Source organism: Fundulus heteroclitus, chromosome 21 (genome assembly GCF_011125445.2).
Source record: "Fundulus heteroclitus isolate FHET01 chromosome 21, MU-UCD_Fhet_4.1, whole genome shotgun sequence".
NCBI lineage: Eukaryota > Metazoa > Chordata > Actinopteri > Cyprinodontiformes > Fundulidae > Fundulus > Fundulus heteroclitus.
The window spans coordinates 41,724,365-41,844,364 of NC_046381.1; the positions used below are offsets into that span (position 1 = coordinate 41,724,365).

General features: G+C 39.1%; 1 protein-coding gene and 1 long non-coding RNA gene across 3 annotated transcripts; one reads left to right on the plus strand and one right to left on the minus strand.

The window, feature by feature from the left end:
• The first annotated feature begins 68,230 nt into the window (after positions 1-68,230).
• On the plus strand, positions 68,231-87,575 carry LOC118556205 (neoverrucotoxin subunit beta-like). The gene is made up of 4 exons (XM_036125142.1): positions 68,231-68,303; positions 77,648-77,743; positions 85,784-87,033; positions 87,561-87,575. The coding sequence occupies exons 2-4, from the start codon at positions 77,653-77,655 to the stop codon at positions 87,573-87,575; spliced, it is 1,356 nt and encodes a 451-aa protein (XP_035981035.1). The 5' UTR covers positions 68,231-68,303; positions 77,648-77,652.
• Positions 87,576-92,737: 5,162 nt separating this feature from the next.
• Positions 92,738-95,719, minus strand: LOC118556764. 2 transcript variants are annotated; one of them, XR_004927343.1, is made up of 4 exons: positions 95,463-95,719; positions 95,065-95,322; positions 93,827-94,873; positions 92,738-93,555 (listed from the first exon to the last, which is right to left on the minus strand). It is a non-coding gene; the product is annotated as an uncharacterized LOC118556764 (long non-coding RNA). The 2 variants fall into 2 exon arrangements; XR_004927342.1 differs by having other exon boundaries at positions 93,827-95,322.
• Between the last annotated feature and the right edge of the window lie 24,281 nt (positions 95,720-120,000).

The window sequence follows — 120,000 nt, forward strand, 5'->3', positions numbered from 1 at the left end:
TTAGGTTTGTTGCAGAAAGAATATTCTGAACATACTTTAAGATTTTTAATTTTGCTTTATGCTTTAAATAATGTTTACTTTTGCAATCTCAGAGCTGCCATCCTGCGCATATGACATACGGGCCATACGTCATCAGAACCGCCAACTTGTGCACGGCACGTGAGGGCTGGAGGTTCATATGTCGTTGGAGCAGCCATCTTTTGCGGGGCACCGAGTAGCCCCAAGGCCCTTAGCTGCAGGCTGTTGTGAAGTCACTCGTTGCTAACTGACTAGCTATCGTTAGCCAATCACTACCTTGAAGTCCGAATTAGCAAGGGTTAGAAGCTAACTGTTGCATCACTACTAGCTGCTAGTTCTGGCAGAAGCGTTCGTCATCGCAGCTTCAGGCCTATTGGGTATACAGCCTTTTCTACCTCAGAGCTATTTTAGCTAGAATTCCTTCAACGCTGGTACGTTAAAGTGCTGGCATGTTGACTGTGATAGTCAGCGTTGGACCCAATAAAATTCCTAATCCACTGTGAATTGATTTACAAACTTCTACACTCCCAATTAATCAATTTTTGAGTAACTTTTATTTTCATTTTTCTTTTTCATGTTTTATTTAGTAACAAGTAATATTTTTAGAAGTGTCATTAAGCGGAATAATTACTGTAACAGAGAAGTATCCAGTTTAATAAATAACTAGCTAAATCCAGTTATTTGAATCAGTAATTGGACAGTTTCTAAGAGTTACCGAAATACCTCCTTTTGAGTTAATAACTGAATATATTGAGAAATTTCCATTGGCTTGCGTTGCATGACTAATGGTTAAACTCCAATTGCAACTATAATTAAAGTCGTTAATTTTTGCTTGACAACCAAATCAACAACTGGTTAGACACTCCTTTTCCAGGCTAAATAAGTTAATAATTGCTAATTAAGAAGCCCAATTGTTATTGCTAATCATTACTGGCTTATAGCCCTCGATCACAACCATTTAAAACAAATTTTGTTATAGCTATCCTTTGATTTTGAATTATATATTATAAATTATAATAACCAATATAATCAATATAATTTTCATAATCAAACAGGTAAAGTTGCATAACAAATTTGATCACTTTGTTTTTTTCTCTTTGAATTACAGTGTACATTTTAAACTGTACAACAGTGTAGTTTTAATTATGTTTTATGTGTTCTACTAAATCCCTCATAGAGGTTAGGTCAGGATTGGCAGGTATTCAAACCCCTTACAACCAAAAAAATCTGTTTATTAGCAATGTTGTTTTCTGCATAATTATTCTAATTTTCTAACAAGAAAACTAATAGTACTGCAGTCCACAAATTTGGCTTTCATGAAAGAACAACAAAATGAAAGACATTGTTTCAAAACTCCATAAGAAGTCCTGTTTGCAGCAATCAATGTACAGAGCACAGCAAATATGTAAAACAAGGTCAATTAAATAGACCAAACCAAATTTTCTCATGAAAATTTAATCAGTTGTCCTGTCTACTGAATGGTAAAGAAATTATGTTTATTTAGTTGACCCTATCACTGCTTTAGTATGTTTTTTCAGGTGAAAAAAAGAACAGAAAGACAGGGCCAAGTGTTTCATCTCTCAGAAAGGAATATGACAATATTGACAGCAAAGTGTCAGCTGAAGGCCCCCCTCCAGTAAAGTGTCACAAATAAATACATAAATACCAGGCTGGGTGTTTGTTTGGATGAAGAAACAACAACGACAACATTGAGGTAATAGTAGGAAAAATATTTGGTGAAGTGTTCTGGGCACGTCCCACCAGGAGGAGACCCAGAGGGAGAACCAGGACACGCTGGAGGGACTATGTCTCTCTGCTGGGAACGCCTTGGGATTCCCCCGGGAGAAGCTGGCCCAAGTGGCCGGGGAGAGGGACGTCTGGGCCTCCCTACTGAAGCTGCTACCCCCGCGAACCCGACCCCGGATAAGAGGAAGATGATGGATGGATGGATGAATGGATGGATGGATGGACTGATTGGAATATTTGCAGATAATGTATACATTTTGAGTAGAAGGAGAAAGTTGCGGAGATGAAAACTGGTCCATACGTTTTTGCAGTTCTCTAAGCCTATCTTACATTATTGTTTTAAATAAGCTTCCTTCAGGCATCAGACAGTGTCACGAACCAGAGACAGAGGGACCCAGTATTCAGGCCGGACAAGTAGATGAATGAAAAAACAGGTTTAATTAAGGCGATCTAGACAATACAGGGGCAGGCAGAACTCAGTGGTCGGAATGACAGTCCAAAAACGGTACACAAAATGGCAGTCCAGAACAGGCAGGAATACAAACAGGGATAAGGCAAGCTCTGATAATCCAAGGGCAGAATCAGGTCAGCAAAACGAGTGAGCAGTCAGACAGGGCAGGGAAAAAACAGGTTCAGGATGGCTCAGACGTCAAAAAGGCAATTGGGTAATATCAACAGACATTATGGATGCTGGACAAAACTCACCAAAGGCTTGTAAAGACAATGATCTGGCAGAGTGCAGGAGACAGAGGCAGATATAAGTAGAGGAGTGAGCAGGTGAACGGAGTGAAACTAATTACTAGAATGGGTGGAGCTGATCAGGGGGGACAAAATGGCTGCAACTAAACTGAAGCTGATTGGAGCGGTAATGCACATCATTAAGTTGCTTGCCAACCGCCATAAAACAACAAGAAGAAGAAGAAGCTGATTGGATGGTGACTGGTGAAGGGGAGTGAGAGGAAGACAAAAGAATGCTGGCAGGTGAACTGAATTAGGGCTGGTGACAGAAGTGAACGGAGCAGGCCAGAAGAAACTGATAACAGGAAACAAAGTACAAAATCAAACCACATTAAAACCCAAACTATTCCATTAACCAAAAACTAGTACAGAACCTAAACCTAAGACAGAATCGATTACATAAAAGAATCACTAAACCAAAATAGAACTTAAACTAATCCAGAACCAAAATCACCATAAAGACCAAACGGAACATAAGCAAATAATAAAAACCCAAATCATGACAGACAGACTCTTTCAGCTTAAGAACTATTAAATAAATGATGTAACTAAATTATTAGTTGTGGATTTCGAACAGAGTTTAAAACCATCATTAACATTTAGGAAGTTAATTTATATTTTTTCCTGAAAGGACCAAAATACAATGTTAAGTCCTTGTGAAGCTGTTACTTTTGCTCACAAACATCTAGGAGCAATTTGAACAGATGCTGATCCTCAGACAAAAACCTTTAAAAAATAATAATAATAATAATAATAATAAACCAAGGAACTGGCACCCTAACCAGGATGTCTATCGGTCGTAATGTAGGGTACATTACGACGATAGACCACCCTTCCCCTCAAACAAGGAGGCAGGGTCACCATATAAGGTAGAAAAGTTAGGACAATTGTAAGGACCCCTTACTAATGAATTTGATTTTCTTGTGCCTGAAATTCCTGGCGGAACCCCTGCAAAGAGGACTGTGTGCAACTGTTTTAAGACCTTCAGCAGCCACCTGATAGTTTAGGGATTTACTTCAACTAACAGTGTGCTCACTAGAGCGCCTTACAGGAAAAGTAACCCTCCAGGTTCAGGAAAGTAAGTTGTTCTGTGACATTCTGTACATACCTTTGATATTTTTTTCACTGTGACACTCCCTAACACATTTGCAAGTCATTTCTGATCTACAGAACAGCCGATCATAAAAGGCAGAAGGCACAGGATGAATTTCTTTAAAGGTTTGCTGTTTATGATTTTCTTCTGTCTGTTTCTGAAGCAGGTGAGTTAAACATTTACTGAACATTCTTACTCTGATGTGAACATGTAGACATTTGTGGTTTTCTTCTGCTCTTTAATCTGCTGACTGAACAAACTCCAGGAAACATAATCTCTGAGGACCTTACTGAGAAGATAAAATTAAATTATGTTATCATGAAAGAATGATTTATCTTTCAGTGCCTTACCATCAGCGTTTACATTCAAGCTGCAGATTTTTAAATCAGAAAGGGTTTTTTAGACAAATTTGATCAAAAATAAAAATCGTTTGAGTCAAACATAAAAAGTAGAAGGTAAAACAATTACCCATCACCAAACTGTTCTAATATGAATGGGAAACAAAATAGAAAACCAAAATCAACGTTTGATTTTATGTTAAAAACTAAATATGAGCCTAAATCAATAAGGCTCATGGCTGTTTAGAATATATTTAAACTGTCAACTAAAATATCATTAGTTTGTGGTCCAACTTTTCTTCACCTGCTTTAAACTGCAATGTACTCTTCTTTGTTTTCTTTTGTTATGTTCTGTTCATGTACAGAGCTTTGAATCATCTTGTTACCGAAATGAGCTCTAAAAATAAACTTGTCTTGCCTGTGTGACATTATGATAGAAGAGCAGCAGAACCGGTTTCCCAGGGTCACAACCAGTTCTGCATGTAACTTCACAGTCCTGAAAACACCTTGTTTTGCTTAAAGAAAACAAAATTTAATAACTTAATCTGTTGAAAAAGTCTAAAATTAAATCAAAATAAAAAACAAGAACAGTTAGTACTTAAAAATCAAAGCTGTTATAAACAGTGGTTGTTGCTCAACTTTTATAAGGAATCATCTATAACACTCCTACAGAGGGACCTCGGGGTGTCAGAATCGAAAAGCCAGAACAAAAGTCTGGTACTGAATTTTATTATACTGTGATGTGATACTATTCTCCTGCAAGCAGTCAAACTTTCTTCAAAATTTGTAAGACATTTTGATAAAAAATTCCTAAAGTTGCAAAGACTTAAGTTGCTTTTTCTCTTAGTTTCAGCCAATACCTGAACTAGTATTAGATTAATTGCTTTTTGCTTTCTGAGAGTGTGAGTGTGAGTGTGAATGTCTTTACCTTTTATTTCTTTGTCTTAGTCCTTCTGTAATGTGAGCTTGTTCACATAAACAGTCTTTTTATCCTAACATTATACCTAAGAAGTGTGTTACTAAGCAGGCAATTAGAGTCTTAATTAAATAATTTCAGGGTCACTTTAGGAAGTTTCAGCATCAACAAGCCTTGTTTCCTTCTTATTTTAGTCTATTACCATGGTAACTGATGCCTGAGATTAATCGATAATTTGGAATTAAAATCAGATCCTGTGAAAGGCAAGGCAAGGCAAATTTATTTGTCTAGCACAATTCAGTACAGAGACAATGCAAAGTGCTTTACATGATTAAAATATAGGAATAAAAGCAAGTAGGAATAAAGTGTAGAAACAAAAATAGAACATTAAAAACAATTGGACTACAAAGTTGAACTAATGATGTTTCAGTAAAACAGTTTAATTAGAACAGTCGAAGGCAATCCTAAACAAATGTGTTTTTAATCTTGATTTAAAGGAACTCAGGCTTTCAGCACTCTTCCAGTTTTCTGGGAGTTTGTTCCAGATCAGTGGAGCATAGGAACTAAATGCTGCTTCTCCATGTCTGGTTCTGGTTCTGGTTCTGCAGAGCAGGCTGGAGCCAGAAGACCTGAGTGGTCTGGAGGGTTGATGCCCTGATAACAAGTCTGTGATGGATTTAGGTGCTAATTCAGGGATTTATAGACTAACAGAAGGATTTTAAAGTCTATTCTCTGAGATCCAGGGAGCCATGGAAGGACTTCAGAACCGGGTCCATGTTCTCTACGTTCTTAGTCTTAGTGAGGACTTCAGAACCGAGTCCATGTTCTCTACGTTCTTAGTCTTAGTGAGGACTTCAGAACCGGGTCCATGTTCTCTACGTTCTTAGTCTTAGTGAGGACTTCAGAACCGGGTCCATGTTCTCTACGTTCTTAGTCTTAGTGAGGACTTCAGGACCAGGTCCATGTTCTCTACGTTCTTAGTCTTAGTGGAAGGACTTCAGAACCGGGTCCATGTTCTCTACGTTCTTAGTCTCAGTGAGGACTTCAGAACCGGGTCCATGTTCTCTACGTTCTTAGTCTTAGTGGAAGGACTTCAGAACCGGGTCCATGTTCTCTACGTTTTTAGTCTTAGTGAGGACTTCAGAACCGGGTCCATGTTCTCTACGTTCTTAGTCTTAGTGGAAGGATTTCAGAACCGGGTCCATGTTCTCTACGTTCTTAGTCTTAGTGGAAGGACTTCAGAACCGGGTCCATGTTCTCTACGTTTTTAGTCTTAGTGAGGACTTCAGAACCGGGTCCATGTTCTCTATGTTCTTAGTCTTAGTGAGGACTTCAGAACCGGGTCCATGTTCTCTACGTTATTAGTCTTAGTGAGGACTTCAGAACCGGGTCCATGTTCTCTACGTTCTTAGTCTTAGTGAGGACTTCAGAACCGGGTCCATGTTCTCTACGTTCTTAGTCTTAGTGGAAGGACTTCAGAACCGGGTCCATGTTCTCTATGTTCTTAGTCTTAGTGAGGACTTCAGAACCGGGTCCATGTTCTCTACGTTCTTAGTCTTAGTGAGGACTTCAGAACCGGGTCCATGTTCTCTACGTTCTTAGTCTTAGTGAGGACTTCAGAACCGGGTCCATGTTCTCTACGTTCTTAGTCTTAGTGGAAGGACTTCAGAACCGGGTCCATGTTCTCTACGTTTTTAGTCTTAGTGAGGACTTCAGAACCGGGTCCATGTTCTCTATGTTCTTAGTCTTAGTGAGGACTTCAGAACCGGGTCCATGTTCTCTACGTTCTTAGTTTTAGTGAGGACTTCAGAACCGGGTCCATGTTCTCTACGTTCTTAGTCTTAGTGGAAGGACTTCAGAACCGGGTCCATGTTCTCTACGTACTTAGTCTTAGTGGAAGGACTTCAGTACCGGGTCCATGTTCTCTACATTCTTAGTCTTAGTGAGGACTTCAGAACCGGGTCCATGTTCTCTACGTTCTTAGTCTTAGTGGAAGGACTTCAGAACCGGGTTCATGTTCTCTACGTTCTTAGTCTTAGTGAGGACTTCAGAACCGGGTCCATGTGCTCTACTTTCTTAGTCTTAGTGAGGACTTCAGAACCGGGTCCATGTTCTCTACATTCTTAGTCTTAGTGAGGACTTCAGAACCGGGTCCATGTTCTCCACGTTCTTAGTCTTAGTGGAAGGACTTCAGAACCGGGTCCATGTTCTCCACGTTCTTAGTCTTAGTGGAAGGACTTCAGAACCGGGTCCATGTTCTCCACGTTCTTAGTCTTAGTGAGGACGCGGGCAGCAGGTTCTGGATCAGCTGCAGCTGTCTGATCCACTTTTTAGGCAGACCTGTGAAAACACCGTTGCAGTGATCAGTTCTACTAAAGATAAACATGGATTAGTTTATCCAGATCCTGCTGAGACATTAGTCCTTTAATCCTAGAAATGTTCTTCAGGTGATAGAAAGCCGACTTTGTAATTGTCTTTAGATGCTTTTGGAGGTTCAGGTCTGAGTCCATCACTACTCCCAGATTTCGGGTGTAGTGATGGACGGGTGAAAATGTCTCAATCAATCACAAATCTTACAACTGAAAAAGACAGAACGTTTTGCTCTGGTTCTCAGGATTGAATACATCTATTTGAACATTACAGCCTTTTATGACAAGTGCTCTAAAGGTTACTGCTGGAAACTTTTAGAGATAGGAGACTCTGTTTTCATTATTTCAGTTTAATAAATCACAATTCGGAAAGTTCTAGTGAATTAACTCTGTTCCATGAATGTGATTGGTGATGTAAAGGCAATTCAAATCTTCAGATTGGAAATCTGGGATGATTTAAAGGAGCATTAAGTAAGAAATTTACTGTAAAATGAACCTAAATCATTCTCATTTGTCACCTGGGATTGCAGTAACATTCACTATAAATAATCGGTCCATTCCATCGACAATGTATTGGTTACGTTTTTTCTCCTTTTAAACCTTGATGTCTGGTCCAGAACTACCTCTGTTCAGAGTGTAGCCCGTGTTTACTTCCTGGTTCCTGAGCCAATCAAATGAGAGTTCCCAAAGTTTCCTAAACAGAGCGCAGCATTTTGGTGTTTTATGTTGGCAAAGAGCAGCAGCCTGCAAAAATGGAAGCCAGTGAGAAATGTGGACCAGAAATGTAACAGAATACAATATCAATATCATATACATATCCTGTGAATGTATATTCAGTGTGGTTTTAAAGCAGCTACAAACCGTTGAGAAAATGGCATAGGCTGTTGTCAGGGCAAAACTGTTGTGTGTGTGTGTGTGTGTAGTTCAGATTTGCAACACAAAGGCTACGTTAACATTGCAGGTCTGGATGCTCAATTCTGTTTTTTGCTGAAATTGGATTATTTTTTGAGCTGACGGTTCACACTAAATGCAGCCTCCATGAGACTTCTGTCGGAACGGTTCAAGACCGCAGATACAAAACAACCCACATCTGCATATAACAGAAGGAGACGTAACAGAGCAGCGCACCTATTGCGGAAGTAGAGGTGAATTAATTCTAGAAGTTTTCAATAAAATTTGGTAAAAAAACAAACAAACAAAAAAAATGCACATACCGGCCGGCATCTCTCTTTGTTAGAAAGCTGTTGAGCATTGGCGTTGACAATATTGACACATCACACCAAGACAAAATTAGTTCAGAAGAAAGCAGCACAGCTATTAACAGTCTTTTATGGAGCCCAAACTACCTCTACTGAGTGTGGATGCATAGTTGGAGCAACAAGAGTGACGTCAGAGATAGATAAAATACAATATAACCGTTCAGACTGTGGGTGCTTTGAAAAATATCTGATATGAATTAGTTCCGCATATTGAAGTGGCACAAATCAGATTTTCTGGGATGAAAATGTTGGACTTGAGCGTTTACACTGACATAAAAAAGAAAAATATGGGTCGAATAAGGGCAAAAAGGTCGGATTTGGGTCGCATTTCCCTGCAGTGTAAACAAAGTGTCATTATTACTTATTGCTCCTTTAAGGACTTCAAAGCTCCACAGTGTTATTAAGCATCATTGCTATTTGATCATTGTGAAAGTGATTTGGGGCTTAGTTTTTGAACACAAATGATCATAAAAATGATTTCCTATTGGTTTTCCAAATCTTACATTTGATTCATGTTTTCCCTGTAGCAGAGACTGAGGTGAGCTGTGTTCTCAGTGAGAGCTGCACGTTACCCTGTCAGTTCCCATTTGGTTCTGAACCTCTCATCCACTGGTTCTACGTGTCAGACGGAGAATCTGTGGTTCACTCCTACTATAAGGACCAAGACCAGCTGGGATACCAGGTTCAGAACTTTAAGGGCCGGACATCCCTGTTTCAGGATCAGATCTCCAGAGGAAACGCCTCCCTGCTGCTGAGAAGAGTGAAGTTTCAGGATGAAGGAGAATACAAATGTTACATCAGCACCATGAGAGGATTTGAAGAATCATTTATTAACATAAAAATAGAAGGTAGGGCTGCCTTTTTGGATGCATTTAACTTTTTACTTGTCTTTGATGCTGCAGTTTTTAAATGGTCTTGTTTGTTTGCAGCTCCGGTCTCTAAAGTCAGAATCAATCAGGAAAAAAACAGGATCATCTGCAGCTCAGAGGGGATCTACCCTAAACCTGAACTCACCTGGTCCACCGAGCCTCCATCCAACACCGCTCTACAGATAACAACTACTGTCCAGCAGACTGAAGAGAAGCTTTACAGCATCAGCAGCTCTCTGGTGGTCTCAGACGATGATCCTTATCTGACCTACAGCTGCACCGTCAGCACTCAGAGGAGCAGGAAGACAGTCGCTATTAGTAAAGAAGGTGAGACAGGTGGAGAACTACTACTTTACCAAAAACCACTTTAGAGTGAACTATATTAAATGTATGAATTGAATGTATTTCTCCACTGAGAATTAGGTTTAAAAATCTAGAGCTAATTTCTCTATTGATTAAATATGTTTAGAATCACAGTACTATATCCGTTGGTTGTGCTGTTTTCCATCTCTCTTTGCAGTTGATGATGCAGACTGAAGAAGTTTTATTATTCTCTCCCTTTTATCTCCTTTTTCTCTCATTTTCATTTTATTTCTATAACATGAAATACTTCCTGCACGAATTATAATAAACTATTTACATTTATAAAGCAAGCGGAGCAATATGACAGTACAGTACTGCTCCACTTGTAAAAGTAAAATCTGTTGGGCTCCTTTTGGCATTAAGAAACCAATTCTTATTGCCACATTGCCATTGTGTTAATATATTTAATATTTTTCTGACTTTTACCAAACACCACAATGGAGTGAAGTATATTAAATTTATTTATGACTTTAATATATCTTTCCACTAAAAACTAGGTTTAAAAATAATTAATTTCTCTTCCAATTAAAACTGCTTTAGAACCACAGCTGCAGAAAGTTGTGTGGAGGGACGAGCTGTATCTCCTAAAACTGCAGAACAAAAACAACCGAAATCAGAACATAGTTGCTGTTAATTTGCTCCTGTAGGACTGCTGTCGAGTTAAAAAAGTTGGAAGCTGCTGTTATTTATGTATGAAATGGAGTTATAAATCATACATAGATGCTAATTTTCCACTCCTTCCTACGCAGAACCTTTATATCATGGTGCAGATTCTTCTTGGAAAGTGATTCTTGGTCTGATTTCAACTATAGCGGCAGCAGGACTCATCGGAGGAGTAGTAACCTGTGTTTTGTGTAAAAATGAAAAATACAAAGGTAAAAATAAAAATATAATTCTGTTTCCTTTGAATTTTGCTGCATAAATGTTTTTCTTCTGAGTTGTGTTCTCTTAATAAAAATGTTTATCTGATCCCAAAATAACAAACCCATAAACTCTCTTTCCTAGAGTATGTGTTAACAGTGGAGGAAATGAGGACATAATCTTTTATAACAATCCAACAATTATGAATATGTAGATAAGATAAACTTTATTATTTTCAATGGGAGGATGGGTTAAAGGCAAAGCTTTAGTACTGTAACTTTAGTCAGGATAGATAAAAAAAAGGGTAAAATGTTAGATAATCATGAATAAAAAGTGGATAAAATGTATAAACAACATGGTGCAAAGGGATTTTTATATAGTTAAATGCTCTCAATGATAAAGATTCAGAAACAATGAGAAAAAGTTGCAGAGTAATTACACACAACATATTGTACAAAATATACACTCATGTATGACTATATAGAGGGAAGATGAAATGGAGGCGAAAAAATAATTTTTTGTATTGCATGATAATGTCAGCAGCCTGTTTACTTTTCAGGCTGGTGCATAAAAGCACCAAGAAAAGGCTGCATTGATACACAACAATATGCTTCAAAAAACGCCTATTGGCACCTTGATCCAGGGATCAACTACCTTTAAACACTCCTCAGTTCTCCTCCCAGTGCTGTGCAGACAGATGCTCTGCTCCTATTGTTTTTTCCCACCTTTTTTCTCTGTTTCAGTCCTTTTGCCAAATACACCAATTTATACAACCAGGCAATCCCAGTAAAAAGCAGACAAGTGAGCATGCATTAATAATAAATGCATAAAGTAGTAAAATGACCAGTATGGTGGGTATCATCAAAATGATGATGAGGATGTAAATTAGGTAAATGTAAACATTTTGATGCAGGGCGACAAATGTTTAATATTGCTAAGTTTTATCATCATGTGACACATTTCTTAAACCGATCTAATTGGTTAATTTCCATCTATTGATTACTATTGACTTTGTTTGTTTCTTGTACCATCAACCAATCACAGCTCTTAAAAGACAGCGTCACACGTGGCAACAGGGGCAACCACACCTCCTCGCTGTGGTAAGAATTTCTGTTGTTTTCTTACTCAGAGACTCTCAGGAGCTTCTGCATCATTCTGAAGCTAAATTTAGAGATAGGAGCTCTGAGAGAACTCTGAGAATCTTTGTGAACACGAGCACTGGTCTAGATCACTTTGTGTTGGATAATTATAGACGTATTTCTACGCTGCCAATCCTTTTAACATTTTTGGAGAAGATAGTTTACAGTCAACTGCAATCTTTTTTTACTGACATTCTGGAAACGTCTTAATCTAGTTTAAATCTTTGCTCTCTCATCTATAGTTGATTCAAAAAGCTGCTGCATGTTTTTTAACTGGTACTCTAAAAACAGATCGCATCACCTGTTAGAATGCCCAGACTTTATGTATAGATACATTATTGAGCTAAGGTCTATTCAGTTTTTTTTTTTTTTCTTTGTGAGTTTAACATTTCCCACGCTCTTGAATGCTGTTCCTGTTCTGGGTTCACTCATCTGGCTGTCTGCATTTTAGAGTTAATTTTAAGTGTTTGAATGACCTTTCCCCTCTTTGCCTCTCTGAGCTTCTTCTACCTACCTTCGGCTGAACAGCAGCTCCTACAGGTACCTAGGTCTCAGAGGACGCTCAGACGGGACAGGAATTTCTCTACTTTTACTCCAAATGTGGTATAATCTCCCCCTGACATCAGAGAGGCTCCTTCACAGCTTACTTGTAAAACTCATCTTAAAACCTATTTTATATCTTTGGCTTTCAGCATTAGCAGAAGTTAGTCTGATCTTGTTTAATTTAATTGGTTTTATCGTCTTTCATATTGATTTGTTTCTATGACATATTTATATATTCTTGTTGTTTTGATGAGTTTTATAGTTTGCAGGTATGTTCATTACTTTGTTTCATTCATGGTTGTTTTAAAGCACTTTATAATGTTGGTATGATATGTTATAACCGTCATGTATTCATTTTACTTGTTTTATCCTTACAGTGTTTACAGGGGCTTAAAGGATCAGACTTGGAACCAAAAGAGAAACTTTAAATGACAGTAAGTGCATCATGGAAAACTGTCATTGCTGTGGACAACATAACTTCTTATAGATGGTTAAAGTAAAAGATTGTCACTGAATGAACTAAGGAATGAGGATTTTTTTTAAAAAAAGATTTTGCATCGTGCCATGGGACAAAAAACAGATTTTTATCAATCTTAATTGATCTAAATATTTTCTAAAAGAACTTTTAAAACTTTTTCTGCGTTATCAAAGAACAGCTCACTTTCTAATGGAGCACTGGGACTGCCACAAGAGAAACAGAAACACAATTCATCCTCCTTCAAATTCACAACCATATTCCTGAAATTTCAATTTGCTTAGATTACGTTGGACTGAGACGAGGTCTTTGGAAATACGAGTTTCTTTCTGCATAATTAAATAATTTACTTAAGGCTGAACTGTCTCTGAAGATGGATTAGGTTGCTGAAAACCAAAATGGATGCATTTACATGACCACAGACAGAAGAAGAGCAAAAAGAAAGACTGGCATGACAGGGAGCCCAAGGAGAACTTGTCAAGAAACACACTATCGTATCTCATTGCAAGACGTCCTGCAGAACGTAAACCCGGAATAATTCACTAGTAAATATCTGCCAACTTGTTCTTGTGTTATTGTTCTTTGCTATTTTCTATTTTCTTGTACAAATTGCCTTTGTTTTGTTTATTCTGTAGTATTTATTTTTATGTTTAGTTATGTCAGCTGGACATAACTAAACTAGCTGGACTTTGTCTATGTGTAGCACATGATCAAGCAAATTCCTTGTATGTGTAAAATACTGCTTCACAATAAAGCTTATTTTAATTCTGACTATTACTGAGCATTAAATAAAACTGCTTCCAAAGGTTGTTTTTTTTCTGGTGTAAAATAAAGCCACCTTTCCACCGATGTTTAACCATCTCTTTAGTTTTTTTATTTGCCACACAGCACACCTTATTTTGCCGGTAAACAAAAGTTTAAAAGGTATGTTGAACAAACTATAGAGACAAAAGTGTGAGCTAAATTAGATTTACATCCAAAATAGAACATACCTTCTGATCAAACATTTAGGAGATGTAATTTGATGTTATTAATATTTAATGTTCAATCCCAGTAGTACCAGCGTGCGCACAGAATACTAATTTGTTACCAAAAAATATTAATTTGTGGCATATATAGTGAAGTATTGTGATGTTTTTTCTCCTTTGCATATAACAATGTAATAAAAGTACAAGAGCATTCCATTCCTAGAATCCAAACGTTAAAACGTTTTTGTATGACAGAGTCATTCTCCTAGAGCTGCAATCCACCGTAATGCATATCCCATAGGGTTTCACAGTCTATGTGCCACAGAAAGTTAGGTCCCTGAGCAAAATATTGCCTCCTTCTGAGACGTCTGGCCAGGTGAGCTTGAGAACCAATAGGATCCAGCAGAGAGAGGACATCCTCTTTTCTGACACGAATACCATGTTGTAGGCACTTAGCATACATCCACCGATAACTGTGGTCCTTTCCAGAGCCTTGCAGTTGGTCAACAATAAAGTCTATCCCAGCAAGTTGTACTTCTGCCTCTCACTAATGATAATTCCTTGAAACATCAAACTTCTCAAGATGTCTTTGTAGCTCATCCCCAGCCTAAAATAAAACTTGATCAGGCTATCTCTGTCCATCACGTTTTGTTCCTCTGAGAAAGTGTGCTGTGCAGGAAGATTGTCTTTAGTGTTTTTTATGCACACATGGTATATGTTTTGTGGCCATGAATTAATATTTCTTGGGAATTAATTAGTATTTTGTGGGAACAAATTAGTATTTCGTGCGCACGCTGTATCTCCTCTTTCCATGTCAGTTCTGGGACTCTGTACAGTTTACCTCGTCTTCTGACAGATTTCGGACGCCTCCTGCAGCATTTATATACTGACCAAGTGTTCAGTGCAGTTCTAGGTGGATTACTCAATTCTACCAAAAGATATCACTGACATAACACAGAACATACGTTACATTTTCAGTTTTGACATTAAATATGAACAAATAAACACCCTTTTTATGTGAAAATTGCAAATAACATAACATGTTTTGTTGTGCTGATCTTAACACTTTATTGAGCAATGTAATTTCTTGTCCTATAAGAAAAGTAAAATTTGCCTTTGAAAACATTTAAAAATATTCATCCTCAAAAAAATCTGAACTTTGCTAAAAGAAACAAAACCCTGGCATTTGCCATTCTATATGCTACTTTTCCAATACAAATAGATGAAAAAGTCATTTAAACATTTCTGACTTACAGGTAAAAACCCTGAATTATGGCATGATTCAACAACAGTATCACAAAATCTGGGCAAATTGTAAGATCTGTTCCTTAAACTGAAATTCTTTGCAACATATAAATAAATAAATAAATAATATTCTAAATGCAGAAAAGTAGCACATTTTACACCTTTTTGTCCTATACACAATAACTTTAAAGTATTTACAAACATTTCACAAAATAGCCCAAATGTGTATTTAAGAAAATACATGCCCAGGTGATGAATGAGGAAATATGGGGCTCAAGCAATAGCAGTGTTTTTTTTTTTATCCAGGGAAAGAGGGCAAGTGCTTGATCTCCACTAGGAGTCTGTCTTTACACTTTGCTGACTTATATGCAGTGCTTAACTAATTTGGCTTTGAATGAATGAAGAATGAAAGCGTTCTCATACCTTAGAATTAGTAGTTTATAAATACATAGGTGGCGGTGCACTCACTGAAAGGCATCATGTTGCGTCACTATTTCTGATTTCAGCACCCGAAACGGAACAAACTGTCCGCCATACGCGTTTTCCCCTATCTGAAGGACTATATAACAAAGATGACTGTAGATCATTCTATTTGCCGTTTCCTGTTGAAATAGAGGACTATCCATAATCTTTACCAAGTGAGAGGGAAGAGAATGTAACCAAGAAAAAAAAAAAATATTAATAACCGGGAAAAAACGTTATATCAGCGTACCTATTATTACCAAGTGGAGTAAAGACAAGGATTTCTGCTGGACAGCAGGTAAGTCAGTTCAATATAACAGTGAAGTTTATTTCTCCCTCTCCTTGTAGTATCTGTGTATGCGGAGGTGCAGAGATGTATCAGCTGCGCTTTCACTATCTGCAGTCCAACGGCGAGACTGGGTCTCTTCACTTGTGTTTATAGTCCCTTTTTTTAGAGACCAAATCAGTGACTTCACATTCAGAAACAAGCCAAAAAATAAAAAATATATTTTTTTTTACAACAGACATTAGAAAAAAATCTATCAGACTCAACAACAGTGCCAATAAACTGCTATAACTACTCAAAGTAGATCACATGTTACAGATCAACATTTTGGGCTGAGATTGGCTCTGAAGATGAGGTTATATTTGGTGAGAAAATTAGATATACCAACAGAATTTTATATTTATTATTTTTATCGCTATATTTCACAAATTAAGGCTGAATCACATCGTCAAAACCAATACCCTGGCGTTACAGTGCATAAATACATGAAAGAAGCCATGAAAAACTTTTGCAAGCACGGCAGTGTAAGACACTGGAATGACCTGGAAATTTTAAAGAATACTTTTCCAGGGTTTAAAAAAAACTGCATCCACATCACATAAAACATATTAAGAAAGTTTTGTTGGTGCGTAGTGATCGCTCAGGACTGTACCTGTGCAATAAACAAATACATTTAAATGAACAATCCAACTTAATTCTTTATTAAAAGATTGTATATATTATATTACACATTTAACCATTTTTAATACCACATGTCTCTTAGTTTAAGAGCATGAAACAAAGTATTTCAGTGAAAGCATTCATCAATACATATTTAATAATATGCTACACCACATTTCTGTCTGTAAAATAACATAAAACTAAGCATTTCAGTATGAAACTATATGTATATTTAAATGTTAATATGCCATATTTAAGTCTGTTAAAAACCATACATTTATTTATTAAGTTGTTAAAACAATGTAATTCAGCTTCAAAATATTTTTTTATGTGCAACAGCGTCTTGTATCGTAACCAGATCTCTGCTATTTGCAACAAACCTAACTGAGTGAAAATGAGGTTAAAAATGTTTTTGAGTCATCATTTATTTTAGTTGAGCGAAAAGCTTCCTCAGTACAAATAAATGCACTGGGGTTGCATGAGACACCCAACCAAGATGGCGGCCGCACTGAAATATCAGCAGCGCCAGTCCATGGGGCGTCTACTTATATATACCACGAGGTCGTTTGCAATTTATTTAGTGGACCACTAGATGGAGCACCAGTACTTCTAAGCATAGACATAATATAAGAGTAGACGCGTCATTGGGCGGGTTCTGCCTATGCTGCGATGCGTCAGAGCGTCCGCCATCTTAAATGTGGCAAATCTGCAGTTTCTCAGTCACTTAAACAGTATCAGAGGGACTTTAATCTCTGAATATACTTTGTATTTGTAATATTTTTTTGTAATATTACAAGTTTATTTTCGTATCCCTTTAGCTTCATTCTCCTGAATTTATTCTCCTAAAGAATAAAAATATTTAAAATAATCATGGCCCTATTACTCTAGGAGTGAAATAATTCTGCAAACTGTGATTATTCTGGAAATGTTCCCCCTTAATTCTCATAATATGATGTTTTTATCATAATATTATCACTTTTGTGTTTGTTTGTTTATTTTTACTTTACTGACCTAGGACTTTTTTTTTCTCGTATTATTAATTTTACCTCTTTAATACTCACCCAAAAAGTCTGTTCCTAAAGGTTCACATTGGACACGGTTTTATGAAATAATGAAGACCACAATGTTTAGATTTAACAAATTGATCCTTATATTCATAACACATACACACACACACACACATATAATGATATAAAACAGTAGCCAGCGCGCGGGTATATATATATATATATATATATATATATATATATATATATATATATATATATATATATATATATATATATGCGTGTGTGTGTGTATTTATTGCAGCACAGGAATGAGGCATCTTTTCTGATTCACGTTCACAATAACAGAACTCAACTTTTTTCTGCAACATACAATATGGCGGTGACATTGACGTGCGAACCTGCGCCCTATGACGCGTCTACGTATATATGTCTGTGCTTCTAAGCCCCAATTCTTACACATTGAGGCTTTAAAGACACAAAAACAGGGCCAAGTGTTTCATCTGTATGACAATAGTAGCAGAAATGAGTCAATTTAAGTTCCCTCTCCTGTAAAGTGTTACAAACACTATGCAGGGTCTAGTCTCTATGGAGAAAAAGGGACAATATTCAGATAATAGCAGTAGTAATTGCAGATAACACAGATAATGGAAGGAAATATGGCCCATTCATTATTCAAAACATGTTTAGTTTAGGCGTCAGATAGATTCCTCTCAGCTCCACAAATATATCAATGATATAATTAAATTACAAGATTACTAGATTTTGAAACAGTCATTTACATTTTCAGTTACCAAAATAAGATTTTTAGTCTTTGTCATCTAGGAGCAGCAGATGCTGATCAAACAAAACTTTTTGATCAGGAAGGTGAACAAGAAGGGTTGTTAGCTGTTAGACCTCCAGCAGTCACCTACTGTAATTCTGTAGCAATTTAATTTGACTAACCGGATGTCTAAATAAGGCATTTGAAGCTACAAGGTTAAGCACTCCTTACAGCAAACTGGTCTGGTCAGGTCATGGAATGTGATCCTGTAACATTTTGTGCATATTTATGACGTTAGTATTTTGTTACTACTACACTCCCATCAGTCACTTCTAGGTATTTGCTGATCAGACAAACAGCTGATCAGAGACAACAACATGGCTGGGATCAAGTACTTTAAAAGTTTGCTGTTTGTGACTTTTCTTCTGTCTGTTTCTGAAGCAGGTGAGTTAAACATTTACTAAACCTTCTTAGTTGGATGTGAAAAAATAGACTGTTGTGTTTTTCTTCTTGTTTTTAATCTGACAACTGACCAAATGCCAGGAAACATGATCACTGAGGATGTTTCACAACATTGAGAAATAACATAAAATCATGTTATATCAGATGAAGGGTTTAACTCATTGTCATCCTTTTTTTCAAGCTGTAGATATTTAAATCAGAAAAGCTTTGCTTTATTTTAAAAATCTTATGACTAGAAACTATTTACTCCTGTCAAAGTAAGAGAATTCGGCAGCAGAACCAGTTTCACCAGGTTCACATTCAGCTGTTTGTAACTTAGCATTCATAAAAGTTGTTGTTGCTTGTTGAAAACAAAGTAATATAAATTTTAGGTTTTAATAGAATCTGAAATGGAACACACAAAAAAAAGTTTGTTCTTTAAAATCCAGCCTCTTAGAAACCATGAATAGGGTTGTTGCTTTACTTTCATAAAGAATAATCTATAATACTTGTCCAGACGCAAGTCCAGAGCATTATCAAGAGGATGGTCAGATAAGGTGGTGGTGGGTCACTGATCATCTTAAGGTTTCAGAATCCAAAAGCCAGAACAAAATCATGGGTCTGAGTTTTATCCTTCAGTTATCATGTATTAGGTTTGGCATGAATAATAATAATAATAATATTTTTAGAGTCCTTCTTGGTGATACCAATCTGTTTGTGTCATTAATCACTTCTTCCTATTCTTCTGCAAGCAGTCAAAAACCAAAGCTAACGCTATCAGGCTACCAAGCTTTCTGCTAGCAGTATTTTTAGCCATAGTCTAAGGAGAGAGGTAGGAAAAGGAGCCTGTATGCTTCCTCTCACAGCTAAATTAGCATAGAAACATCATCGTCATCATCGTGAGGTCCCTTACCAGTGCACAGGAGCTATAAGGAATCCCACAATCCTTTGTGTGACCTGATGTATAAGCATAGCCCACCTCACAGAAATGAACAAAAATGGCCAAAGAGAAGAGAGAGCAAACTTTGTAGTTCAATTTCAAAAGGCTGCAGGGTCTGAATTTGACTTGCGTCATCCATGAGCGTTTCCATCACATAATGACGTTTGAGTTAAAGGCCGTCCAAAATCAGCACAGCAGTCCGAAGCTCCTTTTCTCCCAATGATAGAGTTCTTACTGTTGACCCCATACGAGGTCAAGGAGCTGAAGCTAGGAAGAGGTGCTAAGACCATTTTTAAACCAAAGCCTTTAAAATTGAAGCCTCCGGTGCAAATTACGATACTTATAAGTGTGCCCCTGTGACTGTTAAGAGGTTAAGCTTCACTAGTCTAGTTAAAGAGTTGTTAATTGGAATATGTCTAACTTTAAATTAAATTATTTCTGTTTCTAAGGGAAGTTGCTACTAATTTATTACATATATGTTCAAAGTTCTGCGATAGACTGGTGACCTGTCCATGGTGAACCCCGCCTCTCGCCTATTGACAGCTGGAGATAGGAACCAGCACCTCTCACGACCCCACAAGGGATAGATGTGTTAGAAAATAGATGGATGGATGTTCAGAGTTTGCTGTTTGAGAATGCCAGAGCTGGAATCCCTCTTTCATCATTATCCTTACATCATTGGCAAATTAGGCAGGTGTCCATATGGGCAATACGTGACACACTGAGAGGTATTTCATTAAATAAAAAATAACTTGGATGCATTTAATTGCTCAACAGTTACATCTAACTTAACATCTCAGCCCCTTCATGACAAGTACTCTAAAGACTAAGGCTGGGCACTTTTAGAGGTAGAAGACATTTTTCTCTTTCAGTTTTGTATCTAATGACACAATGCCTGTGGCTCTACGCTCTTTCAGGAGGAGTGAAAGCAGCTAGTTAATGACAACCTGCTGGGTTTCCTTAGGTTTAAAACTTTTTTATTCAATCTGTATGGATAATTTAATTGGATTGATTTTGCAAAGTGCTTTGAGATGACATGCGTTGTGAACTGGTGCTACAAAAATAAAATTGAAACTGAATTGAAATTAATGAAATCTAAATGAAATCGGGAAAATAAAGTTTTTTTTCTGCTCATGAAAGCTCTAATGCAGGGGTGTCAAACTCAGTTCTATATCGAGCCACTTTGGCATCATGAAGTCATTAATAGGGCTGGTTGGACCTTGATAGATGCGATTTTTGATTTCATAATTTATTTTCAGTTCACGTAAAAATGTAAAACTTTCACAGAAACATAACAGTAGTACCGTAGGCCCAGTTTATACAATTTATATGCAAAAAAGTTGATATTAGGGTGAGTTACACTTTAAACTCTAATTTTTCCTCTTCTTTGACATTTCTGGGTTGTTTTAATGTCTTGTGAAAAAAAGACTAACATCTAGTGGCAGGGTGCTGTTATTGCACAGGTAAAAAAATCTATATTCACTACAAAAGGCACAGTTTTAGCTACTTTATACACTTTAAAAGAATATATGCCTCTACTTTAGGATGTGATATGCGTTTTTTGGCTCCTAAGGGCCAGATAAATTGCCTTGACGGTCCGCTGGCCTTGAGTTTGACACACGTGCTCTAGTGAATGAATAATGTTCCCTCTTAATTGCATGGTGACTGAGCAAAATATTCATATAAACGTACTGACGTTCTCTACTTTGTTGATGTGATTGGTCTTCTAAAGGCATCTCTATTCCTCAGCCTGGAAATATGGGCTCCGCAAGGTTGTTGTGATTTGATGATTATGAAAGTGATTTGGAGCTCAGTTCCTGGTCTGACAGAAGAACCTAAACATAATATCTGAACTGAAGTCAAAAGGATTTCTTTATAATTTTCCAAATCTTATATTTAATGCATCTTCTTCTTGTTGCAGATACTGAAGTGATCTGTGTTTTCAGTGAGAGCTGCATGTTACCCTGTCAGTTCCAGTCTGGTTCTGATCCTCTCATCCACTGGTACCACATGTCAGATGGAGAATCTGTGGTTCACTCCTACTATAAGGACCAAGACCAGCTGGGATTCCAGGTGGAGAACTTTAAGAACCGGACATCCCTGTTTCAGGATCAGATCTCCAGAGGAAACGCCTCCCTGCTGCTGAGAGGAGTGAAGGTTCAGGATGAGGGAAAATACAAATGTTACACCAGCACCACAAGAGGATTTCAACAATCATTTGTTAACGTAAAAGCAGAAGGTAGGATCACCTTATTGGATAGGTTTTACTTTTTATTGGTGTTGCAGTTTTTTGAATACATTTATTTGTTTGCAGCTACGATCTCTAATGTCAGCGTCTATCAGGAAAAAAACAGGATCACCTGCAGATCAGAGGGGATCTACCCTAAACCTGAACTCACCTGGTCCACCGAGCCTCCATCCAACACCACCGCTCTGAATATAACAACCAGCATCCAGCAGACTGAAGAGAAGCTTTACAGCATCAGCAGCTCTCTGATGGTCTCAGACGATGATCCTTATCTGACCTACAGCTGCACCGTCAGCACTCAGAGGAGCAAGAAGACAGCCGCTATTAGTAAACCAGGTGACCTAGGTGGAGAACAACTACTTGTGTTTTATTTATTTACAATTACTCTAATATTTTCTAACTTCTACCAAACACCACCTCGGAGTGAAATAGATTTAATCCAAACTTTACAAAATTTACCCACTTTAAACCAGGTTTAAAAACTACTAATTAAAACTGCTTCAGCATCAGAGCTGCAGAAAATGAAGTGGAGGGATAAATCGTATCTCTCAACACTGTAGATTGAGAAACAACCAACACCAGAACATAGTTGCTTTCACTTTGTTGCTGTTGGATGGTTGTCGAGTTAAAATGGTTGGAAGCTCTTGTTATTTCTGAATGATAGAGAATTATAAATCATGTGAAGAGAGAAAAGTTTCCACCTCTTCCTGTGCAGAAACTTCTCATGATGGTGGACCTGTTGCTGGGAAGGTGATCGGTGGTCTGATTGGAGCGGCTGTGACAACAGGAATTTTCGCATTGGTTCGCCGTGTAATGAGATGTAAGAGATAACAAAGGTAAAACCTCATTCTCGGTTACCTTTTGAATGTACTACAATTTTTTGTTCCTGTTGATGTTTTTTGTCTCAATGCCAATATTTATCTTGCCCCAAAGAAAACAATCCATGCATTAATTTTCTTCACTTCCTTTATTCTTACAGCACATCATCAAAAATAACTGATTTCTTTAAAGAACCAAGAAGACAGAATTATCATCAAGATTTAACATTTTCACATAAACTCAAAACCAGATTTTAAATAATCTTAATTGATCTTCTAAATATATTTGCAATAATGCAGAAAACCTTTTTCTGTGTTAACAAAAAACAACTCAGATTTAATGGAGTACTGGGACTGCTACAAGGAAACAGAAACACAAGTCACCCTCCTTCAAATTCCCAGCCACATTCGCATACACAGTTTAAACCTCCTTAGATTAGGATGTAAAGAGAAAATGAGATGAGGTCTTTAGAAATAACCTTTGTTTTCAACATATTTTAAACTGAACCGTATCTGATAATGGATTTTTGCAGGGACAACTACAGACAACTAAAGGACTACAGAGCAAAGAACAGCAAGAAAAAGAACAAGAGCTAATACCTTTAACAGCTTTATCGAAAGCACCTAGTGAAAGATCTCATCAAGAAGAACATTAAGAAGAAAGACCAAAGGTATAACAGGGAGCACAAGGAGGAACTGTGAAAAAAGCAGGAAGAAGAACCTGAAAATGACTGAAGCAACCAGAGAGCAGATGAAGAGAGAGACTCCTGGAAAACACATGAGACATACCAAGTGCTTCAGTTCTTCATAAACATCCAACCTGGGCAAATCTTCAGAAATGGGAATGATAACAAAAACCCACTAATAAAGAGAAAGGACTGATAATATTGAATAAAAAAATAGAGATCCTAAAATAGAGGGATTTTAGATTAAAAATGAATAATGAAGGAAATAATGCTAAATGTTGAAATGTTTTTCTGTATAGTGTTTGAATTTCACATAGAAACTCTTCTTGCTCTAAATGGTTCTTTTAACTTATTTCCTGGACATTTGTTGCAGCTAAACATAAAAGCAGTGATTATTTTTACTGTCACTTCAATTTGGTTTTCATTTTATAAAGGTTTTTCTTGACTTTTATTGTGGATAGAGCTAGTTACAATAATAAAGTATTGTATAGAGTTAATATAGTTAATATAGTATTTAATTGGTAAACAAAAAATATCAGAAATGTTTTTTACTTATATTCTGTATTTTGTTTTATTAAGACAGAATTTATACTTTTTATTTTATTTCCACCATTACTTCTGAGTAACAACCATTTTCTGGATGAAGGAGTAAAGTAGACGTGTAAAAGTGCAATAACCCTTTTAAGTACAGAAACTGTCATGGTTTCACCAATTGATCTGACCCACATGCTGAACACACTCGGGATACCAAACAGTTTTAAAGGTTTATTGGAAAAGGGATGCCAGTTGTCAGGAATCAGGGAATGGGGGCTTAAGCCGGGGCAGCAGAGACTTGGAGTGGAGTGTGAGCAGGGCACAATCGCAGGAGGACTGAGAAACCTGGAGGCTGCCAGCTGGCACTGAAGAACCAGCGAGTCCTCTGAAAGGCTTGCAGGTGGGTTCGGGGGCTGGGAAACTGAGCCAGGACTGGATCAGGAGTGAGCAGCCGAGGATCTGGAGAGCAGTGCACAAGGATGTCAGAGTCCGAGCTTAAGTACACCCAACAGGAGTTTCGGGGGCTTGAGTGAGGCAACACTCTGGCGAAGAAGTGCTGGCACCCGGCTCCTCTTATCCTGCTGATGAGGTCTGATGTAGCACTCTAGTTCTTCACCCACCCTCCGTGCTCACAGGATGCCATCTAATGAGGAAGAAGAAGACTACACACAGAGGGGAAAATCTCCCAGGCCCCGACAGAAACGAGTGAATATTTAAGTCAAACACAAGTTTTAGTTTGATTAAAAAATCCCTGTTGCGGTGAAAACTGAGTTCACCTTATGAACTTATTCAAACAAAATAGTTTGAAAAAACATTAACCTGACAATAAGATCTTGAATCAAACATGTTAAGATGTTCATTTTTGTTTTATTATGCATATTTTGGAATCATGTTTATGTGATTATATAGATTTTTTTGTTGATTCTTAAGTTGCTGTTATATGATGACTTATAATGTGTTTATTATTTTCTTTGTTTGTCATTGGTTGATCTGAAAATGGCCTGCAGGTGGTGCTGATTTGATTTTCTTACCTGCAAAATATGATCTTATAAAACCAGCAGAATCTAGTTTTTTTAGATTTTGCTCATCTCTGATCATCAGAGAAACAGACCATAAGACTGCAAATCTGTTGAAAAAGCAGCAGGTCACTGTTTGGAGTCAAAGAAAGACTGTAGAGGACAGAAGGGATAAAGAGGACCAGCTGGATGATTGAACACATTTCCATTGTTCTCCTGTAGATTTCTGCTTTGTCATTTAAAATGTTAAAATAAATTTTCACATGCAGGTAGGGGGTACCTGAGGACCAGGGTTGGGAACCACTGCTGTAGAGGATAGAAGGTAGAAAGAAAACTTTATTTGTCATTGCAATTGTACATTCCAACATAATGTGTTTTTGCCTTTAACCCGTCCCTTAGGGAGCAGTGTGCAGCTATTAAAGTGTCTGGGGAGCAATCTGGGGCTACGCGTCTTCATCACTGACTAAATCTGTGCCCGTATTCACAAAGATTCCTCAGACTAAAAGTAGCTCTTAGTGATGTCATTTTAGGGAAAATCGTGGAGTTTCCCGAATTCTATGATTTTTCTTAGAATTTTACCTCAGTAAGACAAAAGTTATTCACAAAGCCTCTTAGGCCTTCAGAGAGCTCCTAAAGTGACAAAATGTTAGAAGTAGTGAGGAGGACTTTTAGCAAGCCTAGGAGTGTCTGAAGCAGGAAAGGTGGTGGAAACATAGAGAGCTGATTGGCTGAACCAGCACCTGAACAGTGGAGGAAATTAGCACATTAACTTGTTTAACAATCCCACACTCACAATATAAGATATAAGATAAACTTTATCACCCTAGTAGAGGGAAATTAATTAGATTCAGCGGCCTGAATCTAATTAATGTAATTTTATTGAGGATATATAATACAAATGTTGGATAATCATGAATTACAAACAGAAAAAAATTGCAAAATATATAAAAGAGGTGTAAAAGTATTTTTGGTGTTGCATGGTGCTTCTGAAGAACTTCTTCAGAAGCACCATGATTACCTCATCCTCAGTAAGTGAGGCAGCATTGGAGGAATCCTTAGAACCTGCGCAGTGTCTGAACTGTTTAGAAGCAGTAGAGCTTTCTGAGCTATCTAAAATTTTAGCTTCATCTAAACCTTCTACCTGTATGTTAGACCCAATCCCAACCAAGTTGTTTAAGGAGGTATTCCCTCTGATCAGTGGTCCTATTTTAGACATGATTAATGTATCCTTGGTAAATGGATATGTACCACAGGCTTTTAAAGTAGCTGTTATTAAACCTTTACTTAAGAAACCATCTCTTGATCAAGATGAGTTAGTAAATTACAGACCTATATCTAATCTTCTTTTCTTATCTAAAATTCTTGAGAAAGTAGTTGCTAATCAACTATGTGAACATTTACAAAGTAATGACCTACTTGAGGAGTTTCAGTCAGGCTTCAGAGCTCATCATAGCACTGAAACAGCTCTGGTGAAGGTCACTAATGATATTCTCATGGCCTCAGATAATGGACTTGTGTCTATACTTGTCCTGTTAGATCTCAGTGCTGCATTTGATACAGTTGATCACAATATTCTCCTACAAAGACTTGAGCATACTGTAGGGATTAAGGGAAAAGCATTAGGCTGGTTTAAATCTTATCTGTCGGACAGATTCCAGTTTGTTCATGTTAATAATAAATCTTCCTCAAACTCTAGGGTCACTTGTGGAGTACCACAGGGTTCAGTCCTTGGACCAATTCTATTTACTATATATATGCTTCCGATTGGCAAAATTATCAGACAGCATGGGATTAATTTCCACTGTTATGCTGATGACACTCAGCTATATTTATCCATAAATCCTGATGAATCCAATCAGTTACTTCGACTGCAGTCATGTCTTGATGACATCAAAAGCTGGATGACTTTAAATTTCCTGCATTTAAATTCTGACAAGACAGAAGTTGTAATCTTTGGGCCAGAGTCTTCAAAAAATAAAGTTCTTAATCAATCCCTTAATCTGGATGGCATTAACTTGGCCTCTGGTAATAAAGTTAAAAATCTTGGTGTTGTTTTCGACCAAGACATGTCATTTAAATCCCATATTAAACAGGTTTCCAGAGTTTCCTTTTTTCACCTCCGGAATATCGCCAAAATTAGAAACATTCTGTCCAGGAGTGATGCTGAAAAACTAGTCCATGCATTTGTTACTTCAAGGCTGGACTATTGTAATTCTTTACTATCAGGAAGTCCACAAAATGCAGTTCGAAGTCTTCAGCTGATTCAAAATGCTGCGGCAAGAGTTCTGATGAAAATCAACAAGAGGGATCATATTTCTCCAATTTTAGCTTCCCTTCATTGGCTTCCTGTTAAATCAAGAATAGAATTTAAAATTCTCCTTCTAACGTATAAAGCCCTTAATAATCAAGCTCCACCATATATCAGAGCTCTGATTACCCCGTATGTTCCTAACAGAGCACTTCGCTCTCAGACTGCAGGTCTGCTGCTGGTTCCTAGAGTCTCTAAAAGTAGAATGGGAGGCAGATCCTTTAGCTATCAGGCTCCTCTCCTGTGGAACCAACTCCCAGTTTTGGTCCGTGAGGCAGACACCCTATCTATTTTTAAGACTAATGTTAAAACTTTCCTTTTTCACAAAGCTTATAGTTAGAGTGGCTCATACCCTGAGCTATCTCTATAGTTGTGCTGTGATAGGCCTAGGCTGCTGGAGGACATCAGGGTCTAATTTTCTCACTCTACTGATTTCTACTGTTCTTCAGTCTACTGTTCTCCAGTTTTGCATTGTATTACATTGAAATGACTGTCGTCATTTCAGCTTTTAACTTTTTGCTCTCTCTCTTTTTCTTCATAGTAGGTACACCTGGTCTGGCGTTCTGTTAACTGTGACATCATCCAGAGAAGACGGCTCACCCGCTACTACCATCTAATGTAGAACAGATTACTAGATCAATGTGAGCTTCTGTGCTTTTTTGTCTCTCTTGTTGTGTCTCTGCTCTGTCTTCTGTAACCCCAGTCGGTCGAGGCAGATGACCGTTCATACTGAGCCCGGTTCTGCCGGAGGTTTTTCCTTCCCGTTAATGGGTGGTTTTTCTTCCCACTGTCGCTTCATGCTTGCTCAGTATGAGGGATTGCAGCAAAGCCATGTACAATGCAGACGACTCTCCCTGTGGCTCTACGGTTCCCCAGGAGTGACTGCTGCTTGTCGGGACTTTGATGCAATCAACTGGTTTCCTTATATAGGACATTTTTGACCAATCTGTATAATCTGACCCAATCTGTATAATATGATTGAACTTGACTTTGTAAAGTGCCTTGAGATGACATGTTTCATGATTTGGCGCTATATAAATAAAATTGAATTGAATTGAATTGAACTTTAACTCTGTGGTGGCATCATCCATCTTCTATGATCTGTTGGAGCAGCAGCTTGTCTGTAGCTGAGAAGAAGTGGCTGGATAAACTCATCAGGAGAGCCAGCTCTGTCCTGAAACGCCTCCCGGACAATGGATGGACAATGTCTCCCTCTCCACACGTGGAGCAGTAGCAGAGCTCCTTTAGTGACAGACTGCCGCTCTAAGGAGCGTTTCCACAGGTCTTTCTTCCCAGCTACTACATTATAATCTCTGCTGCTCCCAGCAAACATAATAATGTCTGTTTAAATCATACAAATTGCTGCACAGGTACTGATCCTACCAAATAACTGCTGACAGTGTTCTCAGATGCTAAAATAAGTGTCTACATCATGCAGATTGTTGCACAGGCTCTGACTCAGCCATTAATTGTTTACATTGTACCAGATGCTAAGTTAATTAGCACACTCATTAGCTGGGATGCTGCTAGAGAATGATACATGGTGCATTTTGTATTAAGCTTTGTACGTTATGGAAATTGTACATATGGAAATACTGTATAACCAATTATTGTGTGTTAGGTCTGTAGGCTACAGTTATTTTTCCATAATCAAATAACTGTTTTTCCTTTGGTCAATTTATTTTTTACCCTGATATACTACTCTTGGTGTTTTCTTTAGAGCTATCCTTAGACATTCTACATTTCTTTCCTTGTATTCTTTTTTTTTCGTTTCTCATCACTAATAATTGTGTGTTTGCCACAGTCACACCCGAATTTCCCCATTGAGGGACATTAAAGGTCCTATCCTAATGCCAGCAGCCTAAATAGTGATCGAGAAGTTTGCTTGTGTGATGCCTTTTACTGCCTTTTCCACTTCCCAGACTGGTGCGTCAAAGCACCAAGACGTGCAGAGAAAAAGGCGTAATGATCTGCAGCGATACGATTTAAAGTCTGCCTGTTTGTGCTGCGATCCAGGGATCAATTTAACTTTAACACTCCTTCTCCTCCCAGAGATGATCGAACAGAACCACAGCTGGTAATTCTTTATGTATCTTCTCCATTTCATGTCGGTCATTTTGCCAAATAAGACCGCTTTATAAAGGCAGGTAATCCTAGCAAAATTCTGACAAGTGAGTGGACATTAATATTAAATAGATAAAGGTGATAAATTGACTTGCAAGTAAAAATAACAATAAGCAAAGAAACCGAGGATCTCATTAAGGTGATTAAAAACAATTTGATGTGTCACAGTCAATAGATTGTGCTAGTTTTTATCATGAGACACTAATTTCTCTCCTTTAATCACTACGAGTGCATTTGTGTGTTTTCTGTTCTTTTACTGTCATCTACACAACTCATAGAAGACACCGTCACACCAAGCAAAAGGGTCAACCACACCTCCTCACTAAGATAAAACATTTCCTTCCTCAGAGTTGTTCTCAGCAGCATCTGAATCACTCTGAAGCTAAGACTACTAGGTAGGAATCTTTGGGCTAAGAAAGGAGCTCTGAGAGACTAAGAATCTTTGTGAATACAGAAGCTGGCAGATATTAATATAGAATATCTCTAAACACACACACCCTCTTAACCAATTTTCATTGTTCTCTTCTTAATTTATTCTGTGTCTATATAACATTGATGAACATCTCACAGATTCAGGCAAATGTAGCTTTAAAAACCTTTAAACCTGTGTCACATTTTTGTAGACACATTGATGCATTGCTCATCAACCCTCTGAAGCAATAATGGTAGAGGAAATTCCTCAGCCATTCAGGCAGAGCTGGGACTTAGTTTTGATGAGCTCCATGCAGCTATTCACATACAAACATAGACTAGGATGTTTCCTTGCTGGTAAAAAAAGAAAGCGGAACAGAAGCCCTGAAGAAATTAATTAAATTAAATCAAGGCACATTTTTAAGATCTGCTCCCTGAACTGAAAACGTGTGCAAGAATAAATACAATTATTTTCTAAATGCATAAAAGTTGTACGTTTTATACTTTTGTTCTATCTTGAATAACTTTAAAACATTTCACAAATTAGCACAAAAGGTGTGAAAACACATGTTCTGTACATGTCCAGGCGCCCCTAAAGTATGAGCTTCGGTTAGTTGTCAAGCTTTAGGCTCCATCCGAAAACCTAATAACCAGCTCCTAGCTCCTGTTCCCTGACCTTTCATGGGACCAACAGTCAGAACTCTATCGTGGAGAGGAAAGGAGCTTTGGACTGCTGTGCCGAATTCAGACAGCGTTTAAATCTGACGCCATTACTTGATGGAAACACTCATGGATGATGCGAGTCAGCCTGAATACCTTTGGAAGATGAACTACAAAGTGTGCCAATGGAATGTGGTCCTGCAACATTCTGCACACACCTTTTTGATGAGGTTAGTTTTTTGTCACAGCTACACGCCTAGTCATCACTTCTAAGTTTTTTCTGATCAGCTGGTCATTGACAACAGAATGACCGGAAAGATAAACTTTAAAAATGTCCTGTTTATGACTTTTCTTCTGTCTGTTTCTAAAGCAGGTGAGTTACACATTTACTAAACATTAGTCTGATGTAACCATGAAGACTGTTGTGGTTTTATTCTGCTTTTATTCCAAAGACTGAACAAACACCAGCAAATATAATCATTCAGGATGTTTTGCAACATTTACAGAGAAAATACTAGAGTAAAATGATGTTATAATTGCAGAATGATTTATTTTTCAGCTATTTATTCGAGCTGTGGATATTTGAAACAGAAAAGCTTTGTTTTATATTTAAAATCTTAAACAGGACAAGAAACCATCTTCGTCCGTACCAAAGTCAGCGATTACAGCAGCAGACCCAGTTTCCAAGGTTCACACTCAGCTGGAAATTAGCAGTTCTGAACAAACTTGTTGTTTGTTTAAGACAAAGTAACACAGTTTTCAGGTCTTAATAGAATTTGAAATGAAACAAAAATAAAAACATTTTTGTTTTTTAGGTTCCACCTAAAAAAAATGTTCTTTAATGCCTTTGTGTTACACAACTACTAACATTTACACTTTATAAGTTTGGAGCTGTACTTGATTTATATCCAATATATATTTTCAGGCAAAAAATGCTCCTAAAACCCTCTGGGCTTAAGGGGCTAATTGTATGGCAGCAAACTATATTCATATAAACCCACCGACTGACTGATGTTCTCTGCACCATGAATGCGATTGATTATCTAAAGGCAGCTCTAATCCTCAGCCTGGAAATCTGGGCTGATTTAGGGACTCCAAAGCTCCACAGTGTTGTTCAGCATCATTACTATTTACTGTCTGTAAAAATGCTCTGGAGCTCAATTCCTGGTCTGACAGAATAACCTAAAATATAATATCTAAACAGGGCTTGAAAGAAATTCTTGTTAATTTTCCAAATCTTACATTTGATGCATTTTTTTCCTGTTGCAGAGACTGAAGTGAGCTGTGTTCTCAGTGAGAACTCCTTCCTGCTGCTGGGAAGAGTGAAGGTCACAGTCATTTGTTAACCTAAACGCAGAAGGTAGGAAGCATTTGTCATTAAAATGTCATAAATAATAATAACAGAATACATTTTCCAACTCCTCATATGCAGAAGTTTTAATTGATGAAAAACCTTCATCCCAGAGGGTAAATGGTCTGATTGCTGTTTCTGTCTTAGTGTCACCAGGACTCATAGGATTGGTTGTCTACAAAAAGATGAAATGAAAAAGGTAAAACCCCATTCTGTCTGTCCATTTGAATTTACTGTAACCTTTTCTGTTGATGCTTTTCTCTGACTGTAAATATATATCTGGTCCCAAATGAAACAGTCCATGAATTAATTTTCTTCAAGTAAATTCTGTTCAATTAAATTTGGTTATATAGCGCCAAGTCACAACACATCATCTCAAGGCACTTTACAAAGTCAAATTCAAATCATATTACAATCAAATTTCTTGCTCTGTCCTTACAGGGACATCGCAGGCAGAGTAAGTACAACACATCATCAAAAATAACTTGTCTCTGTACAGAAACAAGGAGACAGAATTATCATCAAGGTTTTTCATTTTGCCATGAAGTAAAAACCAGATTTTAAATAATCTCAGGTGATCTTCTAAAGATTTTCTGCAATAATGCAGAAAACTTTTTCTGTGTTAACAAAAAACAACTCTGTTTAAATGGAGTAGTGGGACAATTCAATTAAATTTTAAATTCAATTGTATTTATATAGCGCCAATTTATGAAACATGTCATCTCAAGGCACTTTCCAGAGTAAAATTCAATCAGATTATACAGATTGGGTCAGATTATACAAGGAAACAGAAACACAATTCACCCTCCTTTAATTTACCAAATACATTAATATAATCAATTTAAGCCTCCTTAGATTAGGATGGAAAGAGAAAATGAGATGAAGTCTTTAGAAGTAAGATTGTTTTCTACATATTTTAACTGATCAATGTCGATAATGGATTTTTGCTGGGAATGTTAACCTGTATCAATAAGCCTGGAAACATCATATGAAGGACTTCATCAGGAAGAGGAGTTAAAAGAAAGACATGAAGTATAACAGGGAACACAAGGAGGAACTGTGAAAAAAACAGGAAGAAGAACTTGACAATGACTGAGGCAACCAGAGAAGAGATGAACAGACTCCTGGAAAACACAAGAGACATACAGAGTGCTTGAGCTCTTCATAAACATCCAACCTGGGTAACTCTGCAGAAATGGGAATAATAACAAAAAACAACTAATAATAAAGAGAAAGGACCGGTAAAAATAAAAAAAATAGAGGTCCTAAAATAGAGGAGTTTTAGATAAAAAATGTAAAATGAAGGAAATAATGCCTGTTAAAACCTGTTTTTCTGTATAGAGTTTGAATTTTGTGTGGAAACTCTTCTTGCTTTCAACGTTTCTTTTAACTTATTTACTTGAAATTTGCTGCAGCTAAACCTAAAAGCAGGAATTTTATTTACTGTCTTTTCAGCTTGGTTTTTATTTTATACAGATTTTTCTTGATAAACGTACTTTTATTGTTCGGTTTTTCTGGTTAGAGCTATTTACAATAAAAAAAGTATTGTATAGTCTTAATATAGTTTTTACTTGGTAAACAAAAAATGTCAGAAACTTCTTTACTTATATTTTTTTGTTTTTATTTAGATATAATTATATTTTTATATTTTATTTCTAGTTTTACTTCTGAGTACCAACCATTTTCTAGATGGAGTGAAGAAGACATGTAACAGGTGCAATAACCCTTTTAAGAAGTACCAAAAAAAACAAGTCAAGATTCAAGTCAAACACAAGTTATAATTTGATTTTAAAAAAAAACAATATTCTGCTAAAAACTGAGTTCATCAAATTAACTTACTTAAATAAAACAGTTTTTTAAATATTAACCCAAAACCTGACATTAAGATCTTGAATCATACACGTTAAAAGGAACTTTTTGTTTTATTTTGCAGGTTTTTGAGTCACGTTTATGTGATTTTATTGATTTATTGTTGAGTCTTGTTATGCCATTATGACGTGACAAACTGCTACTCCCAGCATGCAACACAGTTGGGACAACTTCTTGGGACATCTACAGCTCCAGTTACCACGGAGCAGGTGAATGTCCACAAGTCAAATAAAACACCAGCACTTCCTTCTTCTGTGCAGCGCCGCTGTGTTCAGAAGAGATTTCATCTGAAATTATGAACCAGCCCTCTCAATCGGAATACAATGTCAATCTGATGGTAATCTGTTGATTAAGCTTTAACTTTTAATTTGCTGACAAAGTCTAAGTGAAGGTGCTGTATGGGAGAGGGGAGCAGCGCTTTAAACTAACTTCGAGAATCAAGAGTCTTTACTGTTGTCATGTAACCATAATGAAAATTTGGTGAGACACTCAAAATGATAAGAGGCAGACCCAAATTAAAAACACTAACAGAAAGACGGGACTTAAACATCCCTAAAGGACACTCCCAAAAAGTTTAAAATTCTCCGAAAAAATAAACAGTATTAAATATCTAACACCCTTTTTGACTCTTCAAAGAAATTTTTGAAAACCTTATAGAATAAACATTCTTGGAAGTAAAATATGTAGAAGGACAAATGTAGCATGTAGTGTTTACATAAAATGCAGTTTGTGCTGAAACAGCCTGAAATGGGCTGGTGGTTTATTTGATTGTCAGAAGTGGTGGTTTTACTCTGGTTTCATTGTTATGATAGAACACCTAGGGAAAATAACTGGGCATGAGGGTGAGGTTTAAATCAAACTGCATTTGACACCAGTTCTACAGCTTCACTATTGTTGTGAAGTCGCTGTTCATGTAGGTAACATTGACTATTAAATAATTGACTTACAATGTAGTCAACATAAACTACTATGTTTGAAGAAAAACATTTATTAACTAATATTATTGTGACAGAACACCTAAGTAGTATAGTGACTTCTGCTGCTACCACACCTGAATATATGTCAATACACACGCGTATAAGCCACAGTGAATGTACAGAAGACATCCTCTGCCTTATTTCTTTTGTATTTTTTTCTTTCTTTTTGCTTTTTCTTACCTACTCCTTTTAATCCATGGTATAATGAGGACATACTGTGTATATATTTGATGCACCTCGTCCTACTTGACTCCTCTTTCCTATGATTACTGATTACTGAGCCGATGTGACATGTGAATTTCTCCAATGTGAGATCAATAAAGCTTATCTTATCTTATCTTAGATAGTAATACCGGCCTGCTCCTGCTTATCTCTGAAGGCCCATCTTACCCTGGTTTAAGATTTGCCAGTAAAGGAAAAACATTTGATCAGAGGCAAACATTAAAATATGCATAATTAATTCATTGGAATTCCAAAGGAGACAAAAATTACATTACCATTGTTACCTACGTGCTTCTCCCAGGCATTGGAGTTTTTGTCTAATCAAAGGTTCGCAAAGACATCCTTTTAATAGGCTGACTGCCCCTCCTGCTTAGGTCGGGAGGGGGTGGTCTCAGATTTGGGGGCTGTTCTCTGTTCTCAAACAAAGAGATGGGCGAGAAACCAATTTATGGATTATTAAAATAATCATTAGTTACAGCCATACTGGTGGCAAAAGCTGAATGCTATGGTCCGTGGAGAGTCCGCACGACTCACACAGCACATCCAGGTATGTGGGAGCTGTAATACTGTGTATTTATAAGTAAAGCACACTGAGAGACAACTTTAGCTTTACACCTAGTCTATTAGTTCTCCTCCTGGCCTGAGACCTCAGCAGGGCAAAAACAAAACAAAGCGCCACACTCCACCTAGTGGTCGGGGGCGTGGATGCAGCATACATTAAAGGAGCCTTCACACTCCAGTCCGGGAGGGAATTTAAAATGTCATATTTTTAATAATGCGCCAGGTTAGTGTATAAAATTCTTTTCATTTTTGGTTTAATAAAGTGTTATTGAACTGAATAGAAATAGCATCTCTGGTGTCTCTGTTTTCTACTTTTGATCTGCTCAGGTTTTCTGTCCCCCAGCATGTTTATGAAAGCAATTGTTTTAACATTCAGGGAGAGGCTTTGGTCCTTACAGCCGCCATTACCTCCTATTACTTTATCAATTTGCAGTTAAATGTTAATATGATGATACTAGTATGAATCAGTGGTGGAGAAAGTACTCATACAATGTACTTAAGTAAAAGTACAAATACACAGACAAAAATTTACTCAAGTAAAAGTCAAAGTACCACATTATTATTTTACTTAAGTAAAAGTAAGAAAGTACAAGCTTTTAAAACTACTTAAGTATTAAAAGTAAAAGTACTTGCCAACCATAATACCTAACGGCTTATATAATGTCATTAAGTGTACCTATCGTATTTAGTTTTAGTAAATCAGTAATGTACCATTTTAATGAGCAATGCTGCAGATAAAGCATGTTTTTATTGTGTTTACCCCCTGTGACAGTTTAGATTTAGATATTTTATTCTATGCATCAGAATTCCAGGGATCGATATCGATAGCGTTTAGCAACTTAACTTACCTCAATATGTTTTTTCAAATTTGATGATGAATTTTTGAAAGATAGAATTTCATGCTTTCGGGGAAGGCAAAGGCGGCATTGGAATCTCCAGAAAGCATTTTTTTGACCCAGTTATTTCAAAGAAGTCTTTTAAATAAGGCCATGGGTGGGGCAGGTCTTCTGGAGGATGACTATCCTTGGACTCCATTCTGGGAGTTAATGATTCTGCAGGTCCTGCGTACTGTGCTGCTCTTCTTGAGGGAGGGCCTAATGGTTATTTCCCGCTTTGGATTGGTTCAGCGGACTGATTCTGCTCTCGCCATTGGATACTTTCAAACTAACGAACAAATCAAAAAACCGAAATGCGTCTTGGATGTAACGAGTAACGAAACGCTGTATAGAAATGTAGTGAAGTAGAAAGTACAGATACTTACTGTTAAATGTAGTGGAGTAAAAGTAGAAAGTATCCATTATTAAATCTACTTAAGTAAAGTACAGATACACGGAAATTGTACTTAAGTACAGTAACGAAGTACTTGTACTTTGTTACTTCCCACCACTGGTATGAATATGTTGCATAACTACACAGTCATGAAAATGAGTTAACAGCCAAAAATATTTTTAATACCAGCAATTTAATTTGAGATCAATTTGAAAATAATTTATTCTAAATCCTGAGAATTGGAATATATTCATTCTTGAAATTTGAATCGTCCTGGATGACTGAGGCTGGAGTCGGTGCATCAGGAGCCGCCACACACAGACGGATCCTCCACCTGAGGATGTTTTATCACCTTGACCTCTGTCGGTAGGTCCCTTTACTGTAGAGAGTTAGGATCAATGATCATCTCCTCTGTTTTCCTGGCATTGATACCAAGGTGGTTCACACCATTGAACAAAGGACTGCACCTCCTTAAAATATGATGAGGGGTCTATATTTTCATGCAGCAAGCCGAGAATAGCGGTATCGTCAGATAACTTAAAAACATAATTTTCGGGGCAGCAGCTGATGCAGTCATTTGTGTAAATAGTAAAAAGCACCGCATAGGTAACACAACTCTGAGGAACCTCAGTACTGATGGACCTTTGCTCTGACAGGATGCTGTTAACTCTTACAAGCTAAATGGTAAATGGACTGAACTTATGTAGCGCTTTTCCAGTCTGACTGACCTCTCAAAGCGCTGTACTCTACAGCCACATTCACCCAGTCACACTCACTAACGCGCACACATTTATACACCAATACGCAGCTCGGTAGGCAGCTTGGGGTTAGGTGCCTTGCCCAGGGGCACATCGACATGTGACAAGGGGAAGCTGGAATCAAACTCAGACCCAGCATTTATCGCTGATTTTAAGAGGGACACAATATATTTCTCTAGGCACTTTATTACTACTGATGTTAGAGCCACTGGCCTAAAGTCATTATTATCAGATGGGCTTGATTTCTTTAGAACCGGGGTGATAATTGACCTTTTCCAAGGAGAAGGAGCAGTGTGTTGATTCAGTCATTGCTGGAAAATAGGGCACCAGACTGGAGTGAGCTCTTCAGCACAGGTTTTTAAAAGAAAAGGAGAAATACCAACTAGGCCATTTATTTTGATTAACCTCATATAAAAGTGACTGGAATTTGAAAGGATTAACTTTCAGCCTGGGATAGGAATCAGCAGAATCAATGGACTGTAGGAATTTGTCACACTCTCAAGAGAGATCCTGTGTTTCAAAGTTCATAAAAGTTATTGAGCTCATTAGTTTTTTTAAGATCATTTTTGTGTGGTTATTCCTGGCCTCCATCATCCTTTATCTGAGTCATTTTTGCACTATTTTCAAATCTTTACCATCCTTGTTTTTAAAAGCTATTTTTTTACAGTTAATAAAATTCTTAATTTCTTTACTGATATACAGTTTGTCGTTTGGATCTACTTTAACCACTTTTTGGGGAACCACACAATCAACACAGAACTTTAGATGGTCTGTTATTGTTTCCACAGCAAGATTAATTTCCAACTTATGAAAAATGTCCCAGTTTGTGCATAAAATGAGTCCTTCAGAGTCTCAATAGTTTCCTTAGATCACGCAGATAGTGTGGTTTGCTCCTTTTAAGCATAGCTCTGTGTATGAGGATTAAATGCATGGTGCTGTAGTCAGAATTAGGGAGAGGAGGTTTGGCTTTAGCATTTTTTATGTGTCTGTAGCATTTGTCCAGAACCATGCTGTCACGATGGCACAGCTGACACATTGTTCATAGCCAGGGAGGAAAGCTCCAGTTGAAATCCCCCATTATGAAAATTGTGGCTCCAAGTGAGCGAGTTAGCGTCACATGATGCTGGACACAGTCAGTAATTTGAGCTGCTGTACTGCAGCGTTGCTGCTTGGAGGGACGTAAACAGGACAAATTAGAAAACTGTTGAACTGCCTCAGAAGATAACGTGGTGCCAAGGAGAGACACAGCAGCTCCACATCGGAGCTGGATACGGTTTCCCTCACTGAGTAATTCCTACACCAGGATTCACTGATCCGTCCGTCCGTCCGTCCGTCTTCTTCCGCTTATCCGGGGTCGGGTCGCGGGGGTAGCAGCTTCAGTAGGGAGGCCCAGACGTCCCTCTCCTCAGCCACTTGGGCCAGCTCCTCAGGAGGAATCCCAAGGCGTTCCCAGCAGAGAGACATAGTCCCTCCAGCGTATCCTGGGTCTCCCTCTGGGCCTCCTCCCGGTGGGACGGGCCCGGAACACCTCACCAGGGAGGCGTCCAGGAGGCATCCTGACCAGATGCCCGAGCCACCTCAACTGGCTCCTCTGGACGTGGAGGAGCAGCGGCTCTAATCTGAGTCCTCCCCGGATGACTGAGCTCCTCACCCTATCTCTAAGGGAGAGCCCAGACACACTACGGAGAAAACTTATTTCAGCCGCTTGGATCCGGGATCTCCTTCTTTCGGTCACGACCCAAAGCTCGTGACCATAGATGGATTCACTGATGTACACACAAATGCCCGAGTTCATATTAGGCCTGAACAGCAGAGAAGCCATACAGCTCCATAACAGAGTGAGGTACGTCAGAGTTGAGCCAGGTCTCTCTGATCACCAGCATGCTGCACCCCCGGTACTCAAAGCATACCTTGGCGTTGATACAGAGCTTCTCCACTTTCCACTTCAGAGACCATGCTTTGCAGAGCAAGATGCTGCGCAAAGGTGGACGGTTTCCTCATCGGTGGATCCGCTGCCGTACTCCTCCCCTTCTACCTGTCCTTGGTCCAAGCCGTCCTGATGATTGTCCTTTCACCAGTTCAGGCAGGTTTGCAGGCGCTATAGTTGAAGCAGGGCCAAGGGAAAGAAGTGATCTCTGGAATAAGAGAGTAGAAACTCACCTTCTGCATGTGGAAAAGTTTGACGCGTATGCAGAAATTTTAAGATGATGAGCGCCAGAATCAGTCTTTATACAAATCACGCCATAGTGGACCAAAAATACACAAACACAATCACTCCAGAATACTGTCAGGGTTAAGTTTATTCCTGCCTCACCCTGGACAGTTTTCTGGCACCTTCTTCCTCCCATACAGCCCCAGTCTCACTCCACCACTGATTCCTGCCACCTGACGCTGCTCATTAGTTGGACTCAATCCACCTGTCAACACACCAATACAGACTCACCTCAGTCTGCTCTTCCCTGCTGGTTCATCATCATCCTTCACACGTCTGCTCACGCCTCTTACCTCCCAGCGCCCTTCGTCCCTCATCGTCTTCCTCACCGCCTTCCTCCGCCTCAAGCCAGCTGCTCTTCCCTTCCTCTGTGTCTGCCTACCTGCCTGTGTTTCCTCACATCCGCCAGCTCCAGCCATCACCTCACATCTGCTCCCACTTGGTACAGTTTACGGCTCTCATCCTCCACAATCCATCACCTTCAATAAAACTCTTGAAACAAAGCTCTGTGTGTGGCTGAATTTGGGCTCAAAAACCAACTCCTGACAAAGACAAGCTGCAAAAACGGCAAAAATAAAATAAAAACAATTAAAAGAGCAGCAGCAGTAGAACAGGAGTCCGGGTCGCCAGCAGAGCAGCGCCATAATTTTGCATCTTAACCGCATGAACTTTTAAACACAAATATCATCTTTTGCTTTGAACGGATCCAGATCCAATCAGAACAAAAGCAGATTCAGAACCAGGAGCTCAGCTTTTAGCTACTTTTTAGACATGATTCTGGGAGGAAAATTTTTTAATAAAGTTCAGTTTTTTCCAGTGTTGCTGCTCATGTGCATTTAAGAAGCTAAATGAGAGACGAGGGGAACCGGTTCTGCTGCTCAGACGGACTCTGGACTCCCCAGCAGAAGAGAAAACAGAGCAATAGTTAGAAAAGCAGTTCTCACTAACTTTCCAGCTGCAGACCTTGCAGAGGGAAAAAGTCCAAATGGTGGAGTGATGAAAAAAGAGGCAAAGCAGCGACTTGTTCCATCCTCTGATGATTAGAAATGAAAGCAGGAAAATCTGCAAAGTGCTTCTTTAGGATCCTGTTCTACGGCTGCAGCTTCTATCTGCTAAATATCTGACAGTTTGGCTTCTAAAGCTTTTGTAGACGAGGTCTAAAGGAAACTTTCTCACTTCTGTGGCTTTATTTCCTGGTTGAACTTTGCTGGTTTTAGGCCGGTTTCTTTCCTCCAACACTTGATGCTCAGACCAGAAGGTTAGCTCTGGTTGCTCAGAGCTCGCTGAGGATCAAGGACGTTTGAAGATGAAGACGTGACTTTATTGACATGTTGATGGAAATAAATGACTATTCTGAATTAACAAGGAGGAGATGGGTGGTCTTCATTAATCAGCATTTATTGGATCCTTGCAGGGAGAACAGAACCAGTCTGTGGAAGATGTTCAATCTGCTCTAACTAGACAGAGAAATGTTCTTTTCTAGATCTGGCTCACTAGAGGCAGCCTTCAAGAGCGACTCCCCGACGCCTGCAGCTTTCCTTTCTGCCTACCGCTATCTGTGCTCCTCAACCTTGGCTCTCTCTCTGAGACTAAACACAATCAGGCCTTCAACCGCGCAACATAGATTGAATCCTTTTGTCAGGCTGTTGGCATTTAGAAAGCAAGGATAGGAGAGAAACTTTACTCAACATAACAGTTTGAACTTTTCTATCTGAGCAACAGATGATTGATTTGCTCGTTTAAATAGTGACAGTGATGGTGGAGAAGATCCTCCAGGCTGGGCTCTGTGAGGTCAAAGGTCAGGTAGGTTACAGCAGGAAAATCATGATCCCCAAGTTGCTGAATATTTGCAGCTTTTCCATCTTTTTCTGACTGCGTTCAGTTCAGATGATCTTTTAGTTCCTTCCTGCAGAGATCTGAACTTTCCACCATGATTCCTGTCTGATTCCAGCAGAGCAGCAACACAGATGATGGTTTAAAGACAAACTGAAGCAGATGCAGACAGGAAGGATTGATGGCTGCAGTTAGTTGGTGTGGACAGCAGGTGGCGCTGCTGCATGGCACACAGAGGGAGAGCAGCAGCTTCCTGCAGGGACACATGAAGAGCAGCATGAAGCTGAGCTGGGAGACATGAAGCTTTAACATCTGCTGAACTCTTCAGCTCCTCTTTCCCTCAGATCTGCCCTGAAGCAGCTTTAAGGTGGAAAACTGCTGCAGCTGGAGGAGATTCAGCAAAACCAACATGTTGCTTTGCTTTCTGTCCCAGAAGCTCCAGAGGAGGCTTGGCAGCATGAAGGTGGATGGAAGAAGAAGTGACAGCAGTCACCTCCACACAGGCTCTGCTTCCTTCCTGAACATCTCCAAGCAACACGTTTCCTCAGCTGTGCTGTTAGGATGCTGCTCTGAAACATCTCAGGAGGACAGGACACTTGGAGACACTTTGGAGAGGAGATCTCCTGGAATCAGACTCACCTAAAGCTGCTGAGAGCCTCAACATCTCCAGATCCTCAGCAGACTGATCTGAGCTGCTTCTCAGTCTGCTGACCAGAACTTTACTGGACCTGGAGCTCTGACTGGGATCTTCTTCCAGTTTGGGTTTCAATAAAAACATCATGAGAAGATTCCCAGTCAGAGATGAAATCAATCTTTTCTTTGACTCCAAGCTGGGAGAAAGTGAAGCTGACTGTGTGAACATTTGCTGAACAGTTCCAGATGATTTCAGGGAGAAAATGATCCACGTAGAAACAGGACTGAATGTTTTACAGAGTAGAAATAAAGAAAGATTAGAGTCCAGCTAAAACTGTCAGATCTCCTCCCAGAGTTTCTGCTGATCTCTTCCTGGTTTACAGAGAACAAAACTACTGAATGCAATAAAATGTTGACTGGAAATTAGCTGAAAACTGAGAAGAAACCTGAATCTCATGACTCACCTGAGGCGGAGCAAGTTTCATCACACAAGTTTCATCATGACCTCAGAGTTTTACAGTTCAGGTTACTGCTGATGCAAAGAGAAGAAGAACTGAAAGGAAATGTGTTTAAACTCAGGCAAGCACACCTTGACAGAGGGTGGAGCCTCAGGTGAGTCAGTTATGTATCAGATCAGGAGAAACAGGTTTTGACTCCATTTAGCAGCAGAACAGAACAGAGAGAAGACTCTGGATCAGGGTGAGTGTTAACTTGTTTTGGTTTTTCCCTCAGTGGGTTTTCTCTCTGTGGACTGTGAACAGAACCAGCAGCAGAACTCAGTCTGGTTCTCCTTCAGAACCAAGCTGCTGCTTCATGGAACCGTGGTGCTGGTCAGGCTCTGATTTCCTGGTTATCAGCACCAACAAATGCTCAGTTTCCTTCGTTTGTTTCTTTTCTTCAGACAAAAACTGAATTTAAAAAAATGGGAGAAAATAATTCTAAAAACTATTTTAAAGCTGCTTGTGTTCTAGTTGAATAGTCACTGGTTCTGTTACTGCTCTGCTGTTTTATACTCTAATAATAATAAAAATAATAATAATAATAATAAAAATAAAAAAACAATATTGCATTTTATTTAGAAGCGCCTTTCAAAACACTCAAGGTCACTTTACAAATGAAGATAGAACAACAACAATAAAGCAAATAAAATATCATCAATAAAAGTTAAAATCACAGAGAATAACAATAAAGCCACTGGGTTGGATGGAGTCTCAGCAGAGCATTTAAAGTATGCAAGTGCAAGGCTAGCTCCTCTACTTTCTATTTGTTTCACAGCCTTTCTTATACATGGTATTTTACCTGAATCTATTTTAAGTGTCCTGTTAGTACCCGTGTTCAAACATAAAACTGGGAAGATTGGCAGTTCTGATAATTACCGTCCGATAGCACTGGCCAGTACAGTTTCAAAAATTATTGAGTCAATCCTGCTGGACAGGATTTTAGAGGTTGTCAAATCTACAAATAACCAGTTTGGTTTTAAGGCTAGGTTAGGGCACAGATATGTGTATATATGCTCTAAAAGATATTATTTATAAATATAATAAGCAGAACTCTTCAGTTTTTATGTGTTTCCTGGATGCGTCAAAAGCATTTGATGGAGTAAATCACAGAAAACTATTCATGAAACTGACACAAAAAGGTGTACCAGAGTATATTGTTCGTATTTTGAATTATTGGTATGCTCAGCAAACACTGCAGATTTAATGGGGGGACTGTATCTCAGCTCCATTCAAAGTTAGTAATGGGGTGAGGCAGGGCGGGATTTTATCCCCAGTTCTCTTTAATTTGTATCTGGACGAACTGTCAACCAAGTTGAGAGCTTGTAACACTGGTTGTGTGGCTGGTAACTCTGTACGTAATCACCGGATGTATGCAGATGATTTAGTAATATTTAGTCCAAGTACCACTGGGTTACAGCCACTACTTAACATCTGTTCTGAGTATGGTCTGGAACACGACATTAAGTACAATCCATCTAAAAGTGTGGTCATAATCTGTAGGAGTAAAGAAGATAAATCTATTCAGTTTCCAGATTTTCAGCTGTCAAATACTGTGCTGGGTGTTACAAACAAAACCAAGAATCTTAGGCACATCATCACAGAAAATCTGTCAGACGATGATGATATCTGTAGACAATGTAGAATGTTGAATGCTCAAGCTGATACCCTTCCTCGTAAATTTGGTGCATGTACTGAAAAAGTCAAAGTGGAACTGTTTAATGCATATTGTACCTCTCTGTACATTGCTGACCTGTGGTCTACTTATACAAAAAACAACCTGCAAAGGCTGCAGGTGGCCTATAATGATGCTTTGTGGGTACTTTTGAAACGGCCAAGATGGACTAATGCGAGTGAGATGTTTGTCACAGCAAGAGTCAATACCCTACAAGCTGTTTTAAGAAAGTTAATGTATATGTTTATCTGTAGGTTAAATGCATCTGTCAATGATATTAATTGTCACTTATTGACACCACGCATAGTGCAATCCGATACCAGTCTAAGCTGTGGAGACACTGGTACTCCTGTCTTCTTAAAGCGCCTATTTACTGGATAATGGTACTTGTATTGTGTTTTTATTCTTATCTATTTATTTATTTATCTTATGTATGTATGTATGTATGTATGTATGTATGTATGTATGTATGTATGTATGTATCTATCTATCTCTCTCTCTATCCATTTCCGTTTCCGGTGTGTGATCGTAGGTAGTAGACGTGGACGTGAGAGTGGCGCTAGTTACAAATGGTGATTCTTTCCCTTGTGTATTTCGGTTTCAAACAACTTTCCAACTGTTCTGAATGCACTAAAGCAGGTAAATCAGGTAAGAGTAATTTGTTTTTTTCATGTGAGTGTTAGGTAAGTAAGTGTTTGGTTAGACAGGTGGGTGTGAGGAGGCATGGCGCCCTCCGAGACGCCTGCTCCGTTCATCAGGCAGGGGGTCCGGATTGTCCCTCCGGAAGCCTCTGTGGAGGAGGTGTTGTTGGCTGTAGGAGAGCAGGTAGGTTACAGTAAATTGTCTCATGCTTCGCGCATGAATAAGGCGGTTGTTGTTTTTTTAAAGGATGAGTCCACCGTTCACCAGCTGATTGAGTCCGGAGTAATTATCCGGGACTCTTTGGTGCAGGTTAGCCCGCTGGCTGTGCCGTCTACGCGGATCACTGTATCCGGTGTTCCGCCGTTCATCCCGAACGCCCTTCTGGAGAACGAGCTCCGTAGGTTCGGCAAAATGGCGAGCGGGTTCCGGACCGTTAGTTTGGGCTGCAAAGACCAGAAACTAAAGCATGTGCAGTCTCTGAGACGGCAGGTGTTTATGTTTCTGGAGTCCCCCACGCAGACACTGGAGGTGTCCTTCCGCGTGAAGCACGGTGAAGGGCTTTACATGGTGTACGCCAGCTCGGGACACATGAAATGCTTCGAGTGTGGAGATGTCGGACATAAAAGATCAGCGTGTCCACACAAACAGCAGGAGAATGGGCAAATGTTGGCTAAAGATGGTAGCTCTACTGCTCCCGGGTCCGCGCGCGGCGCTGCGCCCGCGGGGCTCGCGGCGGTCCCCGCGGGGCTCGCGGCGGTCCCCGCGGGGCTCGCGGAGGTCCCCGCGGGGCTCGCGGAGGTCCCCGCGGCGATCCCCGCGGCGGAGCCCGCGGCGGGTCCGGAGGCGGCGAACCAGATGCCCGTAGCCGGGGACCCGGTGGTCACAAGCCCCGTGGTCTTGAGTCCCGTTTCTGTAGCTGGGAACTCTGTGGCCGTTGTGGAGGCTAAGGTGGCGGAATGTAATGTTGAAACGGAGATAACTGAACCGATTGAGGTGGAGAAGCAGCAGGAGGCTGCAGAAAGTGTAACTGAGATACAGGTAGAGAGCACTGAGGACAGAGCTAGCACCAGTGGGACAGGACAGGGGGAAGTCTGTAGTCAGACTTCATGTGGAGACGACATGGAATATGAAACTGAGTCAGACACAGCATCCATCAGTGAAGTGGTGGGCAGAAGGATTGACCTCTATTCTTTAGAGGAAATTAATGAGTTTCTGGATGAAACATTTAACAAATCAGTGAAAGTCAGTGACTACTTTGAGGACACAGATAAATTTATTAAATCAGTAAGTATATTAAAGAGGCTGGTTAGCAATGACCTCCTAGATGAAAAGAGGCGCTACCGTCTAAATAAACATCTGGCAATCCTTAGGAAGGCTCAGAGAGGAAAAACTGGTAAAAAGTCCAAGAGAAAGATCCAATATGAATAGTCACATGGTGAATTTTTCTTCCTACTGTTTAATGCTGGGTTCAATCTTTACCCTTTTTCTTCTCTGCAATATCTCTATGGAGAGTCTAAAAATAGGATCTTTAAACATCAATGGAGGGAGGGACAAACATAAGAGGGCTTTAATATCTGAGCTAGCTACTCGAAAAAAGATTGATGTGTTATTCCTACAGGAAACACATTCCACTCCAGCAGACAACACAGATTGGGCCTTAGGTTGGGGGGGGTCGTGGTTCCCGAGCCACGGCTCTAATCTGAGTGCAGGTGTAGCCATTCTGTTTGCAAAACACATTGTTCTGTCACAGGTAACAGTATCTGAGATAGAACCTGGGCGTATACAGGTGGTGCAGGCTACAGTAAGAGAAACACCTTTTGTGTTTGTCAATGTGTATGCTTACACCTCTGCTGGTAGCCGGATCAGCCTCTTACAAAAACTTAATGAAACTTTAAAACAGTTCAGTAGCAGCTCAGTTGTAGTGGTGGGAGGAGACTGGAACTGCACTACTAATCATTCAGTGGACAGGAATGGGAGAGAGCCCAACTCATTATCAGCCTCTTTTTTAACAAAAATAATTAAAGAGAACAGTCTGGTAGATGTTTGGAGGACACTCCATCCAAATACCAGACAGTATACCTGGGTGAAAGTCACAGAGGGCCGGGTTAGTGCAGCCAGATTAGACAGGATGTATGTCAGTAACACATGCAGCAATAGGCTAACTGCAGCCATGATATCACCAGTTGGTTTTTCAGACCATCACTTAATAACTTTTGATTTTTCTTTAATGGTGCCTCCTCGAAGATCTCCTTATTGGCACTTTAATATAAGACTAATCCATGATAAGAATTTCTGTCAGTCTTTCACTGATTTCTGGGGTCAGTGGAAAAGCAGAAAGTCAGAATTTAAAAGCATAGGTCAATGGTGGGAGGTGGGGAAGACACAGATTAAAATTTTTTGTCAGCAATACACATCACACACAGAGGCAATAGAAAGGGATCAGGTTGAGTTATTGGAAAGGGAACTTCATGTATTGGAAGAGGGTATAACTAATGGGGTGGACAGAAATAATGATAATAATAAGACTTGGGAGAAGAAGAGGGAATCATTAAGTAGGTTTTTACATGAAAAAGCTAAAGGAGCTTTAATAAAATCTAGAATCCTATCTATTAAAGACATAGATTCACCTACTAGATTCTTTTTTAAGCTGGAAAGAAAGGTCCGGCAACATAACCAGATTATGCACCTTAAGAGGTCCAATGGGTCGGTGACCAGTGACCCGTCTGAGATGAGGAGGCTGGCCATAGACTTTTACAGCAGCTTGTTTAGAGCGGATGAGTGTGACCCAGGTCGTGTGGAGGAGATACTGGAGGGACTTCCTCGTTTAGGGGAGGCGTCGGCAGCCTTCCTGGAGTCCAGGGTGCAGTTTCAGGAGCTGTCTACAGCGGTGAGCCAGCTCAGCTGTGGTCGGGCGCCTGGTGTCGATGGACTTCCAGCAGAATTTTATAAGACATTTTGGAAAGCTATTGGAAAGGACCTGATGGACGTTTTCGAAGGATGTTTGGACTCTGGGACGTTACCGACGAGCTGTAGGAGGGCAGTACTGACTTTACTGCCAAAGAAAGGAGACTTGGGACTTCTACAGAACTGGCGGCCAGTCTCACTACTTTGCACCGACTATAAAATTCTGGCCAAAGTACTGGCGAATAGACTTAAAAAATATATGGACTCAATTGTGGACGACAGCCAGACGTACTGTGTCCCTGACAGGACAATAATGGACAATTTGTTTTTACTCAGAGACATCATAGATCTGTCAAAATTCCAGGAATTAGATATAGGTTTGCTTTCTCTGGATCAAGAAAAGGCATTTGATAGAGTTGATCATAAATACTTGTTTAAAACACTTAAAGCATTTGGTTTTGGTAATTTTTTTATTTCATGTATTGAGTTGTTGTATTCAAGGGTCACTGTATTATTGAAGGTAGGAGGGGGACTCAGCAGACCGGTTTCTGTACAGAGAGGGATCAGGCAGGGATGTCCTCTTTCTGGGATGCTATATACTTTGGCTATTGAGCCCTTATTGCATCAGCTCAGGAAAAATATATCAGGTTTAAAATTAGCAGAAAAAACAAATGTTTCGGTTAGGTTGTCAGCATATGCTGACGATGTAACAGTTTTTATAGGATGCAAAAATGATGTTAGGACTCTGGAACAAAAACTAAAACTATACGAGCAAGCTTCTTCAGCAAAGGTTAACTGGTCGAAGTGTGGGGGTCTTTTACTGGGAGAGTGGAGAAATAAAGAGAGGCCGACCTTACCGGCCGGGCTGCAGTGGAGCACAGAAGGTATGACGGTGCTAGGTGTATATCTAGGAAATGAGAACTTTCAGTTAAAGAACTGGGAGGGCATAGGTGAGAAAATAGGTGCCCGATTGTCTAGATGGAAATGGGTCCAGCCCCAGTTGTCATACAGGGGGAGGACTTTGGTTGTCAACAGTCTAGCTGCATCCATGCTCTGGCATCGGGCAACCGTTCTTGTTCCTCCGGACAATATACTGAAACAGATACAGAAGGCACTGGTGGACTTTTTATGGGATGGTTACCACTGGATTCGATCAGCTGTGCTGTTTTTACCTGTGGCGGAAGGGGGTCAGGGGCTGATTGACCTCAGGAGCCGTATAACTGCGATTCGGCTCCAGACAGCACAGAGATATCTGTACAGAACGCAGCAACCCTGGACTCAAACGGCATCCCTGCTGCTGCAAAGAGTTGGAAACCTGCAGTACGACAGGCATCTTTTTCTATTGGACCTAGAGGGAATGGATATCACTCAAACCTCCAGTTTTTATCAGTCAGTGTTGGGTGACTGGAGAACAGTTTTAAAAAGTAAAAGGAACTGCTCTAAGGTGTATGGGATAGTAGGTGATGAACCTTTGTTCCATAGCCCGGCAATAAGGAGCAGAATTCTGGCCTCTGAGAGTATCCAGAAGATGTTCACAGCAGCGGGGCTGACGAAGCTGGCAGGACTGAGGGCAGACGGTCAGTGGAAGAGTGCTGCAAAGATATGTGAGGACACAGGGACCAAGTCTTTACGCCTCATGGACAGATTGGTGCAGGAGGTGATAAGTGGACTTCCCGGATCCTTCAGGAGGGCACTAGAGGCTGAAGAGCATCTGGAGGGTTTTCCAGAGCTGTCCATTAGTGCTGCAGTGGAGGAGCAGGAGGAAGCAGATGGGCTCCTGCTGTCTTTTAAAAAGCCAGAACTGTGGAACTTTTCGGAAGCACCAAAGAAGAGCCTATATGAGGTATCTGTAAAAATCCTGAACAGAGCAATGCTGGCAGGGGTCAGAGATTCGAGGTGGTCGGGTATGTTGGCACCAGGTTTGTCTCCCAGGGGCAGCTGGAGGTCCCTGTACAAGGCTCCCCTGGAGAAACGCAGTGCGGATCTTCAGTGGAGGATTGTGCACGGGGCCGTGGCCACTAACAGACACGTGGCACGTATCGATCACAGGGCAGGGAGTCAGTGCGCGTTCTGTCAGGCTGAGGAGACGTTAGAACACCTGTGGATAGGATGTCCCAGAATAGGTCCCCTATTTTCACTTTTAAAGCAGTGGGTGGGAGCTCTAGGAATTAGTTTTAACAGTGAGTTGTTTATTTTTGGACCCAGGTACTTGGCAGCACAAAGGGGAAAGATCTGTTTGGTTAATTTTTTGTTGGGTCAGGCTAAAATGAGCATTTGGTTGAGCAGGAGGAATAAAATGAAGGGGGCAGGTTCTGCAGATGCTGGGCTTATGTTTAGAGGTTTGGTGGCGGCACGTCTCGGGACTGAATTTTCTTATTATAAAATGGTGTCAGACCTGAATGAATTTATTTGTATTTGGGGAGTTGGAGATGTTTTATGTCGAATAGATGATGACATGCTTATTCTGAGTTTTTGAGGGGGGGGGGGGGGGGGGGTGTTCTTATTTGTTTGTTTATTTATTTAATTTTCTTCTTTCTTTTTTCTTTTGGGTTTTGGGCCTTTTAGGGAGGTTGTGTATGTATGTATGTATGTATCTAATTTATTTATGAGTATTTATTGTAAATGACACAATGGACCAATAAAGACAGTCCATGGTGTCTGTCTGTCTGTCTGTCTGTCTGTCTGTCTGTCTGTCTGTCTGTCTGTCTGTCTGTCTGTTCTAGTGGTTAGGTAGCCAGCTGTTTGTACCTTAGAGAGGCTGCCAAGGTTGGTGGTTCAAAACCCAGTCTGCCACTCTGGCTCCCTGAGTGCTGAGACACATTTCCCCTCTGAGGGTCTATAAAGGGAAATGTTTTATTATTTTACCCTAATATTATCCAGCCAGTCGTTCTCTAACTCTACCTCTGACAGTATTGTTCAGGTTTGGAACAGCGCAGGTGTGACGCATTTAAATTACTCTTTATTTTCACATACTTCCTCCTGGACAGGGTTTTATTTTTGGAGATTTTTTGTGCTTTTATGACAATGTTTTGAGCAAACAGAAGATAAATCTCAATTTTTTGTCTACTCTCAGATACTGCTTGTAGTTGTGTTGAAAGGCAATGATTATAGATGTGCCCACAGATAGTAAAATATTCTTCAAACACCACTAACTGTTATTCATGTGAGGCTCACTCTCCGTCTCTCTCCCTGTGACAGATACCGAGGTGTCCTGTGTGTTCAGTGAGATCTGCATCTTAAACTGCAGCATCCAGCCTGACAGCAACCCGGTCATCAATTGGACTCATTTGGCAGCAGAATCATACCTGGTTCACTCTTTTAGTGACGGTAAAGACAAAGTGGAACACCAGAACCAGAACTTCAGAGGCAGGACGTCTCTGTTCGGGGACCAGGTCCACTCAGGAAACGCCTCCCTGCTGCTGACAGCGGTGAAGGTTCAGGATCAGGGCAGATATGTGTGTAACAGCAGAACCGCAGGAAGAACCGCTCTGTCATTCATCACTGTAACGGTGGACGGTAGGAGGAACATGTCAATATCACACAAATATAAAAACCTAAAGCTGTTCAAAAGTCCTGGATCCACAATTTATTAGGCAACGATGCTGAGCTGATTTATAATCCTTCTTGTCGTCTCTAAAACCAATAATGTTGTCATAAGACATAAAAAAAGAACTGATCTTTTAAATGTATTCAGTAAAATAACACATAATCATTTTATTCTCACTCTCAGGTCAGCCAGGATCACCTGAATTATTTCTGTCCCCCCCGAAGCCGGAATAATAGGAGAGAAAATAGAGAAATATTTTTATTAAATTCAAAAGTTTACATACATTTTCTCAGTATTTAGTGGAATTTACTTTTAGACTGAATAAACTGGGTCAAACATTTTAAATAGTTTTCTGATTTTCTGGCCCATTCCTCCAGACAGAACTGGGTCAGGATTTTAGGATGTGTTGCTCTCAGCTCCGCTCTAAATCCAGCAAATAGATCTAGTTTTAATATCCTGACTCAACAAAAACAGGAAAAAATTATGCTGATGTAATATCAGACAGTGAGAATAATATCTTTATTTAATAAACACTTTCCTGACAATCCAATGTATCACAAAGTGCTTAAAAGAGGAGAAAATTGGAAAGACAACATTTAACAACTGGTGCTGTAAAATGAAATGATCAAAATAATCATAAACATATAATAAGTGGTAATAAAACAATAATGAAATCATTGAAAGTGTAAGAAATAATCTAATTATAGAGATGAGAAAATATTGTAAAAAAGTTTTAACAATTTAATTTAATTTGTAAAAATGTATTGTTAAAACCACACATAGTTCATAATGATAAAATTGCCAATCCTGTAAAAGAATATTCTTAAAGCATAAAACATTACTTTCCATGATTATTGACAGCCTAAAAAGCAAAAAATAATAAAACTAAAATAGATAATAGCAAAGTTGATAATATAAAATTAACTAAAAGATAATAAATGGCTGTAAACTAAAAGCCAGACTGAGTAGATGCTTTTTATTTAACTTTTAAAATCTCTCAATTTAATTCAATTCAATTCAATTTTATTTATATAGCGCCAAATCTTGAAACATGTCATCTCAAGGCACTTTACAAAATCAAGTTCAATTATATTATACAGATTGGTCTAGAATGTCCAATCGCCTTCTTAATAAGGAGAGAAATCTTTTTTATACAGTAAATGGATAAAAACAACTGGTTTAAACCACATAAACAGGTCTAACTGGCAATATTTTTAGATTTATAATATATTTTAAAGCTGCTAAAACCAAAGTTTGGGTTCTTGTCAATAATTCTGGTAATTTGAACTTTGCAGCTCCAGTGAAGAGGGTCACTCTCCAGCAAGCAGGAAACAGGATCACCTGCAGCTCAGACGGGATCTACCCTGAACCTAATCTCACCTGGACCACCGTCCCTCCGTCCAACGTCCTGCTGAGGAGCTCGACCACGGTGCAGCGGACCAATCAGCAGCTTTACAACATCAGCAGCTCTCTGCTGCTTCCAGACAGCCATCCTGACCTGACCTACAGCTGCACCGTCCGCTCCCGCAGGAACAGCTCCACGGCCCCGCAGGGAAGCCCAGAAAAGACAGAAAAGACACGTAAGTGTTTCAAAGTCACCAGGCTGCTTTAAAACTGCCACACGTTTGATTAAATCCAAAGATCCCGATGCAAATGCCTGGAGAAAATGTTCCAACGTCTAGTTTTGTGTGTTCAGATACATCTCGAGGGATCGCAATAGTTGCTGGAGTGATTCTGGTGGCAGTTTTAATGATCCCGCTGCCATTCCTCAGCGAAAAATTTAAAAAGGTAAGAGTTTTAGCACTGTTAAAAAAATATCCATCTATCAAACAGCACATTATTACAATCATTAATCTAACCTTGTTTACCCCTTTTGTGAAACATAGTATCTGTACATATTTACAAAGATCTATGTTCCACAACTATTATTTTTATACATTTACACTTAAAATGTTAAGAGCAAAGTGGAACTATGGTCAAAATCCTTGTTTGTGTTAAAAAACTTGGTGATTAAACGTTATTCTGATCAAACAGTAAAACCTGTAAATTTAGCATCGGGTATTCCTGATCCGATTCTAAAGAGTTAAGCAGGAACCTGATCTGCAGATCAAATCCAAACATCCCAGCTGTGGAGAAACTTTGATCGCTGACCTGCTGATTCTGAGTCTCTGCGATACGTTCAGACTTAATAAAGATAATCTTAAAATCACTTCCACTGGTAGAACTGGTGCTGGTTGATAGCCTACTAGTATCAAATAATCTGAAAACCTTAACTTTTAGTATCAATCTTTGATACAATATGACTTTGTTGACATTTTGTCACATTAAAATGACAAACTCTCACATAATTTAATGATATATTATATAACAGATCAACACACAGTGGTGTACAAAGCAGGGAGAAAAATGGAGGGATGGATGGTGTTAATTAGATGGATGGAAGGATGTTCATTGGATGGATGGATGGATGGATGGATGGATGTTAGATGGATGGATGGATGGATGGATGGATGGATGGATGTTAGATGGGTGGATGGATGTTAAATCGATGTTAAATGGATGGAAAGATGGTGGCTGGTTGGATGTTAGATGGATGGACAGATGTTATCCATATTTCTTTGAAGTGATCTCCTGAAGTTCCCTGAAGAAGCTCATGAGGTTCTTGTGGTTCTCGTCAGTTCTGGGAATCCAGAGGTCAGAACCAGAGGGAAATCTCAATAACAGAAGTACTGGCAGAGAGGGAACCAATCACCAATCAGAGGTAAAGCGCTCTCACTATGAACTCTGGGTATGCAATTTTATACACATGGCCTGTTCAGCTCAGTTTTAGGAGTTTATATTATGTAAACTCTCCACTCAAAGGACTGAATTTGCTTTTATTTCATTTTTGCAGGGGCAACAATGGAGATGTCAGTCTGGAAGAAATGCTGCCTCTCCACCCACCAACAAACCAAGACCAAAGTGTAATTTCTACATAAGTAGAGATAACAACAAGCTGACCTGCTGCCTGGGAAGGCCTGATTTTCTATTTCTGATGGCAGCTTCAGGGAAACTGTGGGACATTCTCACAGCCTCTACATGAACCTCCAGCCTTCAACCATCAGACAAACTGTAGCACAGACCAGCTGACTGTGGCATAGTTTCCCACTTTGAGCTGTTAAAACATTAAACCGGTGTTAAGGTTGTATTATTTATTCAGAATTTACCTATTTTATTTATAAAGACATGTACAGAAGGAGTGAACGCTGCAAGTCAAGACTTGATGCAGTCTGCCAGGTTGCAGAGGTTGCAGAGGGTGCTGGCTCTGCTAGCCCTGGGCCTGGCCTAACACCTAATGCCATTAGTGTGCTAACCGAGAAACACCACCAAAAGCTGTCAAATAATTTAAGGGATCTTTTGATACAACAAACAGGGCCAGGATACTTTCACAGGACTTTTCGCTGTGTCCTCTACAAGAGCTTCTAGGCTATGTTTCTGCTTTATTTACATTTATATGTATGAATGGGTACAATGTCGTTCTGACACTATGTGACATTTGTAGACAGTCAGTGATTATTACTAATGTCAATGCACCCCGGTTTGGTTTACATGCAATCTTTGTTTTTTTCTGTGGAATTTGCTGCTGGTGGATTAGCAGCTATCTAGTATGGTCTAGTTATTTGTAAATTGTAAAATCGCCCCCTAGTGTTTAAAAGGACAATCACGTTTTGAACTGCTCTTACCTTACACAGGATTAAATAATATTTGTAAATCACTGTTTTATGTGCAAGTTTCTCTTTTCTGTATTCTATAATGCTCTCTGTTCAGAATCAAGTTCTTAAAATAACAAAACTGAGATGTATGAACACATTTTCCCAAAACCCTGAAAGCTCTATGAGTTGAATATTGTGGGTCCAGCTTAATGTTTTGGTGCTGAAACGTTAAACTGAGCAGAAAATGCAGAAACACAAACAGCTGAACCACCATGAAGTCTCCAGATTAAAGCTAAAACTGATCAGTGAGCTCCAAGCCTTTCTGTCTTGTAAGTTTGACGTCCTTCAGCTGTGAAACACGTGATTCAGCCACTGATGGAAGATGTGCGGACAGCTCTGACACTAACCTGTAAATCACACAGATACAGAGAGATGGAGAGAAGCGTCTGCGGCCTGACAGCTCACACTCAGGTTCAGATGACTCGTCAGTCTGTCCCTTATTCTTTTTCGTTTACTGTCTGCTTTGTACTCATCTGATACGGAGGGGGACTTGTTCTCAAAGCTGTTCAGCTGGTCCAGTAGGTCTGCTACGTACTCATGCAATGACCGCACCAGATCCACGGCTTTGCACAATCCAACTCAACTGCTCGCAGTGAAGTCCTCACACCTTGGAAACGTTGAAGAATGGCATTCCACATGTTGCCAATTGATGAAATCGTCTCTGATGAAAAATTATACAAAGACTGCAGAAAACTGAAAACATCTTCTATCTCCTCACAGCAGTTTGCACTGGTAACCCCCACCAGATATAATGTATGCGCACCACAGGGCACCCACTCTGCAGTGGCACCTCCTTTCATAGGAGCCAGATGGGGCCACTTAAACTCTTGGGGTGGCGCACTGAAATTAAAAGCCATAATTTCAGGATTTTATTCTACTGTTGTAGTAAACCTGCCTGTAGAAAACTATCAGAAAAACTTAAGTAAACACCCACTAACATCGTTTGGTTTAATGTTTGATTTTTAATGTTCCTAATGGTCTAATATGCATAGACCAATAACAGTACATTTTGAGTTGAACAACAATTTTTTGTGTAAATATATTAGGAATAAGGTGTACATCCATTAAAAAACAAAACCATTACTAGGGGAAAGTAGATACTGGCAGATACAAACAAAAGCATGACCAGCGGGGGCGCCACTGCCACTCTGCCAGTGGGTTAATATGTTTGATGCAAGTCTTTGTAGGTACCCGACATGTTGCTGAAATTGTCATAACACTGTCTTCTACAGTTATTAATGTCAGTCCCCAGCTCTGCTAAAACACTAACAACTGAATTGAACAGCGCTTCTCCAGTGTGGCTTGTAATGGGGAGGAATTTAACAAAACTCTCCTCTATACAACCTTCTGGTGAGACGTACCGCAGGATGACAGTTAGCTGGTCTACATGTGTGATATCTGGAGTAGAGTCCAAACTGGGAGAAAGTTTCATCCTGCTGATGACTTCACTCAGCACCTTCTGTCCCATCAGCTGTATGAACTGCTCACACACAGGCAGGAAGAGGTAGGGTGGGTTTCTTCTGCCTGCGTTTCCACATTTATCATCATGCGCTTTTAAAAACGGATCAAACTGACTGACCACCTCCATGCTAGCTGCCACTGTTGCTGTCTCCAAACCTGTGGCTATCACCTCTAAAAGAAAGCCCCCACTCTGCCAAATATTTCACTACAGCAGTAAACCTCTGTGGCACCTGTTTCCAATACTCACGTTTATCGTTAAACGGTTTTATGTCAGCTGTCTGGTTGATGTAAGCAATCATGGATTTCCTGCGCTGGTCACAGTTTTCATGTTCTGCCATACGTTCACTTGCATGCTTCCAATCAGAGTAACCCAAGCTGCCAAATGGTGACCTGTCTTTGTTCTCCCCCAATATTTTGCATGCAGAGCAGAACGCACTAGCTTGTGATGGTGAATAACGTAGCCCCTCTCTAAGTAGATACTCCACGTTACCAAGCTAACACTTGAAGTGTGTTCTGGAGAAGAATCTCTATTGTGGTTCTGAGGCAGAGAGGTCAGCTTCTCTATTCTGGTACAATTCCGGTAAACACACACCTGTCGGTCCACATCATTCCTGCCCCATAGTCCTGGTTCAGTGCTACATGGGTCTGGCCCTGCTGCCTGATTGTTCCCTCCATGTGTATGCTAACCCTTCAGCTAGCCCTTCCTCACCTGATCCTCCTCTTTTCCAGGTGAGGTAATGGTCGTCTGGTTTCTGGACTTGACATCAACACTGGCATTGGGTCACTCCACAATTTAAGTAATATTACAGTAATAATCACATTCAAGTCTATTACTAACAACAAAATGCTTTTAATGACTGAAAGCTAATGTAGCTAGCATATATGAGTCTTTTTTAGGTTCTTTTAAGTTCACATCGGTTTTACAACAAAAAATAAATAAAAAAATAAAGGAGCTAGCTCTAGCAGAGATGATTACAAACTCTTGAACCAGAGGATTTTAACGTTTTGCTGTGAAGCAAACTATGTGCCATGTAAAGTGTTTTTTTTTTTTTTTTTTTTTTTATATTTTATAACCATGTTTCTTCTGTGACTGTAAATACGAAATAGTAAGATTGATTTTTTTGCTTTAAGCTTTCATCCCTGAACATTAGTTATACATTGACTAACCCCAGTGGGTGGAGGCAGATGAGCGTTCACACTGAGCCTGGTTGTGGTTCTGCTGGAGGTTCTCCTCCCTGTTAAAGGGGAGTTTTCCTCTCCACTGTCGCTTCATGCATGCTCAGTATGAGGGATTGCTGCAAAGCCATCAACAATGCAGACGACTGTCCACTGTGGCTCTACGCTCTTTCAGGAGGAGTGAATGCTGCTTGGAGAGACTTGATGCAATCAACTGGTTCCCTTATATAGGAAAATATTTTGACCAATCTGTATAATATGATTGATTTTGTAAAGTGCCTTGGGATGACAGGTTTCATGAATTGGCGCTATATAAATAAAATTGAATTGAATTGTGTACTACTAAGGCAAATTCACTTATAAAACCGACATTACTACCTGTGCCTTCTCTGCATTTGGGGCCAGACCCCACCAGATGTCGCTGTGGAGCTCTATATTCACAATAAACAATGGGACACGGTTGTTCTTTATAGAGTAATATTGTAAAAAAGACCGATTCCCTTACTAAAAAAATTCTGTTATAAACATTTGTGTCTATATATCTAAGTCTGGCAGAAAACTGACAAGTTCAGTAGGCTGAAGCCTCTTGAGGTGCCTTAATGTTCAGAGACACTACTGACACCTAGAGTCATTATTACTGTTGTGTAACAACTACACAACAGCCTGCCACTGACAACAATTGACTAACAACTGTTCTGCCCTGCTTCTCTTACTGGCTTCTATGTTTGCTTGCTGGTCTTTTGCTAAGATAAAACACCAACTGCTGGGAACCCGGAAACTGTCATATGATTGGCTTTAAAGTAAAAGCTCTTCCTTATAGCATTTTTTAATATATTGTGTACAACTTCTTGCTTCTGTTGTTGCATCAAATCATGAGGGGCTTAATGTTTCCTTAGTTGTGCATCTCTGGCCATTTTGGGTACACGTTTATCACAGCATTTAGCCTTATTTACACTTTAGTTTATTTACAGGACATCGATTAGCCTTCATTTTCTTTAACATTTCCAAACTAAACCAGGAAAACCTGTCATAAACCATATGTTTGTTATATATCTATATTTTTTATTTTGATAAAGTGAAATGGATGAACTGCCTAACACGAGTTATGAAGTCAGAGAACCACTTCTCACTCATGCAGTGGGCATGAACAGTGACATCCCAAGCAACAATCAGAAGCGTAATTTGTCTGTGTGCTCATTGCTTCACCAGGGGCCTATATTTTTTTGGGCTGTGCTTTGTCTAGCGTATGGGATATTGTTTTTGCATACCATGTATATACCTTTCCTTCTAATTTAACCATGGATCAGCAAGGACCTGTGATCCTCAAGATGCTGCTGTGTTGTTAGAGAAGCATCTTTAACAACAATCACAGCTTACCTTGACATCCGACAGGACCAAACATCCCAGAGTCGTGAGATCATTGCTTTCTACAAGAGCCCACACTGACTGGGCAAAACTTTTTTATTGTTCTTCACAAGGTAATGCTTATGAGGACGCAGGTGACAGCTGTTGGCACTGTGGTCCAGAGACATTTTTAGCAAGGCCCATAGTGATATGTTTCCATTCTTTTTCAAATACTGTAGAGTGAGATTTTTATGTAATACATCAAACTGTTTGATTCAGAGATAAGAAACAATGAGATTTTAACTAAAGATACAAAATTGTATGCATGAATTTAGGTGACATGACAGATTCACAACTTTTTTAGTCAACTATTAAATCAGTGGATGCATATGGTTTTTATTTTGCTTAGACTGTTCTATCCCAGGTACATCCAACATAACCCTTCTCTTTGAGGGGCAACAAGACCATATGGTACCTTCTACTTCTTAGCTGGCAGAATGACTGGACATTCCTTTTTAAATGATGGGCCACGGGTTCATGGGCTTAGCAAGGCTCTTGTTCACATATTGGTCCTTGCTGATAGAGACACTGTTAGTCTAACTCCATGACGTGGCAGATCTTAAGAGTGTTTTCCAGAATTTACATGGTAAATACTAATTTATTCTAAGCCATAGTGAAATCCAAATTTAAACAATTTGTATCAATAGCACTGTCAATTATCAAAAGCATGAATATTTCTATTTAAAGTTCTTACAATACACTAAAATGGACTTTTTCCTTCATTTGCATGACGGTTCTCTCCTCACTAAGCAGCAGAATAATCAAATGGTTTGGCCATTTCTTGGGACTTGCCACCTGCAATGCAGAAAACCCAGATGGCTGTTCCAACAACTACTCCCTTATGCACTAAGATTTCATCCTAAGTTAGTTTTAGAATTTAACCAACCAAGCATAATGTTATTTAACAATTTATGTTAACAAGTTTCACATGACTTGCAGAACTAAAAGGCTCGGCAGACACATCAGAAAATGTCCCAAGGACACCGGACTTGAAAACGCTTCAACCAAGACCTAAGACTGCTTCAGTGATATTTCCACAGCATGCAGTGTTCTTACTGCATTAAATCTGCCAAAATGTTGTGCAAAGAGTAACAGCTCAACACAAAGAGTTGTCAATAAGTTTGCCAATTATAACTTTGTTAAAAACAATCATTGTAAAAATTTATCTCATTTGATTTTTCTCACTCAAACCAGTAACGTACAATCAGGGTGTTGTCACTTCCTGTTTGCGGTAAGGCGTATTGTATCACTTCCTGTTTTCACTGCGTGAGCAACGGTTTGTTGCTCCAGATTCTCTCTCTTTTATCTTTAATCTCTTTGCTGTAACATCTGTTTCTAACACATAAGCACTTTTAAAACATTTTCTGTTGCTGCACATCACGCTTGGGAACTCCTCGTGTTTCACGGTTTGCTCTCTTGGCGTGGTAGAAGGGCGCTAGCCTAGCTTTAGCCTAGCCTAGCCTAGCTTTAGCTTTAGCTCCACAATGGCTTCCTCTCCTACTATTACTTCAGCTTCTCCGTCTCTGACTAAGTCTCCCCTTATCTCCTGCTCTCTGTGTCAGATGTTTAGCTATTCCTCTGCCTCCTTTAGTGATAATGGTACTTGTAATAAATGTAGTGTTTTTGTAGCTTTGGAGGCGAGGGTGTCAGAATTAGAGTCCCGGCTCCGTGCTATAGAAAGACCAGCTGATAGCCGCCCCTCTGCTAGCGCGGAGCCACATAGACCTAGCGTTAGTTCACTTAGTGGTCCTCCAGAAGCACCCGAGCAGCCGGGTAAGCAGGCCGGCTGGGTGACAGTTCGTAGGAAGCATAGCTCTAGATTTCAGCCCCCAGTTCACCACCAACCCGTCTGCGTTTCAAACAAATTTTCCCCACTCAGCGACACACCCGCTGAGAAGCCGATCCTGGTTATTGGGAGCTCAATAGTCAGAAACGTGGCACTAGAGACACCAGGGACCATAGTTAAATGCCTGCCAGGGGCCAGAACGGGCGACATAGAATCTTACCTAAAACTGCTGGCTAAGGATAAGCGTAAATACAGTAAGATTGTTATTCACGCTGGCGGTAATGACACCCGATCACGCCGATCGGAGGTCACTAAAGTTGGTGTTGCTTCGGTGTGTGAGTTTGCTAAAGCAATGTCGGACTCCGTAATTTTCTCTGGTCCCCTGCCTGATTTGACCAGTGATGACATGTTTAGCCGCATGTCGTCATTCAACCGCTGGTTGTCTAGGTGGTGTCCTGAAAACGATGTGGGCTACATTGATAACTGGAGAACTTTCTGGGGAAAACCTGGTCTGATCCGGAGAGACGGCATCCATCCTACTTTGGATAGTGCAGCTCTTCTTTCTAGAAATCTGGCCGGATTTATTAGTCCTCCTAAATGCTGACAACCCAGGGTCCAGACCAGGAAGCAGAGCCGTAGTTTAACACACCTCTCTGCAGCTTCTGTACTGTTACCCATCCCTTATCCTATTGAGACGGTGTCTTTCCCACGGCCAAAACTTAACAGATCAAAAACTGATCTAAAAGGAACAAATCATAAAAACCTAATAAAAATCAATACGGTTCACCTTGAACCTAAAAATAAAACAATTAAATGTGGTCTATTAAATATAAGGTCTCTCCCTCCAAAGACTTTGTTAGTTAACGAATTGATTTCTGATAAACAGATTGATTTGTTTTGTCTCACAGAAACCTGGCTACAAGAGGACTACGTTAGTATAAATGAGTCAACTCCCTCCAGTTATTCAAATTTCCACATTCCCAGATCTGTGGGAAGAGGAGGAGGAGTGGCAACTATCTTTCAGTCTGATTTATTAATTAGTCCCAGGCCAATGCGGTACCGCGCACGTGACGTCACCGTCTCAAGAGCAACGCCCCTTTTGCCGCTTAGGTAGGGCATACAGGAGAGAAAGCACGGATAACCCAGCTATTACAAGCGCAACAGAAACAGCGATATGACCGACTTTACAGCCGTTAAACTTTCCCAAGACGATGTCCCAGGCACACGGTTTACTGGTCGCACTGTCGAAGAACACACCAACCTTCAGCTCAAACGATGGCTTGAGGTTAGAGGGCTTAAAAAGACTGGAAAACTGGCCGAGTTGATGAACGGTAAGCTTTGTTTTTTTTTTCTGCGCGGCGATCATGGCAGCGTCGGCCGTTTTTTTTTGTTGTTGTTTGCAATCACCGTCCAGGAATGGGTATATGTTTAATGTTTGTCTCATTTGAAATATTTTTGAGTAAGCTATCCTGGTAGCAGGCTATCATGTTAGCGCCTGCTACCATGATAGCCTATATGCTGTCATGGTAGCAGGCGCTACTTTATTAACATGTCGGCCACCAAAATACTCTTACCTTGACTTGATGTCGCTGGAATTGGGTCAGGATGTTCTTCGGTTGTGCCCTTTCCTCCGACAAAATGCTTGCTACATATGTACTTGAATTTGGTAACTTTTTCCGGGTTGAACTGTTGTGTAGGCCGACTGCCCCGGTGTTCCAAGCACACATTTCTCCTTGGCAGTCTTGAAGAAAACATCCTTCATATGCGGCCGATCAGCGTAACTCGAGTCGCTGTTGCACGTTCCATAGCAACAATGTTTAAAAACCATGGTCTTAGATTTGGAAAAAGCAGTCGTTTACGGAGTAAAACCAAGGGTAACGCACGTCTTTTTTACAGCGAAACAGTGGGGGGTTTCCGGAGTTTACCCCACTGCGTACCACGTGATGTGACGTCATCGTGACGTTGTGTTTCTAAAAATAGCTCGCGCGCGGTACCCCATTAATAACTACAGTTCTTTTGAACATTTAACCCTCAGTTTCCCTCATCCAAACTGCAAAGCAATAAAACCTCTTCTGTTTGTTGTTTTGTATCGTCCACCAGGCCCTTACACTCAGTTTTTGGATGAGTTGTCAGATTTCTTATCTGATTTGGTGTTAAATACTGATAAGGCTATTATAGTGGGTGATTTTAACATCCATGTTGACACAGAATGTGATAACCTTAGTGTAGCCTTTAAAACTATCCTAGATTCAATTGGTTTTGCTCAAAATGTGCATAAACCGACGCACTCTTGGCTCCATACTTTAGACCTTGTGCTGACATATGGCATTGATTGTGAACAATTAACAGTATTTCCTCACAACCCTGTCCTATCTGATCATTTTTTAATAACATTTGAGTTTAATCTAACTGAGTTCTCCACCCCCAAAAGAGGGTTCTAGGTTATAGTAGATCTTTATCGGATAATGCTGTATCAAAACTTAAAGAGTCTGTCCCCTTTTTAATATCCTCCGTATTGCAGAAATGCCCTGTAGATGGCAGCAATGTTGTTTCTTCCAATTCACAAATAGATGTCTTTGTAAACGGTATGACTTCGTCATTGCGTTCTGCATTAGACAATGTAGCTCCTTTGAAAAAGAAGGTGATTATTCACAGGAAGCTGGCTCCTTGGTTTAATTCAGAGCTGCGTTCCTTGAAGCACAATGTTAGGAAATTGGAGAGAAAATGGCGCTCTACACACCAAGAGGAATCCTACTTAATCTGGAAGAACAGTCTATTGTTGTATAACAAGACCCTTCGCAGAGTTAGAGCAGCATATTTTTCATCATTAATTGAGGAGAATAAGAATAATCCTAGATTTCTCTTCAGTACAGTTGCCAAACTTACCCAGAGCCACAGCTCTGTTGATCCATCCATTCCCTTAGCTCTTAGCAGTAATGATTTTATGGGATTCTTCATAAATAAAATTGATTCCATTAAAAATAAAATAATTGGCATCCTCCCAAACATGATTACCTCATCCTCAGTAAGTGAGGCAGCATTGGAGGAATCCTTAGAACCTACGCAGTGTCTGAACTGTTTAAAAGCAGTAGAGCTTTCTGAGCTATCTAAAATTTTAGCTTCATCTAAACCTTCTACCTGTATGTTAGACCCAATCCCAACCAAGTTGTTTAAGGAGGTATTCCCTCTGATCAGTGGTCCTATTTTGGACATGATTAATCTATCCTTGGTAAATGGATATGTACCACAGGCTTTTAAAGTAGCTGTTATTAAACCTTTACTTAAGAAACCATCTCTTGATCAAGATGAGTTAGTAAATTACAGACCTATATCTAATCTTCTTTTCTTATCTAAAATTCTTGAGAAAGTAGTTGCTAATCAACTATGTGAACATTTACAAAGTAATGACCTACTTGAGGAGTTTCAGTCAGGCTTCAGAGCTCATCATAGCACTGAAACAGCTCTGGTGAAGGTCACCAATGATATTCTCATGGCCTCAGATAATGGACTTGTGTCTGTACTTGTCCTGTTAGATCTCAGTGCTGCATTTGATACAGTTGATCACAATATTCTCCTACAAAGACTTGAGCATACTGTAGGGATTAAGGGAAAAGCATTAGGCTGGTTTAAATCTTATCTGTCGGACAGATTCCAGTTTGTTCATGTTAATAATAAATCTTCCTCAAACTCTAGGGTCACTTGTGGAGTACCACAGGGTTCAGTCCTTGGACCAATTCTATTTACTATATATATGCTTCCGATTGGCAAAATTATCAGACAGCATGGGATTAATTTCCACTGTTATGCTGATGACACTCAGCTATATTTATCCATAAATCCTGATGAATCCAATCAGTTACTTCGACTGCAGTCATGTCTTGATGACATCAAAAGCTGGATGACTTTAAATTTCCTGCATTTAAATTCTGACAAGACAGAAGTTGTAATCTTTGGGCCAGAGTCTTCAAAAAATAAAGTTCTTAATCAATCCCTTAATCTGGATGGCATTAACTTGGCCTCTGGTAATAAAGTTAAAAATCTTGGTGTTGTTTTCGACCAAGACATGTCATTTAAATCCCATATTAAACAGGTTTCCAGAGTTTCCTTTTTTCACCTCCGGAATATTGCCAAAATTAGAAACATTCTGTCCAGGAGTGATGCTGAAAAACTAGTCCATGCATTTGTTACTTCAAGGCTGGACTATTGTAATTCTTTACTATCAGGAAGTCCACAAAATGCAGTTCGAAGTCTTCAGCTGATTCAAAATGCTGCGGCAAGAGTTCTGATGAAAATCAACAAGAGGGATCATATGTCTCCAATTTTAGCTTCCCTTCATTGGCTTCCTGTTAAATCAAGAATAGAATTTAAAATTCTCCTTCTAACGTATAAAGCCCTTAATAATCAAGCTCCATCATATATCAGAGCTCTGATTACCCCGTATGTTCCTAACAGAGCACTTCGCTCTCAGACTGCAGGTCTGCTGGTGGTTCCTAGAGTCTCTAAAAGTAGAATGGGAGGCAGATCCTTTAGCTATCAGGCTCCTCTCCTGTGGAACCAACTCCCAGTTTTGGTCCGTGAGGCAGACACCCTATCTATTTTTAAGACTAATGTTAAAACTTCCCTTTTTGACAAAGCTTATAGTTAGAGTGGCTCATACCCTGAGCTATCTCTATAGTTGTGCTGTGATAGGCCTAGGCTGCTGGAGGACATCAGGGTCTAATTTTCTCACTCTACTGATTTCTACTGTTCTTCAGTCTACTGTTCTCCAGTTTTGCATTGTATTACATTGAAATGACTGTCGTCATTTCAGCTTTTAACTTTTTGCTCTCTCTTTTTCTTCATAGTAGGTACACCTGGTCTGGCGTTCTGTTAACTGTGACATCATCCAGAGAAGACGGCTCACTCGCTACTACCATCTAATGTAGAACAGATTACTAGATCAATGTGTGCTTCTGTGCTTTTTTGTTTCTCTTGTTGTGTCTCTGTTCTGTCTTCTGTAACCCCAGTCGGTCGAGGCAGATGACCGTTCATACTGAGCCCGGTTCTGCCGGAGGTTTTTCCTTCCCGTTAATGGGTGGTTTTTCTTCCCACTGTCGCTTCATGCTTGCTCAGTATGAGGGATTGCAGCAAAGCCATGTACAATGCAGACTACTCTCCCTGTGGCTCTACACTTCCCCAGGAGTGAATGCTGCTTGTCGGGACTTTGATGCAATCAACTGGTTTCCTTATATAGGACATTTTTGACCAATCTGTATAATCTGACCCAATCTGTATAATATGATTGAACTTGACTTTGTAAAGTGCCTTGAGATGACATGTTTCATGATTTGGCGCTATATAAATAAAATTGAATTGAATTGTGGTATTACGCACTGTGTAAGTTATTTAAAGTTTAATAATAACTGTTAAGTATTGTCCGGTGAATAGCAGCCCAAGGACTGATATCAGGACAATAGTTGAAAGGAATCATTTGAGCACTGGCATTCTTTTAAAAGCAAACTATGCACAAATATATAAAATTAATGACAACTTCTCTTCAAGTCCTAGAATTTATTAACAGAAATTAAATGAATATCCAGACAACATCACTACATAATGTGGTTTATCTGAATTAACATAATATTTCAATAAACAAATCCTCTCTACTAGGCTTGTGCAGCTTAACTAAAACTGTAAAGAACCTGACCGCATACTGAGGAGCTGTTTGTCTCTCTGTGTTGCCCTGTGACAGACTGGCGACCTGTCCAGGGTGTACCCCGCCTCTCGCCCAGTGAACGCTGGAGATAGGAACCAGCAACCCCCGCGACCCCATGATGGATTAAGGGGTTGGAAAATAAATGGATGGATGAGGAAGTGAATCTCTAAGTACCTAGTGTTTGTGAGACACCTGTAGGTGTTTGTAAGAGTTCACTTGTGCATGTGAAGTTGATCCAAAAGAAAAATGCTCAATTGTGCATTCATTGTTTCAGGTATCTCTGTTATTTATCATTAAGTATTTGAGTGATATTTGTGTTTATTTTATTCTGTCTGTTTTTGTACAATTGAATTTGTTATTATTTTTATTTATCTGTTATTTGTTGTTGCATGTTTTTGTTGTTCTAGCACTACAACTTCTTGTTGCACATTGCCGTTGGACTTTTTTGAAACCAAAATGTTGGAATGTTTTGTAAATCAATTCCAGGCTACTCTTGTAGCTAGATGTGCTACCCTTTAAAAAAAAGCACATATGGGACCCTGGACATGAATAATAATTTCTTAATTGATATTATTCATATTAATATTATTATTGCATTAGTATTACTTATGTTTCTGATTAGTTTAGCATAATTTTAACGTGTAACACATACATGTATATATATATATACTTATATATATATATATATATATGTATGTATGTATATATACACTGTATATACTGTGTATATATAGGCTATAACAGACACCGATCTACAGACAACAGCACTGATCTACATAGTAGCAAAACTATATACAGACAACTGAGAGCAGAGGTGCCCATAACAGCATTTAAAATTTATATAACACAAACCGCAATTATTATTAAAAAAATAAAAAAAATATATATTATTATATTAAAAAAAATCTGGGGGAAAAAAATCAACAAAAAACCTAATAACGCATCTTAGAATCAAATTCATTACAAAATCATAGCAAAAACTGTATACTGTATACTCCGCTTATGGGTGCTTTGCGCACCCATAAGCGGAGTAAAGTCGGGCTTCCTGGGACGTAGCTCTGGAAGTTTGCTTACTTTCAATACAAAATCGAAATTATTTATTAAGTTAGACTATCATTAAATTCAATCAACTGGTCCCATGTAGACCCTAAAGGGGTGACGTTACAGCCCGTTGATTTATCTGGAAATCGGGTGAGAATTCACCGGATTCAGAGTGTCTGAAAACATAAAGTACATTTTCCTGAATTGACTTGTATTCTGTCTGACTGCAGCTAGGTCTGACCCAAGATGGCCGCTCTGTCGGCACGCCTCTCAACCATGGACGCGGCGTCTACGTATAGATGTCTGTGGAACGGACCCATGGCGATTGTTCCCTGAAAGTTGTGCTTATTTCCTTTTGTATATGATAAAGAAGATTATTAACAAAAAAAAAAAAAAAGAAAGAAAAAAGAAGCTGCATTTCCCAGCAGCCTTTGCAGCTTACTGTAGAGACTCCTGGGAACTGTAGTTCAACTCTTCTGATGATATAACCGTTTGAAATAGAAAAACTGAAGTTTTTCATCTTTTCTTGTACTTTTCTTTCAGGCTGTAAAATCTACTTCAGTTGTCAGCTGTAAATATTTATTCCTGTGAATAAATCTTTGACTCTAGACACTTCTATTAAAAACAAGTCAGCAGACTTCCTGGGGAACAGAAAGTGAAACTTTGCTGAACTTCAGACCAGACAGCACGTTGAGACAGCAGGACGGAAATCTTGTCTCCGCTGGTTAACAGAGGTAAGTTAAGCCTTTTTTCCTGCGGGTCTCTCCTGGGTTTCTGGAGCCTTTAGACTTTCTACAGCTGCTTCCAGCTGACAGCTCAGTCTGCTGCAGACTCTGAGCTGACTGGAAGCTTCCTCTGAGACCCTCCCTGATCCTGGATCAGACCCGGACTCTGGTCCAAACCTTTGGTTCTGTCCAGCAATGACCGGATTCTGGTCAACATGGTTCCAGAATGTTGCTCCACTCCAGGCCCGGAGTGTCTCACCTGGAGGACCGGGACCAGAACCGGGCTGAAGAGATTTGGGCCGCAAGGGCCGTTCTCTCTTTTTTTTTTTTTTTTTGTTTAGTCCGCTATTCACGCTGTACCGTTATCCGCCTCTGCTGGCCGTTTTCTTCTGACGCACGCTGACGTAACACGTCATCGCTCTTGGTTTAATGGCGGGGAAAGAACAAGGGCGGCGTGGAGAACACAGACATATATACGTAGACGCGTCATAGGGCGCAGATTCGCACGTCAACGTCGCCGCCATATTGTATGTGGCAGAAAAAAGTTGGGTTCTGTTATTGTGAACGTGGATCAGAGAAGATGCCTCATTCCTGTGCTGCAATAAATACACACACACACACACACACACACACACACACACACACACACACATATATATATATATATATATATATATATATATATATATATATATATATATATATTTGTGTGTGTATGTGTTATGAATATAAGGATCAATTTGTTAAATCTAAACATTGTGTTCTTCATTATTTCATAAAACTGTGTCACATGTGAACCTTTAGGAACAGACTTTGTGGGTGAGTATTAAAGAGGTAAAATTAATAATATGAGAAAAAAAAGTCCTAGGTCAATAAAGTAAAAATAAACAAACAAACAAACACAAAAGTGATAATGTTATGATAAAAACATCATATTATGAGAATTAAGGGGGAACATTTCCAGAATAATCACAGTTTGCAGAATTATTTCACTCCTGGAGTAATAGGGCCAGGTTAGATTATTTTAAATATTTTTTATTCTTTAGGAGAATAAATTCAGGAGAATGAAGCTAAAGGGTACGAAAATAAACTTGTAGTATTACAAAAAAATACTACGAATACCAAGTATATTCAGAGATTAAAGTCCCTCTGATACTGTTTAAGTGACTGAGTAACTGCAGATTTGCCACATTTAAGATGGCGGACGCTCTGACGCATGGCAGCATAGGGAGAACCCGCCCAATGACGCGTCTGCTCTTATATTATGTCTATGGTGGAGAAGGCTAGAACTAAAAAGAGGAAGTTCTGAAAACAGCCGCTGATTACAAAATGGCAGCTTTTTCAATTTTTCCATTTCATCCTCTTCGATGAAATGGGTAAGAAAAGATGCTTAACTTTGCCTGCAAACCATCATACAAGTTAAATATGAAATAACTGAATTTTGTGATGTTGTGGGGCATAATTTAACCTTTATTTAACCAGGATATTGTCACATTGAGACTAAAAACCTGGCTAAGAGGCAGCAACAAATAGACAGACAAAAAGTTACACGGTTAAAATGACACACAACAACAAACTATGAAAAACAGGTATGTTATCAAATCAGCCTGAAGACATTTAAGTTTGGAAGTAAAAGCACTCAGTAAGATAGGTTTAGTTAATTTATGTTTTATGAAGCAAGTTCAAGGAGGAGGACACTGAGTGAACAAAAACCTTCTTCCTCAATTCAGTCTGAGCTAAAGGGACAGAAAGAAGCAACAAATTGTGTGAGTGAAGAAGTGATACGAGTCAACATTTCTCAGTGCCATTGCAGTACAGATACAGGCAGAAGTCCAGGTAATACCTGGTAAATAAAAGCTAACCAATGGGAATTCCTTGGAGCTGGTTAACCTGGCCATCCCACCTGTGGATATAAATCACAATGGTGTGTTGACATTTAGCAGTTTGTGATGAACCTCAGAGAGGAGAGACAGACAAAGTCAATCATCCTAAGACATCGTGGCAAAGCAATCATGTACAGAAGATCTCCATCGTCTGACACAAAATAGAAGTTGCAGTGAGAAGCTGCTTTTCAGCAGCATATGAAAAACACAACTTTAGAAATAAAACCCCAACTTTAATTTAGAATATTTTTTACAAGATTTTTTCTGCATTGGGTTTAAAAGTGAGGGAGTTATTAATCAAGATTGTTATATAACACTGACGCGGGACCTTTTCAAACTCTGAAAAAATACCTCAATTTAGTTTTATCTATATTAATAACAAGCATAGTGACAATTGGATAGTGTTAAAGGATTTCTGCAAAGTTTTTTTTTTTTTGTGGCTCTAGTGCCTCACTTTATTACCAGTAGGTTGATAGGACGGGGGGGGGGGGGGGGGGGGGGGGGGGGTGGAAGAGGGAGAGAGACATGTGGCAAAGGACCACGGGTCGGATTTGAACCCGGGTCGAGGACTAAGGCCTCCTTACATGGATCGCGCTACCCGCTGCACCACCAGCGCACCCTGCAAAGGTTTAATGACATGAGTAGGAGTGGATCCAGTACAATAAATAAATGTGTCATCTGCATAAAAATGTAAATCTGCATCAGATACATTCTGTCTCAATTTATTTAGCGTTAGAGTTACGATAGATTGATGTGCATTCAAACACACTTTGTAAAGGAAACCATCACCAGGAGTACTTTCTATGTTACATAAATGGTGGAGAGGTAATGTTAGCAGCAGCAGCTTTATCTAGGAGAGAAACAATGAAACAGATCAGCTCTCTCTGAGCTTCAGCTAAAAGGAGCGTTTTCTGCTTCTCAGACTAAATCTGACTCTCAGCAGAAAATCTTCCTCTAAAGGAGGCCTGGACCTGAAAGGTTTCAGAAGCGCTGGTTTAACTGAAGGCTCTCTAACAGGAGCCGGCTCCAACATGTGAGCGGGCCGCTGTGTTCAGAACCAACACATCAGAACTTCAGAGGAAATGTTCCCTCCTTCATTCACTACATCTGACCTCACTCTGGATGTTTCTACAGACCTGGAACATGATTCCAGTTTAGACCTGAAAAGGTTTCACACTCAGTTTTAGCTTCATTTTCTAAATAAACCAGAACTTCTCCAGATGGTTCTGAAGAGATCACCCAGCAGCCATCAGGAGGTGCATGAATGAAATTAGGAATCCTACCTAATCTGGAAATACGGTGTGCTACTGTATAAAAAGACCCTTTGCAGAGACCCTCTTCAGCCCTCTTCCTGTCAGTGTACTGTGAATAAAAACGAGCCACTAGAGCTGCAAAAAATTAAAAAACAAAAAACTTTTTTTTAGCTTCATCTAAACCTTCTACCTGTATGTTAGAACCAATCCCAACCAAGTTGTTTAAGGAGATATTCCCTTTGATCAGTGGCACTATTTTAGACATGATTAATCTATCCTTGGTAAATGGATATGTACCACAGGCTTTTAAAGTAGCTCTTATTAAACCTTTACCATCTCTTGATCAAGATGAGTTAGTAAATTACAGACCTATATCTAATCTTATTTTCTTATTAAAAATATTGAGAAACTAGTTGCTAATCAAATTTGTATACATTTACAAAGTAATGACCTACTTTTTTTTCCAGTGTCCTGTCTAGCAATGTGGCAATAAAATTGATATCTTAATGCCACATAGAGCTCGACAGATTTTACTTTCACAAGTGGAGCAAACAGCTTTCGCCATAATGCTCTGCTTGATTTGTGCGTGTAAATAGCTTTATTGTGATTCCTGCAGGGAGAATTTCAAATTATGTGGACACTACAATGGGAAAGTAGGAGAGTAAAAGAAGAATAAGAAGAGAAAAAAGAAAGATAGAGAAGAGGTGAAAGAAAGAAGAGATAAAAGGAAAAAATTTTAAAAACGTCTTCCGTCTGCTTAATCACCTGGAAAGAGATGTAAAAAGAACAGCACAACCAACGGACATAGTGTAACAGATACAATCAAGTAACACCTTGATACCATTGCTGAATTATATGTATTATTTAATCTGACATGTATAATGTGATACCTGAGAGAAAAATAAGTAAATAAATAAATAACTAAATTATGGGCTTTTTGTATAGAAGTAAAGAAAAATGCCTTTGGTTGTGAAGAACCAAAGGCCCGCCTTCCCCGAGCACAGAGGCAGGAGTCAGGGGACCCATAACCCCGGACCCCCATAGGGGCCCCGAAAGCAGGGTGCCCAAGAGGGGCCAACACAGGAAATCTGCCCCCACCCCCCAAAGGGAAGAGGAGAGACGACCCAGAGGAAATCCCCCAGCCACCCCAATGCCGAAGCCACCAGGAGCCGCGGGGGTGAGCCCGTGGGCTCCGCCGGCAGCCAGCTATGCTGAAGTGGAAGCCGGCCGTGGGCCCCCAAGCCTCAGGGGTGCCCTGCCCCCCGGCGGGAGCCCCGACCGAGCCCCAGGGGGCCAGGCCCCGCAAAGCAGCTGCCAGGAATGAGCCGGCACCCACCCAGGAGTACGGCCCAATCCCGAGGGCCGCCAATGCACCAGCGGGCCAAGGCGCCAGCCAGCGGAGGGGGGCTGGACGGGGGGGGAGTATGGGCTCCGCACCTAGCGAATATTTGAGATGTTCTTGGGAGAGGTAGCGGTTCGGACCCAAACCAGGCTAATAAGAAAATAAAAAAATAAAAGGACAAGAAAAAACACAATGTCATTCACACCTTCCCACCATAATGCCCCGCTCACAACGCACAGACTATTAAAAAAAAGACGATGCCGTACACACATTTGCACATAACACTCACATACAATAATCCCAAGTGGGGGGGGGGGGGGGGGGGGGGGGGCATTTGGGATTATTGACCTACTTGAGGAGTTTCAGTCAGGCTTCAGAGCTCATCATAGCACTGAAACAGCTCTGGTGAAGGTCACTAATGATATTCTCATGGCCTCAGATAATGGACTTGTGTCTATACTTGTCCTGTTAGATCTCAGTGCTGCGTTTGATACAGTTGATCACAATATTCTCCTACAAAGACTTGAGCATACTGTAGGGATTAAGGGAAAAGCATTAGGCTGGTTTAAATCTTTTCTGACAGATTCCAGTTTGTTAGTGTTAATAATAAATCTTCTTCAAACTCTAGGGTCACTTGTGGAGTACCACAGGGTTCAGTCCTTGGACCAATTCTCTTTACTATATACTGTATATGCTTCTGATCGGCAAAATTATCAGACAGCATGGGATTCATTTCCACTGTTATGCTGATGACACTCAGCTATATTTATCCATAATTCCTGATAAATCACATCAATTACTTTGACTGCAGTCAGGTTTTGATGACAGCAATAACTGAATGACTTCAAATTTCCTGTATTTAAGACAGAAGTTTTAATGTTTATACCAGAGTCCTCAAGAAATTAACTTCTTAACCAATCACTTAATCTGGATGGCATTAACTTGGCATCTGGTAATAAAGTAAAAAAACTTGGTGTTATTTTTGACCAAGTCATGTCATTTAAATCCCATATTAAACAGGTTTCCAGAGTTTCCTTTTTTTACCTCAGGAATATCGCCAAAATTAGAAACATTCTGTCCAGGAGTGATGCTGAAAAACTAGTCCATGCATTTGTTACTTCAAGGCTGGACTATTGTAATTCTTTACTATCAGGAAGTCCACAAAATGCAGTTCAGAGTCTTCAGCTGATCCAAAATGCTGCAGTAAGAGTTCTGATGAAAATCAACAAGAGGGATCATATTTCTCCAATTTTAGCTTCCCTTCATTGGCTTCCTGTTAAATCAAGAATAGAATTTAAAATTCTCCTTCTAACGTATAAAGCCCTTAATAATCAAGCTCCATCATATATCAGAGCTCTGATTACCCCGTATGTTCCTAACAGAGCACTTCGCTCTCAGACTGCAGGTCTGCTGGTGGTTCCTAGAGTCTCTAAAAGTAGAATGGGAGGCAGATCCTTTAGCTATCAGGCTCCTCTCCTGTGGAACCAACTCCCAGTTTTGGTCCGTGAGGCAGACACCCTATCTATTTTTAAGACTAATGTTAAAACTTTCCTTTTTGACAAAGCTTCTAGTCAGAGTGGCTCATGTTACCCTGAGCTACCTCTATAGTTATGCTGCTATAGGCTTAGGCTGCTGGAGGACATCAGGGTCTATTTTTCTCACTCTACTGAGTTCTGCTGTTCTCCAATTTGCATAGATTTTTTTGTTATTTCAACTTTTTGTTCTGTCATTCTTTTTCTTCATAGTAGGTACACCTGGTCTGGCGTTCTGTTAGCTGTGACATCATCCAGGGAAGACAGATCACCCACTATTACCATATAATGTAGAAGATTCCTGGATCAATGTGCGTCTGTGCTTGTTTGTCTCTCTTATACCCCATTTACACCACCCTTTTTTAACTGTGCTGAGACCGGTCGGAGCTCAGTAACTGAGATAACTATCGAGTGTATATGGAACGGAAACTGAACTGAACCGAGCCAGACACAACCGAACCGGGCTAAATCTAGACCAGTTTGATAGGTGGGCTCGGCACAGTTTGTCAGTTGCTCGGTTCTTTGATAACAAAGAGCGCATCTCCTTACAAGCAGCTGACATTTCAGACATTCATAAAAATACTAGCTTCCTTACCGTCCCACATGGTTTCCAGCGATGATTCTGCTCAGCAGTTTGATGAACCTCAACATCTACAATTGTTTCCTGCGTCTGTATGCCCTGATTAGACATTTGTTTGTCTTATCCACTTCCCAAAAGCCGACTCTGTCAAGTAAATTCACCAAAGGTTGCCTTCTTTGCCTAACTCTCCGCAAACAACGGAATATCACAATTATAACCAAGCATAACTTCCTGAATGTTACGGTCGCCGCCATTTTGATTTGCTTGAGTCCCTCCTTCAGTGCTAGAGAGCAGTTGTACAGTAGATCATCACTAGGAGGCGAGAAACCGCGCTAGCGTGATGTGTAAATGGTCGTAAGAACCAAGCTCGGTCCGAACTCGGCACGGATTGGTTTAACAAGGGTATTGTAAATGGGGTTATGTGTCTCTGCTCTGTCTTCTCTAAGCCCCAGTGGGTGGAGGCAGATGAGCGTTCACTCTGAGCCTGGTTCTGGTTCTGCTGGAGGTTCTCCTCCCTGTTAAAGGGGAGTTTTCCTCTCCACTGTCGCTTCATGCATGCTCAGTATGAGGGATTGCTGCAAAGCCATCAACAATGCAGACGACTGTCCACTGTGGCTCTACGCTCTTTCAGGAGGAGTGAATGCTGCTTGGAGAGACTTTGATGCAATCAACTGGTTCCCTTATATAGGAAATTTTTTGACCAATCTGTATAATCTGATTTATTTTGTAAAGTGCCTTGAGATGACATGTTTTATGAATTGGCGCTATGTAAATAAAATTGAATTGAATTGTGTACTACTAAGGCAAATTCACTTATAAAACCGACATTACTACCTGTGCCTTCTCTGCATTTGGGGCCAGACCCCACCAGATGTCGCTGTGGAGCTCTATTTTCACAATAATCAATGGGACACGGTTGTTCTTTATAGAGTAATATTGTAAAAAAGACCGATTCCCTTACTAAAAAAATTCTGTTATAAACATTTGTGTCTATATATCTAAGTCTGGCAGAAAACTGACAAGTTCAGTAGGCTGAAGCCTCTTGAGGCGCCTTAATGTCCAGAGACACTACTGACACCTAGAGTCATTATTACTGTTGTGTAACACCTACACAACAGTCTGCCACTGACAACAATTGACAAACTGTTCTGGCCCGCTTCTCTTACTGGCTTCCATGTTTGCTTGCAGGTCTTTTGCTAAGTTAAAACACCAACTGCTGGGAACCCGGAAACTCTCATATGATTGGCTTTAAAGTAAAATCTCTTCCTTATAGCATTTTTTTATATATTGTGTACAACTTCTTGCTTCTGTTGTTGCATCAAAGAGAGAAAACTTTCTGACCAATCTGTATAATCTGCTCCAATCTGTGTAATCTGATTGAATTATTAAATTGAATATCAGAGCTGAAGCTGAAACAACTTGTCGAGCAAAAAAGACAAACCTCAGTTTCTGTTATTGCTGGATGGAGTCTCAAAACCACGAGTCTTTGTGAGCAGGACATTATCTGGACATCAGGGTAGCCATCAAGAGAAGGAAAATTTTTCAGATGAGCAACTCCTTCATTCAGAAATTAAAGACACCTTGCGGTTTCATCTGCGGTATGGGTCAGTCTGCTCCTCTATATTCAAAAAGCCTTTCATGAACATATTAGTAAGCAGCCTTAGATAGAGTGTGGAAGTTGGTTAAATTGTAATTTCTGATATGGTGCATGGTTCTAAGTGAAATTTCACCACTGCCTGATCTGTTGAGCACTGTCCGTAGACTAAAACAAGATGGTACGAGTCAAACTGAAACTCGTTTTGCTCTCAAAGTGCTTTCCACCATGGAAACACGAGGTTAATGTTAATCCTCGCGTTGTCTCTTTCTTTATCTGACAACTTTATTTATTTTTTTGTGATAATAATAGGTTGGTGAATGTGTGGACTCTATCGCAGGTTACTTTGAATTGTGGCCCTGACTTTCAGAAGACTTAGTGAAAGTCTAGTCCAGTGATTCCCAAACTTTTTGGGCCCAAGGCACACCAAAGTGCAAGATTCCCAAAAAGCTCACGCCCTGGTTGTTGGCAGTGTCTGCACTGGTAGTTATAAGTTTGTTCTGCACAAGAAAGCGCTCCATTTTGCGGCTTAGTCTTATGTTTTAAGGTTGTTTGGCAGCCTTTGATGTCTTGTGGGCTTATAATTTCAGCCTGTGCAACGGCGGGAACAGTGAAATATGGGGCTGTCTGAGGATCTTTTTTAAATAAATGCTTTAAGTATAGAGTTTGCATTATGAAATGAGTGCATACATAGTACTAATATAGAAAATTAAAAATAATTATTTTTGTGTAGTTTTGTATTACTATAAGAATAATACAAATGTATGGTTGTTACAAAATCCCACAGCACACCCGGACTTGCCTCACGGCGCACCTTTTGGGAACCAGTGGTCTTGTCAGCAGCCCATATATTAAACTGATCTGAGGTATAAGATTTCTTGGTTGTGTGTGAATGTGTGGTTTCAAAGCTTCCATTGGTCCCTTTCCTCAGCATACTGCCTCTGTCATTGATTTTCCTTATAAATGGGCATTCCAGCTGTTTTATATTCTTTGCTTTTGTATTTTTGTCTGGTTTAGCAGCCTTTTTTCTCATCACATTTTCTAGGGCCCCAAACATCTGACCTTATTTCTAAGTAAGCAATTAGTGGAGTTAAGTTACTTGAATATGCTTCTAACTTGTAGGCTTTGCCATAACAATAAAATAAATGTAACTGTTTTTATTTATACAGGTAAAATGGAATCAGGTATGATTGAAAGGGCTGCTCTCGGTCGACCCTTTAACTTGGGGATGCTCTACGATGCTCGTAAAGATCAGCTCATCCTAGGTAAGATCAGATATGGTTTAGTACATGTACTATAATGCCTTTTCCTGAAGCTGTACCGTGTGGGTTTTGACCCAAGTATTAGCTTAATTTGAGTTAAACCAGTGACCCCCCCTGGTTTAACTCAAATTCAAATGTATTGAAAGTGAGCCTCACCTTGGAATATGTAAAGCTAACCACGACCCCCCCCCCCCCCCCCCCCCCTGCTCCCCCCCAACTACAAACCTACCTCACACAGGTCCCTGCAGTAAATGCATCTTCCTTTTGTGTTGCTGGAATGCTGTGTTTCAAAAACAACTGATAGCCCAATAAGTTTTTTTTATTGTATTTCTTTTAACAAAGTGCATTCATAAAAAAGACCTATTAATAAAATATCCATCCAAATATTTCCATTTTACTGGCTACTTTTACTGAATCCTCACAAACAGAGGGCCTACTTTTAAAATTGTCATTAGAGCAAATTCATGGACGATTGTTTTCAACAGCAGCCAAACTGAACTAAACAGACGCTAATGTCAAACTGAACTCACATCAGCAGGAGACGTCAACTGAAATAATCCATCCATCCATTTTCTGACCCGCTTAATCCTTCATGGGGTCGCGGGGGTTGCTGGTACCTATGTCCAGCCTTTACTGGGTGAGAAACTGAAATCCTAATAACCTGAATTTAACAGACATCAACACATTCCATATTCCGATTTACTTTTTAGGCTAATTATACACAATTTAAACCTATTGCTATATTAACAACCAAGCATTTTATTAGATGTTATCTCTGATGTAATTCTGATGTTTGGCACTTTGTTTTACCTCGTGTTAAAGTGCTCTTAAAATGATGATGACTGATAATGATGATTATGATCATAATTAACTTTTCAATCACCTCCCAGAAGATGGAAAGAAAAGAGACAAAAATATTTTTCACACGTCACTTAGTAACTCTTAGTAACTCAAATATTTTAGACTAAATATATTAGGCTAAAATAATAAACTTTTTATTTGTTTTTCTATTTTTTTCTTCAATCTCACCGTTGTGTTTAATAATTTCGGCCAAAGGATGCAGCATTTTTTATTTAATCCATCTGAATGCAGTATTTGCAAGCCATTCTCTGATTGGCTGGTGTAGTGGACAGTTTTTGAAGTCACAAGTGCAGAGACAGAGTCGAACGATCCCACAGCTGGTGTTGAACGTGGAATGAGCAGGTCGAGAGCAGAGATGTAACTGAGCGCGAGGACGGTGGGTTGAAAGGAGTTTTTCAGAGTTGAGCGCGCACCAGACCGGTTTTGAGCGTTGAGAGTTGTCTCACTGCGAGCTCGGACTGGTTTCTGCGTTCTCAAACAGAAGGCACAAATATAGCTACATAGTTTCACAGAGTTTTTAAAGGAGAAGTCCGGTCAAAATCAGAATTGAAACTGCTGAAAGTACTTTAAATATAAAATTATAAGCTTTTTTTTAATTAAGAGTAATTTTCATTTGAAGGTCCTTTTATGTGGGCAGCCATCTTGGTGAAGAACAGTACTTCCTCCTCCCAGTTTGTGACGTCAGGTCGCGCTATCGGCTGTAGAGCAAGTCCCAATGCCCTATCTGGCCCCTTGTAAGTAAATATCAGTTTTCATGCCAAAATATTTGTTTTAACCTCTTAAACAAAGATAGACATGGTATTAAGCGTTTCAATTTAAAGTAATACTAATTTTACATTTTACAGACATAAAAAGACAACAAATAAGCATTAAACTAGGGTTTATGGGTTGGGTTCTATGGAGCCCTCTAGGGGACATGGGGAATTTTTTTGCGTTACCTCGCAAAAGTTTTTGCGTTCCCTCGAGGTACGGCTGATTTATTTGTTGTGGTCTCTTGTCATTCACACACAACAATAAACCGTGAGAGCCGACGTGAGTTTTGAAACTGCAAAGCTTTGTCTTAAGTGGAAGATCAAACGTGCATCTACACAGCACCGCGTTCACAGACCAGTGTGATGCATTTGCGAGCGTCAGAAAGTTATGGTGCATTCAGGAGCATGGGACATTTCAAATTTACAAGGAAAGAGGCATAAAACGGAACAGAACTCAACTCATACAATAATGTGTTTATCCAGAAACTGTGTGGGCTTTCTTACAATACTGAATGCTCTATAATTGTATTTCTGTTATTTTTTGATTATGCACATCTGTTAGCTTTTTATTCTGAAAAATCTAATGTCCCATGCTTCTGAATGCATTCGCGAGCGTCAGAAAGCTATGGTGGCAGGCATGTACTTTTCGGAAACATGTACTTTGCGAGGGAATGCAAAAACTTTTGTGAGGGAACGCAAAAGTTTTTGCGAGGTAACACAAAAAGAAAAAAAATCCCCATATCCCCTAGAGGACTCCGTAGGGTTCTGCATTGTTATAATATGAGTATAAAACTCATCTTTAGATCCAATCTCTGCTCAAAATGGTGATCTGCACCGCCTAATCTACTTTTAGCATTTATCATCAGTTATTGCAGCCGTAAACTGCAGAAAATACGGGCAGAGCGGCTCTTTCTGAGTTTACTCTGCTCCATTCAGGATGAGCTGCAGTGCCTTATGAGGCGGGGGAATATTTCAGCGTTACTTAGTTTAGAGCCCAAACATTCAACTACACTTTCAGAAACAAGCCCAAAAAAACTGCAACCTGCAATTCATGAAATTTACAAGCGACTTTAGAAAAAACAAGACTAAAGTCGCATAAAATAAGTGGGCTTCGCAGGAGTGAGCATTCTTTCCAAGTTCGTCGTATCACTCCGCCGCTCTGGTCGGGTACACAAATGTTCCAGCAAATTCTACATTATAAAAAAGAAAAACCTACCAAAAAGTCTCGCTCTCATGTCATCTTGAAGACATTCTTCTTCCAAATGTTGGCTATAGACGACGTGTTTTCTCTCTGACCAGAAGCACAATGGTAAATCCTCTCTCTTCAAGTAGGTAATCCAACAAAAGAACCCGGTGGATCATGAATTGGAAAGGTGAAAAAACAGTTTTTTCCACTTTTACCCAAAGTATTGGAACATCCAAACTGCCATGCACGTGAGCATTGTTGCTTCAACAATAGCTCTCCCGAATTTCAGTGGTGAAGTCCTCTGGAAATCCGAAATAATTGTTGTTTATCACAGATGTGTACAACAGTTCCTATTAATTTAGCTTGGAGACATCACAGGACGTGATGTCAGGTGGCAATTAATGCCCAAATATGCGCAATAATGGCCACAGTGATCGAGACGACAATTTATGCTTTTATTTACTTATTGATTAATGCTAAATTCATTAAATCACCACGGACATATTAGTTTTAAGTATAGCTAATGATCCACTGATTTTTCCTTGTTGACCAGACTTCTCCTTTAAAAAAAAATATTTTTGCGGCTTGCTTTTATTGACAGTAGACTGACAGGAAGGGGGTGGAAGAAGGGCAAAGACATGCTGGTCGGACCGCAGGTCGGATTGGAACCCGGTCGACCGCGTCGAGGACTAAAGGCCTCCAAACATGGGCCGCGCTACCCGCTAAGCCACGAGCGCACCCATAATTTCACAGAGTTGAGTGGCAGTGCTACTCCAGCGCATTTTTGCGCCTCCCCTCTGACACTTTGGCGCCCCCCAGGGAAGGCGCGCCTCACCTATTGAAAACCACGATCCAAAAATGGCCAAATGGAGTGAAATGAAATACTCTGCGACTTGCAGGGGGGCAGGGTGTGAAATGCCTTCTTTAGATTTACGGAGACAGCAACAAAACAAGTTGTACTCAGCCACACCTCAGAACTGGGATAATAAGGGGGAATGTGGAGGTAAATTAATGAGGAATTCAGACCAAAGCATTGCAGTTCCCCTATATATAGATCACAGCTGAATGATTTTATTGTGAAAAGAAAAAAACTGAGAGGCGCAATATGTCCCCATCAATTGGCTAATTTAAAAATTTAATTTTTTATGTAAAATACGCCAATCAGATGTAATGGCTATATAAACATTAGCACTGTTTCACCATTTTTAACAAAAATAAAATTGCTATGAGAAGACGAAGAAATAAACGAGGTAGACTGGAAGTGCAGGGACAACTTGGAAAATGTGTGTTGTGGTCATTGTAAACTGACCATATCATGAATGTTGTAATCCGAGTCCAGACTAATCTCAGCAGGGTTTTTTGCTCTAGATTTCATACAAATGTTTTGCATCAATCCCTGTGTTTCCTGGAATAGATAAAACATCTCCATCCTGAATAGTACGATGGCTCAACTTAAACAAAATATCTTGAAAAGATGAACCTGGCACCTTCAGGCATCTGACAATTGTACCCAAAGCAAGGCAAATTTATTTTTATGACACATTAGTTATAGGTTGGCTCACCTTTTTTTGTCTGTCCTAAGATGTTATGCAAAAAGTGTAGCCTTAAACCACAAGTGGGCCTTCATTTAATGTAAATATTGCTTTGACAGACACACCATCATTATTATATGAGCCTTGCTAAATTTGTATAATGTACGTGTGTGTTTACGCTGCAGCGTCGCCGACACCCCCACCCATTTTAATAAGACAAAAACACCAAAATAATCCTTAGTAAACAATGTTTTTTAACCTACCGTGCGGGTCTTCCCCTCTGCTGAGATGCGTTCTGTGTCCGACTCCGCTTTCTGCTGTTACACAAACATGTGTGAACATCCATCCATCCATCCATCCATCCATCCATCCATCCATCCATCCATCCATCCATTCATCCATCCATTTTCTGACCCGCTTAATCCCTCATGGGGTCGCGGGGGTTGCTGGTGCCTATGTCCCGATATCAACCATCAACTTATGCTTAAAACGATCTTGTGATACGTTATCTAAAGAAGAAAAATACGTCGAGAACTGGTCAGTTTCCTTTGTTTGCGCCCGCTATATGTTCGCCTTCTGCCTTCCAGTCCGGATGAAAACAATAGCAGTGGATCTGTTGCCATCACAAGTGGGTTTTTAAAGTATAATAATTAAAGGCTACCATTTTGTAGAATATTCTTGTATATCACTTTCACTTGTTCCCATGTTCTAGTGGGTCCTGTGGACGCTCTGATATAAAAGAACAAAGTAAATATGAGATTATTAAAATGCAAAAATTCATACTGTAGAAAGTGATAGAAACATCTACCATGGACAGTAATTAAGCATTAATTTGTCTGCTGCTTTTTACCAGCCCTCTCTCCTGGCTTTAGCAGACTTTGAGGTGTTCCCTGTCGTTTTAATTAATGACTCAAATTCTGCATAACCTTCCATTAAAAGCTCGTGTTCTGCTTGAGAGAAAAACTGCGGGCGTTCTTTGGCCATGCTGAACAGCCAATAGCAGCGCTGCTGATCATTGTTTCTACTATCGATACATTTCCCCTTTTAAAACGACGCATGAACGCGCAGTTATCTCAGATAACTCAATCCAGCCATACTAATCATAAACAACAGGTGTGTTCGAAGAACCCAATTAGCCGGATCATGATTAGCCGGATGAAATCATCTTGGATGTGTCATTTGTTTTCGGATGTTTTAAGCAACGTACGAAGAACGGACCCCTGGTCATACAGGGCAATCCTTGTAATCAGTGTCAGACAAGCAGGAGGTTGAAGCCTAGAAATCCAAGGTGGTAGGTGAGGAAGCAGGTTCAGGCATTGGAATTAGACAAGGGAGGAAAAAGGCAGGTTAGAAATATGTCAAACTTGACTCAAACAGACCAATGGCCTGAAAGTGTTACCACTGGGATTAGACAACAATCTGATGCAGCGCAGGTGGAGGATCCGTCCTTATATGGCAGCAGCTGCTGATCATGGTGGTGAAGCTAGGTGTGAAGGTCACAGCAGGAGTGACAGAGATGTTACTCTCTTAGCAAGTGTAATTTTGCTAGTGTCTTTAAAAAGTAGAATAATTTATATTTTAACGTCTGTGTCTTCGAAATACAAAAGTGAATTATATCATCACTGTAGAAATACAGTAAAAGCACTTTAGTATTGCTATGCCATAAGCTGGTTGAATATGCTTATTATTATTATTAATTATAATTTGGTATTATAATTTAAATAATAAATCATTCAACTCAAAATTTCGCTATAACAAATATAGTTCAAATGGTGGTGATGTTAGCTATAAGCTTATAAGTATTTATACCACTAATGCATTAGTTAACTTGCTGTTATGAACTCATTTATGCTGGAATAAATGATCAGGTCGGACTGTTAACCGACCGGGTTTATCCAGCAGGCTGTGAGAACCCCAATGTAACTGCAATTAGAGTTTAAATCCTTATTCCTTATCACCATCCAATGATATTGTCTCTGTATTAATGTCAGATGTTAACTCCAAAGGAGGTTAGCTCTGATTTCTGAATACCCAGGCAACTGTGAATTGGACTGAACACAAAACAATGTCTATTCCGCAGTGGTTGGTTTTATTGAACCAAAAGCAATTCCCTGTTACAGTAATTCTCTGATTCAAACAACTTTGGAATTCTTACTCATTACTAAACTAAAACATGCAAAATATATATGTGGAAATAAAGAACAAAACAAAAATAAACAATGGATTAAAATGAGCGGTTAGCAGATTTTAACTTAACTCAAAGTTGTTTAACACCGCCCTCGAAACATCGGCATTTCACGTATCAGCATTGACAGACAGAACAGCTTCGGGAATCTCACTGGACGCTTTGATGTCTTACACAAAGCTAGTTCAGCTAAGCTACCTACAGTCCAGATACACGTGACCCTCCCAAGATGGCTGCTACGATGACGTATGAGGGGAGGTCCTAATAACGTAACCACGCTTACGCTGATGGGACAATGCCTCGTTTCGAGAGGGGGGGGCTAACTAGGAGTTTAAAGCAAAGCCCGCGACTTGAGCTCGGACAAAGAAATTAAACTGATAAGGAGCGAAAAGAGAGAGAGGGGGGAAGCAGGGAAGAAGATGAAAAGAGATAAATCGGCAACCCACGGCGGGGTTCTTGATGGATCACAAATCAACACAGCAAATCAATTGTACAATGCCTGCACATACAAAGAAAATGTTCAGCAAAGTAATTCCAACTTCGTCGTGGAATAAAAGCATTAACCAACACCTACAAAGTTCTACCGCCTGCCCAGGCACTTCTAAACACCCTGTTGGTGAGACAGAAATGAAAGGGGGAAAACCCCGTTACTTTGAGTTGCCTCGGGGCTGGTCCGGAACGCTCCGAGTGTGGCTTTCTGGACGCGCTTCGACGAGCGCAGTTGTCCACAGGCTGCAGCGGGACGGGGAAGAAGCTGCTTCGTTTCTTCCTCCGGGTTCAACAGTCGCTTTGTTGGCCAGACAAAGCGGGGTCCTCTTCGATCAGTGGGAGATGCGGCGTCTCTCAGTCTTTTGATCAGAGGGAATTTAAAAAGTACTTATTTAAGTCGACCTCCTGTTATAAAGCAGGGAATAACCGTTGCGTCGAAAAAATCTCGGTCCAGCGAGCAATCGAACACGTGGCGTGGGAATCAGCTGTGCGTGTCTTCTCGGGTTGGCTAAAAGCCAGGGAAGAAGGAAGCTCATCGTGTGTGATCGGCTTTTATAGCCATCACTATAGCAACCTTATCTTGATCGGCGGCCATTTTGCCGTGTTGCGTGATGGGAGTTGGTGGCCATTTTGACCACATTGCATCATGGGTAACGCAGTCCGTTACGTCCCGAATTGATGCCGTTTCCTTGATCGGCGGCCATTTTGCCGTGTTGCGTGATGGGAGTTGGTGGCCATTTTGACCACATGAGTTGGTGGCCATTTTGACCACATTGCATCATGGGTAACGTAGTCCGTTACCGCTTTCTGTCACGTCTGAACTGGCACAACAGTATCAAACAATAGTTTTGAGATGTTGAAACAAAACAGGTCGCTTTAAACTGAGGACCTAATGTTAATGTGTCAAATTCCTACTTTATTTCAGTGATATAATATTTCCAGGTAGATAAACTATTAAACATTGGAGAAAACTAAATGTTTAAATTGTTTCTGACACACGTAAAGCTTTTAATATAATCTAATTTGCATGTTTTAAAGGTATCACACTCTGGGATGAGAAAACTCTCCAAAAGATGACTGAAGAGAACTCCCAGCATGGCAGTGAGTTTAGAATCAGCGCTTCTGATTCCTTGGAGGAGAAGTTCTCTCTGCTGGACGTCAGTGACTCTCTGAAGGCCAGCTTCCTGGGTGGTTTGATTGAAGTTGGGGGATCTGCAAAGTATCTAAATGATCAGAAGAAATCCAAAAATCAAACCAGAGTCACATTTCAGTACAAAGCTACCACCATTTTTAAACGGCTAAACATTTCTACTGAGGAAATGAATAAAACGCAGCAGATAGGTGTTATTGTGAAGAGCTGTGCCACGCATGTTGTCACCGGCATCTCTTATGGTGCAAATGCTTTCTTTGTTCTGGACAGTGAGAAGTTGGACGCGAGCAGTGCTCAAGACATTAAAGGCAACATTCAAGCTGTGATAAATAAGATTTCCAGTTTAAGTGCAAGTGGGAAAGTTGACCTCAAACTGTCTGATACAGAAAAGGCGGTGACAGAAAAATTCACCTGCAAGTTTTACGGAGACGTGATTCCTGAAAGCAACCCTGTGACGTTTGAAGAAGCAGTGAAATCGTACAGAAAAGTTCCAGAACTTATTGGAAAGAACAAAGAAAACACCATCCCAGTAAAGGTCTGGATGATGCCGCTGAAGAACTTTGATCCGTCAGCAGCTGAGATGGCCACTGACCTCAGCCCTGATCTTGTGAGAAAGGTTCAAAAGGCTCGGGAAGATTTCCACAAACTCAACATGAGATGCAACGATTGTCTTGAAGGCAGCTTTGGGTTCCCACAGATCAAAGAAAGGTTGGAGAGTTTCCAACAACAGTGTAAAATCTATGAAGGGAAACTTCTGGATGTGATTGCAAAAAAGATTACGTCCATCAGGGCAGGAGAAGAAGATGAGACGGAGTTGTTGAAGATCCTGGTTGACAGTGAAAAGTCTCATTTTAGTAGTGAGAATCTAATGAAGTGGATGATTAATATTGAGAGAGAAGTCAGTGTAATCACTTTGTGTTTAAAGGAAATGAAGGGAGCAAAGATAGTCCAAAGTGAGGCAGAGTTGGTGGAGGAGTTTCTTAATCCTGAAGTCCAGGATGTCCTCAGCTTTGTTTTCACTTCTCTGGAAACTACAGATCCTTATCTTGATAAAATGAAGGACTACCTGGATCCTCAGGCTATGAAGGCTTCTGAGGACGTGGATCAATCCACAAATGAACTACCACCCTTCCCACAAGTAGATTTACTTAATATGACAAGAAAAGCTGAAGAATTTGGTACATTTGTTAAAGGTTTAAAGAACAACAATAAGTTCAGATTCCTTGTAGCGGCCATAAAAAATAAGCAACACCAAGGAGCAACCATCTACCACTACAGGAATAGGAGGCTGCTCACGGAAAACTTCTCAAAACCAGATGTCTGTGATGTGGAAAAAGCAACAGATAGAAGAGATCTGATTTGGTGTAAGTATTTAATTATGTGCTTATTTTTGCAGTGTTCCATTAGTAGAATTATAACTGGCAAGATAAACAGGAAAATGAAGATCATATTATCAGTGCAGTGAATGTAAAAGGATATGTATATTTTATATATTATTGTGTGTTAAATGGGATACCACTGAGCACAGAAACCTCTCTGGTTGTTCAGCATGTTAATACGTCCAGGTTGGACTCTGTTTGCTGACATTTGCTTGGTTAAATGCTGGTCTGCAGGGAGTGGGGGTCAGAATGATCAAACTTTCCCTTCTCTCTTTCTGTCCTCCAGATGCTTGTGATCTGACCTTTGATCAAAACACAATAAATGGACATCTTACTCTTTCTCAAGGAAACAAGATGTTGACGCGTGGAGATCGGCAGTCCTATCCTGATCACCCTAAGAGATTTGATGCTTTACCTCAGGTTCTGTGTAAGGAGTCACTGACTGGACGCCATTACTGGGAGGTGGAGCTGAGCACCGACAAAGGCAGAGATGCTGCTGCTGCTGTGTGTTATGAAGGAATACACAGAAAGTCGGACACAGCATGGGCTAGGATTGGATGGAATACCATAAGCTGGTCATTGGGCCACAAGTGGGAACCCCACCCGGTTTTGTATGCTGAGCATAACTCAAGTGTAAATTTTTACCCTCTACCACACACTGGTTGCGCACGCCTAGGAGTTTTTCTGGACTGGCCTGCAGGCACTTTGTCCTACTACATAGTCGCAGGGGAAAGACTGAGTCACATTCACACTTTCCACACCAGTTTCTCAGAGCCTGTGTACCCATGTTTCAAGATGTGGCCTAAAAACAGTTACGCCCTCCTGTGTTTCTAAACATTAAGTTAGAAGATTCAATCCAGACCCAGATGTTCATAATAAGGGAATATTTTTGGAAAAGTATTTTTTTGGCAATTGAATGAAATAACAAATCAGTTTATTACAAAACAGACTGAACAACAATATATTGATGACAATAAAATAATATTAAGAATCAGAAATAAACTGGCTTAAGATAAGATTTTCTAGTCCCGTGTGTGGACCAATGCAGTCTATGTGGAGCAACGGCCTAATCGGTGAAAAGCTCTTGTGAAAGGTTTCCATTTCAGTTCTGACTTCCTGTTAAGCATCTCGTTAACAGGGAGTTACATCATTAGAGTTTGCTATTCCACACAGAATGTTTGAACTAAGGCACGCTGGTGGAGCAGTGGGTAGGGTGACGCATGTATGGAGGCCTTAGTCCTCAACGCAGTTTAACTCCGACCCGCGGTCCTTTACAGGGTCGGAGTTTGGTCCAATATTTGGACCAATAGAGGAGAGATCCAGAGTTAGCTCACAGCTTCAGCTGCTTCAGCTAGAAACCACTGATCAGGCCTGAAATCTGGGTGTAGTGATGGACTCAGACCTGAACCTCCATCTAAAGACAAAGTGGACCTTCTAGAACCTGAAGAACATTTCCAGGATTAAAGGACTGATGTCTCAGAAGAATCCATATGTTTATCTTTAGTAGAACATATTACTGCAACGGTGTTTTCGCCGCGTCCTCACTAAGACTAAGAACGTAGAGAACATGGACCCGGTTCTGAAGTCCTTCCATGGCTCCCTGTATCTCAGAGAATAGACTTTAAAATCCTTCTGTTAGTCTATAAATCCCTGAATTAGCACCTAAATCCATCACAGACTTGTTATCAGGGCATCAACCCTCCAGACCACTCAGGTCTTCTGGCTCCAGCCTGCTCTGCAGAACCAGAACCAGAACCAGACATGGAGAAGCGGCATTTAGTTCCTATGCTCCGCTTATCTGGAACAAACTCCCAGAAAACTGTAAAAGTTCAGAAAGCCTGAGTTCCTTTAAATCAAGATTAAAAACACATTTGTTTAGGATTATCTAGTTAAACTGTTTTACTGAAACATTATTAGTTTAATTTTAGTTTATTTCCCATGTTTTATTTTGTTTCTACATTTTATTCCAACTTGCCTTTATTCTGTTTTATTTTCCTATATTATAATCCTGTAAAGCACTTGCATTGTCTTTGTACTGAATTATGCTATACAAATAAATGTGCCTTGTCTTATTTTCACATCACTGACTTTATTGCTAAGTGATGCTTAAAAATATGTTTTTGTTAATCCTGGAAGTTAAGTACAGGAAATAGCAAAGATAAAAGAAAATAAATTTGCTTTTATCTTTGTTCTTGGTTGGGTTTGAGTTTGAGGGTTTATTTCTGTTACAGGTAATTTTGATAGTGTTTTGATTTTAAGCCTGCTGTTACACTGTTTTTTGAATGGCTTTTCATATATGTTGGCATAGCTAAACACTTTTAGGGGGGTTTGTTCAAATGTAAATTTAAAAGAACCTCACTATGGGAAACAGAGTTCTGTAACATTTATGAAATGCATGTGTCTCTTATGATTACGTTGTGTGTATGTGGACTGGGATAGAGGATAGAATATTTACAGTTTGCTCCTTCCTGAAGACAGTAAGTTACTTTTTGAGGACATTGCTGACTTTTTTTTTACCTATACCCTGGCCATCTTGGACAGAAAGTTCAGTTCTTTTTAAACAGTCGTATCAGTGCGCCTAAATGGTAATTTATGAGCTGAAGCATTCAAAAAATAAGGCCAGCTACCCAGCTTTATCATCTTTTCAGTGAATTTTCATCAGTGCATGTAAAACTTTTGCATAATGCAGCGTGATATTCGACCACCTTTTTTATATCATTGTTGAACACATTTTGATTTCCCCTTTCATTGTTGCTGCAACATTTAGCAGTTGTGATATTAAATAAAATTGTTAAGTCACTGTTGGTGCCATTTTTTTTTATATGTTCGACAAGGTATTTACTCAATTTTAAGGTTTAAATTTTATGATATATTCCTGTTTAGTTTGAACTTAATAGCAATATGTAATAAGTTAAAAGTGCACATTTAAAATTACGATCTAATGCAATGACTTACTGCAGTCATTCTTCAGGGATGAGCACACAGCCACAGCAGAGAGACACCTTTCTTTTAACAGAAGGAAAGCTTGAGCACATAACTCATTATGAGCAGCCTTTAGCCACAAGCTAGGGGGTTGAAAGGGCAGAAACACAACACAGAAAACAAAAACACACTGGTCCAGACTTACTTTATTGGGAACTAAAAAGTATACAGCATTAATGATGGCACCAGCCCCATCAAGCACTTCAACCAGGAGAGAAACACAGTTAAAAACTAAAGAACTGAGACAGGTTTACTCAAAAATACATTACAAAAGGAAGACAGATTTTACTAAGGAAGGATGTTTTCGAAGGCTGTTACACATGCTGCAAGGATCAAATTTGTTCTTGATGTGGCAAGAACAGTTTGTTTTGTCTCTGACAATTTATACTTTAGGAGAAACTTGGCTTCCAATTTCCTAGAAAGTCATGCCCAGTGCAGCATATGTCAAACCTGCACTGACGCTGTTTACATTTAACAGCAAAACAACACCACAATGGCAGAGAGGGAGGTTTTTCAATGAAGGAAGAGGGTGAGGAGGATAAAATATTTGAAGCAGAAGAGGAAGAAGACACCTTGTTATTTACAATTGCTTAAGAAATGGGAAAAACAAGTGTGTCAGGTTTTTTAAGTTGCTTAGCCCACATGCAGACACTTATGCTATGCAGACACGGTTGCAGAAACAAATTATGGGGGACAAGGCAAGGGTAATTTATTTGTATAGTGAGATCCCATATATCACTCCTCTACTTTTTTTATTTTTGTACCGTGGTTTTTTTCTCCAACACAGTTTTGATTCAGATATTATCCACATTTAAAGCCTGATTTTTTTTGTTGTTCATTTTTACAAACTACCAATAGGTTTCAATCTCTCAAAACCTTTACCATTCCACATCTCCAATTTTCCTTTTTTATTTATAGACGTGATTTTTTGACTCTGGTCACGCACAGAGCTGCAATATGCTTCATTGAGATTCAGGCGCAGTATATTTTACAGATGCGGTTTTAGCGCATATTCAGACAGGGACAAACCGGTGTAGGCATAGACATAATATAAGAGTAGACGCGTCATTGGGCGGGTTCTGCCTATGCTGCGATGCGTCAGAGCGTCCGCCATCTTAAATGTGGCAAATCTGCTGTTACTCAGTCACTTAAACAGTATCAGAGGGACTTTAATCTCTGAATATACTTTGTATTCGTAGTATTTCTTTTTTGTAATATTACAAGTTTATTTTCGTATCCCTTTAGCTTCATTCTCCTGAATTTATTCTCCTAAAGAATAAAAATAATTAAAATAATCTAACCTGGCCCTATTACTCCAGGAGTGAAATAATTCTGCAAACTGTGATTATTCTGGAAATGTTCCCCCTTAATTCTCATAATATGATGTTTTTATCATAACATTATCACTTTTGTGTTTGTTATCCTTATATTCATAACACATAAACACATAAACACACACACATACATACATACATATATATATATATATATATATATATATATATATATATATATATATATATATATATATATATATATATATATATATGCGTGTGTGTGTGTGTATTTATTGCAGCACAGGAGTGAGGCATCTTTTCTGATTCACGTTCACAATAACAGAACTCGACTTTTTTCTGCCACATACAATATGGCGGTGACGTTGACGTGCGAACCTGCGCCCTATGACGCGTCTACGTATATGATGTCTATGGGTGTAGGCATAGACATATATAAAGAGCAGACCCCGCATCGACCGCTCTCGCCTATGGGCGCTGACGAGATTTAGGGGCGCCATCTTGGGGCGGTCGACTGCTCTGCTCAGTGTAATGTGTTAACCAGGCACAGAATCAATTTTAGTCAACTATAACTCGCTGAATATTGAACTAATTTTCACATTGTTTTTTTTCTGAAAACTTTAAAACTATAGCTATTATACCAAATGGTTCAGTGCATTTAAATATTCTTAGTATGGTTAAAAGTAATATAATATACTTACAGGATTTATTTATGTTGCAAATAACAGCCACTCATAGTTTAATAATTTTTTTATTACTATATACAAAACACAGTAGTACACAAAACACACAGACATATATATATATATAGATAGAGATAGATATATATAGATAATAGAGAGAGAGAGAGAGATAAGAGAGATAGAGATAGAGAGAGATAGAGATAGAGAAGAGAGAGAAATCTAGATCTAATAGAGATAGAGATATATAGATAGATAGAGAGAGAGATAGAAGAGAAGAGAGATAGAATCTCTTATCTTTATTTAATCTCTCATCTTCTCTTTCTCTATCTCTCTCTCTATCTCTCTATATTATCTATATATATGTCACCCACACCCCCTGCTTTGACTAAATCAAATAAACATCATAGATCATTGTACTTAAAACCAATAATTATCAAAAAACTATGTACACAGAAATACAATGAATATATATATATATATATATATATATATATATATATATATATATATATATATATATATATATATATATATATATATATATATATATATATATATATATATATATATGTATATATGTATATCTGTAATATTAGCTAATAGCCCTGAAAAAGGACTGTTTTGCTGAGCTTTTTTCTTGTGTTCCCCTTCTGGAGTTCATGAGTGGTGACTTTGGCAATGTGGTGCAGCCTTATCTTCATAAATACAGACACAACCAATGACAACAAGTTGGAATGATGGTTGTCAATGCCAAATTGCGTGTCCTCAATGTGTTGCCCAAGCAAGAACACATCCTCTGTCCCAATCTCTTCACGGACAATGTGGGTGACAGTCGACACCTTTGGAGGTTGCTTTGTTGAAGCTCTGCGAATCACCCTCTCTGCAGCCCTCAGCACTTTCACTGTTCCTATTGAGGGAATCACTAGGCCACCATTGTTTTTCAGAGTAAGCAGGTGGTAGCTCTCATCAGCTGATGAGGGTACAGCTTCTCTGATCAAACTTGCCCGACACACATCACAGCCTAGTTGTCGCAGAATCTGGCGGACTACAAATCCTGCTATGTACACCAGAGCATTTTCCACTAGACCACCAAACTTAGTTGGAAGATAGCTGTGGTCACACACAACAGCCAAAATGTTGACAAATGGAGATGGGTGATCCTCGGCAGTTTCAGCAGAGGACATCTCCACAGCAGACAGGGACACAGTGTTATCTTGGGGTGCCACATTTCCTGTGTCACTAGGTGAGACACCACACCGAACCATCAGACGGCGGAAGATGGACTGGAACTGGTTTGCAGAGGGATTGTTATTCCAGCCACCTTGTATGGAAAACAGACACACAATACATGCACAATTCATCAGACATAAGACACAAAGATATCCATTAAAGGCATAGTGCACGTTCTTCTTTCTGCTTTGAGTTTCACAGACATCTTCTAATTTACTGTTGTCCCAGATATTAATCATTGTGACATGGCCACCTAATACCAATTCTAGGTTTCTTACATGCATTTCCAGAAAAAAAAACATTTGCTGTACTTTTAGCCCATTTTAAGAATATTTATTCTATTCAGTTAACATCAACCTTACCTGATGCTCTGACTGAATTAAATAGGAACTCCAAATGATCTTGGCTGAACCGGTATGTGAGGACGTACTGCTGAATTTGGAGCAGTTCCGGAACCATTAGCATCAATGTGTCGATGTTGATGACAAAGCCAATGACAGACAAATACCTGAGAAAGGCAAAAAGTTTTTTTTACTCTGATCATGGCAACATAGGACACCCCAACCCTTGAATAAGTAAAAAAAAATGCAAGAGTGGAACTGGAAGAACTGGAACAACAACTGATGTAATACATAACAGTTTGAAACTTACCTGTAGTTTATATTGTGTAATACTATACATACCTTTTAGAAGAACTTGGCACCTGAAATACACTGAATACAGGACAATAGAAACAGAAGAACTTACAATATTGCAAAATAAAACAATTGATTGAACTGAATATCATATAAAGTATAATACATTTTTCTCAACACTCTAATACACTTTACAATTACGTTAGTTTTACCCTCTCCATACCGCAAGGTGGTCAGTCTGACAGAAGCATGGCTGCCGTTCTGTGCCAACGGCCCCACTGATCACCACCAAATACTATTTACAGGACCACATTTAAACACAATCATATAAATAAACTGTACATACCATCTTTCTGACACCTGTAAATAACTTTCTGTTGTGTAATACATACCTTTTAGAAAAACCTGGGACCTGAAACAAGACGCTAAAGAGAAGACAATTATGACAAACAAAACTGAACAGTGTGTTTGACTGAATACAAACATTAACATCATATGAACTTCATGCAGTGAACAGGCCATCTTAGAAACTCGATGGATAAAGGAACTGAGCATCGCCAAAATTGAATTCAAGAACTACTCATGCGTTATTTTAATAGACCTCTTTGATTGGTGAAGGGGTGTTCCGCCTTTTGTCACTAAAGTGAGCAAGTACTCCCTGCTTCTTGACAGAAATGCTTTCCTCTGCATCCAATTCCAAGCACCCAATGGAGCTTTGAATCCTTTAGCACGAGGATTGCGTCCATTCATTGTGTCAAACAGCCTGTCAATTATCTATAAATATATATATAATGTTAATACAAACTTTTGAATTTATAAAGAATATACAATATCACAGCCTACAACAATAATTGAATGATGAATTCATAGACATTCAGATTAAATACCTGTCCCTAATGATCAATTCTAATGTTAATGAATTAGTTTTAAAAAAAAATTAATTGGTTCTGTAATAATTACATTACCTCAATAAATTCTGCTGTTGCCTCACAATTTTTAAACTGTGTGTACCCAAGATCCCTCATAGTGCGGAGGGTCACCGACACAGAGCGACTCAGTGTTTGTGCAGCCAGGGACACCCTCATTTTGTGGTTCTCAAAGTACACATGCTTGTCTGTAATTTTGTTGGCAGCATGCAGTCCATCTTTTTTTTGCACATTATTGAGATGATTGATGTGCCTCCAATCGATCTGACCGGTGGTTGTTGTTATTGGGCTATACGCCTGCAAAGTAGGAATGTGTCACCTCTCAGATAAGTACAAACGGCAAATTGTTGATCATTACATCCAGTCTCAACTGTGCAAATTAATAGACAGACATAAATGTGCCTTATACAAGTAGGTGTAAAAAGATTAGTATTTACCTGCAACATATTACGTGCCAACTTCAGCATATGGCATGCGTCCATCATTACAAATACTTTCTCACCAGATGCCGGATGTGGAAAACTTGTTTTAAGGGGCTCTCGTGGGTTTCCCTTGAGCTTACATCCAAGTTGGTTGCACATGCTGATGTTGGAGGCATGCCCATCCATTGTTACACATAGCACCCGAATGCCCCGCGCATGCAGCTCCTCCAACGCATGAGTGAGAAGGACCCTTTGTGTTTCTGGTGACAGGGAGTTGGTCAGGTAGTATAAAATTGGAGCCTTCCAATGTCCTTGCAAGCCAACCACCAAGAACACAAGAGCCTCAGCAGCAACATCAGTCTCGTTGCTTCCATCCCCCAGGTTGACAAAACCAGACATTGACTGGGTATGGGGATTATATTGCACGTGTTTCTTGATTGCCATGGCATCCAACATCAGTGCAACAAATCCATATTTAGCCTGGTCTCCCTGGCATCTTTTCTCCAGCATATCCAGCATCATTTTGTTCAACCCAGGCTTGTCATCCACTGAACACAGCCACCTGTAAAAAGTGTAGAAGTAGCAATGTAACGCATTGTATCAGTAAATAAAAAAGTTAAAATATAGAAAAATATCAACCGGACAACATCGAGCTACCTTTGTAATGTATGTGGATGTGGAAGGGGAAATTTTTTAATCTCCCTTAGGTATTTATATGCCTTTGGGCCATGCAGATGGAGTGTGAGGGCAAACTCTCTGTGCTCCTTTGTGTACTCATGGACCTTATTTTTCATAAAGTCAATCTGAAGATCTAAAATTTTAAGGGCAAAAATTAACAGACTCTCCTTTATATAGCTAAGGATGATAGAAAAGGAGTAAGAATAAGATGTGTGTTTACTTCGTACCTGAGTAGAATTCAAGCCTCTCTTTGAGCTCTTCGTTAATGAGGTTCTTTTCCTTCAAATCCCCCAAAAGACACCTAATTGTGGTCTTTGCCCTCTTTTCTCTGGTCATGCTGTTTTTCTTTTCCCGCTCCAGACATTCCACTCTTGCCAAGGCTTCCTTCAGTTTGGCTGTGAGCGCGGTACGAGAAGCCGGCAAGGCATAGCAATGATCCTATTAGACAAAGGGATAAACCTCTTACACATGACTTTGGCATAACTACAGTGTAACTCACATTATTTCATAAAGTAGCACCACTGTGGCTGCTTGTGTCTTCGTTTGTGTGTACGCTTTTATTTGTCAGTGTGTTTAATATGAGCAGAAACAAACAAGTGAGATTTTAATAAGACCATGAGCATCATTACATAATGTTTACAATAGAAATACTCACATCAATAGGTTGAGGCTGTGGAGTAAATGTTTCTTGGTCATCTTGAGAGACCATAGAATGGCTAGCTTCAGTTCTTCTGGAAGTTAGTGTTGTCCTGACCTTTACCGGCTAAAATGAAGAAGCATTATGAAGATTAACTTTACAGTTTATATGTACTTGTATATGTAAACAAATATAGGGATAAATACCACACTCTGTCTTGTAAATGATAATAAAATATGTATATTTATGGAAAGCAATAGACTTATGGGGATACACCTACTTTTTGGAGGTGAGCAGGGAAGTTGAATTCTGATGGAACAACACTATCTTTTAGTCGGACAATCTGACCTGTCCTGTCAAAATCTTCTTCTTTAAAATGCTCACTGCAAAGCACGGAAGTATTACTTGCAGTGAATCCCTCTCTCCTTGTAGAAACTTCCCACTTCTTTCTCATATCTTTGTCTTTGGGAAACCTTCATAACAGAACAAACGATTTGTAAATTGAAGAAAACAACATTGACATATTTTGAACAGTGTTTTATGTAGACACTCCTCTTTTTTATTTTCTTCCTATTTTTCTATTTTCAAAGTTAGAAATGTCTTACTACGTTACTTCAGCAAGAGATTTTGATATATATCTGTTGAGATGAACAAAAACTGCTGAAGATCTGAGTAAGCTTGAAAAGTCTTCTGGTCTGATGTTCTGTTGTCTGTATTTCAAGCTGGCTATGAGATATCAGAGGTGTTATACTTTTGATAGGGTGAATTACATGTAAATAATGCAGTTATAACATCAATGTGTATGTAATTTACTAGTAAATGTTACCACAAGAATATTTGTTTTATTTCTTGAATTGCCTTCCTGCATCAGTTAATCTAAATAAATGCTGGGAAATATCTGAGATCTTTTGTAATTACATGAAGTCTTACATTATTTAAATTAGCCTATTTTGTCGGGAGTAACACGTTTGGCACGACACCAGCACCAAACGTTAGCTAGCTTGATTTTTGTTGGTGGACAAAAATAGAGATAAATCACATTCTAATCAAAAAATATAAACGATATATGTTCATCTTACTTGTGGAAAGTTATCCCTCGAGCCCTGACGTCAATAGTCCGTCGATTCAAACAGAAAAACGCCGCACAGTGCTGAGGCATCCTTCGTCTGACCAGTTTAAATCAGCAGGATAGGGTAGAAGTTCGACCGCCCCAAGATGGCTGCCGTAATTCCTGCGCTGCGACAGTCAATGCGGGGTCTACTCTTATATTATGTCTATGGGTGTAGGTACCAGATTGACTCGGGCTGCCAGATTGACTCGGGTCCTGCGTCTTCTGATGACGTCACTATACATTGTTGGTTTAACGTTTGCTCAATTGCGCAAAATATTGTAATTGGTCTGGACAACTTACTAAAGTAATTATAGCGGGGTGTAGGTTTTATTCGAGAGCGGGATTGCGGCTTGTAAACGGACAATTTTACTAAGAAAATCGCCATGGTCCCTGCGCCTCCCGATGACGTCACCAGATTCTCCGTGGGCCTTGCGCCTCCCGATGACGTCACCTTATGGCAACACCACTCAAACAAACTACATAGAGCCCGCGGTCTGCATTTGTAACGAATCAATTTTATTAAGTTAATTTAGCGGTTTCTTTTTTCTCAAAAGCTTGAACAAATATTCAAGCCATTTTACAAATAAATAAAAAAAAAACAACAAATATTTGACAATTGGCTCAATGTTTGGAAGAATATTGTTAACAAAAATGGAAGGGCTAGCCAGACTAATTTATCCAGCATATATCTTAAATGTACCAAATACCACAATAAAAAAATAATCAAATTCATCACAATTTCATCTGGAATAATAAAAAAACATGTGATCAGAAAGAACAACATCAGTACAAAAAGGAGGAATGAACGTTATTGATTTTACAGTGATGAATGCCTTGATAAAATTAAATTTGGCTGCTGAATTTTATTAAAAATGAAATGAGTTTATGGTTTAGTTTCCCTTCACAACTTAAAAAAAATTGGAGGAATTAAATTTCTCTAAGGTTGTAACTTCTTTGATCCTGCAAAATTACCGATTAAATTGTCAGACTACCACACAAGTATTCCAAAATGATGTTAAAAGTTTTCATGCCTCGACTAATTTACAGGAAAATAACCGTAAATTAACAAAATAAAATTTATTTGTAACAAATGGAGACCGCGGGCGCATAATCTAGTTTGTTTGAGTTGAGTTGCCATATGTAGACGTCATCGGGTAGCACCCGAGCCAATCTGGCAGCCCGAGTCAATCTGGTACCTACACCCATAGACATAATATAAGAGTAGACCCCGCATTGACTGTCGCTGCGCAGTAATTACGGGCGCCACCTTGGGGGTCCGTGTACCTTCAGGCAATTCGATTTTTTTCCGGAAAACCAAAACGGAAAACGGAAACTACTTCCGTTTTCTCGTTTTTCCATTTAAAATAAAAAACGGGAAAATGGAAAACAAAGCCGTTTTTCCGTTTTTGTCAACACAATTTAGAAACGAAAAACCAGAAAAACTTAATGAAAAAAACGGCCCGTTATTCGATTTTGCCCATTCATTTTTCCATTTTATTCTTCAGATTGAAAGACGGAGACGGGTTTCACGGCTGGCCCGGAAGTGCAGAAAAATATTTCAAAATAAAAGCCTAGATGTACGCGTAACATAATGCAAGCCTAATTAAAAAAATGAAGCGGAGAGATGTCTTTTGAATAAAAAGAGGACCTTTTTACGTTGCAACATGATAGTTTATTGTAAAAAAATACACTATTACGTTATTGTGTGTTTTATTGTTTGGGGTGGGGGGGTGTAATGTCTGGGCAGGATGAAGGTTGAGATGAAAACCTGTTGCTGTTAAATGTGACAACAAAGATTATGTAATGTAAAAATCTAAAATAGCATGAGTATGGGGAAAACTTAGCAATTAACTTATTTTTAATCAGTTGAATGATTAAAATATGACAGCAACATCCCTACCAGTAGTATAACGTCACCTTGTGGGGATTTGGTATAAGCAGTTGTTTCAGTAAATAGTGTAACACTTCAATAAAATATTAACCACTTGGTCTCATATAAATGTGTGAAATAACCACAAATCTTCAATATTTCAAGCCAAAATAAATATTAAAAATTCTTAGTACCTTAAGGGAAATTTAAATATAAAAAAAAATCAATCAAAAATATAGTAGAAGAATGTGAGCTGCTGGCAGGAAGGATCTTGAGGAGCTATCATCTTAAAGAACATGAAGAAGTCCCTTGCTCTTTTGATTCTTCACTGTGTTTTGGAGAGGAGGAAGTTATCCATCATCTTCAGTAGCTTATGCAGCATTTTTTTCTGTACAATCAGCTCAGCGGTTCCAGTAGTGGATCCTCAGCACAGGACCAGCTTTCTGGATCGGTTCTTTCAGCAAATGAGCAAATAATTGCACTTTCTAAAACAGACTTAGAAAAGATGGGCAATGCAGCTTATCTAGCTAATGGTTAGATTGGATCTCAGTTTTCTTATGAATAAGAATTTCCATCTATAGGCTATTCAATAAGAGAGATTGTAACACTTGTTTAGTAAAAATATAATCAAAAATTTCCATCAAGGAGAGAGGAAGCACTGAGGAACTCCCGTGAAAGCCGCTATAGATGCTTTTCTAGTCCAGACAGGGAACAGTTTCACTTTTTAATTAGCATCTTTTGTATGACAAATAGGAAATATATGAGGCACTCTATCCCCGTGGCAGTAGGGGAGACCGAGGCTAGTTGTTACATTGCAATTATCTTCTCCATCAGAGGGTGCAACCAAAAAGTGGAATAGTAGTTTTCTTCCTTTGCATGGTCAGGTCTCACGGACTGAGTGAGAAGAGGACAGGACATTGTAAGTTTAAATTAGCACCAAGTGACCATTTTCCACTACCCAAAGTAAAAAAAATGTAAAAATATTAACTCTTTATTTTTTAAAATTACTTTCATTCAGATAAAAATTCTAGCAGTTATACATATGGACTTGTTAAAGTAGATATTAAGGCATCCAGTCATACCTCAGTCATTGTTTTGATTAAGCCTAACATTAAGATAGAGCTATTCAATTCAATTTTATTTATATAGCGCCAATTCATGAAACATGTCATCTCAAGACACTTTAAAAAGTCAAATTCATTCATATTATACAGATTGGTCAAAAAAAAAAAGTCCTATATAAGGGAACCAGTTGATTGCTTCAAAGTTCCGACAAGCAGCATTCACTCCTGGAGAAGCGTAGAGCTACAGGGAGAGTCGTCTGCATTGTACATGGCTTTGCTGCAATCCCTCATACTGAACAAGCATGAAGTGACAGTGGGAAGAAAAACTCCCCATTAACGGGAAGGAAAACCTCCGGCAGAACCAGGCTCAGTATGAACGGTCATCTGCCTCGACCCACTGGGGCTTAGAGAAGACAGAGCAAAGACACAACAACAGAGACAAAAAAGCACAGAAGCACACATTGATCCAGTAATCTGTTCTACATTAGATGGTAGTAGCGGGTGAGCCGTCTTCCCTGGATGATGTCACATCTAGCAGAACGCCAGACCAGGTGTACCTACTATGAAGAAAAAAGAGAGAGAACAAAAAGTTAAAAGCTGAAATGACAACAGTCATTTCAATGCAATGCAAAACTGGAAACAGTAGAAGTCAGTAGAGTGAGAAAAATAGGCCCTGATGTCCTCCAGCACCCTAAGACTATAGCAGCATAACTATAGAGGTAGCTCAGGGTAACATGAGCCACTCTAGTTATAAGCTTTGTCAAAAAGGAAAGTTTTAAGATTAGCCTTAAAAGTAGCATTAGCAAAAAAAGCTAGCATTAGCAAACATGGTCATTTTGGGGCAAGTTGTCACATGTAACAACACACCCCAAAATGATCATTTTTAAAAATAATTTAAATCCATACATCCTACTAAATATTTTAAATTTTTTACAGAAAAAAGAGCGATTTAAAAGAGAGGACAAAGTGAGAAGATGGTTAGGAGTTATAAAAGAAAAACAGAGCATGGCCGTGCAGCACCTGACGTGATGCTGAGGGTTGTCAGGCAGGTGACCCTAGGTCACAAGTCGAACAGGAGTACAGCGAACGACTTTTATGTCAATTACCGTACTTTGGGGTGATACTGTAAAACATTCACACCAGCGGAAATTCAGGGTCAGACAGCTATCAATCAATGTTTCATAATATTTCAATTTATTTCATATGATGCATGTACTCCTGGCAATTCAATCTACATAAGCTATGCCAAAACTGCAACTCAGATGAGGAGTCTGACTCTGAGATTTTCTTTTGTTTGTATTCAAAGTGTAAGTGTCAGTTTCGTAATGCATGTTGCATATGTATTTCATAAATAGTAAAAGTAAGTTATTGTCATTTATTCACTTAACATTAGAAAATAACAACAAAATTAATTTTGCCCTTTTTTTATTGGTCGCAAAACCCCATGCGACATCTTACCCCATATAATGTGACAAGTTACCCTTTGGAGGGGCAACTTGTCACATGATGACAATCTCCATTAGATCGCTTATAACTCTGCACAGAAATAAGATATAAAAAATACACAACTACAAAATATATACCTGAGACTTTGCTCTTTCATCTGGTACATATGTTTTTTATACATGGTGTTTTGATTCCAATATTTATGTATGAGTGTAAAAGTGCCCCGGTCTCCCCTATTTGTTTTTGTTGTGGGTGAAGATAAATCAATTAAATCAAAAAAATCTTTGTTTCTCTGTTAGCTTCAACAATATATACTGTTCACTAAAAACAAGACACATATAGACAGTAATCCTATGTGAAGGTGGGTTTTGCTTGATGAGAAAAATCTTCAAATAAACTTTGCTTCCATATTTTTGTATACAGCATTTGATCAGCCTTTGTGTTTCATGTTCCACCAATAAAACACACAATAACGTAATAAAGCTCACGTATCTACAATAAACTATCACGTTGCAACCTAAAAAGGTCCTCTTTTTATTCAAAAGAAATCTCTCCGCTTCATTATTTTTCTTCAGACTTGCATTATGTTACGTGTACATCTAGGCTTTTATTTTGAAATATTTTCCTGCACTTCCGGGCCAGCCGTGAAAGCGTCTTTGTCTTTCAATCTTAAAAAGAAAATGGAAAAAAAGAATTGGCGAAATCGAAAAACGGGCCGTTTTTTTCATTAAGTTTTTCTGGTTTTCCATTTCTAAATTGTGTTGACAAAAACATAAAAACGGCTTTGTTTTCCATTTTCCCGTTTTTTATTTTAAAAGGAAAAACGAGAAAACGGAAGTAGTTTCCGTTTTCCGTTTTGGTTTTCCGGAAAAAAATCGAATTGCCTGAAGGTTTTTTTTTTTTTTTTTTTTTTTTTTTTTTTTTTTTTTTTTTTTTTTTTTTTTTTTTTTTTTTTTATTAAAGATTTGAGCAAATGTACAAAATAACGTGGCATGTACAGATATAAAGAAATGAGGTTGTACAAGGTTAAGGCACACATATTAGAAGATAATGATAAATCAAAAAACGGGAAAAGCAAACAGAAGACAAAACAAACAAAAAAAAATAAAAAATTTATAAATAAATAAAAGACAAAACAAAACAAGAAAAAAAGAACAACAATGGGGCATTAGTTCTCAAAAAAATTTAGATCAATATAGGCATTCAGGAGTTGTAGTCCATGCTTGTTTTTTATCCGTTTTAAGGTCCTTAAGTGGTTGTCCATTAGAAGGTTTTTAAAGGCTGAAAACACAGGTTTCCTATTACCCCATTTACAGGAATGGATGAAGAATTTCGCTAAAATTAGCAGGTTGTTAAGAATGAGGTCAGTTCTTCTGTCTCTATGGGTGGTTCCAAATATTACATCTTCTCTTTTAAAGGGATGATGGAGGGAAAGTTTTGTTGAGATCCAGTCCTGAAAGTTTCTCCAAAATGTATCAGTATGCACACAATAGAAGAAGAGATGATCTGTTGTTTCAATGTCGTTATCACAAAAGGTACATGTGTTGGTATCAAAGTTGAATCTTTGCCTTAATAGTTCTCTGGATGGAAAAATGTTATTGAGGATTTTGAAATGAACTTCTTTAGCTTTAGGACATAGAGGGTATTTAAGGTAAGCGGTTCTCCACTTTTTAACCTCTGAATCAGAAAACAAATTTAAAATGGAGTTTTTATTTGGTTTGGTAGGAAATATAGAATTAGTTAGATGTTGACGCATCCGTTTGTTAGAATTACTTTGGTCCAAAAGGTCAACTCCAAACAGTTGAAGAGTGGGTAACTGAAGGTTAGCTGACTGAGTGATTATATTTTGAACCAGATTTTTGACTGCAGTTGGGATAGAGTTCATTACTGTGTTAAACTGAGTGCGTGTGCAATCCAAATTATATAATAAGCAAAATTCGTCATAAGACAGCCAGTCTCCATTGTCATTAAGAAGATGTTTTATGGACCAAATACCTTTTTCCATCCAGTGATCTAAATACAGAGACTTGTTTCTGTGTAACACATATCTGTTGTTCCAGATTGGCGTTTGGTGAGGAGTAAAGTTGTGTGTGTACATAAGTTTCCAACACAACAAAACCTGCTTATGAAAGGCAGATAACTTAACAGGAAGTCTGTGGACATTAAAGTCACATCTGAGAACAAAATCTAAGCCTCCAATTTTTTTAAACAAACCTTTGGTGAGACAGAACCAGATACTATTTACATTTATTAAAAAGGATTTCAACCAGTTTACTTTTAAGACTGCATTTAAACAATCAAAGTCAATAGCTTGTAAACCACCATCATTATAGTCTTTAACCATATTTGCTTTCTTTAAGTAGTGGATTCGATTTCTCCAGATGAAATTAAAGTTCAACTGATTTATAGCTTTAATGTATTTGTTGGGTATGGCCATAGAGTAAGCTGGGTATATGCACCGGGACAGGGACTCCATTTTGGTTAGATAGGTTCTCCCAAACAAGGTCAGGTCTCTTTGGAGCCATCTATTTAACTGAGATTTGCAATTCTGTATTTTATTATCTATGTTAACAGTTTCACTGAGTTTAGCATCTTTAGTAATTAAAATTCCAAGATATTTAACTGAGGATTTAATAGGAATATTATAAGCTTCCGTCAGATCAGAGTCATGAATCGCCATCAGTTCACACTTCTGTAGGTTTAAGGTTAATCCAGATGCTTTGGAGAAAGTATTAATTAACTCAAGAACTTTAGGGGTTTGGTCTAGATTCTTCAAAAAAATTGTAGTGTCGTCAGCTAGTTGGCTGATTATAATTTGGTCATCAAAAACTCTCAATTTAGGTATATTTGAGTTTTTGATGAAAATACTCAACACTTCAACAGCCAAGATGAAGAGAAAAGGGGAAATATTACAGCCCTGTTTTACTCCCCTATTTATGGTGAAACGTGGAGACGTACCGTGTGGCAGTGCAACTGAACTTGTGGTGTCATTGTAAAAGCTTTTTATTATTCTACAGAAGTTTGGCCCGAATCCGAACAAGTGCAGAACTTTGAAAAGAAACTGATGTTCCAACATATCAAAGGCTTTATAAAAGTCTAGGAAAAGGATGAATCCTTTATCCTCAATCAGTTCACTATATTCCAGTAAATCCTGCACCAGTCTGATGTTATCATGTATAGATCTTTTGGACATAAAACCTGTCTGTGTTTCAGAAATAACATCCTTAAGACCAGTCTTTAATCTGTTCGTATAGATATACGTTAACAGTTTATAATCGCAGTTTAGAAGGGTGATAGGACGGTAGTTGTCTAGGATCTTGTTGTCTCTTCCTGGTTTGGGTATAAGGGTGATAACCCCTTGCTTCATGCTGTGTGGAAGTGAATTGTTACATAGGATCTCTTTAAAAACCTGGAATAAAAATTCTCTGAGATAATCCCAGAAATGTCTATAAAAATTGGCGGTAAGGCCATCAGGGCCGGGGGATTTATCAAGTTTCAGGCATAAAATGGCGTTATCTAGTTCCTCAATATTAATATCTTTATCGCAATTTTCCTTAAAATCCTCAGTGATTTGAGGGATAAAGTCTTTGACTTGGTTTAGCAGAAGGTCACATTCTTGGGGTGAAAAAAAAGAGCAGTAAAGGTTTTGATAAAAGTTACTAATTTCTTTTGCAATAACAGTTTGGTCTGTACATTCATTGTTGTTAATAATTAGGGACTGAATGTATTTTTTAACTTGTCTTCTCTTTTCCAGTCTGCAGAAGTATGAACTGTTTTTTTCCCCTTCCTCGATCCACTTAGCTCTGGATCTGACAAAAGCTCCTCGGGCCTTTGTTTCGTAGATGCTGTCTAATTTAGCTTGTAAGATCAGGAGGTTATTTTTATCATCATCAGTCAACGTCTGTTTAACAAATAGTAGGTTTAACTCTTTAACTAACCTTACTTCTTCCATGTCATTGTTTCTTTTTAGATTTTTGCTAAAAGAAATTGAGTGAGCCCTTATTTTATATTTTAAGAATTCCCATTTATTGGCGTAGGTTATTATTGAATCGTCTAACAGAATCTTTTTTATTAGTTCTTTGATTTCCTTGCAGTACAACTCATATTTTAAGAGATTTGCATTGAATTTCCAGTACCCTCTGTGTCTCAGACCTTCAGGAAGAGGAGTAATTAATAAATCGATGCTGCAGTGATCAGTAAGAGGAGTTGGAGACATATTACAGTCTGATGTTAGCTTCAGAATATCATCTGTTCCTAGCCAAAAATCTATTCTAGATCTGCTTGAAGCATCTGATTTAAACCAAGAGAACTGTTTTTTGTTAATATGTTTATCTCTCCATAAATCAATTAATCCCAATCTCTCACAGAAATCAGACAGAATTCGGTTTGGATGGATATTTGAGGATTTGTTTGGGTATCTATCAAGATTTTCGTCCTTTACCATGTTCCAATCCCCGCCTAATAAAACATATTTAGTATGAAATCTTTGTTTAAGTTGTTCGATATTTACTTCAATAATCGTAAGTAGCTCTTTATTTTTAGAAATGTTACAGTGACCATAAATATTGCCTAGGAGTATTAATGTGTCCTCCGTATGTAATACGGAAAGAGACCAATGGCCATCACTATCATGTTTTGTATGAATTATTTTGCCTGGAAAATTATTCAGTAATGTAGCCACACCTGCTGATTTAGAAGTACCGTGGGAATAAGAAATCTGATCTCCCCACTGATTTGACCAAAATTTTTCATCAGAGACCATTGAATGGGTTTCTTGAAGAAGAATACAATGTGGATTCTTGTTTCTACAATACATAAACATTGCCTTCCTTTTGACATTTTCTCTCAAGCCCCTTACATTTAACGACAAAAACCTAAGATTAGATTTTAAAGACATAAAAAAGACAAAGGAAAAGAAAAGTTTTAAAGACACAAACCTTAATAAAGAACTTTTGTTAAGGTAGAATGAACTAAAGGCAAGCCCCTGAAAAATATGAGTGCCCTTTACAATATAACATGGGAAAAAAAACATCTACCTTGCATCCACAACTTTCACTAAACTTAAAACGACTTAGTTTTCATTTAAACAAGAGGAATAACCTCTGGAGTGCAGATAAGAGAACTGTAGCAAGCAGCTTAGAGATATAACTCAATATTAATAGGAAAAACAGTGTTGATTTTTTTTAACCCTATAATAGGGGGATGTTATAAACAGAGAAACATCTGTGGTCTCAGAAGAGAGATGAAGCTTTGAACACTTTGCCGTCAATCACTGCAATATGACCTCTGTAAAAGGCCACCTTACCCTGGGATCTGGCTTTTTTAATCTTAGGCCAAAGTTCTTCTCTTGCCAGCCGGTCTTCCTTAATGAAATCCTGAGCAAAACGCAGACCTTGTTCTTTGCATACCGCTGAATCCTTCGTCACTTTCCAGACTGCGTCTCGATGGCGCCTCCTAGTGAACTGCAGGATGACCTGACGGGTCCGTCCCTCTTCTTTTCTTCCCAACCGGTGGATTGTATCAATCATATCTCCTGCCTGTTCCGCCCATTGTGGTAAGATTTTTGAGAGAAGTTGTTCAGCCTTTTCTCTGAGGTTTTCTCCTTCTTGCTCTTTGAGCCCCGACAACCGCAGGTTCCATTGACGCTTGTTTCTTTCAGCCTCCAGGAGTTTTTCTTTCAGATTTGCGTTTTCTTTATTCATTAAATCAAACTTTTGTTGAAGGTTTTCTACTGTAGATTTACATTCAGCAACGTAGAGTGTGTTCTGCTCCACTTGGAGGGTAATGCGGCCAAACATGTCAGCATTTTCCTTTAGCTGTTTTCCAAAGTCATCAACTTTGCTATCCAGTCTTTTAATAGCTTCTAAGACGGCAGCTAAGGAGACCTCAGTCTCAGTGGCTTGTTTTTTAGCAGGTGGCAGTTTGGTTGGAGTTGCATTCAGTTGCCGTCTTGTACCGGAGGCATTTCTTGACAACTCCATCGGTGTTTCAACGCTAGCAGCAGCAGCAGCAGCATAGTTATGCATGTTTAGCTTAGCATCATTAGCCTTCTTCAGACTAGGAAAATCTTTCTCATTAACAGCCGACATATTTTATAAGACTCTTATTTTTCCCTCTTACTTTAGAGCGTGGATGTTCAGGTTCACCTTGTGGACGAAATTATGTGCAAAGGGCCAGTTCAAGTAGCTGGTTGAGGGCTGCACAGATGGAGCTCAGAATAATACGTGTGCCCACATCGCCATCTTGCCGGGAGTCCGAATTGCCTGAAGGTACACGGACCCTTGGGGCGGTCGACTTGATACCTAATCCTGTTGATTCAAGCTGAACACACTAATGATGCCTCAGCACTGTGCGGCTCATTTTTGTTTAAATCGAGGGACTATTTATGTCAGGGCTCGAGGGATAACTTTCACAAGCAAGATGAAAATACATTGTTTATATTTTTGATCAGAATGTAAGTTTTCTATAGGAGATACAAAGTTGTTGTTAGACATTAGTGAATAAACAGCATATATATATATATATATATATATATATATATATATATATATATATATATATATATATATATATATATATATATATATATATATAGTGAACCCTCGCTATATTGCGGTTCACCTTTCACGGTCTCGCTGCTTCACGGATTTGCATTGATGAGCCGTTCATTACAGTTCTCATCAGGTGGCGTGTCGGTTTATAAGAATCTTTTTGCCCAGAAGAAAAAATAGTGACAACTACCGATAAAAATGTGTTCTTCTCCCGAAAAAAAACCTCACCTGCACCGCGGGCTTTAGAAGAAAAAAACGCTACAGAGCGGAGTCACGGATGCAGCGCCTCAGTCAAAAGAGCAGTGAAATACACACGAGTCACTATTTGTCCTACTGTACTTTGTATTTTTTTTAATATTAATTTTTCATTTTCTCCCGTTCTAATCCAGTGACTCGGGTCGCGGTGGGCCACGCTGATCTCCGCAATTTGAAGCCTTCAGTTCATATTGATTAAAATTATTATTTTACAGCTTATTTGTAAATAATAATAAAAAAACGTTTATATAGTACTTTCGTTTGTTAAACAAATGCTTGGGCCGGTAAAAAGGTTTTGTTCTATGGTTTCAATATACTATAGTGTATTTCATTGTATATAATAATTGTAAAAAAATAAATAAAGGTTTCTACTTTACAGATTTCGCCCATCACGGGTTCTTTTTGGGAAGTATATGTACATGTACAAATGTGTTTGTTTATATAGCAATAAAAAAATTATAAAAAATGTGTGCGTGGCTGTGTTTTGAAACATACATACATCATGTCAGAATATTCTATTACTTTTAACCCCACTAAGATTATTTAAACGCATTGGACCATTTGTTATAATAGCTATAGCTTTAAAGTTTTAAGCAAAACAAATGTGAAAATTAGTTCAACATTAAACGAGTTATAGTTGATTAAAATTGATTCTGCACCTGGTTAACACATTAGACTAAGCGGAGTTGTCGACCGCCCCAAGATGGCGCCCCTAAATCTCGTCAGCGCCTATAGGCGAGAGCGGTCGATGCGGGGTCTACTCTTTATATATGCCTACACCGGCCACCCGACCGGGTCCGTGTACGGTCCGTGTACGACCAAGGTACTTTTTATCAGTTTGATTAAACGGTATAATTCAACATAGAAAAAACAGAAAAACGGCCGTTTTCCCGTTTTGTGGTTTCTGCACATAAAACCAAAATCCATTAAACGGCTTGATTTTGTTTTTTTTGTTTTCGCCCACAAAACGGAAATACCATTCAATTTTCGGTTTCAGAAGTGGGCGTGGCTTTTAAGCCCGCCGGTCCGGTGCCCTTCAAAATAAAGGCATGGCATGGAGAAACTTTCGTTGTATTTTCTGCCCTCATCGAAACTTCTGTGTTTTAAATTAAAGCAAGTTAGGGTTAGGCGTTTATCTTTTTCACTGTCAAAAGGGGAAAAGTAAAATTTGAAAAATTATTTGAATTTAATTTTCTATTTTGGGTAACAAAAAACAAAAAAGCTTTTAAACAGAAACGGAAAAACGGCTCGTTTGTTCCATAGACGCGTCATTGGGCGGGTTCTGCCTATGCTGCGATGCGTCAGAGCGTCCGCCATCTTAAATGTGGCAAATCTGCAGTTACTCAGTCACTTAAACAGTATCAGAGGGACTTTAATCTCTGAATATACTTTGTATTCGTAGTATTTTTTTGTAATATTACAAGTTTATTTTCGTATCCCTTTAGCTTCATTCTCCTGAATTTATTCTCCTAAAGAATAAAAATATTGAAAATAATCTAACCTGGCCCTATTACTCCAGGAGTGAAATAATTCTGCAAACTGTGATTATTCTGGAAATGTTCCCCCTTAATTCTCATAATATGATGTTTTTATCATAACATTATCACTTTTGTGTTTGTTTGTTTATTTTTACTTTATTGACCTAGGACTTTTTTTCCCTCATATTATTATTTTTACCTCTTTAATACTCACCCAAAAAGTCTGTTCCTAAAGGTTCACATGTGACACGGTTTTATGAAATAATGAAGACCACACTGTTTAGATTTAACAAATTGATCATATTCATAACACATTCACACACACACACACACACACACACACACACACACACACACACACACACATATATATATATATATATATATATATATATATATATATATATATATATATATATATATATATATATATATATATCAAGATCCTAATCTGTCATCTGTAAGTGAAAGTAGTCACTTAGAAAAACCAATTGTTTTAATATCCCTGTGCAAATTCTCACTTATCTGAATCATTGCAACAGCAAGCCTGTTTAAGGCTGTTGGCTATTTTTTTTTTGTAATTATTCAGGCTAAACAGTGACTATGACCAAAATATATATTTCCATATTCACCAGCAGGCTTGAATAATAAAGAAGTATTACATAAAGCTGTGAGAAATTATTTCAACTAACTGAAGTCCACATGTGTAACAAAACAAAGAATAGAATAGGTTGATACACGTCAAACACATTGCTTTTATTTTGGAAAGTAGTCTCAGGCATTGCTACCGTAATGCATGGTGTTCGCATGACCTTCAAAATGAAGGGAGGGCTGGCATGACTGTCGTGTCCACAGTGGCGGCTGGCTTGACCGCAGTAAACTCAGCCATGTTCATTGGAAAATCGCCTCACTTTTCTTAGAAAATATCGTCTTACTCCCCCTCTCACCTGGGATATCTGCGCTGAGATTTGTATGGATGACAAGCCTTGTTTTGTCCTGTCTAAAATCAAATCTGCGTAAGGTTCTTAAGACATTTTATTCTGAAAAATGTGGTGCTTTTGCAACGCAGAAGTGACCACTTCCGGTCTCGGAATATGAACAAACGAGCCTCTTTTTCGTTTCCGTTTTAAACCATTTTTGTTTTTTCTTACCTGAAATGGAAAATGAATTTCAAATAATTTTTCAAATTTCACTTTTCGCTTATGGACAATGAAAAAGACAAACGCTTTGTATTTCGATTTTCTTTTTTGTATTTTAAAACAAAAATCAAATGGCCATTTGTTTTTGTTTTTTCAATTCCTGTTTCTGAAACGAAAATCCAATGACTAAAAGATACACGGACCGACCCCCACTGGCCACCCGACTCGCCAGTGTAAATGGTAGTAGCGTCAGTTTAGCATTTCATCCCATTATGCACAGCTAGCAACACCGCCGCTTTTCTTGACCTTCTCACGCACTGTAGCTCACCCGCCGCCCCCGCCCGTCCCCCTCAGCCGCTGCTGCATTCTCAAACAACTACGGTGTAGGTACCAGATTAGCTGTGTCTCAATTCGGCGGCTGCGCATTTTAAGGCCGGTTACGTCACAACGATGCGCGGAGGCTGTCCCATTTGGCAAAAATTCTGAGGATGCTTAAAATGCAGCCTTCAAATGCGTCCTCATCCTCAGTGGCCTCGCCTGCCATAAGATTTCCCGGGGTGCTTTGCTTGCTTTTTTTTTTTTTTTTTTTTAAAAGAACTTTATTTAAATGAAATTAGTATACATCAAAACAACATAATGCAGTATACAATACAACACAATACAACAACACAGCCAGGGTTAATTAGATAAGAACATGCAAAGACGTACATATTGAGATTGTCCTTTGAGTGTCATGATTTTGGTTCTGTTACCTGGTTTGTTCACACCTGTTGTTACTCCGCCCTGTTCTCATTACTGCTCACCTGTTCCACCTGCGTTTGATAGTATATATTCACCCTTCAGACAAGACAGCAGTGCCAGTTTATTTCATCTTAACGATTGATCTATTCCAGCGTTTTTTTGTATTCTGATTACCTGTTCCTGACCTGTTCTGTCCCTTGACCTCCGAGTTTGCCTGTTCCTTCCTGATCCGTTTGCCTGTTTCTAGACGCCCGCCCGACTTGATATCCTGCTTGATCTCTTGTTACCCGTGTACCGATCTCTGGACTGTGACCCGACTTCGCTCTGGATTATCCCTTGGTACCTCATCGGCTTTCTGATCTCCTGTTACCGACCATTGACTGCATTCCGGACATCGGCTCCTGCTCAACCCCTTCGGATTTTCCTGCACCCGATTGCCTACACGGTTTTGACCTTTGCCTGCTCCCGGACCACCGCTACACCAGAACTGAACATAAGACCAGAGGTTCCCGCTGAGATCACCGGCGCCGTCCGCTCAGTTATTCTTAATAAACTGTTTGTTCCTCCTGAATACTGGGTCCTTCTGTCTCTGGTTTCTGACATTGAGCCTTTTCATTTGTAGAGTCTGTTATTGATTTGATATATAAATCCATATCTTTAATGAAAAAAGAGAAACATGGTGTTTTATTAGCAAATTTACATTTATGAATATGAAATTTAGCAAAGAGTATTAGCAAGTTTATTATAAAGAAATGATTAGCATCCTTTCTATGAAATCTATAGAAACAAAATAAAACATTTTTCCAGCATAAGGAAAAGTTCTTCAAAATATGGTCTTCAATAAACTTGCTAAATTCTGACCAAAACCTTTGTATATGTGGCGCACCCAAAACAGGTGACCACATTGGTCATATGTTTATTAGTAAATTAATATGATGTCTATGTACATATATATATATTTACACTGTCGCTTTAAGGAATGGCACAAGCAGTTGCGTTCCGGTTGCTATGGGAACGGACCTCCGCTCGCTCGCTCTCAGATCCAATTTGGGAGAAAACATGGAAAGCTGCTGTGTCTAAATCTCCTTTTATTTCACCTGTCTTTCAGGTCAGTAATGGGTAAACTGTCCATCTTTACATGTCTGTTTGATAACCGATTGTAGTGTTGTTTATAATCTAACAATAAAAGTATAAATATAAAGTTTGCCGTTGATCAAGGCAGCTAGCTGAGGTAGGCTACTGTAAACCGTTAGCCAGTAGAATAACGGTTTAACTGGAATAACGGTACTGCAAACGGTTAGCTGCCGTCTCTTGGTTCATAGCATGTTGAGCTCCGACACTCTGCTTGTTAGAAGCGGTTATGTTGACAAGTTTAATGACTATGATTTAGCAAATACACACGGGTGAAGATGAATAAGTACACACTGTTTTTAGAAACGGTTATTTTGCCAACTTGAACAAGTAGGAATTAGTCCGCACAAACAGGGTTTACAAAGGGTTTTGTAAATGGTCATTGCTATTTAGTTTAAGTGATTTAAAGTGATTCTTATATCTTGTAGCCTTTGTCAGTAATCAAATGCAGTTTGAATGTTTTAGCCCAGTATTCGCTAGGCAGCTATATGCAGCTACAACTTTATTCACAATGTAGCCATGTTAAAGCACTCTATGAAGCCACAGTGGCCTTGGATAACTGATATGTTGGAAGATGAATATAGAGCATAGGATATGTGATATTCTGTTATATTGGGAGATTAAAATATGGCAATGTTTTGTATGAATTGTTATGTATGCATTGCTATCTACTATTGTATATTTGTGTATTGTGTGCTTTGTGTGTTGTGCACCACACTGGAGCTTGAGCGAGACAGTTGATGCACAGGTGTTTTGTGGTTTATTCTGAATAAATAACTCAGATCCAATTTGGGAGAAAACATGGAAAGCTGCTGTGTCTAAATCTCCTTTTATTTCACCGGTCTTTCAGGATATTTAAATTTGTTATTACAGTCCCATATTTGGGACCTGTAACATATAAAAGGGCAGAGCCAAAAGAGATGCGTCACCGTTTCTGGATGGCCTTCACAGAAACTGCAATTAGTGTTTATGTCGCTTTTAAATTTTACCATATAGTGTTTAGCAGGGTAAATTTTATGGAGAATTTTAAATGACACTTCCTTCACCTTGTTTACAATTAAATATTTTTGGGGAACCATCCAAACTGTTTTCCAGTGAATATCTGGGATGTAACGGCTCCAGTAAAATGTTATGGCTGGGCGAGAAACAATAATTTCTTGGAACAATCTGCGTATTCTCTCATTGCTTTTCCTAAACTCCAGTGAAAAACAGATTTTACCCACAGATGATTTGGCTAGAACAGGGATACCAGGTGGAACAGACAGAGTATAATTAGTGTTTTTAAACAGCATTAAGGTGCCCAAAGGTATAGCATTAATCACCATAGAGAATTCCTGGATACTAACTGGAAAATTATATATTGAGCAGAACTCATTGTAATTGATTAATTCTCCCACTTTATTAATCAGCTGAGCCACCAGTAAGACTCCATTTTGAACCCAAGTTTCAAGATACAGTGACCTATTTTTAAACAAAATATCTCTGTTGTTCCAGATGAGGTATTTGTGAGGTGAGAAGTTATGCTTATAAATGAGCGTCCACGCTAAGAGTACCTGCTTATGGAAAGATGAGAGTTTTACAGGAAGTTTCTCAACATTGTAATTACAATGTAATATGAAGTTGAATCCACCAAAGCGCGAGAAAATGTGATGCGGTATGAGGTTCCAGATAGAGGCTGGATTCTTAAGGAAGTGTTTAGCCCATTTAATTTTAAATGTGTTATTTAGGGTAGAGAAATCCAGAAAGTTAAGTCCACCTGATTCATAATTATTCATAATAACGTTTTTTTTTTAATATAGTGAGTACAATTTTTCCATATAAAATTAAGAAGCATACGATCAATATCTCTACAGATTTTGTTGTCTAAATGTAAGGGGAAAGCAGCATAAGTCAGTCGGGATAATCCTTCAGCTTTAGAAATCAACACTCTTCCTCTTAGAGATAAATCCCTCTGAAGCCACTGGTTCAGTTTAGTTTTGGTTTTCTGTATAATTGGTATAAAATTAGAGGAGCATCTTAACTTTTGGTCTTTAGAGATTAAAATTCCTAAATAAGAAACTTCTTGCTTAATAGGAATATTGCAAATATCATTAGCATGACAAACCTTAATCGGTAGTAATTCACATTTTTTTAAATGTAAAAATAATCCGGAGGCCTTGGAAAAGGTATTAATCACATCTAAGGCCAGAGGGATCTGGTTTGCATTCCTTAAAAATAGTGTTGGCTCTTTATTAGCTATGCAGATTCCTTGTACGGCACTATTGGAAACATGAGTTGTAAGGATTTGAGAGCAAAGTAAGAATAAATATGGTGAAACGGGACATCCTTGACGAATGCCACGTTTTAGGTCAAATCTAGGGGTGGTGCCGTTTGGCAATTTAATAGCACTATTGCAATTGGAGTATAATGTTTTGACTGTGTTACAAAAAAAGGGACCAAAACCAAATTTTCTTAAGGTTTGAAAAATGAATTGATGTTCAATTGTGTCAAAGGCCTTATAGAAATCCAGGAAAAGAATAAAACTTTCATCAGGTACCAAATATGAATAATCAAGTAGGTCTAGAACAAGTCTGATGTTGTTAGAGATGTGTCTGTTCCTCATAAAGCCTGATTGTGTCTCATCAATAACTGTGTCCAAAACCTCTTTAACTCTGGAAGCAAGTATTGAAGCCATAATTTTATAATCATTATTGAGTAGACTTATAGGTCTCCAATTATCAATAAAGAATGGGTTTTTGTTTGGTTTTGGAATTGCTCGCTTTTTTTTAATAGTTGAAGAAGAAGAAAGAAGGCGGATTTTCTAATGGAAAGCAGCAGCAGCGCTGGCAGTAGTGCTGAGTACAGCTTTAAATGTAAGTAGTTTGTTTTTATTTTTTTTAACTAAACATTATTAAAAAACATGACGGTAACGGAGCCACCGGAATTTGTAGGACCAGCTAAAGCTAAAGCTTAGAGCTAATCTGTTGATACGAGACGTTCAGCAACATTAAAAGCCTTCATAAAAATGTCACAATTTTTTATTTTAACCTACATCTTATTGTAACTGTGCTGATAGCCGTGTCCCTCACAAATCTGATCAATTTATTCCCATGCAGTTTATTACAAATGATTAGAACTGTCAAAGCTTAATGCAGCTGAAGAAATAACATCAGTCCAGCTGTACTGGGCTGTCAATACTGCAAACGTTTTGTTTGAATACTCAATAACGTATAGTTAATTTACAGTACAGTATATTAAGGTTTAAAGTATAATTCACTTGAAGAACAATACCGGCGTAATTATACAGAACAGTCATTTTGCCTGTTGACATAATAGAAATATGCTTTACATGTCATTTTGTTCTAGGCAGCAGGGAGCATACAGAGGAGTTGATAAAACTCCGTGGGCAAAATAACCACCTCTTTACCGGGGCCAAAAACACTGCCGCAGTCGGATGGAGGTAAGAGTTGAGGCATAATTCCATATACATGTTGCATTTGTATGTAAAATTGACACAAATTCAAAGAAGTCCTGTTCAAACACCAACGTACAAATATAATCTTTGTGTCACATCAAATGATGCCCAGATGTCACTTTTTTTAATCTTATAGTTGTGATAGTAGGGATCCTTGTGTGTTTACCTCTTCTCGTTTCTCTTGTTTAGAACAATCCTGCAAAAAACGGGCCTGGAGGGTGAAGTTGAGCCACAACAGGCCAAAAAAAAGTGGGACAACTTGAAAAAAGGACAAAGGATGGTGCAGGGTGGGCGAAGGGAATGAAAGACACACAAACACACACACACACAGACAGAGACAGAGAGAGAGAGAGAGAGATAGAGAGATAGAGAGAGAGAGAGAGATAGAGAGAGATATAGAGATAGACAGACCGGACATACAGACATACATACTAGCATAGATATATTAGATATATATATATATATATATATATATATATATATATATATATATATATATTATATATATATATATGAAACACTCCTTCTTTCTAGCTTCAAAGAAACACTACAGAAAAATCTGTTGACACAAATTGTTTTCCTCTACTTTAGGAATGCAAAGATCCAGGGACAGGGCAGGGGTCAGTGGGAAGCCTACTGCTGCCACCTGGCCATGGTTTATCCTCAGGTTCTGTGTTGCTGTTATTGTTAAATTAAATTATTAAAGTGTTTATAAAAGTTATTGTTGTCTGTGTGTTCTTAAAGTCTTTTAACCTTTTACATTATCTGTTTCATCACTTCTTTACAATTTAAGTAAACTTAGAACAACTTCTCAGTGACAACATCAATTTATTTTTAGAGAAACAAGTATTTACAATAAACTATCAAAAACATTTTAACTATTTACATTAGATTTTAAAATTAACTACTACAACTATTTACAGAAAAATAAATGTTACTAAAGAACATATATATATATATATATATATATATATATATATATATATATATATATATATATATATATATATATATATATATATATATACAATTTTGACTGAGCAGGAGTCCCTGGTGGTGCTGCTGGACTGGATGGGATGCCACACAGATGACCTTGGAGTCTTCTGACTGCAAGTGGGACATCATCTGGGGGGTGGTGGATGCCTCTCTCCACTGTTCACCACATCGTCCATCAGGGTTTGCAGGGCTGACCCAATTGACCGCTGCCATGTTCCTAAAAATGTTTAAGAAAAGACGACTTTGCTACAACTGTTTTCACAACCCTTACATGAGAAAAGCTAAAAAGTGATTATACTTGCCATCTAAATGTAATCGTGGTCGGGTAGAACCTCCTCCAGGGCAGACTATTCAATTCAAATTACTAAAGTTACAAACATATGCCTATATCAAGTCTTACAAATAAATATAACATTTTATATTTAAACATATTCGTCAATCTGCTGACAAGCGTTTGTTTAATAACTGGTATATTATGATCATTAGCAGGCCCCTGTGGGTGAAAATAATAGCAGGTAAATGTTACCTCTCCACTGCGCTCCTCCAGCCTGAGAAAAATTTGTCGCCGGTTTTGCTGCCGCCGAAGCCGTCTAAACCAACTCTCCTCCTCCAATAACAAGTAAATAATAAATAAATAAATTCAATATCCATTTTTTTGCGTCGTTTATCGTCGCTGGTGCTGTTTTTCGCCGGTGTAGGTACCAGATTGACTCGGGCTGCCAGATTGACTCGGGTCCTGCGTCTTCTGATGACGTCACTATACATTGTTGGTTTAACGTTTGCTCAATTGCGCAAAATATTGTAATTGGTCTGGATAACTTACTAAAGTAATTATTCGAGAGCGGGATTGCGGCTTGTAAACGGACAATTTTACGAAGAAAATCGCCATGGTCCCTGCGCCTCCCGATGACGTCACCAGATTCTCCGTGGGCCTTGCGCCTCCCGATGACGTCACCTTATGGCAACACCACTCAAACCATAGATATCCATAATAAAGGCTAGATGTCTTACGGCGGAGTCTCAAACGTCATCACCGGCGGCCATCTTGCCTCAGGCAAGCTTTCTGGCGTGCTCTGTGGTACCTAATGTAAGGTGAGTGATCAGCACGAACACAAATACTCTTATCTCATTGAATTCTTGACGGATTTACAAACAGTTTGGTTTCTTACAAACGTTATGAACGTGGCTATAATTCTTGATGCATGAACATGTCAAAATTGCAGATTTTCTTGTTGAAAAATAACTTAATCATGCAGCATAGTTGCGCATCATGGCTACTTGCGCAAGTTATCAAGGCTGAGACCACTGGTCAATTATATAGGTTTTACTGACACCAATAACGATTGTATGACAATTACTCTTTGGTGTAAATTTGAGGGAAATCAATCTCACAATGGTCCAAAAAGATAAATGTTCCCCTAATTTCCCCATGGTTATTATAAATTATTTTAATATACCAACTCTTATTTCAGGATTTGTTGAGCGACGGGCTCTGAAGAAGCTGTCCTGTGATGTCTGCCGTGCCAGCTTGGTAACAGATGCTGCATCTGCCATCAAGGACCAGAGCTACCACCTGCTGAAGTTAAAAAACAATGGAAATCTGATGATTCCATCAGAAGGCACAGTGATGTGGTCAGGACAGCAGAGTGGGTCATTCGTCAGACCTCATGTACCAGACGATCACAGCCTATCAAAGTGCTAGAGGTCGTGTACATTGTACGGAAGAGGATAGGGTCAGAGGATGTGTTTGTGCTCAGAGAGCACATCGGAGAAACACAGTATGGCATAGACAGCCACCACCATATGCTGTTAACGTTGGTTGTGTTCTTGTTTTTTAAGTTAAGGCTGCACCACATTGCCAAAATAACTAACCTTAGCTTACAGAGCAACAACATGCAACAGAAGCTCAATAAAACCGTCCTTTTCAAAGGGCATTAGCCAAGCTATGTTTTTTGTGTCATTTTTTAAATCTCTGTCTTCCATGTGTATACCATCACAGTAG

Coding starts and splice junctions, on each gene's coding strand:
- LOC118556205 (XM_036125142.1), top strand. CDS start 77,653: ATGGAATCAGGTATGATTGAAAGGGCTGCTCTCGGTCGACCCTTTAAC. Junction 77,744..85,783: donor TAAAGATCAGCTCATCCTAG/GTAAGATCAGAT, acceptor CATGTTTTAAAG/GTATCACACTCTGGGATGAG.